This window comes from Tyto alba, unplaced genomic scaffold (assembly GCF_018691265.1).
Source record: "Tyto alba isolate M040663 unplaced genomic scaffold, T.alba_DEE_v4.0 Super-Scaffold_2, whole genome shotgun sequence".
Lineage (NCBI taxonomy): Eukaryota > Metazoa > Chordata > Aves > Strigiformes > Tytonidae > Tyto > Tyto alba.
This window is the reverse complement of record NW_024881282.1, coordinates 82262856-82400130: the sequence shown is the minus strand read 5'-3', so window position 1 is coordinate 82400130 and position 137275 is coordinate 82262856. Positions and strand designations below refer to the sequence as shown.

Below are 137275 nucleotides of genomic sequence, written 5' to 3'. Positions count from 1 at the left end.
CTCTAGGAAGTCCTGGAGAAGATTTTTATGTACCTGGAAGAGAGAATCATAGGCCTTGGTTATATTATCTGATCCATGGGCTGCGGTATGAACACACTGCTTGCTGCCTTCTGTCTCTTGGCTCAGAGAGAGTGGCATCCCAGGCGATGCGCAGCTGAGGGGCCTGGGGCATAAAGGCTGGTGGAGCAGTTGCAGGGGTGGGCAGGTATCACGGATGAACTGACACGGGGATCTCCCTGATGTCAAGTCAGAGAAATTAGCAGAGGTGCAGGAGATATTTTGCGCAACTCTTTTATTTCTGTCTTTCTCTCTCATGTTAACTGGCTGGGATCAGCATACCTAAAACCTATGTAAATTGCTTTAAACATTGAGTCCTGCAGGCAGTCCAAACTGCTAATGCTTCAGTCAACCTAACCTCTTAGGAAACCCTGGTCTGGGAAGTTCTTTAGGCTTGTAACTTGAGTTTTCCAGGGATACATGTGTAAGAAACTCAAAGAATCAATGCCTCAAACATTCCTCAACAGAAGCATCCAGGACAAGTTGGGGCCTTTGTGATTAGTCTAAGGAATGCTGCCCAGGGAAGGGTGGAGTGTATCAAAGGATGCACAGCTCCACTTCCTTGTTGATGTAGTGCTTAAAGCCCTTAGATAAGCCTCAGAAAAACAAACAAACAAACAAACAAACAAAACTGGTAAGCTAAAGGCTGGACAATTACCCAAGAAAAAAAAAAACTGAGGAAGAAGTAAAGGTGGTAGGAAGGAACAAGACCACCTTGTCTCTCATGGAAATGAGTTCCCAGAATCCCTGCCTCCCTTTGTGTTGTATGCCAATCAGCTGATAAAGATGAACTTAAAAGGTGGCAGAAAACTTTGCTGCATGTGCACCCAACCACCCAAGGTTTCCCGGCCTGAGACAACGCTGGAGCCAGGGGTGGTGACCAGAGTCTTCTATTTTTCTTTTCTTTTCTTAACTTTCTTTTCTTTCTTATAGATTTATCATTAAGAGACCCCATTGCTTACTTTCCTTTTCCAAGTTTAAGTTGTTTCTACTGCAAGTAAAAGATTTTAACCTGAGGGGATCACAGAAAATTTACCACTCCCTGGGCTCCTTGTCTGGGTCGTAACATGAAGTATTTTTCTTCTGATGAGCAGCCACCTCTTACTGTCCACTCTTACTGTCCACTGCTTATTGAGGTGTGCTTTCAGACAAATATTTGGGGTGAAGCTGCTCCTTTCGTTTGGTGTAGAGAGCACCAACATCCCAATAGGTAAGCCTTCTCCTGCAGTAGACATGTACAGGATCATCCCCTGGAGATTCAGAGGGCTTAGTTGTTGTGGGAAAAAGAGTTGAATTTGGAGGAGTTTTTACTTTATTTAGTTTATTACCAGTTAGCGCCAACTTCTGATCACTGACCTGGGTATCAAAAAAGAACATAAACAATCAAACAGACACTTAAGTAAACACATTTTCTCCCCTTTCTGCAGGCTCGACTTTCCTTAGGTGCCCGCTGACTTTACACTTAGGCCATCCCAGTGCATTTGGTAAAGTGACAGTGCAACAGTCTCTTATTGGGTGTGTAACAATTTCTTTCTGGTTCTTTTTGATTCTTAATAATTTTCCTCTGCTTTAGCCTGGGTTGCTGATGGGCTGCAGTCCCTCAAGGGTGTCCCTGCCCCAGTGTGGGTTGCCCATGACCACAGCCCGTCAGGAGTGCACCTCTTTGGCATGGAGCATCTCATTCCAAGAGCACACCTCCAGCCACACGTCTCCTCAGCTGCCTCTCCCTTTGCCTGTCTCTTTAGTTGTATCTCCTACTTTTGCAGCTGCCTCACTTTCTTAAATCTGCCTGAGCAGGAGCTCCGCACACTCTGCTGACCAGCTGGTGTTTTGGCACACAGTGGCTCATTTACAGCAGTTTCAGAGCTGGCCGGAGCAGCTGTGAGTGGCTCAGTTCAGGCCATGGCCTCTTCCCCTGCATACCCTGGCTCCTCAAACCTTACCCCATTGTGCCTCCAGTTTCTGAGGCAAGTTGGCTTTCCGCTCTCTATGCTTCAGAAAGGATGGGGATCTCAAGAATTTGGACATCTAGAAGTTCATGTTATACATGAAATTATTAAATGCAGAGGAACTGCTAATTTCAGGGGACTGGATCTCACCAGGGAGATCTTTGCACTGACATCAGAAGGAGCTTTGGTGGTCACAGGGGAATGGTACTTCTCTGCCTTGGTACATAAGATGTGCCTTGCTTAATGCAGTCTGGTGAACTGGTCCCAGTTCAGACCCTGGACTGGTTTACCATTATTGTCTGTGGTTTCACGGAAAGATGCTGTCACAAATTGTGCCTTTTTCCCCAGCTCATTGCAATCCACAGCTCCAGAGGTTCTCCTCATTTGGCTGCATAGATTGATCTGTTGTGCTCACTTAGCATGAGAAGTTCCCTCTGTCACTTTGGGCTGGTAGAGCTGAACCACTGACTTGACCCATGAAATGTCCACTGCTGTAACTCCATCCATTCCCAGTCACACTGACAGGCATCAGGGTGCTGAGCAGCACTTTGGGATTCACAATCCAAAAACACATCTTCATGTCAGTCATAAAATTTTGCTCCAAGCAAAAAGCAAGTCCACAGAGAAGAGCTGGACTATCTCTTGCGGATTATCCCCTGACTAAACCTTTGTACGTGGGTTTTTCATCCTTCCCCAAGGAACTCTATGTTGCTGTTGCAGACATGGAGATGTTACTCTCTAGGTCAGGGAATTTCTGGGTGAAGGTAGTTGGCACGAGCTGGAGGGAACAAACCCAGAGGGAAAGACACCTCTCCTCACTGCACTATCCTGCAGTCTGATTCCTCTTTGTTTATGAGATTATTCATATTTACATATATTTCTGTCTGTATAGATATGAATCTAATTACATGTGGATATAGCAAATATATTCGTGACTTATAGGAAAAATATTTTTATACATAAACAATCTAGTATTTATATAACACTTGTTCATTTATATGCTCACAGTTTGGTAGGTGCTGGCTATGGAGGATTGCTCAGGCTCTGAAGATCTGCCATGAAAGAGAGAGATGCCAGAGAAAGAGTAACAGAGCATGGTGTGAGCTTGTGTGGCTTCTCCACTGCAGAGTGAATCTCCTGTAAGAAAAGTTATTACTTTGGGGCCTGGCCTAGGAAGAATTCTATAGAGAATGGTCCCTCACTTTGAGACTTTGTCTTTGGTGACAGTCTCATCTATTTCCTCACTTGCAGCTGGGTGAGGCTATAATAGACTGACCCACCTTGAAAGCCTCTGGTGATACATTTTAAATGCCTGCTGTGCCACTTATCCTCTGTCAGAGTCTTGGAAAATATTAGAGAATGTCAGTGTATTTAGGAGCCTTGATACACAGTCTGTGGAGCTGGGAAGGAGGGCATTTTTCTTTCTTTTTTTTTTTTTTTCCCTGAAACCTCTACTATGACACCTAAATTGCAATCACAGTCAGCCTAGGCTGCCCGGAATAAAAAGCACACTTACCACCTGGGTTGCCATGTAGCGGTGCCCAGCTTTCCCCACAGACTGCGCCGATAGCAGTAGCAATCCCACTGAACCTAACTGAAGACTAGCAATGTTTGTGTTGATATAGCTAAATATGAAGAAGAAAAAGGAGCAGAGTCCCAGAGACAGTGAGAAGAGGGCAAGCTGCCATCAAGGTCTACATAGGTCTGAGCTGCCAGCAGCATTGGGATGATGCATTCTTCCTACTATCAAATGTAGCAAGAAGGGATTTGTGCAATTCATGGTATCCATAAAGGATTTGATGCCTGGGAGGGGTATCTGGGGGAACAGGAAGGAGGAACTGATTTCTGTAAGATGGATGTATGGACAGTAGAATGGGAGAAGGAAGGAGATTTCACGGAATCACTGGCAGAAGAGAAGGGAGAGAAAAGGACAGAGCAGATGGGAGAAGCAGATGGATCCCAGCTGGGAAGCGATTTACTGTGTGCCACTGAAACCAAAGGCGTTGATGGCAGGAGGAGGCATGAGGAGAGGGTGGCAAAATTTAGTTCTTGCTGTAGGAGGGACAGACAAAAGTGGTTAGGTGCTTTCTGCGTGGCATTGTACCCCGATTGTGGGCAGGGGCTATGGGTGGGCAGGGGAGCAGCAGCTGTGTAGTGGAGGGAGGGACAACATGAGGGACAAGAGCTGGTTCCTTAGCCTATGTCACCCATAAAATTCCAGTAATTGGAGCTGTATGCTCATGGTCTTGAACTCTGTGAGGAGCTGTGGGAGAGAATGTATTCCACACTGGAAAAATGTGTCCTGTTTTGGAGCTGTAGGTTGATTTAGCTTTCATATAGGTTCAGCTTTTTGGCAGTGTTTGCCAAATGCTGGTTACCATGAAAGCAAGGACAAAGCTCCCGTGCATTTGAAGAGGAGAAAGTGTTTTCGTCAGGCACAATATACCGTTTATCATGTAATTCTACTCTCTGCTGGCAGATGGTGCTGCGATATATCCAGGAGCTGGGAACTAGCTTCTTCAACTCAGAGGGAATGTGAGCAAGCAGCATCTACATTGTGTTTTCATTCTAGTTTGTTCCTAAATTTGTTTTACTGTGAAATGAAACTCTTCTCCTCTTTGTTGTTGTGCTTCCAGCTTTGACTATCTAAGCAAGTTGGCCAGTTTTATTTTTGTCTCTTTGGATTAGCACAGAGCTGGCAGTCAGAACTCTACTCCAAACCCGAATCTCTGCATTGGAAGAAAAGCTATTCATGGCATTAATCTCTTCAATGTAGGATTTTCTTGTGTTTACAAAACATGCTTTTTGGGCCCATGCTGGTCTTGCAGTCTCCAGTTAGTAGTAGTCAAGAGTTTCTGTCAGTAGATGTACCAGAGATACAACCTAAACAACTTCTGACAGTCACTTCTGCCCCAGTTTTTAATGTTTCTTTTTATCTTGCTTGCTTGATACTCTGGCCCATTGCTGATTGTTTTTCTTGCAATGTACAGTGTGATTAAAGGTTTCTCTCAGTGGTTTCTTTCTGGGAGAAATTAGTAAAGGGTGGGACCAGTCTATTTAAACTCTAAATTTAAAGGTCTAAGAAGTTGCTGAGATATCAGTGATAGACCTCATCTGCTTTCTAGAACTGCTGTCCAACAGGTGCTTAAACCCTTCACATGTCTCTTTGCTTTGCTTGAGAGGCCCCTGGAGCCCTGCACCCATATTCTCAGAGAGCGGCTGAAAATGCTAGAGCTGAAGACCAGAAGCACCAAGAAAAAGAAAAGACCCTATTCTGGCAGCCAGCACACTTGGAGCTAAACAAGGATTTCTGTCACTAGCCTCAGATTTCTCCAGTGAGGGTGTAATGTAAAAGCCCTACACACTCCAGGGAGCTGGGTGTGAGACCCCTGTTTTGTCCTGCCCAGCTGATCATCAGGCTTCCTACCCCGGGTTCATCGTCTGGCTCTGTGGAAGAAGAGAGGGAGCAGCCCTCTACCCCCCACCCCCCCTCCCACCCATCACCATCCCTGCCAGAATGCAACATGACTGAAATGAACTGGGTTAAGAAAAATGTGCAAAATAGGTATTTTTTTTTTTGTTGTTGGTTTTCTGCTTTGCCCTGGATCTTTTCAATGACCCAGTTTTCAGCACAAACCCACAAAGCTGTCACAAAGCCACAGGAGGAGGCTGCAGGACAGCTGAGCAGAAGTGGTTGCAGAGGGAGTACCTTAGAAACCTCTTTAAATGGCTTCACCACGGAGGAGAACATGCCCATGGAGCCATGCCCCATGCTGAGGAGGAGCCTGGACAGAAGCCTGCCAACTCCTGGGGAAGGGATTGTGCCAGAAGCTCTCACGCAAAAAAAAGTGCGCACTGGTGCTGCTCTCACATTCTTCCTTTTTAATAATAAAGCAGTCCATTAGAGACCTGGTCTGAGGTGATGGCCGGGTGGATGGGTCCTCTTAGCATGTAGGTGTCTCACATTTCCCATGGATGCCTCACACTCAAGAATAGACAAAGGCTAACTTAGGCAGACAAGGTCATCCTCCAAAAATCTCCAGAGGTACTTTTCTCTTTCCTTCAACATCTCAGGAAATGTCTGAGTTTACATCAGAAGGACCAGGGAGAGGCCTCTGATGTCTAAGCATATCTGGGCCTCAGGTATTAGTTTACAAACTCAACACTTCATAAATTACATCAGTAACATCAGTCCAGTCCTGCATGACCGAGTTCTTCAGATACGTTTGTGTTGCTGATTGCAATTCCACCTGAAGTCACAAAGAATGGAGGAGTCTGAGTGCAAGGTTGTACCCAGTGCCAGTGCCATCTCAGTGGTGATTTGAAGTGCCCATGTCCCTGGTCCTGCGCTCTCTCATGTGTTCAGAGCAAGGCTCAGACATGCCAAGTGCTCCATAGAGTGGACTTCTGTGCCCATATGCTGATGCACTGATGTCGGGGAGACTGAGAACGAGTGCAAGAAGTTCATCTCTTGGAGAATTCACTGCAGGGTAGGACTTGAAACCCGAGCCACTATTGATCTATTGTTTCCTATCACAGATGTGTAAGGAGAATAATCTTCAGAAGCAATAAAAGCAGTAAATAAAATTTGGCAATTTACAAGGCAGTGGCCAGGATAACACTATCCATTTCCAAAAGTGACAGAGTGATATGTTCCTGGACCTTAAACAGGCCTGTATTTCCATGTGATTTAGCAGAAATATGTTTCACATTCTAATCTGATTTCCTAGGCTAAAGAAAAAGTGACTAAATGATCTGGTAATACTACCTGGCAGCTGTCAAATGACTTTCTGCCGTCTAGAGAGGAAACGGAAGAACATATGTTCTGAACTCCTGCTACTTAAGTTAGAGGATGAAAGAAATAGAAGGGGCGTAAGTTGGAAATGAGATCATGCATTATACCCTTTGGACAGCATGTAATCTGGCTAATGGCATCAAGGAGCTATATAAATAACGTCATTAAAATGAACTTGTTTCAAACGAGCTAAATAAATCAGACTCATTTGTCAAAGAGCTGGGATGAAATAATCAGGTTAATTTAAAGCTGCTCACTGGGGAGATGATTCCTGAATTCATTCCACTGGTGAAACTGCCATCAGTAGCTTCAGTCAGCAGTGGGAGCCCTGAGCCCAGCATGAAAATGCACACTGGACTTCCATATCTGCATTTTCAGGAGCTCCTCTCTTGTGTCTGTAGCATGGTCTCCAGAATCCCAGGGCTGAAGATATGCGTTCCAGAGCACTTAAAGGATTGTTCAAGACCCACCAGTTCTAAATCCTTCACTGGTGGTTGTGGGCTGTTCAGCCCCTTAGTCTGAACTCTGCTGTCTGCTCTCTGCCTCTGAACGAAAGGTGAAATGAATTTTCTGGAAAACTAATTGCTTTTGGTACTTGTCCCTGCCTTGATGGGAGAACTATATGGTGCAATAGGTCTTTTCCACACACTTAATTCAATACTTTGTGCCTAAATTTTCCCTTTCATCATTAAGCCCTTTGATTTAGCAGTTTCTGCAGAAGTCAGAAGGATAAATCCAGTTCTTTAGTCTACAAATGGACTTGCTCCTCCATGTTCCCAACAACCCTTGCCTTTCTAGGGATGAATAATTGCCTGCTGTAAACCCACTCCACTGCCGTGGAGTCAGTCTGGCTGTGCAGATTAAGACTAACTAAATATGTGACGCAGTAGAGAGTGCATGAGTAAGAAGATTGTCCTGTCCAGGTGCAGGCTGTCTCTCTTTTCTGGTTTATGGCAAACCTCAGATTTTGGACTGTGTTCCGATGTAACAAGAACAGCCCATATTCCATCATCATGCATTGTACATCCCACCTTTACCATATGACCAGTTTTGCTCTTGCATTTTGGATACTTTTCTTCTATGTAGTGGAGGGAGAGGATAAGGACATGGATCTCGCAGAAAGTGAGTTTATGATCAGCATTTACAGACCACCACATTTCAAACAAAGGAATGAGACATTGATTCTTTGTGTTTATGTCTTCCAAGATTAGAGTTGGAGGTATGGCACATTGTGCTCTCATGCAACGAATCTGCCCTGAAGTGTCTGTAGCTGACAGCTATGGATTTATCAAATGACAAACTCTACCATGGGTTCAACTTGCAGCAATAAAAAGCATTTCAGCTATTTGATACATCTCAGTCCTGTGCTATGGTTGTGCTCCAGCAATGATCCCCCCAGCTCAGGTAAAGGGTTGTACAGATGTCTTCAGGCTGTAAGAGAAATTCCTCCTTCCCGGTGCGCTGATTTATCCATCTTGGTTGCTGATAGCAACCTCTGGGCTGCTCTAGCCCTGTGAGATGAAAACAGCTTTAGAGATCTGTTCACCAAAGGCATGGTGGATGCTCCAACCTCACTCTCTCCTGTCCCAATCAGCTGACATAGTGCCCGAGGACTGTCCTAATCACAGTTTATCCTCTAGTCCCCAGCGTGGGCTGTACCTGTAAGTGGGTACATAGCTGTATTTGTGTTTGTCTGTGCAGCACTCTGGGCCTATAGGGTTTGGATTGTAGTTTTTCGACCTCCGCGATGTATGTTTTTAGTGATTTAGGAATTCGTGGTTATGCTGAAAGGCGTGTGGTCACCATTCTCCTCTCAGTCGGATCAGCTCAGGAGTAAGTGCTGGGCAGAAGCTAAAATGCCTTCCCAGAGTCTGGGGTGCAGGGGAGCATGGCAAAGAGATCTCCAGCTAAGAGCTGCAGGACTCGGCTCGCAACCAGCTCGAAAAGGGATTGAACTAATAAGTCCTTGACTTTGTTGTCAGGATTTTTCCATTGGTTGAGATTCCCTCTGCCCCAAGTCCGAGTTACAGGACAGCTTTCTACTCTGGTAGGCATTAACAAATGTATCTGCTCACCTAGGGCCAACACAGCTGCAACGTTCATGCGAGTCACACTGATATCAAATAGCAACCATATGTGTGGGGCCAGAGGTTATACTGCTGCGGTGTGTTTGATGTGATGCAGAATGATGTGCTAATCCATTAGTAAATGTCAGCATGCTGCCTGCAGTGGAAATCGAATCACATCCAAGCAGAAAACTTTGCTTCAAATATGAAAATGATTTGTGTGTGTGCTGATTTTGGCTGGAATAGAGTTAATTTTCTTCATAGTAGCTAGGATGGGGCTGTGTTTTGGATTTGCGCTGGAAACAGTGTTGATAACACAGGGATGTTTTAGTTACTGCTGAGCAGTGCTTACACACAGCCAAGGCTCCTCACCCCACCAGTGAGGGGGCTGGGGTGCACAAGGGGTTGGGAGGGGACACGGCTGGGACAGCTGACCCCAACTGACCCCAGGGACATCCCAGACCATATGGCGTCATGTTCAGCATAGAGACCTGGGGGAAAAAAAAGGAAGGGGGGGACGTTTGGAGCGATGGCGTTTGCCTGCCCAAGTAGCCCTCAGTAACCAATATTAACTTCCCAGGTAGCATTACACGTGGTGGAGCCTGGCTGTCCTGGGGGTGGCTGAACCTGCCTGCCGATGGGAAGTGGTGGGTGAATTCCTTGTTTTGCTTTGCTAGCGTGTGCAACTTTTGCTTTGCCTATTAAATTGTCTTAATCTCAACCCACGAGTTTTCTCATTTTTGCTCTTCCAATTCTCTCCCCTGTCCCACTGAGGGGGGAGTGAGTGAGCAGCTGTGTGGGGCTGAGTTGCTGCTTGGGGTTAAGCCATAGCAGTGTGTGAATTTCTTCATTATGATAATTTTGATAGTGACAGTTTCTTTCTGTAGGACTGAAACACATTATTCTCTCACTTTTATGAGCAGAAAGGGGTTCTCTTCTTAGGGACTTGAATGCATCTGGAAGATCTTTTCCTTACATGCTTTTTTTTTTTTTTTTTTTTCCATGCCAGGCGGGTCATAGCCTCCTGATTTATACTGCTGTAAATCTGGAATTATCCCATCTGTCTGATCATTGTTAGAATCTATCCAGTGTTTTTTAAGACATTTTTAGTTTAGACCAATGGAGTTAGCCAGTAGGACCAATCTCACTAGTGAAGTGAGCAGGATTTACACTTCAGATATCAGACTCATTCCTTCAACTCATTTGTAAAAGCTTTCTAACCATCTTGAACCAAACAGAAGTAAAATAAAGTGCAAAATATTACACTTGCGAACATATGTCTGGTTTCCTGTATTGTTGCAGTGACTTCTGTACTGCAACCTGCATCCTAGTTCCCGCTATAATTTCTCTTTTCATCTCCTCACTTGTTTTTGAGACTAATTTGTTCTCAAATCAGCACAAATCTTTAACTATGGTATGTGGTTCCTGGCAGGTCACCTTTCAGTGCAACTTGTTATCTAGAAGGAGCAGGACACAGAAGAAGGAGATGCTGGTGATGGCAGAGGTCACTTGGTGACGATAAGAAATTTGGAAGAGACATTTCAGCTAGAAGCAGAATTTGTATTTCCATCTCCTCTCACTAAATCCAAAATTATTCTGAGTTCCGAAACTCAGAAACACAGCCTTTTCAAACACTGATAACAAGGCAAAGCTACTGGCAGAAAATGAGGCATTGCATCATTAAAAAAACAGTTCTAGCCATGAATCTAACGAACAGTGAAAGGACACCTGGCCTGCCTCTAACAGGTGATTCTGAGTTATCTGTGTAGGAAATTCCTTTTTCTCTCTGAAGCTGATGAGGCATGTCACTGGTGATCAGAAAAATCTATTTGGGGGAAAAAAGGCATCTCTGCTTACAGGACTGACAAGAAGAAAAAAGAATTACATAATCACTTTTTTTTTCCCCTCAGATGAACAACATGCCAATTAAAATATTCTGTCATCAATCAGCTAGTTTGGAAAGAAAGTCTAAAGTCATCAATGCTAAGATCATAGTCTTAAGATCGACTTCTTGCACGTTCTTGCCTTTTAAGACAATATGAGCATCCATATGAGCAGAAGGAAATGTGCATTCAACATCTGCAAGATCTTCACCTTTTTCAGCACAGTCCTGAGAAATTAAAAATATCAGCTCTCAGGATTCCCTATGTGAAAATACTTAAATATATTCCTAACTTCAGTCATGACTGGTTATATGAATTTACATCAGGAACATAGATGTTGGGTGCCAATGCTATACAAATTTTGTAATTGCTATTTGGGTATTTAGGATCTTTTTCAGAATGGCTGAAATCCAGGAAGTCATAGAATTTAAAGAGGCTGAATTTGAGGTTCTTGCACAAGTATTGCAAATCCCTTTTAAACTTTTCTTTGCAAATCCCCTGCTGAGAAATATTGTCAGCTATGGCAAATAGAAATATTTGACATAGATAATACCAGAAATATTGACAACTATGGCAAACAACCCTATGATTTGAAAGCTTATCAACTCCTAATTCTTTTGGAAAAAAAAATCAGTTCTGGTTACATATGTGAGAAAATCTCAATAAATACCCAGACTGGTTGAAAGAATGTAAAATGTATCATCAGCCCTTTCAAGTATTTCAGAGCACCACAGCCTTCTTGAAAAGATAGTTTTTAATAATTCACATATCCCTGTAGTGTGTATTAGACATCACACACAGCTGTGATGGAAACAAAGCCAAGAGAAGTACATTTCAACTGACAGTAACTCTTGAAGTGTTTTCATTCAATAAAAGAACAAAGAAATAGTGTTGATATATATACAGTGATGTGGCTGAAATCAATTATTTAATTGTTGTTTGGATCGTTTTGGGGTTTGGTTTTTGTTTTTGTTGTTTTTTTGGGTTGTTTTTTTTTGGTTTGTTTTTTTTTTTTTTTTTTTTTTTGCCTTTCTATACTTGCCTTTAATCTCAGAGCTGTTTGCTGCCTGCTGGGGCAGCAGCTGTGAGTCAGGCCAGTTAGTCTTTCAGGTCTGATGCAGGATGCTGCACACTGAGGCCTGGCTTTTTCCTCAGTCTTTCCCTTTCTAATGATGATTTGACCATAGAAGCCCTTCTAATTGACAGTGAAGAGGATCTAGCCTTTTATATCCTGCTCTTTCTGGCTGGTGGAATTGCCTTAGCTCTAAGACACTGTTCATCGGTAGCTAGAAAGTCAGGCTCTAGCATTAAAAAGGAGGTTTCAGGTGCAGATTTCTAATGTGCTTCAAACTTGGCTCTGAGTATTTACTAAATTTGAAGCTGCTTATATCTGAAGTTAAGGTTGAGAGGCAGCAAAGACCACTTGTAAAGATTATATTTACATCTAGCTTTCTCCCAGTTTTGGTGGCATTTAGATGAAAGGATTTGGATATGGACCCCAGACAAAATTCAGTAAGATAAGATGTTAGGCCTGAGTACTGGGTTAAATTGTGTGAAGTCCTTCTTGCTCTGTGACCTTCATGGAGTCTGCCAGTCAAGTTTAGTTTTTTCCATGCAGCTGTGTTTTCAACTCACAGCGAGTAATCATTATGTGCACAAATAGCTGAGAGAGATGTGAATATAGCACTGAAGAAGTGACAAAAGCACTGTGTATTTTCCTAGTAATTATTTTTATGCAAGTTCTTTACATTGGTTAGTTTCAAAAAATTGCAAAGAGAATTAACTTCTTTGTAAATTAACAAATATCTATTTTGTGCTTTGGCAATAGGAAAAAGGTGAGTCAAGTTTATCACAAGGACAAAAAAACCTGGAAAAAACATTTCACCAAGAGCCCAGCAGCATATATGAGACAGGCAGATTTCTTTAGAAATGTCTCCATTTTCTATTTGCTCACTGCAGGTAATCATTACCTTTTGATTTGAACAGCTCTGTGAAAATTCATTTCATCCTGCATCTGTATATAGGAAATCCCTGACAACTGTAAATATATGGAAAGAAGCGTGGTGTAGTGGTAGGGTCACACACACAGCAGGGAGCCAGGATTTCTATCTCCTCACTTAGCTTCTACATTTCTGCTTAGCCTTGCATGAAGTACTCCTTTTCCTGGTTGAAAATTAGAACTACTCAATTTTCAATTTACTCTTTTTCCAAAAATGAGGCTTTCCTCTAAAAAAGTTGTTGATAAAACCATTACTGGTAACAATATTTGGGTTTGATCACAAAAAAGAAAAAAAAAAAGTTTTAAGCTCTATTTTCAACAAGAAAACCCCAAACAAAACCATCCTTTTTTAAAAAAATGTATTATTATTTTCCTTTCCCTCAGGAGGAAAAATCTGAGCTGTCCTTTTAAAATACATTAGCCTCTGGGTCATATCTGTAACACAGCTGTTCTCATGGTGTGACATGTCCCAGTTTGGGCTCCTATATGAGTTTTCACAGTTTTGTAACATGGTTACAGCTCAGTTTAGTTCCACTCAAAGGTTCAAGACCAATTTTATATGCCAGCCCAAGTGCTGTCATACTGTAATGTGTTTTAGCACCTCTTTCCCTCTCTCTCATCATTGTGAGCCTGGCAGGTTTTCCATTTTTGAGATAAGGAGAACATTATTTACTGTCTCAAAATGACATGAAGTTTGATTAACATTGATGCAGCATCCCCAAATGACATAATTAGCAAACATTTGTATTAATTTCTTTCTTGAATTTTAAATTGCCTCTTCAATTTTGCCTTCTAACATGGCCACTCAAATAGCCATTGCCAATTTGAGATAATTTTCAGCGCTGACACATGGGTTACTGTGCGAAGGTTGTGTGTCTGTCCAACCCTTTGCCCAGCACAGTTTGGGAACCGCAGTCCTCATTAGAGCATGGGAAGCTGGAGAAGAGCTTCTTGACCTCCGTCTGTCTTTGCCTCTGAGTTTCAAAAGTAAATTTTACCTGGGGCACAGACAGGACAAAAACAGTAGATGAAGGAGTAGGTGTGTGACAACACCAGGCTTGAATCCTGACCCAGGGCAGCGACCCGGACCTCAGTGTACCTCCTGAATACCCCAGGCACCGCAGCTGTGAGCTCCCTGGCATAATTCTTAGTTTCTCTGAGAACTTTTACACTTTGTCTAATCAATTAAATAATCCTTGGGTCAGTCAGAGATTTCTCTGCCTTGGAAATAGCCAGTTTCAAGATAGTTTGGACTCAAAAGTACATTTCCCCAGCCCAAGTGAACACATTTAATGCAAGGTTCTTGGCTATTCTCATGGGTTTTTTCCTCCACCTTTTTACAAATGAGCTTGCTCCATTGTGCAGAAAGCAAGCTGACATTAGACCCCAAATGTCACCTGATGGAAGAAATATTTCCTGGCCATCTGTGTTCACTGTCAAACCAAGAAATAAATAATGAGATAAATTGTGTATAGAGCTACTAGGACAATTACAGGATTTTTCTTGTGATAAACATGAAATCTGATTGTTATTACTTACAGCTATCTGAGGGCTAATGCTTCTCATAGGAGCTGAGAGTCTGCATCCGTATCAACATCCATGTGGCTCAGCATCCTGCCGACGGCATGTCTGCACAGCGGCATCCAAAAGCTCACAGGAGCAGGTGGGGAAGAAACCAACTCCAGCCGTGACCTCACGAAGACTGACCTTCCCTGGGTTTTGACCTGTGATGAGTGAATATCCTTGGTATCCGTGTAGCTGCTGAATTCTTTCCCTAAACATCAGTGTGAGTTCTGTTTATTTCCATCAGTGGATACCAGTGTGAGTTCTGTTTATTTCCAGGGGCTCTGCACACATTAGTGATTAAGGATTAAATATTATCAATGTTACAACAGCTTCCATAGATCCAAAGTGTCAAAGGCAAGACCAGAACCCAGTTGTGCGACCCACCACACAAAGAAAGAATAAAACCATGTTTTTACTTGAAACAGTTTACAGTCTGTTTATTGGAGAAGAGATGGCAGGCAGATGCAAATCAACAGATTGAGGAACGCTACTAAACCGGGAGTTTGGTCATCAGGATCAGCAGCAATTTCAGTCTCCCAGGTACCTTTTCGTTGCCAGTTTGTCTGGAGACAGGACTCTTGTACATGCTAGGAACTGAGGGACTGCTGGGCTGGGGAAGAGTTGTCTGTATTACTCACAGAATCAAACTTTTTTTTTTTTTTTTTTTTTTTTTTGTGGACCAAGCTTTCTCTTTATTTGTTGTTTTGAACTTAACCATGTTGTTAAAAAACAAGATTTGACCTTTGCTCTCACTTTATTAGCATCCACAGTTCCAGCCTGTTGTTTATGACCACTACCTGAAATTCATATTTGTTGAGCCAGCTGCTGTTTGCTTTGGCTCTTGTTTGATCTTTTTCTGTTTTAGTTGCAATGGAGGTTTTATCGACTTCCCCTTTCCACAGTGCTCAGAGAGAGGGGCAGAGAGAAAGAATTTCTTGACTTACAAAGTGGATGTAGGCAAACCGTCACCATAACATACACTATCCAGTGTGCTGAAAATAACCTTTGCTGACAGGCTTCTAGTTCTCCCCAGCAAGCCTTTTTGTCCTGGAGGGGTGAACGCTGTGATGGGTATCATTTGCTCAATGGGTTTATGACTTAGATTTTGTGGCCTCATGTGCCTGTTGATAGCAGTATCATTTTGCATTCACACCTACCTTCAGCAGTGTCACAAAATCAGGTTTTATCTACAGCTGTCCACTGTTGCCTCTAACTCACCTCTTGCGTAGCACAAACCTCCGAATCCCACTTAGTAATTTCTGCACGGAGTGGGAAATTCTGTTTCAGCTGTAGCAGAACTTTCAGAATAATATCTGTCCATAATTTAAAGATTTCTGGTAATATACAACCTACATAGCCCTACACATGTTGTTCCATGACTCATGTTTCCTGTCACCTTTCTATGCCTTACCTTATTTTTAATGTGAAATTATTTAGCATCATCTTCCAGCTGGAGCTGATTCTCATTATGTCTTTTGGGAAGGAACCACTTAGAATCAAAAATACGTTTCTCATACAGGCTATGAACAAGGCACCTGTGAACAAATCACCTTTTAACTTTCTTTGAATAAATGGAGGAAAAAGGGTATCTTTTTCCTCTTGCTGTGGGCCATGCTTTCCAGACTTATTTAGATTAATTATGTGTCTGTTTTTTTTTTTTCAATTGCAGATAGCATATGGGGTCTTGCTGTCTGCATTTTGGTTCTACCATTTCACAATCTCAGAAAATATCTGTCTATGGCTGAGCTGACAGTCTCACCCTATAAATATTCTGTGGGAAGGTACAAACCATTACACATACATCTTTTATAGCCATCAAGAATCAGGGACACCCAGCACTGCAGCTCCCACGTGTTGAATGAAATGGTTATCATCTTGATTAAGGAAGTAATCTGCATGCTGAATTGGAATTAACTTGAAGAGCTGTGATTTCAGGAGCTGCAGAAAGCCACTCCTTTTTTATTAGAGTTCTGTTAATTGTATATGGAGAAATCAATCTCATCAAGAATATCCTTGCTAGGATGTAATTGCACATTTCCAATTTCTTTGGTACATCTAAAGAGACCTGCAGGATCTCTTTTTGCTCCAAACAGCTCATGGTTTGACTTAGGACATGTTAAGTCAATACATTTGTCAAGTGAGCAAATAGTTAACAGCTATATAGTTCAATGTGCTGTCAATGTGGGCTTTTGCAGTCAAAAAAAGAAATGGAAAGCACGCAGTTGCAGAGCATCTTTAATGCTTTGTCTATACCCTGCTAATTTCTGTCCTGACAATCTTTCATGCACAGTTGCTTCTGTTTCATTTACCGGTCACAAGCAATCCTGACCCGACCCAGTCCTACCTGCTGGCTGAAGGACAGTGATTTTTTTTCCATTTCCAGGGCACATATCCAGCAAGGGATTTCTATGGAAAATACTGTGTCTTTTCCTGTGAATCTGGAGCAGAGATGGACATGAGCTCCTGAAAAGCTGCCTTCGTGGTAATGCATCATCTTCCATCAACTTTCAACCTTGATAACCTCTCACCTCTCCTCTCCTCCCTTCCCTTCTCTCCTCTCCCTTCCCCTCCCCTCTCCTTTTCTTCTCTCTCATCGATACTTGTTTTGGTACCTACTATTCTGCCTGACACTGCGGGCCATTCAGGTACAGACAGCAGCCAGTCTACTGGCACTACTGCAGAAACAGCTATTTTGTCTTTTAGGGAGGTAATTCCATATTTCCTCCAGCTCCAGCCTCTGGGACTGGTACTTACACAAACCAGCTCCACAAAGACAATAAGAGGCATCGCAATAGCATGGAGTTTGGGGAACCTGTCCTGCTGAATCAATGCGACGTGGCCTGGGCTCGGTTTTCCCGAGCCGCGCTGCGGCTGCAGACGGGGTCAGGCAGGGCTGTGAGAGCAGAGGGTGGGAGACAGGGTCAGCCACAGCAGAGGTACACATTTTCTGCAAAAATGGTTGGATTGTCACTCTATTGCTAGGAGACAAAATAGCTTAATTCTCTGGCAAACCCTGAAGTGAATGTTCACTTATAGTCCAGGCATTTATGTCCTATTTAGAGTATTAGCGATTTGGAAGGAAGTAAAGGAAGGATGGAGGCCGAGGGAAAGAAGGGGAAAGAAAAAGGCAGGTTTGTATTTGAACCTGATCTTTTGAGTATGAGCCATCTGGATCCTGCAAGAGCTCTGATGTACCTGGAGGGGTACTGGATAAAGGGAAGAAAACTCACTCACTACTTGTGTTTAAGTTTCATGGGTGCTTCAATGCCATTGGGATGTTTTACAGGATCAAAATATTAATGAAATCTCAGCATCTAGCCCTTCAGAAAATCACTGACATGAAAAGCCCTGTCATGCTTCAGCTCTGTAACAGGAGATCTGATATTTAAAAATCATCCCTGAATAAAAGCTCATGTGCTTGTTTTACCATTGTGTTATTTTAATTTTTCATGAGGAAGCTTTCAATATAATAAATGTAATTACACTTAAACAAAACTGTATAGGAACGAGATGGGAACAGGTGAGGTTCTTCAGGATGGTTGCACCAGAGGGTCATTTTCAGTGTTGTGCATCTCCACTAACTTCAATAGGATGGCAGCAGAGCTGGCCTTGAGGAAGCTGTGGGTTGTCTATAGAGCCAGCATCCCACTGGAGACATCATCTGCAAAGGACTGAATCATTCAACTCGCACCTTCCATACTCCAATGAGTAGAGATGGGCACAATCACTTTTTGAACAGATGCTCCCTCTACACAAATTAGCTTTCATACCAAAGAGAAATTTCATGCCTGGTGTGCAGCTATTTCAAGCCTGGTGTTCAGTTTTGTGCTTTATTCCCAGAGGAGAAAATGGCTCAGGCTTTATTTTGCTAAATGGGGGAAAGCTTGCTCAGCCGGGAGTGCCAGAATGACACGTGAAAAGGCCAGAGATGACAATTCAGCTCTGCCTGCTTCCAAACTTTGCTTGCATCGATTTCTGTGGACATCCAAAAGGAAAGATAAAAAGAAATGAGGAACTGAAGAGGGAGTTCTCCTCTAACCTTTTCTCTCTCTCCTTCAGAGCTTTCACCTGCATCTTTATTAGCAATATGCTCTGCATACTTTGAGTTTCACTACTTGACGGTACTCTTCCGAACTCCTTTAGGCAGTTTCAACAAGTGCCTTAAAGATGTGAGATCATTAAAAATTAAAAAGAAACTGGTTATTTCTGTGCAAACTTTGCCAGAAATTTAGCATCCTACAATTATAATTGCAAACCATCACCATGAATATTCATCAATTTAGAAGAAAAGTGATGTGAATGATTTATTAGATTCTAGGCAGATTTGGAAGCAATTCTGCAGCCAGCGCAAATAAAAAGAGTGAGTTTGTCTTCATGAAGCTCCAGTCATCTACAGACTGAAATAACCTCAGCATTTTCTATTTGTTCCCTGAGGCTTTTATAAGAAGGTATTCATTGTATTGGGAAACCCAAAGGTATATTTCACAGGAATTAAAGATGACATTCTTAAAAATTTCCTCATTATTACATCATGTTCAGCTTATTTGTCTTGGCAAGGGTACAGGCTTTTCCAATCCAGTGCCTTGGTTCACTGATACACACACCTCATGTAATTTTTCCTGTGCAAACTAGCTGCAAAGTGGGCAATACTGAGAGAGTGCCAAAAGTACAAATTAAATGGGAAAGACAGAAATAATTGGAATAAACCTAGTCTGGTCGGATCTGCAATATTTTGGTGCCTGAATATTAAATGCTGTAACAGCTGGATGGTTCAGAGAGAGTTTTTTTGGCTTTTGCAAGCTTACAAGCATCACATTAATGACTATGACTGAAAATGCCTGTATTTGGGGTGAAAAATGATACTGTAGATGAGATTTGAAGGTAGGAGCTGGACATCTTGTTTCCACTGTAATCTAAAGAAGCGGTCATTTCATTTATCGTCATGCACATCATGTATAGGCAAAAGGGCAGGATTTCTAATATCTTTGAAGCTTTAGAATGTACTCATATCCACATACTTTTAAAATAACGTATCCTGAATAATCTAAAAGTCATCTGATTTCAATTATCACTTAATATAGGTTAACAAATCTTAGGGAAAACCATATGGCATTTCCTTTTCAGTGTAACTCATCTAGAAAATGAATTTAATTTAGCTTTTCTTTAACTGGGTAAAGGGAATAAATTGTATTAACCGCTCTTTTCCTTTAAAAGGTTTATTTTTTTCCAAGAGTTGGGTAGGGCACAAATGTTTGATTTTAACCCCATATTTTCCAGACAACTGCAGAAAAATACATGAAATCTGAATATTAATGTTTTGGGAACCTGGAATTCCAGTAATTTAGAATATGTTTTGTGAAGTCTTTCTGAATTTCAGATAATAAAGACTGAATAGCCAGAATTTACATAGTTTACTGAAGAAAAAAAACTGTTTTCAAAAATAATAGAGAGGAGTTAATTATTTTTACTGAAAGGGACAGGAATGTTTCCAGTTTCTATGTTATATGTTTTTATATATACAGAGAAACATGTGAACACATACAAATCTTGCAATTTTTAGTGGGCATTTTTAAGGAAAAGTATGTATCTTGCCAATAGATTTGAGATAAACAAGGTTACAAGGAATGTGTGCCATGACTTGCTCTGGAATACTTTCTGGTATTTTGCAATTTTGTTAGCTTTTTGGTCCACTGCTCTCTTCTTTTTGGGGTATAAGTAACGGATTTTGTCACTGTTCTGTCTCTCATTTCCTGTAAATCCTAGGGAACAGCAAACATTTCTGCCATTATGCAGACCCTAAGTCAAATCCATCCATACCATCAGGAAAAAGCTAGAGAAACCAACACTCCCAAATGCAGTGTCCCCTCCAGGATCCCCCACACCCTCAGAGTTTCTGTTACTCTCTCCTGGATCCCTCACCATCCCTGCCCAGGTAAGAAAAACCATTGATTGCTCTCATCTACCCAACCCAGCCCATGTTTCATAAGCTTTGGAAATCTCACTGTCACCACTGACCACCAGAGATGACCATGAAAAACTGACCACGGAAAATTTTAAAACAAGCAAATCTGTGGTTTTCCTATGAAGGCGCTATTCCTCCCCACCAACGAGGTCAAGGAAAGCAAGATCTGCTTGCTTCAACCCCCGCCCTCTACTCTGCTCCCATGAGACCCCACCTGGAGTGCTACATCCAGCTCTGGGGTCCCTAATGTAATAAGCGCATGGACCTTCTCGAGTGAGCCCAGAGGAGGGCCGTGATCAGAGGGCTGGAGAACAAAACATTTTAGAACAGGTTGAGAGAGTTGGGCTTGTTTCACCTAGAGAAGGGAAGGCTCCAGGGAGGACTTCCAGTACTTAAAGGGGGCCTACAGAAAATATGGGGGAGACTCTTTATCAGGGTGTGTAGTCATATGACAAGGAGTAATGATTTTAAACTGAAAGAGGGCAGACAGATTGCATAGAAGGAAGAAAATCTTTACTGTGAGGGTGGTGAGGCACTGGCATAGGGTGCCCAGAGAAACTGTGGCTGTCCACTCCCTGGAAGGGTTCAAGGCCAGGTTGGATGGGGCTTTGAGCAACCTGGTCTAGTGGAAGGTGTCCCTGCCCGTGTCAGGGGGCTGGAACTAGATGATCTTTAGGGCTCCTTCCAACCCAAACCATTCTATGATTCTATATGCCTGCCCACACTGTATAGAGACTTGCCATCTTGAAGATCTGTTGAAGCTTAGACACCTCCAGTAAGAGCACAGTCCCTTCACAGGAGGGCAAGGTTGGGCCACAACACCAGTCCGAGGGCATCAGCATGTGCTGGTGATGCTTGAGAAGGATGGCTTCACCCAAAACAAGGTCCTGCTGAGTCCTTGCCCGAGGATGATGACTTCTTAAGGTGGTTCCTCTTCCCTGCCTTTGCCATAAACTAGTGTCAGCCCTGCCAGTGTGACCTTGCATTGGTCCCTTGTTGCATCTCTCTCAGCCTCTTGGTCTCTGAAGCTGCTTCACTCCTGCCTCACCTTCCAGACTGTTTCAGCTTTCTGAGTTAGTCCTGAGCACATCTAGTGTCCTGACCCAGCCTAAAGCAATACCAGATTCTGTTCTCCATTTCTTTGGCCATGACCTACCATGGTTGAAGAAATCCCTGCAAGGTCACACTGGTGCCTCTGCAGTCAGGCATAATCATTTATTTTGAAATGCATGAAATGATATCTGAAGTTCTAATCTTTTTTTGGGGGGTTAGTGTGGCATCTTTCTGCCATTTTAACTTACTAGTCAATCTTCATTTTATGGGGCATTCATTTGCAGTCTTACTTTGTTGGGATATTAAATTCCCATTTACAGTCTAAGGGAAGAGACTCTTAAATGCTCCTTAAGTCGATGATTCAGAGTAAGAGCCATTTCATTTGGTCTGACCCAAATCTGATGTTTATAACTGTGTACGCTCTGAGTACGTGTCAGGGTTTTCTTCTGTGCTTATAACAAACTCATCAAGTTTGTGGGAAGTCTTTTTTTACTGTTCTCAGAGAATGAAATAATGTTTTTTCTTTCTCTGTCACCATGGGAAGAAGCTGAGAAGCAATTTTGGAGCTGACAACTTTTTGCAAGGCTGATTTGGAAAACTAATTCAAAACTCTTAAAGTCACATTAAACATCTGATCAAAGTATTTTGGGTTCCATTATCGTGGATTTCTTAAATAGAAACAGATGGTATTTTACTGTATGAAAGCACTGAGATTTCTTTCAGTTTTATTGAGGGGGAATACTATTCATATGAATTCTTCTGTAATTCCTAAAAAAATACCCCAAAGAAGTAAAATAGTAGCTTGGTTCACAGAACTATTCCTAATGAAGTAACCTGTCCATCTCTATACCACTCTTTACTGCATCTTCCAGAAGAGAACTTGGAAGCCCCTGATTTCCCATGATTAAGACACTAGCATGTAAACAGGCTTCATGTAATTTATATCTTTTGGTTCACGAATATTCCCCTTACAATAAACTCTGAGCAGGAGATCATGACTGTCTTTAAGCATCACTGTAGACAGGGTTTAGCTAGGAAGCAAATCCCAGTTAGCAGGGTCACACTGAAGTCCTTTCTCTTATAATTTTAATAACCTGAAATTATGTATATGCTGAATTGTCCCATGAAAATGACGGTGGGGCTCCATCCAAAATTAAAGTTCTGCCTGTGTAATCAGTTGTCTATGAAGGGGCTTAAGATCCTTGTTTCTGTATTTTACTTCTGAAAAACAGTCTATTTTATTAAACAAACATAGGAGAAACATTGCTTCCTCCCCATCCGCTTTGCTTCTGCTTTATTTATTCTCTGCCCCAGAATTACAGCTCGGTAACTCTGTAAATCTGTGGGTTTGCCTCTACTTTATTTTATGAAGAAATGTTATTATGCTTCAGGGTTACAGTGAAGACTAAGAGAGCAGTTTATGCTATTTTCAGTCTCTTAAGGCAATCCAGGGCAGTTCTGCATTACAGCAGATCTGGGAGGTGACTCTCCTGATGATGTGAATAAAGACAGAACTTTGGGTGACAAAAGTGGATTCTTAGGGGACAATTTTATGAATTAAGCAGACAGGACTGGTTCTGTGAACCAGGATTTGTCCTGTCTGGTCTAAATCAAAATGAAAACTGAATATATATATTTTTCTTTGCTGTATGGAATAATAAGGACTTCAGGAGTGTCAGACTATTACCATGACTGATGTAAAGTGAATCCTGTCCCTCAGTGCTCTCCTTTTCTATGAATTTTGCATAGAGGTTAAGAAAGATAATAATCTTCATAAAAGCAGCTCCCAGAATCACTGCATGAAGCTGAGAGTTTCAGTGCCTGGAATGTGGATGAGGTATCCACTGCCCTGGAGATTGCTTCCAGACCTGCATTTCTAAGATTAGCAAGGGCTCTGCTTTCGGTTATCCTGCATAACGGTATCACGTCAATGGGGCATGTTATTTTAATATAAATTGTACATGCATTTCTGCCTCCAAAAATGGACCCTTTTGCCTGGCCCAAAATCAAAGAACTGTTAAAACTTGTAAAGCATTTAAAATTCGGTTTTATTGCGGGGAAAGCTGCATTTTTTTTTACAGTTTTGGAGAATGAGGAATTCCACCCAGAGCTGAACCTGGGGCAGTTCAGCTTCTCCAACATTACTGTGCTGTGACTTGTGGACCCTGGCATGGAGAAGTAACTTCACATTTGAACACAATCTTGGTGAAAACAACAGTCTGGATGTGGCCTCAATCATTTTAATACCCTATAGAAGCTTTGCAGTGTCACATTTAATCCTCATTGTAACAAGTGGAAATATTCTTAGCAATGTTGGTAATTTTTAATTAACCTCTGAGACTAGCACTAGTTTGAGATGCCCCTGTGTAAGTGTATATCTACAGCACAGACATCTGCATTTCAACAAGCTGCCTAGACCATTCTAGCCAGTGGAGAGAAACAGGTATCTATTGGTTGTCATTCATCCTATTTTAGTGCAAATGTCTGAAATAAGCCATGTGAATCCAAATGTGCAGCAGATGGCTCTGAAATGTTTGATATTCTGGCTGCTCCACCTTAAAAATCAGAGAGAGCTTTAGTCTATTTTTAGCAAATCAGTGTAACGGGACAAAATCCTTCGATAACTCAGTGCATAACAATCATCTCACAATTTTTTTTCAATCACAACTGTGGTTGGTACAAAACACTCATATTCTTAGTTCACTTACTAAATATGTGTTGTAAACTTAGTGCTACAATTGCATGGAGACCCCACGATCTCTCCCCTCACAGCCTTGTTGAATGTTACAGCAGCTTTGGTTAACACTTGCTGGTGAGAGTCCCTTCTCCATAAACTCAACTGCCAGTTTTGCAGCAGCTCCGCAGTTGCCAGCTCTGGGGGCTCCTGACACTGCTTCGGGGCGGTTGGCACAGCAAGCTGACTTTGTTTTAATATTGCTCTTCCTTGGGTGACACTGCCAAGAATTTTTCAAATCTCTGAAATGATGAAGGAAGCTTTAAGGTAAGAGTAAAATGAGCATCACTAAATAAAATGGCAAATAAGAAATCAGTTATTAGATTTAGAGTGACATATCAAAAGATAAATTATAATATACCTTATAGTTTCCTCTGCACTGCCAGTGGGATGTCTGAAAACTAGGTGGTGAGTGTATTACAGATGGAAAAGGTCCTGGTCAGTTGGCCTGATCCAGGCTTACGGTCCATTAACACAAAAACCCAAGCATGTTGGGTGGCAAAAAGTGGAATCAGACTTCACAGCACCTGTGCTACTTTTAAACATTCAGGATTTGGGGGATTTTTGATCCCATCGTACTTCCACTGCATCCAGATGACTCACTTTTGGTTGATACTTTATTCATGAAATCCCATTCACCTGTGTTTTCTGTAAACAGGCAAAGTGGTACCCACAGAGGGTAGCCTTTTGGGAAGCTGGATCTTCATGTAGGCTCCCATGTAGAAAGGACAACTGCAACTGGAGCAGGATGAAGCACCCAATTTATCTTACACAAGTGCCAACAAAATGTCTATATTTTGACTCACTATCAGGGACACAAGCATGTGGTTGGTTCTTGTTTTCTTCCAAATGTTTTCCTGTGATTTCCTGGGGAGAAGAAAATGAAAGTACTTGTCAGTGTAAACCAGGGAGATGTTGTATTTGGAAAGAAATGATACTTCACTCATTTGATAATTCTGACATAGGACTTCTTTGCAGTTTGGCTTCATGAGTTTTCGTCTTATGTGTTTGTACTGTGCTCAGCAAATTACAGACCTACTATCATCGGCTTCAAGTATTAATGGATTACCTGTACAGCAGCAGCCTGCACACTGAGCTGGGCCGTGGAGGTGACGTCCGTCTCAGTCCACCTGCTTGTGACACAGCAGGAGGAGGGCTGAGTCACCTCTGTTATCCCTGCTGCTTAAAGCATCTTTGCCTGCTGGGTCATCTGGAGTATTTGGGAGTCAGCTGGGTTACCTCTGTTTGGCCACTTCAGTCACCAGAAACATTATATATTATGTATAGATACATTAATTGAATATAAAATAAATATATGTACACTTAATTAACACTGAAGTCTAGCAGAAATATGATAAGAATAATCAGTGTGCAGGATTTGTCTCTGCATGTGGGAAAGTGATAGAGAAGTGAGTTGTCCAGCTGTGGCAAAAACACCTAGTTATTACGATGGGTGAGTTGAGTACAACTCATCAGCTTTTGAAAAGGCCTGTGGTATTTTCATTACCTTGATAAATATCAAGGGTCACTTTAAGTCTTAAAACAGAGATTGCTTTGACAAAGCTTTTAACTTCAGGCTGACATTTTACCTTACCTCCATGGTAAAGCACGTTTTTACAGATTGATTCAAACAAACTATTCACTTTGCAATGTTAATTTCAATTCGGTTGGTCTGATCTCTTTTAGGTCTGTGGGTTTCTAATGATGTTAATGTTTGTATTTTTTAAAGCCAGAGGTACTAAAGATTCACCTTGCCCTCACTTTCACTATTTCTTGGCAATATCTAGAGATAAGTTAATGCATAACCTCACAAGGGATTTAAAAAAATCTTTCCATCCCTCAGTGGGTAATGAAATGCAAGTAAAACAGAGGCGAAGCTCTGCCACCTTTTCAGTCTGGGATGGCAATGTGTTGGCTGTTTTAGTCCCATCCTGAGATGCCTGGTCCTCCTCTGGAGCCCTGTGGAGCTTATGCCAGGACCAGGCTCCTCGTGGGTCGTCCTGTATCTCTCCTTGGGCAGGTCTAGGCTGGCATGAGCATCTGTCTACCAAGGACAAGCAGATGAGTGCTCCAGCATGAGCCTCTGTGGTCCTATAGAAGCTTGGATTGAGGAAACTTGCACTCCAACTTCACTTGCTAGATATTTCACTTTTTTGGCCATAATCAGCTGGCAGACAAACCTCTCATGTCCTACTGTAAGTCCTTCTCATCCAAGCATCTCAAAGGCTGAGTAAATTTATGGAGAAAGAAATTGAAATAAAGAAGTATAAAGTGGCTTCCCTGAGAGAGCAGAAGCCACAGTTCAGTCTGGGGAGGAAGATCCATAAAAGCATCATTCATCTCTGGAGTCTGTTGAAATCCCACCTTGAGCCTTTAACTAGAGCCTAAATAAGGTGTAAATTCTGGTCTGATGTTCTGCAAAAGAATAAATTTTACCCAGAATGAGTCAGTGGCAGTGATGCGAGTGGAAAACATGTCCCTGGAGTGCTTGTTTTACCCACCAGACAGAGCTCTCTTGCAGGGACTTGTCCTCGCTGCGCTGCTCTACATCTTCATAACCAGTGGGGCTGGCACATGAGCTGAATATCTATTCAGAAATCAGGGTTTAAAAGGAACGGGAGTGCCTCACAGTCTTTTAATTAAAAATATTGTCTTTCAAGTGGGTTTGTAGGAAAAGGGGGTGTTGGGAAAGACATTGGGGAAAATGTATCTTTGGGTAGGGTAATAAGTTAAGCAGCAGTTTAAAGAGGGGGAAAAATCAGACGCCAAGAAAAGTGGCAAAGAGGAAAACAAATCCATGAGGGAACAATTAATAAAGTATCAAAATTACATTTATGAGTATTCTACTTAGCTTAGAGCCACTTGAGCACTAGTATGTTAATGCAGTAGGCTATTTATAGTGCAATAAATCACTTCACCCCTTAAACTGCAAATTTACATTTGTGTATTTTGAAGGCTGTAGTGTGTTACCAAATTTAAAGGTGCTGACAGAGCAATTGGTATTTTGTAGAGCAAATCAAATTGAGACTGTGTCAAAACAACATCATCCTGAGGGAGCTGGAGAAGTAAACACGTGCAGCCAAAGGTATATTCCCTGTTCAAATACTGCCATATTCCCTTGAGTGAAACGGCTTATACTGCTAAAGATGCCGTAATACTCTGTAATCTATAGGGCTCAGAGCATTTTGCTTAAGAGACAGTTCTCCCCCCAAACTACGTGTGGAGCAACCAAGGCTGACTCTGAAGCATCTTCTGAAGGTGGGGACAGGGATGCTGTGGTATGTACACGTCTGCTCCCTCCTCCTGTGGAAAACCACACAAAACCCAGCCATCCTCCAGATCTGTGCATCCTTTCCTCCAGACGAGTGGTCCTCCCTCTTGGAAAGGGGTGAAAGCTCCCAAGATGGGGGGGCTGCTCCTCTGCTGTTTGGCCCCAAGCCTCCCTCTTCCCTTGAAGATCAATAAAGAGAGCTGGCTTTAATGAATGAAAAAGTGTGGGAGTTTCAGGAGAGGAAGGCTGGAAACTCAGCAAGACAGGCAAAGAGTTTATGCACTCTTTATTTCCAAGAGTGCAGGCATCTGCCTGCGGCACCTGAACTGCTGCAGAAATTGTTTTCAGAAATTAAAAAGAACTGAGCCCAATCCACTGGGTAAATTCTCTGTGACTCATACAGAGCTGAACTACAGAAAACCCAAATGGCGACCATCTCAGCGTTAGGACAAAATAGCTTCTCAAATACATGACACATGTGACAGTTAGATGTGCTCATCTAATTGCGATAACTGACAGAGAGAAGAAGAGGTCATTACAAAGGTTTTGCTTTAGTGCACATGTTTGATGGCATTTATTGCTTCCAGGACTGGTGATGATGGAGGCAAAAGCCTTCCAGATGCTGAGAGAGTTGCTAACAGCACTGTGCATTTTAAGCTTTCCCTGTCATAGCTGCAAAACCATCTAACACCACATGCCCTGCATTAACTTATGTAGGTCCTTACAGGAACACATTTCCACAGCATTAGGAGTCAGGGGCAGCCTGCATGGCTATAGCCTCCTTACAGCCGAAGCCCCACAAATATAAGAGGGATTTTACATTGACCTGTAGGTCAGTCTGTCAGGGTAGATCAGGCTGCTTGGCCTCAGCACCACCTTGGAGTCACCTTGAAAAGACCTATTTCAGCTGCATGCTCGTGTAGGGTCTGCGCAATTTCACACCCGCGTACGTGAGATCAGAGTCAGTCTTCTCACATGATGAATTACAACTCTGCCTTCTACTAAAATGACTATGTTACAATCTCTGACATTTAGTTGGGTGCTTTTTATTTGGAAAACTGGGTTTTGAAAGTTTACAAAGGCTCTGCCAGAAGAAGAAAACCAATACTGTTAATACTGAGTTACAGTTGTTTGCTGCCATTGTGTGTGTCAACACCATCAGCAGTGTCAGCTCAATTAATTTTGCTGCCAACCGTAGCAACAATATGGTAATAAAATACAGCATATCTACAAAGTTCCTATTTAGCAAACAGGTGGGACTTTCAAAGCATTTTAAAGTTGTTTCAATGTGGCTTCAAGTGATTTCCCTGGGAGAGCCTGGATTTGCTTTCTTTGAAGCTTTTGAAGAGTGAGGAGATGTTGACTCTGGAAAATGCAGCCTTTTAATCACAAAAGCCTTCATCAAGATCAAGCTGATCAATAGAAAATATGAGCCCCTTTTCCTTCTGGGGGATGCTATCATAGAATCATGGAATGGTCTGGGTTGGAAGGGACCTTTAAAGGTCACCTAGTCCAACTATGTGAAAATCTTACGACATTTTGATTTTTATTTTTCTGGCGAAGCAAGCTGCTCCTGGTGGGATGGATGGAAGAGGGAGTTCTCTCCACCACACGATGGGATAGTAATCCCTGACACTTTGGTGATGGTGTGAGGGACAAATGATGCCTGTAGAAGTTGTGTAGCGTAGGGACCCTTTGGTCAGGGACACAGCACTGCACAGAGGCAGCTCTGCCTTCTGCTCTCTCCCAGAGCCAAGGATGTGCATCTGCAGAGCCCTTGCTAACCTGCAGTGAAAATGATCAGCCCCAGTATGCCCAGCATCACTATAGAAATGAATACAGGATTAGCCCAAATAACCTTTCATTACTGCAAAAAGCTATTCATTGTCATTCATCCTAACTTAGTTCACACACCAAATCAACACAGCCAGATCGTACAGATTTTAGCTTTCTAATAGTTTGCACTTAGTGCTCTATAAATTGAGCTACATTACTTTTCAGACTGATCACCCAACACCCCCCATACGGCATGTCCTCTTTGGACATAACCATGTCACGATGTGTCCCTGAGAGTCATCTCATGAGGCTTGGTTTTGCATGCAAAATCAAGAGGCTCGTCATTACTCAACACACTCTTGCTACCCGATAGCAGATAAATAGGTCTGCTGGGAGAAGGTGTCTGTGGATGAATGGCTAAGAAAATCTAATAGCAACAGTAAAAGGCTTCGGATGCTCATCCTGCTGTCTATCATCAGTTATCTTGGAAATATTTACCACTGTTGATCCTCCCAGTTCAAAGCAAACATGCTAACTGATTTAATGCAGTGATTGCTATTTTTTATTCTATATGCACCAGGGGGAAAAAAAATCATCTGCTCTCTATATATTAAAACTGAAAATTAATATCTTCCCCTTAGTCTAGAAAGTAAAGAAGGAGCTGTCAAATCATGTGGCTATCTCAAAAGCAGAGAAATTCTTCTCTTATGGCTGAATTTCTGGTGATTCAGATTCAAGCAAGGCAAGCTTACCTCTCTAACCTCTCTTCTCCAGGTCTGTACATTAAAATGGTGCAGGAGTGCTTTGGGTCTTTTATGTCTAACCTTTTCACAGCTAATATTAAATTGTATGTATTCAAGGAGCTCTTCTAGTGCCAAGCCATGAGCAAGATCTACAGGAAAATTCAACTACAGTAACAATGAGAAAAAGGATGAACAAAGAGATCACAACTGGAAGGCTCCCAGAGGTTTAAAGGGGATCCAAAAGATGAAGTTTGCTAGAAAAGCAAAATACAGGCACTCTAAACATCTCCAGGGAGAAGAGGTGAAAATACAGCATTCAGGAACAAGGGTATTAAGAAAGGAGGGAAAGGGATAAATGCTGACTGTTACATATAGGAGTGAGAATTATGAAAGGCAGTACAAGCTGATCCTGGCTTTTCTTTAGCCAGAAAGGCTTTTTTTTCCAGGGCTCTGCAGGTGTGGGTTTACATAAGGAGGCTACGTCTATGTGATGAAGCCTGCACAACCGCATCATGTAGCTCAGCGACCACTGTCCCAAGTCCATTTCACCATGCTGTGCTCTGGTTTGGATGCAAATGGGGCTGTAGAGTGTACTGTATAGAACAGACAGACGTACCAATCAATATGCACCTAAACCTGGAGGACATGAACTTCATCTAAAGAAGACGCTAGGCAGCAGGAAATATCTAGGGTAGGCTTCATTTGATCATGTGCAGCTGTCCATGTCTGAGCTACCTAAGCAGTTAATGGAGAGAAAAGACATTCAGCTCCTCATAAAATAGATGATTAAAATGTTTATGATGAGTGCTACCACCACTTTCAGCTCTGGACACTTTTGAGTACCTTTTAAAAAGGGTATCAGATGTTTTTATGACTTCTTTTTTAGGAGAGGATGAATGGTACTCCCAAAGTACCCCAAGATGTGGGATGTGGGTGACAAAGTTAGGTGAGATGAATCCCACCATTGCTCTTCCATGGGCTACAGGAGAACCTGAGAGAGATCCCACTGCAAATGTTACTCATTTATTATAGTGACTGTTTAACCTCTGTGCTGATGTGTCAGCTTTCTCAGCATGTTCTCCAGACTACTCTAGGGTGGACTCATGATGGTCCTTGAATGACTTGAAAGTAGAAGTGATGTCTAAGTAGGTCAGAGCTGAACCCACTTAGTTCAGCAGAGGCAGGTATAGAACATTCTTTTTACTGTGGCTATTTATCTTGAATTTCCAAAGAACCTGAAGAGTCTGGGAATCCAAAAGTAAGAATGTGTGCATGAGCAAGAGCATATTAAGACTACCTTGAACCACACTTAGCAAAGCACTAGGATGATGTGATGTCTTGAAAGTGTTAATTTTTATCTCAGATAAAGTATAGCATCATGGAGAATGCACAGATGACCGGGTTATATGGGAAAATATATGGTCCATAAGAAAAAGGAGATGTCTGAGCAGATCACACTGTGGTAGAGCCCACAGATAGATGTGTTAACAAATTAAAAGAACATGTTACCTCCTGTGGGAAAACCAGTTACCCTTGTAAAGGGATAACATAATTTAACAACGTGGAGAGTCTGCAATGTTGGAAAATGAGATCCAGTGAAGAAACTCCATGAAATTGCCTTATACTGATTACTTTTTCCAAAAGCTGCTGTGAAAAGCAAGTGCAGGCAAGGTCTTAAAGGGAGTTTTCATCAGAAGTAGGCACATCAAAAAAAGGTTAATAGTTTCATTTACCTTATGATGTATTTCCACACAAGCCAATGTCAGCCTACAGGCCTGACTAATCCCAAGTGTAGTCACTAATTGCTGTCATCCAAACAGTAGCTGGCAGACATTTAATTTTCCCTTTCACTTGGTGTCATTAACATTAGTGACATATGGCTTCTTCCCTGCCACAGCTAAATGGCCACTGGAGAAACCTATGGCTTGAGCTCTGCAAACATGGAAGTCCATGATTAACTTTAAGCATCCCACTGATGCCAGGAAGAACCATTTACAGACTTGGATCCCAAATGGTTGAAAGCTGTTGGGTTTTTCTAGGCCCAGCTTAGGGCAACAGTACAAAGGTACACTTTTTAAGAGCATCTTTAACTTACACCAGACTAATGGAAGGGCACAATAAAACACAGGCAATTCTGGAGATGTAGGTTGAAACACATCTCCCAGTTGTTGCAGTATAAACTATTACTTACTACTTAGCTGCCTTCCTTTCTTGTTATTTTGTAGTTTAACATAGAGCAGGGCAATTGTTTCTAACTCAGATTGCATGATTCTTCTGAATTACTTTTGTATCCTCTGACTTGATGCAAAATACTAGGTCAAGGTGTCAGATACAGGTCTCAAAACTCCCAGCTTCACTGCCTGCTATTTGCTTTTACTAGAGTTAAAAATCTGTGCTGCCTTGTATATGGGTGTTACTTTTCTTTGATGTTAAAGTTACATGATGCTTCCCAAATCCAGCGCTGCTTTCCTCTACCTCATTTGTTCATGTGTATCTAAGCTGATTAATTTTTTAAATAGTATACTTTTTTTTTTTTTTTTTTTTTTTTTTTTTCCTGCTGGCCTCATGCTTATTATGCACTGCAGAATTTTTGCCATGCTGCTTTCAGGTAAGATTTACGGGATTTAATATCACAGGCACTTCAGATCCTGTTCAAATAGCACAGAAACCAAAGTGACAACACTTTTTTTAAAGCTCAAGAAATTTCTGGACCTTCATTCATTTGGAAACATAACGCAAGACAAAAAAATCTCAGATCTTAGTGATTTTTCTTGCTAGGAAGACAGCAAGTCCCACAGAGGGTGGTAAATAATTTTTGGTAACATATAGTGAGCATCGAGGATGAGTATCTAGCCTTTTATTTGTAAATTGAGTTCTTCCTGTTCTGAGTTTAAAAATTAAATAATTTAGTGAAACAGGAGGGAGACAGAGCAGCTGACAAAGCACACTCTGGTACTCCCTTACCTCGCCCATCCCTATGCTGGACGGGGGATCTGCTCACTTGAACTGACTCCTGCCGTTGCTGTATTAGTAGCCCTGTTGCCTTCTTGAGAGTCGCTGGCAGCCAGCAGCGCAGTGGGGGCAGCGACCCTCATATTGCAGAAAGCAATTCTACAAGCAGCCCACACTAGCTTTGCTTCCCACCCTATTCAAGGCCAACAACTGGAGCAAGAAATGCATTTTTCTGGAAGTTGAGCTTATATCCATTTTCCTTGTATGAGAGACATGCTGAATCCAATGAGTATAATTTTCTCCCATGTATTTTCAGGGTGAGTCCCTTGCTGCATGTCTAGGAGTGCTTGCCTGTGTGTTTTATTTTAGCAAATGTAAAGCGAACCGCTGCTCCAGCCGGAATCAATGTTCCTCAAACATTGGATTTTTTCCCCCATTTAAGGTGAGCAATGAATCCTTGGGACTGACTTTGTGATCTACCTGGTCTAAGAACACAAAGCATAAAGCAACATCACAGCTTCTATCCTGTTCCCCCCTTTTTCTGGAAAAACACTCTGGCTTTTTTGTGTAACAGTTTACACAAGCTGCTTCATTTGGCATTCATTGGAGGGATGGGGACCATCAGTGGAAGAACTGATAACACATTTCCTTCCTCCAGCTGGAGCTAAACACAGAGCAAGGCTTGGTATATGAATAAAGAGGAATTCCAAACTTGTCTCTGTTAGCAGAGCATCACAGAGATCCCTCCAGAATGCTCCAGCAAGGTCCTCAAATGATATAAAATGAATAAATTAAACCATTTTTGTGTTAGCCCACAGTTGCAGCAATGACAGCAGCCAGGGATGGTGAGAGGGGTTACATGGTGCAGGCAAATATCTGCCTCTGCCCTTACACTCCTCATCTCTTTTCAAGAGATGAATAAAGGCTGAGTCAAACCTGGATCATGGTGAGCAGGAACTGCAGTAAAATTGCCAAAAAAAAAAAAAAAAAGTCACTCAACAAATTAAAAGTAAAAAAAAAAAAAAAAAAAAAAAAAGGGGGCTATGTATTGGAATTCGAAAAGGTAGATCGATAGGGACAGGAACATACTGTGCTAGTGATGGGGAACGCTGTGTCTGTGCTGGGTTTTGCTGGTTAGGTGAGAGGAGGCAGAAAGGAGGGAAGAGACAGGGGAGCAGGAAGGTGAGCAGGTTTGGCAGAGCTGCCGGGGCGGGGGGGCGCGGCGCAGGGGACCCTCAATGCCCCAGGTGGGAAAACACTTCCCTAGGAATGAGTAGCAGGACGTTGCTGGGTAAGGGGAGGCAAAATCGGGGCTGAAAGGTAACCACTGAGGGAGAAGTCTGCATAATTGTGGGGGTATTAGTGATTGGGGTCAGGCCGTGAATAAGCTGCTCTCCCATCCCACGGAGGAGGGTCGCTGTCACGCTCTGGCAGGGAGATGAGCGGTCCCCTCACACATCCCACCCGGCGGGATCCCCCTTTAGGGGGGCACACGGGCATCCTTCGCGCTGGAGGAGCCGGGAGAGGGGTGTAAGCGCCCCGCACCGCCTGGCGCTGCCGTGCGCGGGGGTGGGGAGCGGAGGCGCCGGCAGCCAGGCGAGGGGTGACGGGGGCTGCGGGCCCGCATCCCGCAGGAGGGCCGGGCCGAGGGGGGGATTCACACACACACACCCCCCCCCCCCCCGGTACCGCTCCCACCCCAAAGCCTTTTGGGGCCGGGGAGTGTCCAACCGGGGGGTGCTGTCGCGCTCCCCCAGCAGAGCCGGGGCTGCCTGCAGGGTTTCACACCCCCCCCCCCCCCCCCCCCCGCCCCGGTACCGCTCCCACCCCAAAGCCTTTTGGGGCCGGGGAGTGTCCAATCGGGGGGTGCTGTCGCGCTCCCCCAGCAGAGCCGGGGCTGCCTGCGGGGTTTCACCCCCCCCCCCCCCCGGTGCCGCTCCTACCCCAGAGCCTTTGGGGCTGGGGGGATGCAACCGGGAGGATGCTGCCGCGCTCCCGCTTGCCACGCCGGGGCTGGATGAGCCCCGGCAGCGTGCGCCTGCGCTGCTTTCTTCCTCCTCCTCCTCCTCCTCCTCCTCCCCCCGCTCCCGGCCCCTCCTCCCGGCTTTGGCGGTGCCGCTGCCGGGAGCGGGCGGCCGGTCCGTGCCAGCCCCGGGGTTATGCCCGGCTGCAGGCGGGGCGCAGGGCCAGGGCCAGCCCGACCCCCCGGCCGGGGCAGGGAGGTCTCCGGCAGGAGCAGGGGGCGGTGATCTACACCCCCTGTTCCCCCACACCCCCCCCCCCGGGAAGGGGTGCGCGGGCGCTCCGCGGCGGGGGCGGAGGATGATGAGGATGAGGATGAGGAGGATGAGGATGCGGCGGGCCGGAGCAGAGCGGGGGTACCCGGGCAGCGCCTGGGTGTGCTGCTGGCTGCTGGGCTGGCAGGCGGCCGCCCTGCAGCTGCCGCCCTGCGAAGAGGTGAGATTTTTCCTCCTCCCTTGGGGTTTTCCTCATCCATAGGGGCGGGAGGGAAGGTACCCCGGGAGGGGGGCGTTGCTGGCGGTTGCTGCTCCCCCAGGGCTGACCGTGGGACAATAGAGGGGGTCGGACACGCGGAGAAGGTCCCTCCGCCGCCGTGCTGCTGGGGGCTCTGCGGGGCGGCCGAGCCCCCCCCGTATCACGGCCCGCCCCCCCCCCCCCCCCCCCCCGGGTGTTGCTGCTCCCTCCCGTGCGTGCAAATAGCAGAGCCCCCCATCTGCACGAGTGGGACTCGAGTGGCCTCGCTGCTTTTCTAAATACTGTGTTAAATCGGTGCAAAAGGATGGGTGGAAGGAGATGGGGTGATGGAGCTGTCCCGACCCCCACGTGTCAGCCCGGGGTGTCCTCGGCTGAGCCGAGCGTGTGACATGGGGAGAGAAACTTTCTGCTTCTCTCCCACTATAAAAACCCAAAACAGGAGGGACTCGGTGCCTTGGGAGCAGGGACTGCTCGGCAGGGCTGCGCGGGATGCGGGAGCTGAGGCTGCCAGACAGGGATGCCCAGCCCTGGCTGGCCCAGAAGGAGCCCTGATGGAGGGGACCACAGCTGAGCCTTTGCTCCAGGGTTTCCATCCTCACTCCTCCATTCAGGGAGATCATCTCTGCTACTTTTAAAGAGCAAGTGGGTCCTTCCTGTGTTTTAAATCTAGGTGTATTGGGGAGGAGGCTAGATACCACCTTCCCAAACAGGTCTCAGTGGCTGTGCACTGCTCCAGCAAGCAGAAACTTGTAAATGGGTTGGCAGCGGTCAGTCCCTTTTCTCCTACCCCTCCGAGGATGCTCTGGGAAGAGCTTCCTCACCTCTCCTACTGCAGTTGCACTGTTTAGCAAGAAATAATTTGTATATCCTCGGGTTGGATTGGAGGTGGGTGACTGCAGCCAGGTCGGAGCACACAGATCTGTGCTTGGGGGCTATTGCAGTGTGGGACCTCCTTGGCTGGGGGTGCAGAAGCCCATGTCTCCTTTCTGTGGTGAAAGAGGCCACTCCTGAGCCAGGGAATATTCCCTCTTTGCCTATTGAATCTACCTTTTGTCTTCTAAGTAGCAGAGCCTCAGTGGGAGACCTTAGTGCTAGTCTAGCATAGGAAATCTTGCAGCAGGGGGATGTGTGGGATACCCAAATTGGTGTCTGTTTTGGGCATGTTTCTCCTAAATGTTGGTCATCCTCAGAGAGGGGGATTTAAGTAGCCCACTGCTTTGAATTACCGATCTCCTGTGTTAGACAGTGAAGGGAAACAGGCCCTCCTATAGCTGATCTTATCCTAAAGTCTTTGCTTAAGAAAATGAACCTCTGCAGATGGTTAAAGGTAACAGCTGAATCTCAGCAGAGGTACCAAAGGTGTAGAGCTGGTATTTTGAGCATTATGTATTGGGCTTTAGGTGTGCAAATTCTCTTCGGAGTCCCACTTCTGTGCCCCTTTGGATCTGTACCTGAATGCTTTTGCTTTCTTTTCAGAAGGTTGGACAACGTTTTACTTTAGTTTCACTTGAATACTTTTTGAGACAGAGACATCCCTCACTCACACGGTTAAAATGCTGTATGTTACTTGTGCTGGTGTGTGTGTACAGCCATGCAACTGTATGTTCCAGGGAATATAATTACAAACATGTCTGGATGGAGAGGGAGGGAAAAAAAAAAAAAAAGGAGCTTACAAGGAACCAGTGTAGAAGATCAGCTGATTTATAAAAGGGAAGAACAAAAGTTCATGTGAAACATGGCTAATACCTGGCTGTTATGTGTTGGTCTCAGAACTTTGCTATTTGCCCTAATTCAGCCTAATTCGAGTCATCTGGGTGTATTGCCATTAAGATCACAGCAGCTCTTGTTGTGATTGATTCTGTTTTGGGCAGACTCAGACAGAGAGAAGTCACGTAATGAGAAAGCACAGCCTATTAGAGGATATTGCAGTCCTTTAAAGACTTGGGTCTTAATGTTTTGTACCCAAAAGGCTTGAGAAGCACAAGGGTTAATGCACTGGCAGGTAATTAATTTTGAATCTATAGTGGATCTTTCCTTTAGCTGCAGTTAGCCGCCCACCCCCCCCTTCCTTGACAGCTTGTTTTTGTTTCCTCACTGTTATGAGAAATACAGATATCTGCCAGTTTGTGAGATTTCTGTGCTGGTGCAGCATTTGGAGCAGTGGCATCTCTGGCTATGCCTAAGGCTCCGTGGTGCTCTGATTACATAGATATTAAAAATAAAAATGTATAGCACTGTCACTTTCCAGAAACCTTTTTGTCATTGGCTTCTTTCATCAGGGACTGTAGTAGTTCAGCACACTGGATTTAGGAAAGGCGTGTTTGTGCTGCAAAACAAATGTACAAGCAGCTTGAATAAATGTTCCCGTGAGTTTCTGGAGTAAATCGATACAGCCATAAGCTATATAACAGTGTTCAGTCTGGGCTGCGATGCCCATTCACATCACAAGCTTTCCCTGAGCTCTGCAGTGCCAGCAGCTTGTTTGAAGGTGAGCTTGGTGCACCTCCGAGAGATGGAGGCAGGCTTGGCTTGGATGGCTCTGGGGTGCAGGAGCTGGGGAGACCCGCTGCTGTATCCTGTGCTTCTGGTGACTTGGTAGCTCATTTTAGGACAGTGGTAGAAGAATAGCTGCTTGGTGAACTCTTTCTGCTTAAGCCAATAATGAACAGGATACTAATGCAAATGATGTGTTGCATAAATTATGACTTCGTGTGGAGTCAATACCCATGTTTTTCACTGCTATTAAATGCACATTCAGCTGTTATGTTGGAAATGATGAGATATTCATACCCATCCCCCTGCCAGTGCAGAGAGAGCATCTTTGCTACATCTTGTTTTCCGGTGTTTGGTGCTTTTCTCTAAAGTTTCGAACTGAATGAGTCTTCTTCAGCTTCCTCTTAGAGATTCAACCAAATCTGAACAGACTTTGCCTTTAGGATGTTTTAGCTGATACTCAGCCTAAATGGATCTTTTCTTCATTCCATTATTCCTTTCTCTCTGTTGTTTTTGCAATCATAAAAAAAAAAAAAAAAAGAAATAAAATCACTGCGTGCCTCTTCTTTTACTTCCCATTGAGCCAAATTTTTTGCAAAGAGACATACAGAGTATCTGAGCTGCTGGCAAAAATGTTTTCTTCCATATACCCTGTTTGAATCTTAGGTATTATGCAGTTTGAGAGCAAACACATATGTTTCTGATACAGATAATAAATGTGACTCTGCTACATGGGATGGTTTACCTGCTGTTTCAGTAGTCAGGTACACCAAATATAGACTTATAAAGTGACTAAGTGAATGAAAGGGTAATGCTAAATGCCTTCTATAAGGGAAAGTATTTTGATACTAGTCTGCTGGAATACTTCTAGAGAAGATAAAAATGATAGAATAAATTTATTTGGACAATGAAAAAATCTTTTATAAAATCACTTGCAAGAAGAAGCCAAGGAAGTCTTAAGGAGGGAAGGATATCGTGAGCATGAAACTGGGTCAAGTACAGTGGATTAAGTATGTTGAAATAATGTCAGTTTTTATGATGAGAAAATGTTAAAAAAATAGGGTGTGTGTTAGTTAAGTGTGAAGTATTTTAAATATATTAGTATATTAAATCAAGGTACGAGATACTAAGCTAAGCAGCCTGGGAAGCAAGGTGAAGTTCTGTCTTTCCATGCGAAGGATGGAAAGGAGATACATGTCAGTCATGGAAGGATGTTATGTAACAAAGCTAGATAAAAGTCAGTGTGCTTGTCACCAAATACACGTGGCAGGAATAACAGGGATGTCTGCTGGAAGGAATCTGAGTATCTTACACACCCTTATGTTGTATGTGAACTGCACCTGCTTGGAAAAAGGGTTAGAATCATTGTGGATGGCTCTGTAGGGACAGTCCATGTGCTCATGGTGGAATAAGTTGGGCAGATGATAAAAAAAAAACCAAAACAACAAAAAAAACCAAAAAAACAAACCAAAACCCCAAACATGTAATAATGTTTTTGTGTCTCATCATTATTACTCAGGAGCTGTGAATATTGTGTTTGTTCTTTAACTGGTTAATAAGCATACAGTGATCACAGCAGAGGGTGATGCTGTCTAAGTAAGAAGGTAATAATTTGAGGGAGGAAGAGAAAGAAGAACATGCATTAATGCATGGGGTAGAGAAAATTAATGAGATGCAAATCTTTAGGACAAGGTAGAAATAAAAAGGCTCTGTGTGCACTTGAAAGGCTAAATGTTATTACTCTTAAAAGGTAATACTTTTATTTTCATGTAACTGTAAACAAACTCTGGGACTTCTTGATCTCTGGGATTCATTTAGCCTCTGTTGGCCTTAAAACCCCTGGAAGGATTAGCTCATTGTTAAACATTTAGGAAGGAATTCTCCTTCTGAGTTGGTTCCCTCGCTGTCCCTGTTGGTACCCATGTCCCGTTCTTGTCCCGTTCTCTGAAGCATCTGCACTGGCTATTTTGGCAACAAAGCAGGAGCTATCTGTATCAGCTGCTGGGGTGATTCAGTGCTGTATTTCCTGATTTCTAAACACCCTGGAAGATCTTAGACTCTTAATTTATGAACAGTTCATAGTCAACAGAAACAGCTGTGGAAAGATTCCTAGACAGATCATATTATTTTTATCACCTCTTGCTATGCAGACTTGTGTCTTTGGGGTGAAAAGAGAATTGTATGGCTTCCATTTGCCACTGTGATGGACGGTCTTAAAGATGAGGAAAGAAGAGCAAAAAGCGATGCTATAAAACTGCTGACAGTAAAGTCGATGGAGTGGAAACCGGTGCACAGATGAGAAGACAGATGCTGAGACACAGGTACAGCAGCAGAAAGCATCGCCACCCCAGCACGTAGGCAGACCAAGGCGAAAGGTGGGGGGAAGCACAGGAGAAACCAGTTAGGTGTCAGAACTGGAAACCTGAGAAGGAGGACAGATACTGGTATAAAAAATGGAAAGTGAGCCATGGTTGTAATGATGCAAGAATAAGAAAATTAGACACCGTGGAAACTGCTATAACAGACCATAAATCTGAAAGACTAGTAGACATTAAACTAACATAAGATTGCACTTTTTCCACCATCAAACACCACTTGATCATTCAGGTTGAGTATTTATCAGCTATAAAAAAAAAACCTTCGATTTTATTTTCTTTTTTACCCCCTTTGTTTCTCATAGCTTGTGTAGATTTAGAGAGGGTGAGCGAGGATGGGAGCTCTGCTGGGATTCCTGACACATCCATGCATGGCACCGGTGGGGACTACCAGTGAGCCGGGTGCTGGGATGGGTGTACGCAGCAATTTGGGTTGTCAGCTACCTCCTCCGGGCCACATTTTCCACCGGGTGTTGGTTGGGAAAGCTTTAGCAGTGCTGTGCATTGCTTTATGCTGGCCGATGACCTGCATCATGACATGCTAGAATCTCTCGAAGGGAAATTCTTGCCTTCTAATCTGACCCTGTGCTCAGCAAAGATATCAGCAGGGCTCCCACAGACCACAGCGACCGCGGGGCAGGGACAAGGGAGGTCAGAACTTGCAGGGCTCACTCTGTGGGCAATGGGGAGATGCCATCAGAACAGGCTTCCCCCATGTCATATGTGTAAATTGCTATCGACGCCTGCTGAAGGAAGTGGTAAGCGCCAGCTAAGTAGAAAAAAAACTAAAAAAAAATGTGGAGAACAGATAATGGTTGGTAAAAAGAAAGTCAGCCTTGGACTTGAGATAGGAAAGCAGCAGTGTTTGGGAGCAGGTCAGGGAACAGGTCCAATGTGTCCCCCAGACATTGCCAAGGTCGTTCTAGAGGCTGCTACGGCAAAGGTCCCGTCCTGGTATCTCCTGTGTTTGTGTCTTTCCTAACTCTTACATCTACTTGGAGAAGAGTATCCCTCCCACTCCCCCTTGGTAATATTTTAGCTGTTATGCCTGACCTGAAAGTCTGTTTAGGTTTTGGTTGCTGATAGTGGAAGCATTTTGGTTTTCAGTCTTTTGAAAGAGAAAATATTTGGTTTTGAAGAATAGGAATGCTTAAACCCCCCTTTTTTGACAAACTTTTTTTTTTTTTTAGGAAAAAAAGCAACAACTTTAAATTACAAAACATTAGCCAAATCTAATAATGACCTTGTTTCACAAGCATTGTGATGCTCACTTTTATAAATAGTGCCAGAGAATAATCTCTGCACACTTGGGACAAGGGCTCACAGCTGGTTTAAGATGATCTAGGACGGCACGTGCAGCCAAGCAGCCAGCTCCCCTGTGCTGGTGCTAGCAATCCTGTCCCTGTATGCTGAGTCAGAGCAAATGCTGATTTGGCTGAAAACTAACCTGCCAAAAAAGCAAAACAAGCAAAAAAAAAAAACCCAAACAAACAAAAAAAGGGTGAGTGTTTAGCTGGATGAGTGACAGGGATGATTTGGTGTTTAGTCTCTGGGGGGCTAGAAGTAGTGCAAGGAGGCTTTGGGACCCACCGGGCAGAAGGCAGTCTCCTCTTTATTTCTAGAACACGAAATTTTGGTCAGATGGTGCTAGCCTGGATTTACACTGAGATAATGGTGAGGGGATTGTATTCCCTGATGTAGGAAGAAGGAAATGAGAGATGTGTGAGTTAAAGGTGTGAAAGAACTGGATTGTTGTTCTCTGTTGTAGAGGTCTGTGCTCTGGCTTCAGAGATTCAAGTGCTGTCTCTGCAAGGAAAGGTATTTACTGGCTGTAAGATAAGTTTTCAATGAAAAAAAGAAATTTCAGATGGTGGGCTATTCCCAAATAGAAAATTTATTTGACAGAGAATTTTTACTGCTACAGAGAGAGGGAAAATCACTCATCTCATTTTCCCTTTCTGATATAGCATTAACCTCTCTTATCTGTTAGTGTTTTATGGTCAAGAAATGCAACACGTAACAGAGGTGCTTTATGGCAATATGTGAAGATTATTGGAAAACACCTCAAAACCTGATAGAAACTGTATTATTTGGTGGTGAAAATGATGGGAAGCTCAGTTTTTATTTGTTTAAATTTTGTTCCACCTCAGAGGTGCAAATATTTTCCAGGGATAATCCACAGGAAAGTTGGGGTTGGTTAAAATGATATGCCCATCCTGCTGAGTACAGGAGCATCAGGAGAAGAGAGTCACGTAAACAAGGTGGGGCAGTCCACGACACTGGACAAGTCCTTGACCCTATTCTAGTTACCAGGGAAGACACAGCCGAAAGAGCTATTTTCTATATAATAATTACCAGTGTGGGTTACTAATGCTAGTGTTATAATCCAATTTGTTGAAAAAACCCTGTGTTGGGGGAAGGCTGAACTTTCCCTCTGAGGCTGAGACTGACCTGAACATGCTTAGAGGTATTTTTGATGTAATGAATATGGTCAGAAAATTGAAATGCATCAGATAACGAAGCTAGGGGAAGAAGTGATTGGGGAATGCAAAACCTGAAGATGCCATTAACATAATTGCTGCTGGCTTGCTAAAGTACCGTATACATTTAATAGCAGAGAAATCAGTACCTAAATTGTTCGTACTGTCCCATAAACCTAAAATGCACTGAGGTGGTGACTTTTAGCAGCACACTCAAGGGTAAAGATGATTCAGACCTCAGCTGTTGACTCCTAAAGTGTTAATTTCCCACAGCATTTCTTGTGGCGTGTGAAATCCTTCTGGTTTTGTACTTACTCTCTGAAGTTTCTCAAAGGAAGATCTTCACAGAGGCTGGCCGTGTCTTGTACACACGTAGCGGTGGTGCTGCGTCTTTTGAGAGACGTGCGTCAGAAATGGGTGACTTCTGATTTTTCCCAGGCTTTTATATCCATGGCTCCCTCCTGCTGGCAGGTCAACAGTGCTGATCAAATCCTGCTTGTTTCTGGTTAGCTGCTTTTTATCTCCAGCTCTGTGATTCCCTTAAATGAAATGAAGAAAAAGAAAGATTTCCCAAGACAGTTCTTTTCTTCTCTCTTTTGTTTGGTCTTATTTCATCCAATTCTTCAGAAATTCAGACTTCTCTTGAAAGGAAAGAAACAGGGGCCCTAAAAAGACTCCTTTACAGCAGGATTTATGCTTGCATGGAGGGAATATGTGCTGATGTGCATCTCAGTAATGCTGGGGGGGAGGCTGCTCAGTAGAATGGGAGTGGAGAAACGATTCAGCTCTTCACGCGGCACCTTTCTTGGCAAGCACCTGCCTTGCAGACCTGCTGATGAGCAGCTTGTCTTGCCTTGTGATGAATGTCAAGTTCCCTGCTAGGTAAGGTAATGTCTGTCTCCCCTAGAGCTGTTCAAGTAACAGCTGAACCCCAGGCCAACTGTCTCCTCTTCCAGAAGACCAGTCAGGGTGACTGTTGATTAATGCCTGGTTTTGATGCTGAATATAGGATTCACCAGGACTCTGATTTCTCCATTTTTTTTTGGCTGGAAGCCCACTGTGCTCTGTGTTAGCCTCTGCATGGCAAGAGGCAGGGGATCCAGAGGTGTTGCTGAATCCTGCACCAAAGCAACATGTCCTGTTACTGTCAAGTCATTCTTTCAGGGATGCACAGACCAGGTATCTATCACAAATAGTTCAGCACTGAGCCCTGCACTCCTACTGAAATAGCTGTGATCAATGCTCGGATTCCCATTCACCCTAGCTTAGAGGAGCTGTAATATAAAAGAATCAATTTCTATATCTTTTTCTTTTGCAGTATTTTTAACTGCACTTAAAGCCAACCCTACTTAAATGTTTGCTAGCTTCTCTGAAGAGTCATCACTTTTCAGTTCCAGCTTTTAAATTAAAAAAAAAAAAAAAAAAAAAAAGCTGATTTGCAGCATTGCCTATTGCGATACTGGCCTGCTAATCTGTTGAACTGCTTTGCTAAACAAGGGAAAAGATTTCCTTAAAGCCTTAGCGTGTGGTTATGAAGCAATCACAACTTTCATTGAAAAAGGAGGGGAAAAGAAAAGGTAAGTCAGCTCCTCAGTATTTCAGAGAAGAGTTGAAAAATGTTAACCTTGAAAAGCAAAGTATGGAACGTTAAGTGAACTGGAGCTAAGTTACACAGTGTTTTAAGGTCCTGTGACGCTTAAATAAGTCACATGAATTTGATGCAGTGGAAGCAACGATGCCTGAGTCAAGGTTTTAGGACTCTCTATGTGACTGGTACTGAAAGTACAATTTGATTAACAAACTTTGCCATTTTTCAACTTTAGCATTTACAGATGGTTAGTCTGATGGGGAGACTCAGTAGCACCTCATTGGGCACCACACTTGCTGGAAATAAAAGTAAATTATTGGGGCAATATCCTGCTTTCATAGGCAGCCTCTAGCCAGCTAAACATGACAGGTCTAAAGAGCTCTGGTCCTTGAACTGTCCAGATCACCCCAAGGTTTGTTAGTGTGCTCCCTGGCATGGATTTGCCCATGCAAACTGGCACGGGATAGGACACTGCAGTAGAAGCTGTGGATGAACTCCCACAGTAGTCCTCCAGTTAGACAATAAAGATAGTGGAGGAAGCTTTGTCATGAGATGGCTATAACTGGATACAGTTACTTAAATAGCCACCGTGTTAGGGCACGTAGCACCCTTGTAGTTCTTCAGGACAGCAGAAAATCGGTGTCAACAGAAAACTTGCTCCAGTGGTCCATGCAAAGTCCAAGCATGAGACCCTGGTGGTGTGGAAGTAGCTGAGCACTGGGCAGAACCAGCATTTCATACCATGAAAAGGAGTTATCTCACTTTTAACTGTACAAGTTAGGCATCTAGTCTGACCTAAATGTCTATTTGTCAAGACAGAGACAATCATCCTTTGAGGCCAATTTTTCCTGTTCTGGAAGGGTGGTGTGATTTTTCTGCTGAATATGCCCACTTTTTTCCACTGATTATGGAGGGACTCTGGCTTATGTCAGGTAGATGTTCAACTTTTAGTTATCTAAAGTAAAATAAAATGAATCTGGACCCATCAGTGGAGTTAATCTCCACTGTAAATGATTTACATTAGCTGTTACACAAGCTATGAGGTTTCTCTGCAGTGGTCTGTGAGATGCAGGGGTGAAAGTGTGTTGATAAGGCTGGGACATGGCAGTGGTGGAGCTAGGTCTCTGCAATGACCTAATTACACTGGAGAAGGGACCTAGATCTTTGTCTCTGGATGGCTGAATTAAAATGGAAACACAGCAGGAGTACAACCTCGGTCCTTTATTCTGGAGAGCTGTGAGTAAAGAGTTTTATTGTTTTGCCTTGTAGCAGCGTCCTACCAAAGGCGCGTTATCACACAATAGAGTCCCTTCCTATCCATGGAGTAATTAACACCAAGCTCATGACTATAAATCTTTGGCTACGATATATGCAGGATTAAACCTGACACGTAAGGTTGCATGTAATGATTAGCTTTTAATTTATTGCAAGTTTGTCAGATGGGCTAGACCTTGTATTTGGATTTAATTTCCCAGTGCAAAAAGGTGGGTGTCCAATTTATGATTGTTTACAGTGTGCATGGTTACAGGCTGACTGCATTACCCGGGCAGGAAAACCAGCTATGAATGTATTTCTTTCATTGTGTCGTAGACTGGGTCATATCTCATGAGTGCAATCAATGGCAAGGGACAGCTCAGGAACCGTGCCTGAGCAAAACTCTGATCTCTTCCTTGTCCTGCCTTTCTCCGTAGTCCGTGGGCTGATGAGTCACTGCAGGTTGATTTGACCGATACAGCCACTTCAATAACCTCTGCCCCTCGAAGAGGGTTTAATGGTGCTTCAGCCAAAGCTCTGCTTACTGCTGTCATCACCCAGCTCATACCTCAACCCAGCCTTGGTTCTATGTGAGATGGAAGCCTGTAGCTCCAGGCACCATCTGGCTGCTAGGAATACTAACAAATTTGGATTTGTAGCTGCCTAAAAAGCTGCCTTAGCCCTGTGGGTAAATCTGGACTTCAGAAGAAGTATGCACTGAGCAGAGCTTTGGCTAGACCCTGCTACTGGAGTTCATTTTGACTGGGGTTAGCAGTGTAAATATAGAGAAGACTCTAGGAGCTGAATGCAGCTGATGACTGAGTTAAATCTAAAATACATTTCCTCCATCATTTGCTTAGCTCAGGCTGCCTTGGGCTGCTAGCTTGTCCTTGGTTTTAATTATTAGTTATTCTTGCAGTGGAAATGGACTCTGTGGGCTTGGAGGCAACCCAAGAGGGCAATATTGGATGAGGCTTCCTCATAAGAATATGCGGTTATATATTTTTCTTGTCAGGCTGTGATTTAAAATCTTGCTTCGTTCAATGAACAGGGTTACTTCAGACACATAATACAGTTAAGCAGTCACAAAGGGCATGGTCCAATCCTGGGACATGTGGTTGAAAGTCAGAAGTTCCTGAGCTAAGCTAAACCTCCCAAACATGACCTCCCTCTGATGTTACAGGTGGCATCTGTCTCTTTTTTTTTTTTTTTTTTTTTTTTTTTCCCCCCCAAAATGGAATAGTTATAAAAACATGTAGCATTGCCAAGGTTCAGTATTGATGAAGATTCAGCTAAAAATTGTAAAAAATAAAAAAAAAAAATCTTATTTGCTATGAGTTGCTTTTTTTTTTTTTTTTTTTTCCTGTTTGAAAATATTCTGCCATCTGGTCAGCAAACAAATAAAATGCTGCATGATATTGGCAGCAAAGCATACACTGAAAAAAAACCTAATGGGAGAAGGAAACAGTTCACAGTCTTTCTGTAGTCTGGAGGGTTTTGGTTTGCAATTTTTTTTCCCCAGACAGAAGACTCCAGAGTTAAATTTGTATTTGTAAAAAGCAGAATCTGGTCATGATTTTCATATAAGTAAATGCAGCTTTGGCAAAGCCTGAAGTCAATAAAAGTATTTCTATTTTTACTTCCCCCCAAGGATTAATTAGGCTCAGTGAAAGAAGCACATGTTTTCTTCATTACCAGAATCCTTATTTTGTAATATTATCTGTAAGTGTATCAATTAAAATCCTGGCTATAAATATGTTTTTTTGCCAGTGTGACCACTTTGGTTAAAATCCTGTCTCAAGGAAATTATGTGAGTTCGAGTTCTAGTGCAAATCACTTGCATTGACACAGAAGTGACTAATACTTGTAGCTTTCACCCCCCTTCTTTTCTGGACTATATATATTGGTAGAGGAGACTTTGTATTGGGCTGATACTAGGGTAATCCCTTCCACACTGAAGGTTTATTTCACTATATCTATCCCTGGCTGTACCTAAGCCTTAGTCTCTGATGAAGTCAAAGTCTGAAAGGGAAAAGCTGAGCTCAGAAGTGATCCAGACTCACCCATCCCCATGGCTTGAGTGAGGAACACACCAAGAGCACACAGACCTGGCTCAGTGGTGATGAGGAAGCGAGGGATGGGCTTTTCATAGCTGTACCCTGCTCCTGCCCTAAACAAGCCAAATAGCTGGTGGATATTTTTTCATATAGTAACATCTCTTGAGAGAAAAGGAAATACGGAGCAAATGCATTTGGTAGGAAATTGTAGAGCAGGTGACAGGGCAGAAAAATGTACAAGATCAGATGAGTGAGCATCACCCACACTTCCCTCTAATAACAGCATTGTTCCAATATTTTTCCGCTGCCTAGTGCCGTATGAAAAACTCGCACAGCTAATGGAAACTGATAACTGACATCAGAGGGGCAGGAACAGAAGCTTTGCAAAATGCTTGTGCATATGTCTGGTTTTAAGTGCATTAATAATTCCACTGAAGTTTGAAAACTAATGCCTTATTTAAGATGAAGTTCATGCTTAAATACCGTTCTGGATTAAGGTCAGGGAATTCTGTGACTTGCAGACAGTCAATACTCTGACATAACTGAGATACATTATTGAATTTAAACCTTTTACTTCCAGTAAATCAAAGATTTTCCTTTAGGTGTAGTGTTGAAAAAAATGTATTGACTGGTGTTCTTTAAAAATATTTAAATGTTAATTCAGTTTGGTGCTCATTTCATGCTGTCTTTTGTGGGTTTTCATAAAAATACTTGCTTTGTTCTGTATACATTCAGTGAACTTTTTAAGACTAACTTATGTTGTCCTTTTATATGGTTTTTAAAATTTAATTAGTGTAGCAGATTGGACAGAATGCTGCTGTGGGACTTTGCTACTGGAGAGGAAGTGCAATGAAATGGGCCACATTGATTCCTCAGATGATTAAATTTGGCCACAGTTCAGGTCTTCACTGGATTAAAGTGGACAACTTGTAAAATTGTATTACCTTTATACTGCTCCACATGAACCTGCTCGGAGCTCTGCAAGGATGAGACGGGTGGTTTGGCGATAGTTTGTGAACTGAATCCTTGAAGATGTATTTTCCCTGTGGATACTGTAACTGCAGAAGTTGAACTTGGTTCAGAGCCGTGGCTCAGTGAGGTAGTGGCCGTACAGAACGAGATGCACAGGCTCTAGGATGCACTTGCACATGACCAAAAATGTTTATGTTGTGCTAAATGGTTCACTCAGATTGGAGGAGCCTCATAGACAAATATGCTATAATATTTATCTTAAAATTTGCTCCATCTCTCTCAGTTTTCTCAAGTACATGGATATATTTTTCCCACTGAAATTAGCAGCTCAGGTGCTCATCTGAGGTAAATCATTTTATTCAGATGTTTTATGTCTAATGTAGTTCTTGTTTGTTGACTCTACATGTCTCAGAAGCATCCGAAGTGAGGTTTTTGCTGTGTCCTTTATTTTTAGAATATAAAAAAGCACCCAGATTTATGATTTTATCTTGCATCTGATAAAGAAAGGATGTGACAAGGCATAACGAGAAATGGGTTCACTTGGCTGGTGCTTCAGAAACTGCTGAAATTGATAACAGCATTGGTGCAGGGGTTCAGAAAGAGGGCAAGGGGCAGAAATAAAGAGGAAAAAGTTGTCTTGGGGGATGGAAAGCTGCGTGTCCAAGAGAAGTCTGGGAAAAGCTTATACATCTGTTGAGTGGAGGCTGCATGGGGCCAAGATCTGCGCAATCACCTTGAAGCAGTTGACTCATCTGGTTGCTGTCCATCTCAGGTCTGGAACCTCCCGCTGACCTTGACTCTTTCACAAACAAAAGCTCAGAAATTTTCCTTGTGGCTTTAATACATCTGTTGGGATGCTGCAGGTACCTCAGGTAATCACCTTATTGGGGTTTGCTTTTGGGCTATTAAATAGTTATACCTTGAACTCCTTTTTGTGCATATTGCCTTCTGGATAGGCAATAGTCAGCAACATCTATACTCAAAAAAATAGAAGCTTCTCTTTTCATTTACGAGTCTTAAGCCTTGAATAGCTGGGAATAAAACATCAAGGTTGAAAAGGAGGAGGAATGAATAAAATCCAGCATATTAAAAGTTATAATTAGAACTGTGATCAACTTTGATACTGTCAGGCCTTCTCAACTGTAATAACTGTGTAGCTCTGAATAAAAAGCCTAACCATATTTGCAGTGAAACATGAATCTTGTTCTTGGAGAACGTTTTGGGTTATTACACAGTGCCAGCGTGTGTGAATTAGAGTATGCTGTACTGAGATCCTGTGGGTGGCTTTATCTAGTGTCCATATGCACACAGTGTTTGTGTAAGACGTACCGTATAGTCGATGTTTGTGAATAATAGGCACTAAAATTTACTTTCCTGAAAACAAAAGCTGGTTTGCGTGTATGGAAATGACCTTGCACAAACAGTTCTCTGCTGCTGTGTCTGGATGCTGCTCTGTTCGTGTGGTAGAGTGTAGGCGAGTGGCACCCGGCCAGCTGGGGACTGTCCACCCCGATGGCATCGTGGCACACAGGCTGTGCCCGAGCACCTGGCGTCTCGGAGCACTTTGGGGAACATCTTCCACCGCTACCCAAAGCTTTCCTTGACATAGGGAGGACAGATGAGTGTCATCATGTGGGTGGTCTTGGAAGACCCTTCAGTATTCAGCATGGACATCACCTGCAGCTCTTGGCTAAAGCGGGATGTGGGAACTCCACGCAAACGTGGCACGTGGAGGCAATGTGTCATTGTTCCCTCTGCAAGGCTGCTTATTTGCTTTGTGCTCTGACTGTTGAATACCAAACAACAAAACATGAGGGTTTAGTGTGTTTTCTCCTTTATAGTTTTGCAGGTAGAAACTTATGACAGCGGGGGAGGGAAAATACTATAAAATCAAACATGTGAGGCACTACACTTCTTTTTACCTTTTTTACTGATGTAAAAGAGTAGATAAGAGATGGATTCCCAGTAGTTAACAAAACAAGTACTTAAGCTATGAATAGGCTGCTTAAATATTGATAGTTAAAAAGCTGTAGCCCATTAATTCTACTTTTGATGGGCCTGCATGGGATCATGAATATTGGCATTAAACCTGACATTTTTTTCTTAAGCCTAACATCTCTGTTAACGCTTGATCTTTCAAGCTAGTTGGCTTCAATATTACAGATTTAAGTCCTGAAAGCCTACTTCAGCAAGGTGTTTAAAGGATTGGTCTTTTTGGGTTGGGGTGAAGATGTACCCAGTACCACTGTGACCCTGTTCTCTGCCACAAAGTTTCACATGCGGTGACCTGAAAAGCTCTTGTCACAAACAATAACAAGTGAAAAGTTACTTTTAAATCATTTTGTTGAGTATTGAAATAGGGATTCCTGCTTTGGAATATACAACCTCAGGAAAAGGCATTATCATTGAAATGGTTGGAAATAGTGGGATCTCATAACTCCTGGAAAATTTGATTATGGCTATATGGAAGTAAAGTTGTGTGAGGCAGTGAGGTGAGTATTTGTAGGGTAGTCACAGATGTGCTGCCACAGATAGTGAAAGTATCACTGAAGAAGTTTAGCCATGTAGCAAGGGTGTGTGCGTTTATTAAACTTAAAATATTATTACATGTGCATTTAAATGCCTGTAGTGAGTGAGACTCTTAGAAAAAGAAAAAAAAAAAAAACAACAAAAAAACCAAACCCAAAATCCCATAAAAAACAACCCTTCATGGATAACCCTTAAATTGTAAGATTTTCTTGTCATGAATAGTAAAGAATAGTTGTCATATATTGGTTGGTAGTAATAAAATCATTCTCAGTTTGACAAATTATTTGGCTGTAAGTATAAAAGGAAAATTATAAAAAGTCATAGAAAGCTCATTGCAGTCAATGGAAAAATATTCACTTTATAGAACTGAATAAAACCTGTCCCAATATTACTGCTGGGTGACTAAAAGACTGAATGACTCAATAGAATTAAGACAATGAAGATAAATATATTTATAAACAACCTTTACCACCATTTTCTTCAATTTTCTCTTTAACTTTTTTTTTTTTTCTCAGAATATTTAGGAGGTCACTGGAAAAAATATGATTTTTCAGATCACCCTTTTGAGAAACAGTAGATTAGGAGGTGAATTTGTTAGGTTTTGAGACTGAAAGGTTGAAAATCCCACAACCCAACCCCCAAATTTCTGGATTCATCAGAAATGTTCTCCTGATTGCTGGGAGAGCCTGTCAGTCTGGAGGGATACCTGGGTCAAAGGGGCTTGATTTTCCACCTTTCTGTTGACTCTTGACTTGATTTAAATCTTAATTTCTGTATTAGACCTTTAAGTCTCTGATACAGGCTGTATAGGAAACTTTGGTGTCATAGGAGGGAAACACTGAGGGGTGGGGAATTCTCGAGTCCTCCTTCCAAGCTGTGAAGCTCACCTGGGTGGATGTACCTCACCAAAGCCCTTTCTTCTGTAGCCTGGACCCAGGTGTGAACATGGATGTAATGTCATGTTCAGACTTGCCCACATTCTGGGCTCTGTTGTAACTTGCTAGTGGGAGCTCTGAAGCTTTATACAGAGAGATTCTTCAGGACTGTCTTATGTTTCATTGCCTCATTCAGCAGTCTGGCGTTCCTCTTGCTTCTGTGAGAAAGGGACATGATGGCTGTGGTGAAGAAGGGGGGAGTGATGTGACAACAGGAATCGTTAGGATTTTTGCTTTGGTTGTGGACTTAACTTCAGCCTGTGTAAATGACACCCAAGAACTTCCTGAGAAGAAAGACTGGTCAATTAAGATGAAACCACAACATTACAGGGTAATTAAGGTGTGAAGGAAGCTTTCAAAGCAGTGTTTGAAAGGGTCAACCACTTCTGCCTGTTTAGAATGTGATGGTCAGGTTTTCTGTTAAAGAAAACCTTGATCTGAATTAACATGTGTAAACAGCATGATTTTTTTTAGAATCTGAGTTGTTTGGTTTCTTCCTGTGTGTGAAATGGAGTGGGGTTCATCTCTCTAAGCAGTGCTTCTCCAGTGTGCAACACTGCCACATCTCCAATCTACACCCTACCCTGTCCCCCACTAAGTCCACCCTTCGCACGTGCTTGTTCACCACACAAGAATTCCCACCATGTAGATGGCTGAAATTGGATGAGATGGATCCATCCCTCTTCTGCTGGCATTCTTCCAGCAATGATGGTAGACAGTGGCCGAGTTAGAGAGCTGGGGAACGTGTGTCTTGGAGGTCTATAAAGGGTGTGATGTGCGGACACTGTGCAAATGCATTCAAGAGCGTCCTTTGACTCCTGGAGAGCTCAAACTGAAACTTGGTGCAGTGTAAATGGACATACATAAGTTTTGCTCTCTGGCTCTGTCCTATCTCTGAGTGGAGGAACTGTCATCCTGCACTGAAGGATTTAATGTTTGCTTTCCAAGAGCCCTGGTGCCAGGGACTTTCACTGACCCACTCCTGGGAAGATAATAGAGAAGTGAGGGGGACTTAGCCAGAGTAGATTAATTTTCATAGAGGTTAATTTTCAAGAGGGAAGGCTCTGAACTCTCCTTTGGGCTCTTTTAATATCTGTGGAGCTTTATGAGGATGAAAGGCTGTGTAGCTGCTTGGTGTTACAGTTCACAGAGACAGCAGATGACATGCTGCTACCCTACAGTAAGCCAATGTGCCACTGACAAGTCTATTACGAGTAAGGTCTGGCAGTAGCTTATTGCATTCAGTGTCTTTTAACAAAAGGTAAAGTGTTTTAAATGATTTTGTGGGAGATCTGTGACAAAATGATCACACTGATTTCTTTGCTCCACACCAAAGACAATGCTAGTGTCAAAGTAGCTGCCCTCCTCCAAAGCAGTTGTTGTTTAAGGCCAGAAATGGTAAAATCCAGCCTTATGATCAAATCCAATGTGGTATTTAGACTGCAAAACCCTTTGAGAAAGGTCCTCTGGATCAGGAAGAGTAAGACCCTGAGTGGTTTAAGCATTATAACTGGATTAGTGTGCATCAGAAATATATAGGGTTGGTTCTGGGCATCCTGAAAGGCAAATTGACACATCTCAGGTTAGCAAAGGTTAGAAAAATATTAGATGTATTCCAGGGATTGGAAAGAACAATAATTAAATGTGTGATGAAACACTGACAGGTGAGAACTGGGTACATCATGTCCTGGCAGGAGCAGGGGCTGTAGCGAAGGAGGAGGTGGGAACGGGTCATGTAGCACACTGTACCATTTGAACTGCTCCCTCGTCCTGGAGACTGGCTGGCTAGGCTGCTTTTTGCATCAAAATTATAACAAATTATATTATAAACTGAATTATAATATGTTCTCCTAACCAGGCCACTTCTTATGTTTTCCTGCTTGCAAAGTTTCTTTGTATTAATCCAATTAATGCTGCTGGCTTTCATGGGACTAGTTATTGCAGAAAGGGTTGTGACAAGCTTGAGGCTTGCTAGCTGCAGCTGTACTGGCTGGAAAGGGCATCTCCATCCCTCTGCCAACCCATCTCCAGGCTGAGTTTTAAGATGTATGAGAGCTGTGTTGGCTCACTTTCAGTGATGCAGGTAAAGGAGGGATTACATGAGCTGGTCATCCTGTGGGTGGGAGAGGGGAGGATGGGAAGTGAGCTGGGGTGAGTAGCAGTTGTGGAGAGTATAACCCTGTACATTTACCACAGTAGCACCCAAAACACAGTGTGTGATCACTGTGTTTAGGATCAGGAAGTCTTAATCATTTATGCAAAACCAGGATCCATATTATTGCTGCTGACCAATATTTGTTGAGTTGTAATCAAAATTAATTAAAAAAAAAAAAAAAAGCAACAAATTATGGTGCTATCAGAGAAAAAACTTAAATGATTGTAGACTATGTGGGAAACCAGTTCTTGACTGTCTGTGGTACATACATAGATACCCCATCCTGCAGTACTCCAATGCCTCACAGTAAACTATACATATTCTCTTGCAGTGGCTCTGTAGCAGAGCTGGTATCTTCTGGCCTTATTTTACAGATGAAAAATAATGGCAGATGTGACTGGTTTATGCGTATCCAGTTACAGTTCAGAGAGAATTGTTCCCATCTGGTTCTGAGAAATGGCCATTTGATCCCTCTGCATAATGATACTCCCATGCTCCTGGGCTGAGCTGGCTATAGGTGTTATTACAGGGTTCCTGCTTGCAGCTGAGATCCCTGCCCATGTGATGGAGAGTGCTACCAGCCCAGGCCCCCTCTCCTGCTCCAGCCTGCAGAGTTGCATCTTCCCAGCACGTTGTCAGAACAAGGTTCGGAGTTTCCTCAGGACCTTTTATTTGGCTTGATTATGCTGAATTTCTTAAGGATGGAAAAAAAATGACATCTTGAGTATTAGGGAGATGGAAGGGGAAAGGGTTTTATAAAGGATTTGGTGTTGATCTGATTTAGTTTCCACTGAAATGGGTGGAATTTCTGGTACTGGTTGAAATAAGAGAGGGCTTAGACTGGCCTCTGAAAGAGACTGGTCTCTTGTTTTTTTCATCTGTTGTTATGGTGTGTCCTTGAGTTTTCCAAAATTGTAGTGTGAAAGTCTACACCCAGGTGAGAGACTGTGTTGGAGCCATGAAACTGGGCTTTAGAGATGGGGTTCTCTGGTGACCATGACTGAGCACTGCAGTCTCCAACGTATTGGAGCTACCTGCAGTCAATACACAGGTGTAAGCCAAGAGGTACATGCAAAGGTGTTCAATTTTTGGATTGTAGGTCTAAACCAAGCATCTTAGGGCAAGTTTGCAATTTCACAAGATGCTTGACTCCCGTTAATAATTATGTTAATTTTAATTTGTACAAAATCCTGAACTGATTCTATCCTGATCCTGACCATTTTTAAGATAAATTCTGAATTCTTTCAGAGTTTATCTATTTTTAATTCAAATAGATTTTCATTTTTTCCTTCAGAGTGAGGAAAATAAACCTGATTGGAATTAGGGAAGTCATGAATAACTGAAGCTTCTTCAAAGGTTTGATTTTGGTTACATGTCCCTGCATAGTTGATTTTTAGCTTCAGCCATGCAGATGTCCCCATGATTAGCATTAACCACCATGCTGGGCCATGATGGATGGCACCTCCTCACTGCTCTTCCCACCACCTTGGGTGATGTGCCATGCCCTTTGCCTGTCCAGAGATGTGTTGTGCCTCAGGCACCTTCATCACCTCTGAGCTGTGGAGGAGCGGTTTTGTGCCAGTCCCCCTCAGTCTCCAAGGTCTGTGCAGCCCCATCACTGCACGGGAGTGGTTAAGCAAAGCACATAAGGGTTTGTGTGCTTGGGGGTTACTGAAACATCTCGCTTGGATGGGAAGATGTTTAGAATATCTACCATAAAATAATCCTAGTGTTTCCTGAGCCCTCCACCTAAGGGGATAGGTAGTAAATTTGTACCTTACACCTCATTAGGGGATTGATTAACCGTGCTTTTAAAGATATGTTGACAGTCCTGATGTCTTCATCTCTAATTATTATGACCTCACTGTTTTATCTCAGATGTTTTACCTCTAGAGTTGGGCAGAATTTTCCTTCCTCTGGGCAATTTCAGTGTCAAAGCTGTTATTTTCACTCAATGTTATGGCCTGATATAATTTCTTCCTCTAATTCTACATAAGGGGAGAATTGATATCTCACTTTCTCAGCCTCCTACACAGGGTAGCACCATATTGGCCTTTTATTCCCAGATTAGCAGAGTTAGTTAGCAGTGGTAAAATCTGGTCCTGTTCTCTGTTACTGGAGAAGTAATAAAAATAAAATCATAGAGGAAATTGTTTGCTTGTTTGTTGTTATTTTGCCTTTAGGATTAAATGATGTGCTACTGAAACTGGAGATTTAACGATGGCTCATTCTCTCTCCGCTATTGGATGTTATCTTTTGAATCAATTTCTAGGTCTTTGAGCTAATTGTTTTGAGGAGATATTATGGTGCATAAGTGTTCCCTCCCTTCCCCTATGCTGGCATGGCCTATGAGGAGGGAAAGGATTTACACGAAGTCTGATATAAATGCTGACCCTGTCTGAGTAAGTTAAGAAGTAGCTGGAATTACTGGTAGGAGTGATGGGCTCCATAATCTGAACAAGAATAAACATTCTGGTAAGAAATGCTTTGGATACTTAGGTGAATCCACAGTGAAATTTTAATTATGCCCTTTTGTGACTAAGCCTAAATTGCGGCCTTAACAACTTTCCAGTCAGTAAGGCTAGATGAAATAGTGTTAAATAATGTTAGCATTTTATCACCAATGTTTCTCAGGAGCAAGGCTACTCTGTCTTAATTTTCCATGAGAAGCACACTGTGTAGTTTTCTACTTTGCTCCAGCTCCTTCTGATGCCGTCAGGAAGGTGCTCGCCCACCGCAGCAGGAGCTGACTCTGTGCCGTGGGTAGGCGGCTGCAGCCACGGTGGGCACGTGAGCTGCCGTCGTGATTTCAAGAGCAGCAGGGTTGATTCAGACCTTTGGATGTCCAGAGGAACCCAAGTTCCCAATGCAATTGGGTTTGCATCTGAATTTTCTGTTTATTGGTGCATGGGTTAGGTTTTGCAGCTATTTGTCTTTTCTGACTGTATAGGGTAATGGATGGGGATGAAACCCATCTGTCTAGAAGTTAAGCAGCCTATAAATAATTGTGTAGTGCTTCTGAGTTTTCCACGTTTCCAATGGTGAGGCATAACACAATATGCTGCAGCCTTTAACTGTTGGCATATCAGGACATTAACAAATCTATGCACATATACTTTATCTTGTAATACCTGTGTCCTGTGAAAAAGATCTTTAAAAGCATATGCTTTTAATGTATTAGAGATGCAGAAATTTAGGTGGGAGGCCCAGTGGTTCTCTCAAAGCCACACAACAGCTCAAGCTGGTGGCAGAAGGAGGATCAGGAGCTATAAGCCCTATTCCCAGTGCTTACTCTAAACACTAATGAACATGCCTCTTCCTAATGCAAAGCCAAAGCCTAAAGTCTGCATTGTGAAATATCCAAGAGAGTGAAACTCGCAATGTTCATAAGCCAGTTATCTTCAACCCTCCTAGACATTTAATACAGAGTCACAATCCTGATTCACTTTTCTATACCGTTATGAGTAATCAAGCTGGTGAAATGATGGAAATATCTCTAATTCCCTGAACACAAAACCTGCTGTAAGTAAAAATATATGACTAATGTACAACTTAAGGGGACTACCAAAACTACCTTCAGGCCAAAGAGCAGCAGCATTCATTCGTAGGGGTACATTTTCATTGTACTTACTCATCACAGGACTCGTCAGGAAGAAAAAGAAAACCATACAATTGATTAGGTCGGATTTGGAGGAAAATGGGTGGAAAATGAGTCAGTGACTAGTTGTTATGGTACCCAGATGTGCATATTGTGGACAGGTCTAGTATTTTCATTTGGATACATACTCATGAGTAATTCTCTATTCCCTTCTGCCACACAGAAAAGAACATCTGCACTCTCATTTATTATTTATTTATGAGCAATGTTTTTTCATTTAATTAGAAATGTCAAGGTAAAATGATCTTTTCTGGGAATAGAAATGACTTTTGTATGTAAAGGGTAATGTGTGCTTGGAAAACATTAATACATTTTAATTGGTGAATATCATGTTAAAACTGAACAGTACTGCACCAAACTTTGTAGAAATAATGTTCTGGAAGAGATGATAACATTTGATAAAAAAATCCATTATTTTTGGTCGACCTAAGTGATCATTTCTTGGTAATGAAAGCACATTCTTTTTATGTAATATAATAACATTCCTGTATGTTATAAATCTCTTTGATTGTGGATGCACATGAAGATTAATGTGTATGAAGAGATGCAATGCTGTATTACGCCTATGCTTTGCACTTACCCCTGTTTCACATTTGGTCACTTCTTAGTTGCTGTATTGATTGCTATCCATAATTAAATTTTCAGCAGCAAATTCAATTTATGAATGGGTGTGGTGTTGAACATGTTCCTCCTGCATCTTCTTGGATGGTATTCCAGAGAAAAACAAGACAGCATGCAAAAAATATCAAGTGTCTCTAGTAGGAGGAGTCGAGGAGGGAAGCTTGGAGCAGGTAAGAATTAGTCCTGCCAGTCCTACAGACCTTAAGAAAAACACTGCTGAATTCATGGAAAAGGCATCTGTCTTTCTGGGATATGGTCTTTTTTCCCCTTCTCCAGGCAGCATGGCTCTGGGAGGGTGGTTGCTGCAGATGCCAGATCTTTAGTTCCACGACAGAAGTACTGGAGCGGGGCACTAACAAAAGGGATGCTATTTTTAGTGTTAAGTGTCATCTGGGGACCATATCACTTAAAGAAGGATCTGCCCATTCATATTAACCTGGGGATGCTCAGCCCCACTTGTGCTATAGACAGACCTTACCATGTGGCTTCCCATTCTTTTATATGGCCAAAAGGGAGTCCACAGCCTTGAGATTGTCAATCTTTGCTAGGCAACCCGGTTTCACCATCAGTAAATCTTTTAACAATTTTTAAAAAGGAGAAGCTGTAGTAAGATTAATATGTTTGAAAGCATCAGTTGATGAGAAATGGTGTTTTTTTCGCAACTCTGGCTCAAATGGGTAATTTCTCAGAAGTCAGTGGGATGACTTGCTTGAGTACAGGCCATTAGTCATTGCATCTGGCTCTGTATGTCCTTAATGAAGTTCATGTCACTAAGGGAAGGTTTCTGCTTCTAAGAGGAAGGCACAGATTTAGACTTACAGAGTAGATGGTATTGTGGGCAATCATTGCTGCTCAGTAGTTTCATCATTTTAGGAAATAAGACTCCAGAAATTATTTCCAGCAAAAACTCCCATTATATTTTTATTTGGATGCTCTTAGGTCAGGGGGAAGAGGATCTCCATTAGTCTAGATGCTATGTGCATTCTTACCATGAATAATAATCTCTGCTGTATTCGTTTGTAAGCCAGTGACCAGGTCTTTGATGGATTTGATAGCCTAACTCCACTGATTGCAGTAGTCATAATTTCTTCAGCAGGTTAGAATAATGCAGGAAGACTGGGATTTAGTGAAACACTTATCTACAGGTGTCTAAAAGGAAAAGCAGGGCTAAGAAAGCCACCCAGTTCAAGTAATATTAATGTTTCCAAATTTTCCCAGACAGCTGCACATGCATTTTCTTCAAATTTCAGTGCATTTTCCTTAATGAGGTATAGAGTGGGAATGGCTGGAAAAGAGTCTGCAGCCTGAGTTGTCCTGCTTTTATCATTTAGTATTTTTTCTCTGGTGATCTAATTCAGTGGACATTCTTATATGGGGTGTTGCAACATGCAGTTGATGGCACCAGAACGATGCTTTCCTACAAGTTGTGTATGCAGCAAGACTTGGAAATTCTTCGTAAAAAAAATTCCAAAGAACCAAGATTGACCAGAGCAAAACTGGACTGCAGAACCTTATCAACTGATGATTGCAGTCATGATTTTGGTGGTACCTGAACATGGCCAGAGTCTTCTGCTGGGCTGGTAACAGTGCTCTGTGGGCAGTGGTGCTGAGGGCAGAGCATCAAGGATTTCTCTAAAGTATATCTGTGCTCTTATTTGTATTGGGACTGCTGGGTAGTAGCTGAAAAAATACAGTGGTCGTAAAGGACGTAAGATTATTCTTAAAATATTATGGACCAGCTAATCAGAGCTCTTCAGAAAATGAATAAAAGCAATGGTATTATCAAAACAGTGGGGATAAAAATATCTGCGCTGAGAGAGGTAAACAACCAGATGATAATATAAAGAGGCATGTCTGACTAATACAGGAAAAATAGCAAACAAAAATGAGGAATTATATATATTATATAAAATAGGTGATGTTGGCCAAAATATATCAAGGAAATGGAGGGAGCTTTTAGACTCCTAAAGAAGAGAGAATAATGTTTACTTTACACTAACTCCATTACTGATAATATCTTAAGTCTTTTATGATGAAGGGATACTCACCTGTGAAATATCTTTATGGAAGATAATTAGAAAGTAGTGAAGAGCTTGTACAATAATTGGAAGGATGATTTGAATCTAGAAAACAAATATTCAATTAATATATATAAAAAGTTTGGTATGATAATGAGTAATGGAAAATTCTGAGAAATGGAAAAAAATAATGCTGTACTTTTTTTTTAAAAAAGGCAGTCTTGGGTATCACTGTTCCATAAACCTGACTAAAACAGTGTAACAAATAACAGAGGAGAGAAAATCATTATCTAGCAAATAGCAAAATCATGGATTTCACTGGAACAAATGATGTCAGACAAATTTCATTGCTCTTTCTGATAGAGACAAATCAGTAGATGGGGGTGAATACAGCTCATGTTATTTATGTCTGTCCTGTGATAAAGCACTTGCTATCGTATTGCGTTGAAACCTGCTCATAAAACAAATTCATCCTGTGCTTTGAATCCTATCGCATGGATTGATAAGTGGCCAAGGAGCTATAAACAAAGCAATGACGTGTCCAGATGGAGATTCATAACAGGGTAACTAGTTTGCAGAAAAAGCATTTCTGTTTAACATTTCCTCTGATAAGGGTAACTTCCAACTACCCTCAGAAACTGTGTAGATGGTACTAAACCAGTAGGTATAGGAAACAGTGAGGAAAAAGGAATAATTCATGACATTGAGATATTTGATTGCTAAATGTGTAACTTAGTGACAGAGTAGCCAATAAATTATTTTTACATCCTTAGTGTTTACTTTTTTTTTTTGTTTGTTTGTTTAGGATATTGAGTGTACACAAAGAAAAATGACATGAAACTCTTTCTTGTTTCTATGCAAGAGAAAGATTTGGCTGTATGCAGTGAATCAACTGGATGTGTTTTAACAGCGGAATTGCATTGCTATACTCAGAAGGAGACTGAGCCAGTATTGGCCAAATTTGCAATGGAAATCCAATTTTTTCCTACATCCCTTTCAAAGTCTGTTTCTGGACATTTAGACAGCTTTTTGTCCATACACACATTTGATAATTTTAATTTTAAAAGCTCCATCTCTCTAATAAAGTATCTGATACAACATGTACCGGAGCATGCAACTGGTAAAAGAGTATACAGATCCTAGCTGCCAGTCCATCAGCTCCCTCCAGATACATGCTTAGTTCTGAGGTTAGGCTGGATACTAGAAGAATACTCTATATTTTGGGTTTAAATGAGGGATACGGAAATGCCAACGCATGCTGGAATGCTCTACCATGTAACTGCAAGTGAGAGTGCTCTCCCAAATGACTTTGTTCATGCACCCTTGCTAATATCTACCAATAATAAAAAATGACTAATGACTCCTTAGAGAAGGGAGGATTATATTAACTAGAAAAAAAATTACTTCCAGTTAATAATACAAGTATCTGTAGTAAAAATAATATAAAAAACATGTTCACTGGAAAGCAGAAACCTGGAAATAAGGAATGTCTAAAGAGATCCAGGGATACAGGGTGACAACATAACAGACTCAATTTGTCAAGTAATATAGTGAAAAAGATCAGTTTGGTGACAGAAAGTGCCAGTCTGTCTCCTGGTGGCTTTCCCTGAAGACATAATAAAAGATACCAGTGATGAAGGGTGTAAATAAATAGCTCAGGGAGAAATTAAATTCAAATCCAAATTTGATTCAAACTCAATTCAAATTAAATTCAAAAATTCAATTCAAATTCAAATAAAGTGTAAGTGGTTGTAATGAAGAGGGAAAATGCGACATCGGTTTTATTCTGCTTTTTACGGCTCCCTGAGCACTGAGTTGAAGCTGAACTGCCTGAAATACCAACAGCACGAGATGAGGATGTCTCACTTCTAACAAGGTGACCGATTTGAGACAACCAGGGTGACTGGGACTGGTTCCTGGACTCCTGGGTTCATCTCTGCATCCTGCAGTGGCAATGATGGAGGCTTTTCAAGGCTCTTCTTTTCCCCTGGGGAGCAAAAGTGTGGCATAACAGTATTTTCCTGGGAAGGTGGGGTGGATTTAGACTGTCTAAATCAAATACAAGTGTCCTGAAGGACACTGCTGATGGAACTGTTGTCTTTTAAGTACCCTTGCAAATTCAGGTGAGACAATGACTGAAACAATCTTGACACAGCTTTTAACTCTTTCACATTGCCTTATCAAAGCCCTTGTATCTGCTGTGGTGGATCCAGGGAGCTGGCAGCTTGTCATGGCCAGCATGAAGTGTGCATCCATTTAGGTCCAGCCCTGACAGCACCCCATGTTGCTAAGGCTGCTTGCGGGCTGAAAGCTTTATCCCCTCCTGACGTACAGCTCCTGCCAGTGTCTGAAACCAGAAAGACTTTAATGAGTCTGCCTCCCACAATAGTGGAGAGGACGGGCCAATTATAGGTGGCGTTTAGGTTTCAGGATCATTAAATTAGTCAGGAAAATGCATCCTAGTTCCTGCGAGGATGTTGTGTTTTGCTGCGTTTGTCCACTGGCCAGAAACAGCAAGAAAAACTGAAAAAAGCAAAAAATCCTGTTGGAGGAAAAACAGCTCAATGTAAAATTCACTATTGTAAGATGAGACCAACCATGAATGTGGTCTGTTCTATTGACTTCATATAACCATGCTGCAATATCATCTGCCTGTGCCCGGTTTACTCTGTGAATGTATAACGTGATAGCTAATACATTTCTTTTAAATATCCTTTACAGTTAAAACAACCACCCTACCTCATCTTTGGCAGCAATGACTTTGCTTTCTGCCTCCATCTTAGTTCTTATTTCTTCCTTCTCCCTATAATCCTCCCATTTATCTCCTTTCTCTACTAGCCTTGTGCTTCCTCCCTTGCTATAGCACAGTCAAGCTTAGAAATAATTTCACGAACTGAACTTTACAGAGATAAAGAGCCAGCTTTTGCAAATCATCTGTACATAAAAGTCCAATTAACCTTGAGAATCGATCATGAAGGAAGCTGGGAAAGATTTCTTCTATTCACAAACCTGTGGTTTTTTTTTTTTTTTTTTTTTCCTCTTTTCTTTGAAATATGCCATTGGATCAAGTTGTAAGGAAACTCCATTGACTTCAGTGGTGCAAATGAAATTGCAGTTTGATACTGAATTTGACTTAGTAGTTTCCTTTGAAGAATGCATGTACTAGGAAAAAAAGCACTGACAAGTTGTAGCTTCAGTAAAGATGTACCAGGATAACTTTGGACCAAATAAATTTCTTTTAATCAAGAGAATTGTAGAAATCTTTGTGATTTAACATTTTTCACTGGTTGATTCTTGGAACAGAAATTTATTTTTGTGAAGTTGGATGTAAATGCACCAGGGGTCATTTTATGGACCGTTACTGTAGATAGGAGCTATCAAAATAGAGCAAGTCATGTGTTTAAAGAACAAGAACACAGGCAACAAAGATAAAGACAAATATTGGCAACCAGATTCTGTTCTGCTGAAGGACATCTTGGTGATAATACCAAAGATTTAAATGAAAAGTGGTTTCTAGATGTGAGATGAAACTTTTATGCTCAAGCCATGAAATACATTGGAAGCTCTCATTACTTTCTTAGAGCATTTATATTTTTTAAATGTGCAAATGTGCTATATATACCCTTGATTTCAGTAAACAATTGACTCTTGTTTCAGAGAATGTTTTCACTGGTCTAAATAAGATCTCAAGTCTGACATGCTACAAGTTGGGAATTGTACTGAATTTATAATTTTCTCTATCTTTAACTTTTACAATACTTTATTAAAGTCAAGTTAAAGGAACAGAATTATCATTTGCTTATTGAATCATATTTTGGAGTTAAAAAAAATCACATTAGGGAAATCCAAAGGAGGAATCTCTCACTACTAACAGGAAACTGATAAGAAACCGCAAGTGAAGCCAAGTTGGACTAGGAGCCTGGAAATTCATAGATATTTGCAAATTGCAGTGTGGCAATCCTGAAAAGCATTGAAGTTGTCCTTGAAGTCAATAATAAATGAGAAAGCTTCTCTCCTCAGCTGAACTCCAGGACAGTTTTGAGCTCTGAAGCAAGTATTTTTAGGTTTTTATTTAAAAAGTCTGAAATGCAAATCGCATTCAACTTAGACTGAGAGAGGATGGATTCAAAGTGTGCTGAAGGCAGGGGAGGTTTTTCCACTGAATTCAGGGGTTTCTTGTACTGCTCCGTGTCCTCCCTCCCTCCCTCCCTCCATCTCTTAATCTCTCACTTACAGCCTGTGCTCTCATTTCTGTAGCTGTGTTGTAGCTTTTTCACGATGAAAACAGAGCTGCTCTTTTTATAGCTGGCTTTGCAACAGTGTCATAAGATGCTGTAAGATTAAAATACATTAAAATTATGAGGATGTATGAGCAGTTCCAGGCTATAATAAACCTTGTCTTCAGTCTGTCCTTATATGTCTAGTCATGCTGTGTATTCCCAGATAGACAAAGGAGTAAGGGTGGATGGTAGACCTGAAGACTTTTCTAATTTGGATAGCATAAAAATACTGTGAAATGAACGAAGATCATGTTGCCATTCAACCTTTTCACCAGAGTGTTTCAGGAATGGTGAATGGGGATGGAGGTTTCTCTCCTCCTCTTCACCCCTTTTGCCCCAGTTGTGTGATTCCGTTTGGAGCTGGTTCTGCCCCAGAGGGATTTCTTCTTGTGAGGTGAGGGGGGAGAAACGGGTCCCACTGGTCCCTTTTCTCTTGCCCTCCAGGGGTGTGGACACTGGTGTCCCACACTCTGTAATGATAATCTCTTGGGGGGTCATATTATTCTTGTCCCTTGCTGATGCCACACACACAAACTCTGCTCTGTGTTTCAGTTGGAAGCAGCTTGCTATAGACTGTGGGAAGGAAAGGAGGCTGTGGTGTGGCAGGACTTCTGATTTCTTGGTGGGTGCAGGGCACACTCAGCATCACTCAGAGTTACAGGTGATCCAGCCCTTTCCCTTCTGCACCTGAAGACGGTTCCCTGCAGATGCTAGCGCTGGGGGGTTGCTATAAAGGTTTGGACAACCTTCCCCATACTTGTCCCTTTACAGCTGATGATTGTTGCATCTACATCTTGGTTCCTGTATGTTCACATAAACTCCTCTTAACATTAATAGCAATATATGCCAACCAAGGGGCTCACAAGGAATGACATCCTCGCGGCATGTGAGTGGGCACAGTAGATACAAGCCCCTCTGAATGTGGGATGCTGTAACCTTTGTTTCCACTCTGGGTTGCTGGGATACAGAGCACCAAGGTGACAGATACAGGCAGCTATTAATTACTGATTTCCTCGTCAGCAGACAATGACGGCCACTTTTCTGGGGCAATCTGCTCTGCTTTTCTTTATGGCTCCAGCTCTGTCAAAAGCCCAGCTGAAATCTGGGCTGGGTGGTTTGTCCTCTTCAGATCTACTTTTAAAATACTTTTTTCTGTATGGAGAACTTTCCTTTTAAAAGAGATTTTTCTTTCTCTCATTTAATTTATTTGTCCACATTAGATTTGTAGGTTCACAGAGCAGGAGTACTGCTGTCAGATTTACTCTGCTCAGTTTGCTTTACTTAGGACTCCAGAAATGTGATGAATGCAGTCAGACAGAAAATTGTAAAGCATGAACTGCTTCTCCATCAAAGCAGAGGACTCTTCCCGCCACTTGAGAAACAAATAACGCATGCTTTATCAAACACTGGTTTTCTGTTGAGATATCATATTACTGTTTTTTTCTTACTAATTGATGGAGGTGCCAAATCTCCAGTTGCAGGAAGACCTGTGGATCAAATCCCAGGTGCCCTTTCAGAGCTTCATCTTTTAAAGGGTGCAGCTTTCTTACACCGTGGAAGTGAAGAGAGTTTAGTGTATTGTATAGTTTGGTCCTGAGTGAGACTTTTTTTTTTTGTCCTGCTTGAAATTGGTTGAAAGATAATTACTGACTTAGTGGATTTGGATGATGGCCCTTTTCTGAGTCAGTTATAAGCTGAACTTCTCTGGAACCAGATGTTCCCTGCTCATCAAAAGCCCTGGAAGCTCAGAAGTGTGCTCCAGTTCAAGTCAAGCTTAATTTTTTAACTAAAAAGTGAAAAAGAAATCTGAAAAAGACAAGACTAAATGTTAAGAGCTTGTCTACTTGTAGGTTAAGGTATTCTGTACCATTTGAGTGAAAAAGTGGAAAATGTATATATAAAGTGACTAATGAGGACATGTAGACAATATCAATTTTTCTAAAATGGTTGAGTTTGAAAAGCTTACAAAAATGTGGTCACTTCCCACAAAATATCTCAGGGAGGGAACTGATGCTTTTCCAAACAACAATTTTTCAACCAGAAACTCCCAGCCAGTTCCTGCCTACATGTATTGACCTTTCTGAGCTGGAGCTTCTGCCATGTTGTAAGGCCAGATGAGGTCCTCCCGGATAAGAAACTTACCCTGCTGTGGTCTGGAGCATCTCAGCAGCAGCAAGAGACCTGGGGGCTCCTGGGGCCTGGGGGAGCACCTTCCTGAGCCCTGCCATCACTGTATTCCCTGTTTCGGTAGGAGGACATGAGAGGATCTGTGTATCCTGGATGTATTTATGGAGCAAGAAGATGTTCTTTGAGGAGTGTTCATTGTCTCTTGTAAATAATAATCATCTCCTCTCCTAAGTTTAAAAATTTTTTAATTTTTCCTATAGTTCTTCCCCTTCTCCTATTCCCAGAACCATTTTTTTTTCCTGCCTTTTCATGTGTAGTCTCTTAGCATTAAGCTTACAAAAAGCTGTGTTTGTGCTGAATATAATCTATTTAATAGAAAATGATTGCCTGAGGCAATAGATCTTAACCAAGCGTTAGGCAGACCTAATTTAGTCATGGTGCCTACTGGCCTGCAAAACCCAGTTATTTTTTTTCATTTCCTCTTTCCTGGCTGCATAAATCTTCAGAGGATCCTTAGTCATGTGTTAAACCTTGTTTGGCCTGAGAAGTTAATCCTTTCTAAGACAAGTATTTTCTCTCTCACATGCATGGGTATTCATGAAAGCACAGTCTAAATCCAGGAAAATTTTCTTCAGAAACTCATGGTCTTCTGCTAAGGAAAGTAAATTATTCACATAAAGAAGAGACCACCAAAGCTGCTGTCTTTAACATTTTCCTCATATATAATAACCTTAATTTAGACCAATCTCTGTTTTCACTTTGGAAAATTAAATTCTCTAATTGCTGGAAATTTGATTCTCTCTCTAAAACAGGGAGCACAGACTCCCCTGACTAATCTTCCTGCATCTAGCCCCCAACCTGAGCTCCAGTGGTTAAGAACTATTATGCACTCCCTGACTTTTAATAGGGTTTGATATGCCAATAAATCCGTGCTTCCTTCTCTTTCCTGCCTAAATTTCTGCTCATGAAAAATAATTTTTTTAGCTGTTTGGACTCACAGTCATTTCCATTAATTCACTTTGGTTCATCAGGACTTCAGGGGGAGGTTGTGACTGAATGCGCTTATAAAAGAGCACTTTTTTTTTTTTTTTTCCTTGGGATGAAAGGATTATCATTATGTGACCTACAATATTGAATAATGAGACCATTTGTAACAGGAACAATTATGTGTGAGATCCTTCTAGGTAAAAGGACAACTTTGCTTGCATGCAAGTATTAGAAAACCTTTGTACTTTCATGATTACACCATTACATCAGAAATTTTCCTCTCCAAGCCACTCAGTTAGGGTTGTGGTAAATGCATGAGTTCCAGACACAAGTAATTACATGGCAAACACCCCAACTGTGTGAGCAAATGTGTGAGCACCCTTCTCCTAGAGAGCCTGTATAGCCCTTACAGTCCTCTTTGTGACCCTAAATCCAGCTCTGTGGGCAACTTCTTCCCATCCAGATCTGTGTACAGCCTCATGGTTCACCTTTCCCAGACCCATGTGTGTCTGCCTCCAAGCCTTCAAACCATCCTACACCAATGCACAGCCCACAATACCAGTTGTGTCTGGTTTCCCCCCACATGTTGTTCTCTGCTTGTTGCCAAATGGCAGCAGAGATTTAGGTGTTCAGCTGCTAATTCATATTCCACACCGCACAGTGTGTCTTCAGGTGCTTGACCCTCGTGGGAGCTCTGTTACAGCCCAGGAAGCAGGTGGGTGAAACATCTGTGAGTGGAAATATCCTAAATCTGCTGGGCGGTTGGCTGTGCCTTGCAGTCTGCAAGTTTCTCACCATGAACCTGAAAGTGGGACCTTACTTGGCAATGAGTTTCCCACGGGCAAGGAAAGACACCAAAAAACATATTTCTGCTTCTGTCTACCATCATCTAACATAATACAGCTTGCAGTTTGGGTAGCATGTGAGGACAAAAACATCATTAGAACTTGGTTGTCTGCCTGGTAGCATCATGTTGTTCCTTAAAAACCACGCTGAGTGTGTAAGTGCAATGGCCCTGTGCAAACAGCTGTTAGTCAGATGTGTTATTATGATTTCAAAATAGGAGTCTTGTTCTCTGTGCAGGATGCGGAAATGGCATTTAATGGTCCAGTTACACCCATCTCGGTCTACAAAATTTAGGTCCTGGCTTTTCAGAGTATTTCTCTGTTTGGGATCACTTATGGTGGGAGCCAGCCAGCCACGGGCAGGTCACTGGCACTTATAAATTGCTTCTGGGATTACGGGGATGGGAATCAGTGCTCTGTCTGTGGTTTGCCAAGTCTCATTGCACAGCCACAGCGAATGGTGGAGAAGAGTTGTCAGGATGTGTGCCATTATCCTCCAGTGTGCACTTATCACCACCCTCAGGCAATGAAGAACATTTTCTCTGTCCTTTCTGTGAGTGCGATGAGGACATCTCCAACTTTGTTGCAACAGTAAGGGTTGGTGAGGCACCTCCCAAACACGAGAGTGGTGGTTTTGGTGGTACCTCCATGATGTGCGCTGTTGGGATGTGCCTCTTCACCAGGTACCTTCTGCAAAATGTTTCCCTGCTTTAAACTCAAAGATAATCCTGGGATTACACCGTTTTCCTCCACTCTAAGGTCATCCATCACCCACCATTGCTATCACATGGCCGCCTGGTCTCCACGAGGAGGATGTGGCCCTTGCCATGGACAGGACTGGGCTGTTCCCAGGGAATGCTCATGCCTTACCATGCCTGAACCTATCTGCATCCCCCAGTGACTCTGCTTCCTAGCCATGGCTTTTGCACCAAGCAAACAGCTGTGTTGCTCTAGCAATGCAGGGAAAAAAATCTTAACTCCTCCTCTACTCTCTGCTGGCCTGACTTCTGCATGCGCTGCTGCTTGCTGATGGCCCTGCCATTCCTCATATGCGTTTTTATCCATAAGGGTCAATTAAATCACTAATGCCATCATCTGTCTGCTCAGAATGACTCCCAAGCACCTAACATTTTGCTGTGTAATAACACATAGGCACTTATTTCTTTGAGGCTGTCTCTGTGAATCACTGTAATGTATTTGCACAGCAAAAGGGATTTGGAAATAATGTGGCCCAAATCATTGCTATTGATTTAGCTTTCTTTTCTGTTTGACACTGTTTATGTTTTTTAACAAGGACACATCAGCAGCACAGTTCATATTGCGCTGAATCATTGTACATAAATCACCAGGTCAGGTTGTATTTTTATTTTAATCTCCCTGTCAGGCAGTGGGGATAGTGGTGCTTTGGGGGCAGCTCAGCCCCAAAGGGATTGGTCACTCCTGGGTTTAATTTTGTCACAATTTACTGCAGCATCACACAGTTAAAAAAAAAAAAACAACAACAAAAAAAAAAAAAAAAAAAAAAAAAACAAAACAAAACAAACAAACCAAAAAGCAAAGCAAACCCCCAAGCTTGGGCAGATGGCCTGTGCTGGTAATCCGTCATTGTAATGGCTCCTAACAGAGCAGCTGTGGTTCACTTCTGGTCAGGGTCTTCCATCAGAGACAACAGTTTTCCTGGGATATGAACCTTGGCTGTAACAGTTCCCTTCACTCAAACATCCCTCATACAAAAGGACAACACAGAGGATTACTCTTTCGGAAAGGGAAGCAACCTTATTTTCATCAAGATAATCTGCTGGCATGTGATTTTTGCTCTCCACCTGTGCTTATGTATTTTTTTTAAAATGTCTCAGCCTTTAAATTGTGGTGTTGGAAAACTTTCACAGAGGCTAGAGGTGAAAGCCTACAAAAGCAAAACAGTTTCAGATAGTCACAGATCTTCGTAAGAGGCTGAGGTGGAGGCAACATTGAATTAGGAAATCTGAGGTTGCTAATGGAGGATTTGGAACCCCCCAGGAGACTCACTGACTTTGTTATCTCCTATTTTGGATTTTTTTAGTCCTGCCTGAGGTGTCAGGTGGGTATAAAGGCTGTAATTGAGATTTGTTGTGCTCAGTTCTGTGACCACACGTATGTGTGTGAAAAACTCAGCCAGTGGCAGAGGATTCATAATTATTTCTCGATCTCTGTGCCTAATAGTGCACAGTTGTATATTGATTTGCTGTAGTCAAGATGAGCAGACTAATTACCACATTTCATTACGAACACTGAATTATGGCATTAGGCAGACAGTTGTTTGGTGTGTGACAAATTGTGAATCAATAGGGTGGGACATTGCACAGAGAAGGGCATGTGGAAGGTAGCAGGTTGGAAAGGCATGGAGTGGCTTTGGCTGACTTGGAGGGGCTGTTCCATCCCTGGGGTCTCCCTTGAGTGCTGCAGGAGACCCTTAAGTCATGTTGATTGGAGATATCTCTGCATTGGGTGTTACGATGACTTAATACCGATGGTGTCTCCATCTGACACAATAAAGCTTTGGCTGGGTTCTGTCTGGCTCACGTGGAAGTGGAACTGACATACAGGTTGTGCCGTGGTGATATTCTGAGTCCTGACAGAATTTTCAGTCTGCAGTATTTTAAATGTGTGAAATGAGAGAAAAATATCCACTGGGTTGGTTTTGTGCTTTCTTTTCCTTAGAAAAAAATGTTTTAGTGGATGGGATTTGAAGCCTTCTGCATTAAAAAGAATGTTTCCTAATGCATTTTAACAAGTGTGCTTTTATCTGGAAAGCAAGCCATCTCCTGTTGAACTGATATTTTAGAATGAAATATCTTTTACTTTTCGACTGAGAAACTCCCGCAACTCAAACTCACTCCTTCCAGACTTCATAGTGAATGACTTTGGCATCCCAAGTGATTTCATCTTAAAGTCTCTCAGGTGGCAGAGACTCCTCTGAGATGACATGTTCCATCCTCTGGAGGCCCCACCTCTCTCCTTGGACAGTGAAGGGAGACATTTGACTCATTTAAATGAGGTCAGCAAACTTCCAGACTCCCAACTCGGGGCAGATTTGATACTGTTGAAGTAGGTACAATTTGCAGAGAAAATTGGAAAAAAAAAAAAAAAATCACACTATGCCTGTTCTTAATTCAGATTTTCAGAGCAAATTAAGAGTACACTCTGTTGCCCACTTCAAGGTAGAAACATGTGATGCCCATATGACATCTCTTCATCCCCACTTCTCCCTCCTTAAATGTTGAGTCTTGATTAAAACTTCAGTGCTTGCAAAGTGCACTGTGGTCAGTGGTGGGAAGATGCTGTGGAAACCCCTGTCATCGTTAGCCTGAGAAATGCAAAATTAACAGTATTTGGAAATCAGATGCTTTATATGCACATTGCCTTTCAGTGTATTTTTTTTTTTTTTTTTTTTTTTTTTTTTTTTTTTTTTTTTTTTTTTTTTTTTTTACATCTAGACTACATTAACCTTGTGCTGGCTCTATCTTGCTGGCTGACATAAAATGGATGATGTCAGTGGCCTGGCATAACAGCCTGCATGACAAGTGCCTTTGAACGGCACCCACTGCCTTCAAAGGGGGAAGCCTGTTTGCTCAATAAAACCTCATTTAACAGTGCTATCTGCCTAATTGGCTGGAGAAGCCCATGCCCCTGATTTTATGGGATGAGCTTTCCTTGGCAAGAAAACAAATGGATTATCAGGAGAGCTTTGCAGAATGGCAGAAATGGGGCCAAATGTTCCTGTTTTTTTTTTTTTTCCTGACTTTTGGAGCCCAGCTGAGGTGCTGGTTGGGATTGCCATGGTGTGGGGCTGCTCCAAGGAGATTTTTTCCTGCGGTAAAAGCACCTCACTTCCATCAATCTCTCAGGCAGGATCAGCACTACAGATTTGGGGTGCTCTTGAGGAGGAGATTGATCCAGTCTTTAGACCTTCAGGAGACCTGCATTCAATTTTTGTGCGTGCCACCTTGTCACAGCGCTTGGGGCATGACTCTTAAACTAGTCAGGAGCCCAGCTGCTGTAGCACTAGGTGCCTGGATAGGGGAAAGGCTGTTAAATGTGTATCTAAATATCCTGGACCTGAGCTCCTATGCATAATTAAATTGGGGGTAACAACACTCTTCTTCCAGAGAAAAGTGCTATGAGGATAAAGACACCACATCGCCCAAGGTGTGATTTGATATTCTGTGTCATAAGGAAGCAGATGTAATCTAAACACTGAATTATAAGATTTTTCATACACTCTTATTTCATATCTCAGATCTAGAAGCTAGGATGAGCAATCCCAACCAGGTATTGACGTCACAGCTGTTTTCACCCATTTAAAATGTTTGGGCATGATGCAATCACTACCTCCGAATTTTACATTTTCCAATTAGAGTGGGAACATGAACCCCTGCTGACAGATCTTGCTTCAGACAGGAATTTGCAGCAACCTGGGTAAATGTCAATGTGTGTGTTGTAAGCTGGTCAAGAGCTCAGGTGCTGAACTTCCAAGCATGCTCAGAAAACTTTTGCTTAATGGAGACTGACTTAAGCATGTACTTCTGTCTTTCCTTGTCCCTGTGCCTCAGGCAACACTCCAGTTTTGGGGAGAGGTATAGGTTTGTTCTTTTCTTGTAATTTCAGGCTTGCTTTGAATTTTGCCTTTGTTGCTTTTTTGGGTTGATTCCTGCGTGGTTTAGTGTTAGGGTGTTATCTGCAACTCCTTCCCCAGCTGCGTGGCAAAGACATGGACCCTGACTAGCTGTCACTGGTGACTGTGGAGCAGTGCAGTGAGCCTGAGCCTTCGGTTCTGTAAATTTAACGAGGAGTTTCTTCTGCTTTTGGCTCAGAATTAATAATGCTTATTTACTTCCTTATGCAGGGAAAATGCCTGATAAACTCAGAGGGAGTTGTATGCAAATTCTGCAGCCCCAGGAACAAATACCGTGCCGCTTTTAGCTCTGTACGCAATCAAGCCTGTGAACTGCTTTCTGTGCTCTGTTGTGTCAGGGCAGTCTTGTTTCTATTTCGAGCCTTGACTGATTGAACTTCTGTTTGCTGCATTTTGGCTCAGTTGTTCCATGCTACCTGAAGAGGAACTGAGGGAGCAAACAGCTTTCCTGAGCTATTGTTACTGCCCAGGGCAGATCTGAGCAGCTTGGCTGCCCCACTCAGGCATGAGCAGCGATCCTAAGGGGTGGCCAAGGGGACAAGGACGAGATGGGGAATCTGGCATCTGCCCTTTGCTGGAGGGATGAGGCTGAGCTGGCTCGGCCAGTTCACAAGGCTAGGAAAATTCCCATCGGCATCTCCAATGTCAAGAGGGAGGGAAGACGGCTGTCACTGCCCCAGGAAAAGGGTTGTAAATTGTTTTTTCTGCTCTGCTTCCAAAGACTATCTCTGTCCAAATCTTCTGTGACCTTTTCTCATGGGAGCTTTGCATAGAAATAGGAAACAGAAGTAATGAAAGTGGGAAAAACGATTATGTGGCACTTGTGGGGAAGTATTACTGCAGCTGTTTTAGCTGGAGCTTTAGGTCACAGTCCTTAAAGGAAAGGGAAGAGCCATTGGTTGCTCCTGGTTTACCATGCAGGTCTGAATGCCTTTCTGCTTTGTCCCGAGTTATAGTTCTGCTCTTCTGTATTCTTGGGACACCTGTATCCCTTTCAGCTCTCCAAAAACCTGTACTTGTCTCAGGCTAGGTTAAGGTGGTCTGCTGGCAACTGCCTGAATTCGGAGCAACATGTGCTTCACTTGAAGTGTGATTTTTATCTTACCGGAGTCACAGGTTTGTCTCTGTGTAGCTGAGGTAAAACACACACTGAAGCACTCAGGATGCTATAAGTGGGCAGTTGCATTGCCCCTGTGATGTGTTTCCCTCTCAGTGTCCATCAGGATATTTTCTATCCAGCTCTACAGGCCTTAGGAGCTCAGCTACTTGCTTCCTTGCTGTTGGCAATCCCTTGTCAGACTGATCTGAAACCCCGTGTTGAGGTAATTGGAGTAAAATTTGTGTCTGTGCATATTTGTTGGGATGTCACAGAGACAGAGGCTGCAGCAGAAAGCATGAGGCTGGAGTAGTGCAGGATGAGAGGAATAGATTTATAACTGACAGAAAGGAGCAGATGGCTTTGGTTGTAATGCCTATATTTATATTTAATGTTAATATTCCTCACAGAGCACCAGCACTTCAGTGATATGTAACACAACATAAAAGCATCTGGGAGAGAGGGGATAAGGGAAATGGATTTGTTGGATCCCAGGAGGAAATCCAGCCATGGACTTTGCTGTGGCGTTTCAGTAGGTGTTAGCAAGCAGAGAAGGAAGAAGTTAGCTCCAATCCCCCTTCGAAGCACTGTGGGCATTGCCTTGGCATGTCCATGCCATAGACCCTGAGGAACCATGATGGGACCCTGGAAGGGAGCAGTGCCCTGACTGCAGTGAGATGTTGCATTTGGAAAAGAGCACTTTCTCAGAGCATTTTTTTTTTTTTCCAAGATAGAGAAAGACATCAAGCTCCTTCTCTGCTGTCCTTGCTGTCCATGTCCTGGCAAGGTCAATCCCATTCTGTCTGGCTTGTCATAGAGTCTCCTCACACTGGTCCATGGTGGGATTTACCGGTGTGCTTGGAATTGCTTTCTGATTTGTTCTGTGAATGCAATTAGTCACCACTGGCACACAGGTGGAAGGTGGAAGTTAATTCTGCAGCACCTAATTAGCTGTCATTGCTGGAAGGGCTTGAAAGCAGAGACAAAAACTTGCAGTTCTGGCTGCACAATTGGGGGGTGTCTTGGAGCAGCAGTGAGATATACCAAATTACACCTGAGACCCATGTGTTACTTTTAATGACATTTTGTCTTTCTGTTAAAAGATAAACAAGAATCTTGAGTCTCTGTGGGTGTAAATCAGTGTAGCTCTGCTGCAGACAGTGGATCTGTACCAAATTTTATCAGCCAAGGAGAGATTGAGCCTGTGGGTTAAATGGTGACAGAATTATCTTTGTGTCAGTTTTTGTGTCTGAGTATGAAAATGCACATGCAGGTGCATACGTGCCCACACACTAGTTAAATGTGACTGCTTGTTTTATTTGTTTGTATTTAGAACACCTTGGAGGCCCTACCTAGACAACAGTCATAAATGAAATGTCATCAGATTGTTAACATGTCCCTGACTCATTAACAAAATAATCACATGATTTGTAGTGAAAAAAGCCAGTTGAAAGTATCGCTGAGTAATATTCCTTCCAGTCCCCTGACATGTGCATATATTAGAAATCCATCTCATACAAAGCACAGGACAAAAATGATCGATAACAGGTTATAGTGCTCTTTATTACAACAAATTAATTGATCATGTCTAGCAGATTTTCCTCCCAGTGGAAGCTCTGAGTATTGAATGTGTCTCTCTCATTTCTCTTCTATCCTTGCAGTTGGAAACACGCCAGACAGTTTCATACCATCATTTAAATTTATTTCTGACCTGAGAAAGTTGTGTCACCCTTGAGACAGTTAACTTTCATCTAAAAAGTTTGGTGACATTATAGGAGATACAGGGATGGATATTATAAAAAGTTTTCTGATGAGAAGATGGAACTCTTAAATCCAGTCCTGTATCAGCAGGTCCCACCTGAGAGCTATGTTGAAATGTTCTTTCCTGATCCTTGAACCACTCTTATTTGACTGGCATCCTGTTCTAAAGCCAACATACTCCAAAGGTATTAACCATCACTGTTTTTCACAGTCCTGGGCAGTGGAGCCAAAGGCAAATGATTGCAGGGAATATCCCTTCAGCCCAGAGAAGAGACTTCTTGTATCAGATGATGACAGGGATGTGTTGGTGGAGAAATAGAATGGGAAACTTCTGATGTTCTGGGCCATATTATTTGATACGTTAATGTCCTCTTTCTGGTAGGTGTTTGGCAGCTCTCATACATTGAATGTCCCGTCACGGGCATGGCAACAGGTTATTAACCTGCTGTTTTTACAAGGTCTATCCTGATAAGTGTTCTCTTTGAGGCTCCTGTAATTGGCCTATTATTGCTCTAAGCCTTCCATTCTTCTGAAGCTATGCAGACAGTGGGTGAAATGTGGTGGAATTACATTAGTTAATTTAGAACCGTTTTGTGGTTTTGTCCTTTGCCTGTAGAATAAGAAGTATTATCACTTTAAGAACTCAGCTTCTGGATTCCACTCCTGACTTGTCTCATAATTTGACATTAGGTAAGACACTCAAAAATGGTCTGTCTCCCAAAATAATCTGCAGAGAAGTGTATCATCTCCAGGCGTGCAAAATGAGATTATACTTGTAGGGCAGGTGAGTGAAGAATTCTTTGAGACTCCACAGCAAGACAGCAGATGACCAGGCAGAAGGACTTGTGCCTCTGGTCCATACTAACCTGCCTAATCATTGTAAAAGAACCCTAATCCTCCTGCTTGCTAAAGGAGTTGAGAGCTTGCCGTTTTCACTAGGTGCCATTTACTACTTCCATCTCATGTGCTTTATCTGAGAAGTGTCTACAGCCCTCACTCCCACATCTCCAGATTACCCCAGTCAAGCTATGGGGCGAAATGGAGCAGAGTGGGAGGATTTAACTCCTACTTTCTCCTTCAGGAAAAAAATATTTTAGGGCTTAGCATACCATGTAAGTATGTACTATTGCATCTGAATTTCCTACTGATGGCTTTCCTGCAAGTTGCTTTGTGTAAAGCAGGGGAGTATTAAAAAAGGAGTCAGCATTTCACCAAAGGTGTAGTCAAAACACAAAGTTTATTCTTTTGTTCTCTATTTTTTATGGTCTGATAGGCATTAAAAAGTCTCTCTTTGATGAAGATTTGTAAGGCTTTGTTGCTATGATCCAGAATATGCATTTGGAAATTCTGTTGAGTGGCTGTGGAGTTGTATATCTCTAGAGACTGTTTTAATTTCCATATTCATTAAACTATTCTGTGATGCCTGAGAGAGACCCAAACCCTTGAATAATACAGCTGTGAAAGCTGAGAGAGGAGACATCAGGATCAAGGTGCACTTTTGCCATAAGTTTATCCCAGTTTAAGTCTGCATGGCCATTAAGTTAGTCCTGTTCCCAGCTTTTCTTCCCCTCTCCATCTTTCCACCTCGGCCAGCTATCACCACTTTCTCCTCTGTGTTCACAGTAGTGCTCACACAGTGTGTGATGAACCAGATCAGGGAGCTGTTCTGGCTGAAAACTATTGAAAAATATTACTTTATGATGGATTGGGTTCTTCTAAACTGTAGTGCTGACACAAGGGAAGAGGAAAAGCATGGGTTGGGTCAGGCAAGCTGCCCAATATCCCTTATTAACTTATTAAGCCATCACTGGAGACGTCTCCACACATATAGTTTGTCTGGCTGAAAGTAATATTTTTGAGGACCATTTTGCACTATCCTGTAGAATTCTGCATTTGGTATCTCCACCCATGAAATTCAATGGATGATCTTAAAAGGTAGAATGGTCTTTGCTTTCTCTAGAGTTTTACTTGCAAGGATGGCAATGCCCATTGCCTGATATTTAATATTTCGGGTGATGGGTACATGAGCTGATTGACTGTGTCTCATCCTGTTGTTCTTTGAAGTCAACGGATATTTTTTATTGACTTAGCTGGGCAACAGATGAGGCCCTGGATGAAAGAGCCACTGTTTTACAAAAGAGTACTTGCCTCTGCAGGTTACAAAAATAAATAATCCCAGACACTTTCAAAGATGGCTGGGGTAGGACTGCACATTGCTTTTTTTGTGAAATTTTATTTAAAAGAAAAATAAATTTCTCACAGTCAAAGGGCTGCTGGCTGACCCAACCTTTTCAAACTGAAAATGGTCACTGAAAAGATAAATAAGATAATGATAATAAAAACTCTCCTAGTCATTACTGGACTGCTGCTGAAAGGGATTTGGCAAAGGCTGAAGAAATGTCAGAGTGAAAAAGCTCACCATCTCTGCTGAAAGATGACTGTGTCTGACCCCATCCGGTGCCCAGTGAGATTGGTGAAATCACTTATTTCAAGAGTGAGGGTGGCTGAAGGCCAAGAGAAGACACTGCTCAGAGCATAGCCCTGAAGTTTCATGCAAGTGATGTTGTGTTACATGGGAATGCACTGTTCCTAACAAACCATACAATAACTATATAGTAAATATATTGTATAGTAAATGCTGCTTCTTGGAAGGACACAGCCAGCCTTTGGTGTCAGCCATGCTCTCTGAATCTGTTTATATGTTGAAATGTTACCTTTTTGGCTGCACTTTTCAACAAACAAACCCTTCAACCCCATGTATTTTTCCTAACTCTTGTACTGAGCTTCCTTGATGATGATAACTGCTTCATTAGCTTCCTGATGAGTTGTCTGTGCACATTAGCATCATTTTATCTAGCCAATAACTATGAGCTTTACCCTGCAAAGCTGCGTAACATCCATCACTGGGAGTTTTGTAAGAGGTTAGGCAAACCTGTCAGGAATGTTTTAGGGAAGTAGACAAGAAGATGGACTAAATGGCTTCTGAAGTGCCCTTCTAGCCCTGCTATCTCTTACCTTAAAACTCTGCCATAGTAATAACACATTATTTCTATGACAAGCATCTCTGGGAGGCTCAGTTGAGAGGTAGGTGCCTCTTGGACTAGGAGATGTTCAGAGGCTACACCAATGCATTCAAAATTGAAATGGCAGCTCAGCATGTCACAGTTGGGTGAAGACACATAAAGAGAAGGACTTTTCCCACCTAACCTCAGATGCTTGTGTGGAAATGTGTGTGTACAAGCTAGGTGAGCTAGGTCCTCCAGTTCTGGAGGGAGAAGCAAATACAGTTCACGTGCCCTGATTTGAATATCTGAGATGTGCTGGAAGCACCTCCTCTCTCTGCTGACCATCATCTGCTGAAGTATGTTGATCAAGGGCAAATGAAGTCCTTTGACCTGGTTGGTATGAGAACTCAGTAGCTTTCTCATTTCCACTGGGACACAATATTCATCCAAACATTTTTCTATCAGCTATTTGTTTCTAAACATTGATAAGGGTTGTCTCTGTCCTCCTCCTGCTGACAGAGTTGCTCATGGCTTTTTGGACTTACACCACCATTCTGCAGAGATCTGTCCACTAAAGGCCACTCTGCTCACTGGCCTAGGACTAGACATTTATTTTAATACATTTGGATTAGAATCCTGGGAATTATGTTTAAACATATTATATAAAAATTTACCTAAAATGTCATTAATTCTGATTCCTTACAAATATTGATGATATATTTTTGCTGAATTTTGGCTTTCATTCAGTAAATCTCTTGAGTTCATCTTTAATTTGCAGATGGCTTTGGCAGTATTTCAACCTCAGCTTCTGGTAGTTGAAACCTGGTGCTGGAATTAGGCTCAAGATGCAAATAGTTTGATTTTCAAAAAGTCTGAATACATGCAGCTGCCTTGTGGAGTTCTAAGTAATGCAGTTAGGGCTGGGTTTCTCACTGCCAAAAAAGTCACAAATGAATTTGGAGTCCAGAAAGAGAAATGTGACAGAATACACATAAATGTCTTTAGGAATTTGGGGATTTAGGAATATGGATGGAAATAAGTGAAAGCCTGGCTCAAGTTTTCAGCTGTAAAGCACTGATACAAGTAATGTCAAAGGAGATTAAAGAGGAGTGTGTGCACATTAAGGAGAAGTGTAGAGCTGGTCATTAGGTCTAAATGAGTGATGTGACAGAGCCCTGCTGACGGACGGGTCTGCTGCTCACTCATGGGCTGGGGATGGTAGGAGCACAGAGGGAAAGCAGGGATATATACTGATGCCAAAGTGTATAATTAGAAATAATGAATGCAGTAAAGGAGGAGGATGGGCTAGAAATATGATACTAGTAAGAAATGGGAACTTGTATCTCCTCTTTCAAAGCCTGAATTAGGAGAAGTGCCTGGTAGGCAGCCCTTGAAAGCACTGGAGTAGTCTCAAAGTGTTGAATGCATTGTCCCTGAGTGTGCTAATGCTACAGAGGCCAGACGTGGGGAAACACAGCCATGCAGAGGGACTGCTGTGTTTCTACACCTGCTGTCTTTTGGGATATCACATATTGGTGTACCGGGGAAGTGAAAATATTGTCTCCTTTTTGGTGTGATTAGTGCGGAGGGATTGCAAGAGTGCTCAGTGGGATTGGAGTCCCTCCTTACCTCCTCCTGTATTCATTCTTTCCTTAAAAAATCGTTTATTTGTGTGTGGGTCTTTTTTTTTTTTTTTTTTTTTTTAATAAATACACAGCTAATCCCTGTTGCACATGTAAATATAAATAGCACACGGGTCTGTAAAGATTATGGATGTCCGTTTCGGCAAGCAATATCTTTTAATAGCATTGTGTGCAGTTAATCAGGTTAAGCAAAAGTATCAGTGGAACAAGCAGTGCAAGTTTGGGGAAGGAGTAAGTAACAGACCTCTTGATAGTTGTTTAGTAAAGCTGTTGCAGGTAGAGTAGAAGCTTTTAGCTTTTTTTTTTTTTTTTGGCTCAGTGATGTCTGTGGTTGGAAAACAACATGAGCATAGCAAGCTGTTAAATTGCAAGAGACTCTTGATGTTCTATTTCATAACAGATATGGTAAATGTTTATTGCTTCTGGACTTCATCCATAGTTTTGTGCCCAGATCAAGTGTTCAGTGCATTGGGAACCGGTTGTAAGGGCTTGTGCCCTCTCTGCCCTTCAGTTCTAGTTAAGTGGGAAGGGTTACAGGGCATCTCCCATCCAGGTGAAAGTAGGGAATGAAAAGATGGTGCAGAAAAATAGGAAAGGCATTGAAGTGGGTGTTGCTCTTTGTCATGGAGAAAGCTCTGTTCTACAGGGGGTTATTTGGGAGAAAGCTCTTCAGTCAACTGAGAGGAAACTGAGACGTCTAGAATTTAAGAAATGTCCTGAAATAGACATTTACTTTAAGAAGAGAGGATCTGTGACCTGGAAATGTCTGTCTGTCAACTGTTGTAAAGGACCATGAGATGACTAGCTCAGATGTAGAGATCTGCACTGGAAACATCTAACAGTACAAGCACTGGGTCTGGTGACCCGGTCAAGGAGGAGCACTTGGTGCCACTTAGAGACAAGCCAAGGATTGTGTAAGAGGGGCAGAGGTGTTAGAGGACACTTGAGGGGGGGACATCCCTTGCTGAAGTGTTTCTCAGCCAGCTCATGGTGATCTGGGAGCTGGAGAAGAGCTGCAGGACAGGAGGTGCAGGTGTCCCCAGGGAGATAGGTGATGCCTGGTGGAGTTTTGCACAGGATGTGTGCAAGGGTGGTGGGTCCACACCATCAATCTTGTATCAATGTTTTTTGAACATAGGACGCTGGACAAATTCTGTCATTTTTTTCTCCCCCTGGCAGAACTGTGACCAGTGCACTATTTCTTTGACATGATGTACATGCACGAGGACATCTTTTTGTACACAGTGTCTTTCAAAGAGAGCGTACATGTCAGAGAGTTTCTTATAACAGCTTTGTATGGTAGTGCAGATGTGATTTCACTAATTCTACAAGAACAATAAAGCAAAATTCAGCACAGGGCAAAACAATTGCACTTGCCTATATTTGGAGGCATTTTTCAGGTTACTATTAACCTTTCATTTGAAATGTAATGCTGAGGACTACACATTGATTCTGAGTGACTTCTTGGAACAACATCAGCATCAATTTTCCATTTAGATTTTTTTTTTTTTTTAAACTTAATGCTATATGAGGTGTTATTTTTTTCCTGAGAGACACTTTCCTATGGAAACCTACTCTTTGGGCCTGAAATTCAAACTAGTTTACCAAAGCCTAGGAATTGTGAGCAATAAAATAGGAAATGTTATAAGAAATAACAGCTGAACTGAGGGAGGGACATGTTTAGAAAATTAAGGCCAAGCCCAGAAAAGTAATAAAACAGAATCAGAATTACATTTAAAATTAAAACAGGCCCATGGCCAAACTTAAAGATACTATAAGTCTGGATGACAGTGGAGAAAAAAACATTGCAAGCAAAAACAGAGTAATAGCTGGCAACGGATAACACCTGGCAATGTATTTGCCATGAAGTTAATTTCAGAGAACTGGTGGGTGAATAAATTTATTCTTCAGGGAAGAGAAGAAATCCCAACATAATGCTACAGCATTTTTCAGTGAGAGGCAAAGGTACTGTAAGTGTCCCAAGGTGCTGAGGAGGTTCTTCTGTCAGCCTTCTATATTTGGAAGTTCAAATTGCTGAGGCAGATTAGAAGTGCTGAGCCTGGTAAGCCAGGGTTAGTGGGTGATTTCCAGTGCCTGCCATACATCACGTGTGCTCTGAAGATGTTGGTGCTGCAGTCAAGGTGTGCTTCCAGCTTGTGGGGATGGACCTGAGCTACACCAGGTGCTGAGGACAGTGTCACCATGGCTGCTAAACCAGCTTGAGATGCTGGATCATTTAGCTGAACCAGAGCTCCATGCAATTACATTCACCCACTGTAAGTAGCCAAACTGGTTAATTTAAAACTGGCCAGCAGTGAGCTGCTGTCATGCCTATGATGCAGCGTGGATATATTCTGGTTATAAAAGAGGGATACGTCTAGGCTCTCAGTGGTTGTTTCTAGGTAAAACTATAGTATGGGGGAGAAGAACTGTAGTATAGCATAGCATAGCATGGCATGGCATAGCATAGCATAGCGTAGCATAGTATAGTATAGCATAGTATTAGTATATTATAGTATAGTATAAGAAAGCCAAGGCACAGCTGGAGCTGAACTTGGCTAGGGATGGGAAAAATCACAAAAAGGGTTTCTTCAGGTAAGAAGAAAAGTAATGGAACTCTAGCTCTACTGTATGACCTTCCTTGTGAGTCTTGGGACTCCTCTGTGGACATGTCTAGTATCACATGAAGATGGGGTGGTCAGAGCAAAGGACATCTCTTGGGTCCCTCTCTCCAGAAACCTCATCTGACTGGTTAAAGCTGGAGAGATTTCCATGGAGGAATGGAATAGGAGACATAGAGACCTGACTCTTCTTTCTGATCTTAGGAGAGCAGAAAATTTTTTCTTTATATTTTAATTACTGTCCTGAGTTTTGAATCTTTGGTGATAGTTGACAATCAGACAACTGTTAGAGTAGGTGCTTCTGCACTGCATGGTGTGTCCCTTGCAGCTGCAGCACTTCTGAGATCCTCTCTGGCTGCAGAAGGATTGCATGCTGGCTAGAAATCCCTGAAGTGTATTTTGAGAGGGTGGCTATGAGAACAACCTGGATTCTTGACACCAAACGGCTCTCCATCATATTTTTGACTTGATATGAAATAGAAAAGAAATCTGAACATGAGTCAGATTCAGAGCATTTAAATATTCTTTTATTTGCTTCACTCCAGTCTTGCATATTTTATTTTACAGTTTTTTTTTTTTCTTATATGAGATGAACTATGGGATGGATCTATTACAGATATGTTATTTATGTATTCTGGTTGCCTTATATGCATATTTCATACCAAGATGATTAAGGACTGTTTTTTTCTGTTACTTCAAGATTGTAAAATGAGATGAAAGGGGGAAAATGTGTATTTTAATTTAGTAGATTTGTAGTACTGAGAGTGTGATATATCGTATTTCATGTGTGGCTCTGGGTTTGATAGTATCGTCTTATGCCTTGATTTATTTTTGAGACAAATATTTTTCCTTTCTTCTGTGCTGTTAGTTAGGTTTCTAAACCATAAGTTGAGCCACAAAGACATTTATTGAACCATTAAAATATTAATCCCAAAGAAATCAGAATATTATTTGCACTTGGATGCAAAATAGCAACGGCTTTAATGATGTTTAGGTAGAACATCTGAATATCTCTGGAGAGTTACGGTAACAGTTGAAGTATTAAACTCAGTATTGTTTGTTTTTCTATAAGTAAATGAGAATTGAAAGTCTTCTCCTCGTGAGTCAGTTGAATATTTGCAGAGATTAAGTATTCTATACAGAGCCAGCATAGACTGACCCTTATCCACTTGATTCACCTTCTCCTGCATCACCATGTGGGATGTCAGCACTGCAAGGGGTCATAGAAGGAGCCAGAAAAGATTTCCCCCCAAATAATCCTTGTGTGCACAGAGTACCTCCTCCTAGGGTAATGTAGCTTAGGGACTGATGTCTGCAGTCATAGTGACGCAGATCTTTAGGAAGGCAGATTTATGCTGCCTCATGGGTGGGTTTCACTGTAGTGAGAGTGAGCTATGACAGCTAAGGAGCTCTTCTACTTGTGCATTGCCTTCCCCCTCCTTGATTCATGGCCAGTCCTACCAGGAGAAGCCAGCTAAATTGAAAGGAACCAACCAAACTTTATGGATCCACCACACCAGTCTGCCCTCAAGCTGCCTAAACCTCGAGCCTGTCGCTAAAGCTCTGATCCCGTTTTCCTGAGTTCCACAACTTTGTGTGTTATTTTTATGGGCCACGCAGGGCCATGCAGTATTGGAGGTGGGGTGCCCCCGAGGATGGAGAGGTCTCCAACCAAACCAAGTGGCTGGTTTCCCTCTGTAGCCAGTGAAGAGAAAGAAGTGTTTCTAGGACATGTGTTATCTCCATGTCCCCTTTGCAGAAGGTGTCTAAAATAGGCATGTGTTCAAAACTTTCCCTTTATTGACTGCAAAGGGAGCTGGAGGTGGCCTTGCACATGTGGAGATATTTCATGGAGCTTGCCAGTAATTGTCTTTTTAATATAGTACTGTTCCCTCTGAAGAAAGTTATACACCAGTTCTGCCAGCTTCACCCAAACTCACTCTTGATACCAAGCTGGTTCAAGAATGAGATGTTGAGTTTTATTTTAATAGTAAAATTCCGGGATATGGATTGGAAACAAAGCTACAAAGACAAAATTAAAATGTAACTAGGTGTGAGTCTAGATTGTATGTGGGATCTGAATCACTATTACTAATAAGATAAATAGCTAATATTATTTCCTACCTAATGCTAGGAAGTTTCTTACTGCTTTTCACTTAGGCTACTCAGGGCTATCTCAGTCACAAAGATCATGGGACTGATCTCCCATTACACCATCATTCTGCTCTGAGATACTCCTCAGAGCTGACCCTGGATGGCATTTTCAGAGGTATCCCAATACTGGGTGTATCTCCCCTAATTTGTCTGGGCTTCCTCTGAAATTGATGAAGAGGGAAAGGAATTCACAGAGGATGATTCATCCCATAGATTTTAGACATCCAACTTAACATGGAGTGACTTGTGCTCTGCATATGGCTTGCTTCGTTGACCAGAGAGAAAGCCTGGCTGGCTGCTGTAGATCAAATACCATGATGGCCAGAATTTTGGGATCAATCCTGCTCTAAGAGACTGGAAAAAAATTACAGTGGCACCTGTGTCCCATCTCTCAAGTGATTTTGCAAATCCCACCCTGTGCCTTAACATTTGTGCTGCACAGCATCCGATGTGCTTTGTGCTTGCTCTGTGATGATACACGGTGATCATCAAAGCAGTGAGAGTGCTGCACAGTATGTTCCACACCAGCTACTTCCTTTCTGGTTTAATTATAACTGAGTTTGCTAATCCCAGTCTTGATTAATGATCTTAATATGCAAATGTTACAATGAAACTGAAACTCTTTGTAATTGCTTGCAGACAGATTACCACTTCGAGTACACAGAGTGTGACAGCAGTGGCTCCAGATGGAGGGTGGCTGTCCCGAATCCGTCGGTGGAGTGCTCTGGACTACCCGACCCGGTGAAAGGGAAGGAATGCAGTATGTTGGCACTTTTCATTTTACAGACCGTTACTAGCTGTTTGTGCTATTTACCCTTATATGGCTTCTGAGCTCTGTCACTAATGTCCTGAGTTAGTCCTTTCCCTCCATTCCTCCTTCTTGTCTCTTGGATCTGTGGAGCAGGGATTGTCTCTGCAGCGTAGTTGTATAGCTCAGTATCTGCTACAGGTACCCTTGTGTGCTAATTCACAGACAAGGCACGTCTATTACAACACCCCTTGAAGAGATGCAGTTGCTTGTCTTGAGCTACCATACTCTTAAGTTCTGCAGTTCTCCAGTTCATTCGTAGCTATATTGGCCAAAATGGTGACCAGGTGTGGCCAAATAATATTTTCATAGTGTCCACATTCTCGTTACCTGCATTATTTAGCTCATTAATAAGCTGAATGCATAAGTAATGGTAAATATCATTTTTGCCTGAGTTATTTTCATGATGAAGCTTTTGCATTTCATTTATTTGTGTATTTATTTTCAACAACTTGAAGTGTTCTCATATCACTTGGTCCTGTATTTTTTTAAATGTTAAAACACTTGTTTGCATCTGGACACAAAAGCGAACAGCTGTTCTGCAAACACATTTGAACTGTTCCCTCATTGTTTTGTAGCTTCCCAGGCTGAATGCTCTTTCCCATCACACTTCCTTGCTCTAGAAATTCTCTCCACAAAAGATCCTAGCAGTGCTTTACTTTCTCAGTAGTTTGTACTAGGGAGTATAAATTATTGTATATGACAAACAAGATGAACAACGGCAACATCCTTTCAGTTCTACTGTAGGAGAGGTGAGATTTACTCACTTCTGACTCTCCTCCTCTAAAGATTTATTGTTCATTTCTTTATGACATATGATCCAGTGTGAGACACATAAATGATTTCTACAGCAGTGTTGACCACTGGAAGATTGCTGACTGTATGCAAGCATCATCTGAGAAGTTGCCTGTGTCATTCCTGGTACTCGGGTTTAGTTTCTGAGGTTTTAAATGTGGAATGTCTGTATATCCTTAGGATGTGTTTTTCAATTACAGAAATATAGAGCTGGGAAGCACTTCAGTGATCCCCTAATTCATCCCCCAGCCCAAATAGCTATAGTAGCAATGACTTTGTCATTCATGGCTGATGTTTGGATGGACTGTTTTCAGGGACCTCAGGTGAGCTCTTCAGATACTTGCTCATCTATTTTGTTCTTTTCATTTTCCCTCCTGTTACAGCTTCTTCTGCTGTTGAATCTCTCTTGTTATACTTCAAACCTATTACTTTTTGCTGTCTGCACGATAAAGGAGCAGACAATGTTATCCCTTCTGCTGCAAAACCACTTTTGGTGTACGCTGGAGTACTTAGGTATAACTCATTTTTTCTGACATACGGTATTTCTTCTTAATTCTTATGATAAATGTTTTAATGTCCAGCAACATTACACTCTCCTCGACTTTTTGCTACAGATTTCAACAAATGGTGCACTTCCCTCTTCATGTCCTCTTATTTGTGTGTCTTTCTGGTCTTAAATCAGTTCCAGTGAAAATTTAAATGTTTTATAACAATAGATGAATCTCTGGCTTCTCCATATCTGGCCCCCTGGTAGACAAGGGGAAAACTTTACCCAGTAGATTGACTGTGGTATTGTACACCAAAGTACAGGATTCTATTAAATACACTGGAAAACTCATCTCAGTAGATGCCTCTCCTCCTTGTAATGTTGCTATTAAGTCCTGTGGAAATTCAGCTGGTTTGAGAAGCAATTGGATGGATACTTGACTTTTTTTACTGAACCCATCAGAACTCATCTCTTTGGGCTCTTGAGAGTGCAGGGATGTTAATATAGTTCTGTCTTTTTTTGTGTCTGTAGTAGATTATCTGGCTTCAGGAGATGTCTGGCTATAGTCTGATGGCAAAAGTAATTTTAGGTTTCTCATCTCCTGGTCTTTTACCTTTTGCTTTAAGAACAACCAATCTTTCAGCCTGAAAATGTGAATCTGTCAACAGTAGCCAATCACTGCAGGAATGTGTAGGGAACACTCCTCCCATTCAGCTTGGCTAACATGGTGTTTTTTACTGTAATATGTTTAAACCAGTGTAGAGTTTGATTGACAGTCCATTCTTCAATGGGTGGCATATGCTGGATGGGGCAGCTTTTGAAAATTATGTGCCCTCCAGCTCTTTAGAGTTTGCACATGGGTGTCTGTTGTTGATAATGAATTGTATTGAAAATGCTGACAGATAGATGCCTCCTCACTGACTTGTCACATTCTCTGAGCTGGTGGCTTCTGTCTCATCTGACAACACAGCAGCTGGACCAAGGATGTCTTATACTAAAACCATAAATTTATTTCTGTAGCCTGAGGAAAATGAAAGGTTCTATATTTGGGGCTGCTACAACTCACATTCTTGGTGGATCCTGTGCAGAGTGAGATTTGTGCTACAGACTTGGCCAGGGGTTGCATACACATCTCACCAAGTAATTAATGCCTCCTTGAGATGCTTTCCTTTTCTCATAGGCCTAGTGTTATTTTATCCTGAGGCATATCAAAAAATATAACTATACCATATCATTTGAAATTAGTCTTTCTGAACATTCTACAAATTTATTCAGATTCTCCTCCATCTTCTATATCCTACCCTATGCCAGAGCATACTGACACTGGGGCTCATCTTGAAATTTGGTAGAGTCTTGGCTCCCTTAGGTATCTCTTCCAGTCCGTCAGCCTGCAGAACCGGGACCACAGTACCATTACCCCAGGTAGGATGATTTCTAGTTTTGGACATCTGTTATCTTCATAAATTTTGGTTGATATCTACTAGTCCTAACATATAGCTGAGCCAACTGTGTCTCTGCTCTTAAAAAACGGGTTGCAGTTGTATAGCAGCATGAGCTCTTAGGGCTGTATTTGTCTCCCTGAGGTTGACAGAGCCCTCAGTGGTCCTTGGTGGCAGTTAGGACACAATGGATATAGAGGAATTTGGGTAGGAAAGTGCATTTTTTTGGGAACACATCTGCCACCGCTGCTGGCTGCACAATGTGCTGTTTGCAGTTGTTTTCATCTATTCAGTAATGGCTGCCACTTGAGAATATCTGCTATCGATCTTTACTGCTCCCTGAAAACAGAAGTGACTTGCAGGCTGTCATTAATTTTGGATCCTGAGAATACTGCGCCAACCTCTCCCGCTTCCAAATGCTCAACAATCATTCTTTTTAAATTGTGCCTGAACTAGGAATTTGAAAGATGGTATAACAATATGTTAAATGTCTCCAATCATCTCTGTAAATATGTCTAGACTGTGGTCTCCAGTGGAGTGGAAAGACACTTGAGATTGCTAAAAATGTATTAGCTCAGGTGCTTCACGTATCTGGAACAATCTAACTGTGGCACCAGAGCTCAGTCAGTGTCTTGAAATGTGCTCATTTTCAGGATGTTGTGTTTTACTGCTTTTCATTTGAATGAACCCATTTAAAATTAGGTTGGGTATCTTTGCGCCCTGCTGCATTTTGAAGTGCACGCCGACCTGCAAAGCACAGCTGACTGTGACCCACTGAGAGTAACTGCCAGCATTCCCCGAAATGGCTGTAGTCTCTGAAACGTGTCAGGGTTCAGCCTTTTTTTTTGTTTGAGTCTTCAAAAATATTAATCAGCAAAGTTTACCTGCAGAGAAGACAGGGTCCTCTTGAGAAATAGTCATGGGGTTCAGAGTAGAAAGGACTGTCATATTTTGACTGTTTTATGACCTGGTTATTAGAAGAAGAAGGGTTTCTTGCCTTTATCTTGCCATGAGCACAGAGCAATGTGACGACCCACCTTCCCCTGCTGCTACCCTCCCCTTTGCATCTTTCCCATCCAGGTGGGAGGTGGGAACAAAGAAGGAACCTCACATGACAGATGTCTGTGATGCTGTGGGAGGTCCTGCTATGCAGTGACCCCAGATATGGGAGGGAAGGTGTAGGAGCAAATCTGCAGCAGAATAACTTGCTTGCAATGCACTGGGACAACATGCCCTTTTCTGTATTTCACTCCCCTCTTTTTTTTTCTGATCCCCTTGCCTTTTGGGGCTGCAGCATTGCCACTTTCAGAACCCACATCAGGGTGTCAGCCTGCATTTTCCCATTCAGTGTGCTGGGGTATCTCAATGCTCACCCCGTGGGGCTGTGCTGCCTCTGGACAGGCCATGGCACAACCAGGCCAAACTGCTTAGCCTCTCAGGCTTGTGTTTGTTCAGAGATGAGTCATATCTCTGATGCTGCCACATTATGGTTGCAAGGGATCCTGCAAAGAGATGCCTTAATAGTGCAGCAAAGATCTCGGCTAGGAAAATGTCAATATTTATTATACCTAAAGCTACTCTGTGTGGCTCTCTTCTGCTTTCCATTTAACATTTCCCCTCCAAGCATCTTCCTGGTACCATTGTAGGGTACATACATGGAGGCAAGAAGCACTGTGCTGGGAGAGGGGTGACAGACAGAAAGCCTCTCTCAGTGAAATCCAGACCTCTGAATCACTCCATTACTTCTTGACAGTCAGGAATGTGCTTAACTAATTTGGTCTCGTTCATTTTTAATTACCACAGATCTCACTCTGATCTCCTCATGAGTCTGATAGCAGGAAGGGAATTTAGCTGATAAGAATGACTGCCATCAAGGCAGTTGCTTGGCTTTTAACATGGAAAATATTTATGGTAGTTAATGGGAGCGGTTTGCATTCGGGTCTAAGCCCTTGCCTGCACCCCGTTATGGCTGGTACCTCTGAAAACCCTTTGCTTTGGTGTGGGGGCTGTATGCAGTGTCTGATGGTGACCTTTTGGGGCCTGGCAGTGGAGCAGGACTTGGCTATGTGCTCCCACCGACACTGCTGCAATCTGTTTCAGTGGCCACAGTCAGGCTTTTCTGCCAGCTTGACTATGTGCTGCATGTTTTACACTCAAATTAAAAGTCCGAATTTGGAGTCTTCCTTCCTTCCATGTCTCCTTACTTTCCTCTCTTCTTTGTCTCCCTCGACTCAAGTACAACTCAAATATCTGGTCCGGAGTGTGCCCTTGCTGTGCCCAGGTGCACTGATATGCTCCTTTCAGCAGAGTTTGTGACCAAAAAGGGCTTAAAGGGTTCACTTTTTGTTCTCAAATACTTTTTTAATATTAACTCCATTATTCCACAGAATATGAGTTATTTTTTGCCATCCTAAATAAGAACAGGTTGTACCTTATCTCATAAATATCTGTTAATTTTAGTGGTGCTATGTGCATAATTGAGAAACCATAGTAAGAATCTCAAAATTTTGAAAAGAGTTGTATTTGCCATGTTCAAGGGGAAAAAGTGCTGGTAGGGTCACTGTTATGGTCAGCATCCAAATGCCAGTTATAATCAACAAGATTTCTTAAGAGAGGAGACACAAAAAACATTGATAATGTGGAAGAATTTGATCGTGTATGGTGCTGTGGAGTTATTAATGGCTCTTCTTAACAAACTTCACCTTTACCTGGTGCCACTAAGGCAGGAGCAACTTCTCTGAAATCAGAAACGTCCTTCAGTTTTGAGACGAGGCATGTGAGTGTGTGCCAAATGGTAAGCATGTGAAAAGCTCCAATGACTTCAGAAAATACAATGGACTCTACTGGGGCCTGAGAGCAAAATTTGTCTTGATTTATTGCTACTGAGCTGTGTTTGTTGAGTTTATTCTAACTCCTATAATCTGCTCCTAGGATACCACAGGAGGAGGTATGGATCTTCCTGCTAATTGCAGTGTACTTTAGACACAATTAGGGCAAATGACCTTTTCAGGGCTTGGAGGTTTTATAACACTTTAAGGCAATTTAAGTGATCTGCATGAGTTTTAACATTCTGCTTTCCTAACAGAAAACTTAAATAGAAGGCTTTGAGTTTGATGTTCTCTCAGTCTCTGGTAAGACTGGATATCCCAAGCAGGTAAGAAGTGGGTCTGCTTCTAACTACCTGGAAGTCAGTGGGCATCTGTGAATTTTATAACATACTGTATATGCACATACACATCTGTCTAGATGGGTAATATAAAATGAATATTATACATCTGGCAAAACCTGTGTGTTTGCATTACAGATTTCTGACATGAGTTTACATCTGTTTATTGTCAACTAGATTTGTATTGAGGCAAATTCTGTGTAGTCTTTGTGCTAAATAATTGGTTCTTCTTGAGTTTTACTTAAAATTTTGAAATTTGTCTGGTAAAGACTTGAAAATAGCGTTCAAGTCTGGTAAAGACTTGAAAATATGCTACGTTTTAGTAGTTTCTATAATGTTTACATTATTGCACATGTGGATGTGAATGTACATACAAATACTCCTGTGAGAATGGTGCTATTTATTACACAGTCACATTTATTTGTTATCTCAAATTAGTTTGTTATGTAATCAAAACACTTTATTATCACCACAGTGTCATTCTCTTCATATATGAACATGTGTAAGAACTACTTTTCATCACGCTTAAATGAGTCCCGAGTTAAGGCCTTTTGAAGCAAACATGTAAATCCTAACAAATCATCAGAAAGATTTTTTCCCTTTTTTATTTGACATACACTAAGGATTATTTTCTGGTCTCACTAATGGGCTTTGAAATGATTGGGATTTCTTTGTTTCAGCTGAAGAGAGGAAATATGGTGACATCAGTGTAGCTCTGAGAACTAGGCATGTATCTATTCCCATTTTTTCTCATGGCTTGAAAGCACTGGGTCTTGTCTTCATCAATCTCGATATACTAATATTTTTTTAATATTCAGTGTCATTCAGATGTTGCTTCCTTGGGTATTCACCTTGGAAGAAACAATGAGGTCAAGCTATTAATGGCTGCTTGTTTTTAACCATGTCTCTGAGATCTGACATATGCACATAGATATACTTACATAAGGTGACAGATTCAGTTGGGTATCCTGAGCTGTAGGCAAAGTACTGTTTTGAGACAGTGTTCAAAAAATGCATTCAGAACATCTCCCCTTTCACTCCTCCATCCTTGAGATAGCTCACAAATGGTATATGCTGATCTCCTCCCCCATTTTGACTAACATCTTCCCTTCTCCCCCCTCTTTTGAACAATCACATGGCTACTATGAAGCTGCCTGTTAACATGAGTCACATATGGAAGGTTCCGCTCTCACACTGAAGTACAAAAAAAGTAGATTCTTAGTGGGCATGATATCCAGGGAATCTGAGAACTTCTTGATATTCTATAGATTTGGCCCCTAACTTGTCATATATTACATAGCAATTAAGGATGTTTGACAGAGATAAACATAATATAACTCTGTCTCTGGAGCCACCTCTGACACGAACAGCAAGATGTACAAGAGTTAGATTTCAAAGTCATGATCTTTATAGGGGCACTTTTGTGTGTATGACCTACAGAACTGGGCAACTCAGTTTCACCCGCGTCTCTCTTGTGTCCCTAGGAAAATTTTTATGTCTTTTCTGAAAATAAAAGGAAAGGTTTTCCCAGTAGACCACACTGGGGAGGGGACTAGCACACAGCAGTGGAGGCTGCTCTGAGGAACACTGAAGCTGAGGAATTAGTGCAAGGCTGTCGTGTAGCAAACATGTTTAGCCAGCAGTGGTGTGCATGGCACGGGTTAAGAGTTGCTACTAAAAGGCTGTGATTTAGCAAAGTACTCAAGCAGATATTTATCCCTATTCCTCTTAAAGCATCTCTGCTAATGCATGTTCCTAACTCAAGTCAGGTAGGTGAATCCTACTGATGGCATTAGGTTTCTCACCTGGGCTGAGGCTTGAGACTACATTTTTCCATGGCATCTCCATCTGGGTGTTTTCCTAAGGCGTACTGTTACCCTGAGAGATACTCCAGTTCTGCAAGTAATTTTTCCAGATTTTTACTTCTGTGCACAAGAAATACACTGTCTTTGTAGAAAACATTCCATTGTCGGCTTTTTGAAGCACGTATTCTTTTAGGTAAATAGTTAAAAAAGCAGAAGAGTTTGCACTCAACCTACAGAGTTTAATTCCTGGAGAAGAGTTACTTGGAAATCCATGTTGATGTGTGTATTGAGACTTCTAAGAGAGAGGTTGGCATTAGTGTCTTTTGATGGTTTCTTCACCCTATTTGTATGTAATTAAATAAGGTAAACACAGCTTCCTCTGAGTCTGATTTCTCTCTCAACAGGGAAGCAGCTGGAAAGACCTTGAGATTTGCTACGGCTTGGTAGAGGGATGAGAGGCAAGCACTCTGTGTGTGTGTGTGTATGTGTGCAGAGGACATCTCAAATGACACTGTAAGACATTTACACCAACTGCTTTGGTTGATGAGCAATCAAAATAAGATTGATGGAGTCACTGGGGCCTGGAGAGATACTCACTCACCTCGAGGTATGTTTCATGCCATCTGGGTGCTGAGCCATTAGAATGGTTGTAACAGTGGCAGCAAATGTGTTTGCTAACCTCTTGGTGATGACTGCCTTCCTTCACTCTATGCCACACTTTCATGAATTTACTGAGTATTCCCATTCCAAACCCATACCTTTCAGTGTGAAAATGATGAAATAAAAGTGATAATAAAACTGTCCTATGTGCCAAGCCAGCTGGGGAAAATGATAGAATCATAGAATGGTTTGGGTTGGATGGGACCTTAAAATCATCTAGTTCCAACCTCCCTGACATGTTCAGGGACACCTTCCACTAGACCAGGTTTCTCAAAGCCCTGTCCGACCTGGCCTTGAACACTTCCAGGGATGGGGCAGCCACAACATCTCTGGGCAACATGTGCCAGTGCCTCACCACCCTCACAGTAAAGAATTTCTTCCTAATGTCCAATCAAAACCTACCCTCTTTGAGTTTAAAATCGTTATTCCTTGTCCTATCCCTACACTCCCTGATAAAGAGTCCCTCCCCATTTTTCCAATAGGTCCCCTTTAAGTACTGGAAGGCTGCAATAAGGTCCCCCCAGAGCCTTCTCTTCTCCAGGCTGAACAACCCCAACTCTCTCAGCCTGTCCTCATAGAAGAGGTGTTCCATCCCCCTCAACATATTCATGGCCTCCTCTTGACCTGTGCGAGCAGGTCCATGCCCTTCTTATACTGGGGGCCCCAGAGCTGGACACAGCACTGCAGGTGGGGGTCTCAGAAGAATAGAGTAAAGAGGGAGAATCCCCTCCCTCGACCTGCTGCCCACACTTTTCTTGATGCGGCCCAGGTTATGGTTGGCCTTCTGGGTTGCAAGCACACATTGCTGGCTTATAGTCAGTTTTCCATTTACCAACACCCCCAAGTCCTTTTATGCAGGGCTGCTCTCGGTCCACTCCTCTCCCAGCATGTATTTGTGCATTGGATTGCCCTGACCCATGTGCAGGACCTCACCCTTGGCCTTGTCGAACTTCATGAGGTTTGCACAGACACACTTCTCCAGCATCTCCAGGTGCCTCTGGATGGCATCCCTTCCCTCCAGTGTGTCAACCGCCCACACAGCTCGGTGTCGTCAGAAAACTTGCTGAGGGTGCGCTCAATCTCACTGTCCATGTCGCTGACAAAGATGTTAAACAGCACCGGTCCTAATACCAACCCTTGAGGAACGCCACTTGTCACTGCTCTGGACACCTGGACATCGAGCCATTGACTGCAACTCTCAGGTGTGACCATCCACCCAATACCTTATCCACTGAGTGGTCCATCCGTCAAATCCATGTCTCTCCAATTTAGAGACAAGGATGCTGTGTGGGAAAAAAATAGTACTGTTCCTGTCAAAGAGGTGAACTCAAAAAAGCATTTATTTATTTTATAATTTCTTGGATAAAAGGAAAAATTTATTTACTCTTCAGAAAAGGAAGGGTCTTTTCCACAGAAGGTACTCTTCCCCAAGTTACATCAGCTTTCAGTGTGATCACATTTCAAGCCTAAACAGCCTTGACAGACTTTTTTTCTTAAATTAATATTCAGTCTGGTTCCTGGTAACACATTGGGATATAATGACTGAAGAAAACGAACATCAATTATTCACAGTCTATTGGAGAAGCCTCATATAAATTATTCACAGAAGACATTGTGAAGCTGGCTGAGATTATAGGAAACATTAATAATGAAGCAATGATTTCCTCTCATCCTTTGGCTTTCTTTTTTTCTCCTCATCCCATAATTTGTTTGGTCCTTGGTTCCATGTTGTGTGGACCCCAGTGTCCCAGGGTATCACTGAACAGATGCCTCTATGTACTTGTCCTTGGCCACATATTCCCCTCCAGGTTTGTGGCATGTGTCTGCTGAACCCAGCAGCTGTTCAGAGGGACAACTGCGTGGCTCTGCCAACCTCATATTTCCTTTCTGAGTTACAGTTTTCACCTTTGTCCACGGGAAGCTGAGATAATTCAGCCTAGACTCTGCCTGCAGGAGATGGCAGCATCTCACCTGAATCCCAGGCAGTGCGGCTTTGGATGAACACCACAGTAATGGAGTAGGGAGAGATGGAAAGCCAACATTTAAGATTACTTTTCCTGTTTATTTTTACTGGTTTGGGTAGAATTGCTCCATTGCTACCCTTTTGTAATGTTGTTATAATCTGGCAAAATCCAGTTCTGTGTCTTTTTTTTTTTTTAAACTATAATGAATTGAAAGCCAGGGGGACACATAAAGATACATGAACATTCACGTGCTTAGTGGCAACAGACTAAACAGAAGAGCTGAAATAGGTTTTGGTATCATAAGAAATGTCTGGAGAAAAATATCTACTGAGAAGAGCGATTGAGGTAGGAGTAGTAGGTCTAAGTGGTGCGGGATGGGAAGCTAGATGAGGGGAGGTATGAAACTGAGTGGCCAGGGCTTCATAAAGAAGCAAAACAATTTAATATATTATAGGTTTGGTGTTGGAGGGTTCAGGGCATTGAGGCAGTTTTGATTAATCTTCTGGTGAAAACACGAATATTCTGATCTCTCTCACGGTGTGGCAATATCTGGGAGATACTTGACATGAGAAAACACTCCAGAAGAAGGCTTCAGACCTCAGAAGAAGTTGAGTAGTCATATACATGTGAGGATCTGCTCTGTTAATCCAGCTGTGTTCATGATAAGCCTATCCTGAACTCCAGCATCAGAAATTTAAGCAACACGAGATTGTTAGGGTCAGTTACTAGAAGAGAAATGTGCCAACTAACATTGTTCCTAGTCCACCAAAACTACTGGGAGGCCCCAGGTGTACTAAGAGGCAGAATGTGACCCTGGAGACTTGCAGTCAAAGGGCAAATAAGGCAAGCTTGTTTACTGTCTGTTTTACCCCCTGAGGAGTAATTTCCATGTCTACAAAGTGATTGTAAAGTGCTGTCAGATCTTCAAAGTAATCTGTTGCAAGCACTCCTTGGAAGTGGTTGCACAGTAGGCAGGGCTCCTGCTTCAGGATGCCCCTTATCCAGGAGGGACGTAAGATACCATCACTCTAAACTCACAATGTTTAGGAGGAAGGGGATTAATTAGATTTGATAGTTTGACCTCATAGGCCATTAAAATGCATTCAGTTATGCTGATGCTGAGGCTGATAGTTTGTATTTGGCATGAGCTTTTCTTCCATATGGTGTCCAGTTATGGTATGAAGCACTTGAGAGACAAAGGGTCCATCACATGCCGTGACAGATTGTTCCAGCAATCAGTCATTCTTACTATTAAAAATGTGTGCATTATTTCCAATTTAAATTTGTCTGGGTTCAGATTCCAGAAGGTAGTTCTTCTTATGCAATTCTCTGCTTGATTAAAAACTCCAGTGGGATCGTACATCTTCTTCCCCTGGAGATGCTTATATATTAGTCAAGTTGACTCAATCTTCTTTTGATAAACTAAATAGACTAAGCACTTCAGATCTCTCACTGTAAGACATTACCCCTAATTTTAAAAGCATGTAAAGTCCTTTTGGTTTGCATTGACCTCCTAAAAATGCTGAATCACAACTATATTCAGTATTAGAATGATGTCCTTGCTTGTAATGCACATATTTCATCCTACACTTCCCTATCTCCACCTCTAAATATATTCACAGATCTCACTGGTGGCTTTTTGCACGCCTTGACAGGGGAAGCTCTTGATGAATAGTGGGTCCACTCCAACCCTCACGCTTGCTGCTCTCCAGGATATGCTTCAGCCTTCTGCAGGCAGGGCTGGCACTCCTTGCCTTCAGTGGCTTGTCTTTACCTTTGACTCTGTTAAAGCACGCTGACTTTGGGTGGGCTCAGGCTTGACAACAGTTTCTCACCAGCCAATTTGAATACCATTCCCTTTCTATTAGCCCACAGATAGTTGATAAAAATGCGGACAGCCATCAGAGTTAACCCTGGCGCAGGCAAAGCTGCCCCCTTGCTCCTTGCTCAGTGATAGTTTCCCACTGACAGCCCTGTCTGAGATCTGTTACTCAGGCAGTTCTTAATCTATTTAAGATGTGCTTTACTTGCATTGTGTGGTACTACCTTCTTTATCAGAATGACATGCAAAACTAAGTTAACTGTATTAGAAACCCTAAGTCTGTTACATCCACTCAGTCACCTTTATCAAGCGACTTGTAATCATTTTAAAGAATGAAACAAGGTCTGTTTGACAAGACTTATACAATGGTTTTGGTGGGTATTAGTACTGTATCTCTTGTTAATTTTTTATGACGTGAATCTGGAGTCAGTTTTATTGCATGCATGTATGAATGTGTGTAGCTGCCTGTGGCAGTGTCTATCTATCAGTACTTTACAGTGTCTTTTGTGACCAAGTCTGGGTGACTCTACAAACTAAAACTTTTTTTTTTTTTCTGTATTTTTTTAAAAAAGCTACAGCTGCACATTACCAATAATTGCATCAGCTTAACTGGAGCTTCTGAAGGCATCCATGTATCCAGCACCTCAGTATGTTGTGCTGTTCCTAACTGCCTCTGAAAATGTTCTCCCAGTTTTAAAAATGCCCATGATGGGGCAAATTATGAAATATTTTAATGCATTTCACAGTTTTTTTCACAGAAAGAAAGAAGTTCAAATTCAGTCTTTACAATGTGTGTTGAGATGTGTAAGTTGGTGTGTAGCACCCAAACTGATATTTGAAACATATAATAGGAAAGTTTGCAGTCAGAGGGGGAGAGGGAATAGTGATGCTCAAACAGGATCCATACTGTTGATTCTGGAACAGATTTTCAGAAAAGCCTACATGATTTAGTAGCCTTAGTTCAGTTTTCTGAAGCAGGGTAGACATATAAGGAGTTATTCAATAGAGATGTTTTCTCCAGAAATTAGGTATCAGATACTTAAACAAATGGGCTCTGGGGTCAGAGGCAGATAGTATTCGCAAATGCTACATTTAAGCCAGGAGACTAATTTTCTCTCTGGAGTCTGAAGCAAGAGGGAGGGTATAGTGGAGGATGAATCAAGCATACATCTAAAATATATAATTTAGATTCCTGAAACTTCACATTGCACCTTAACTTCCTATGAGGTGATGCTGTCCTTTCAGTTGACAGCATCATGAATGTGTCACTCTTGCAAACACAGTGGTGCTGTGATAATATCAACCATTTCTGTGGACAAGCAGTTGCTGGTAAGCTCTAGATCTGTGCTCAGCTACGTCTTAGTGAGATAGAGCAGCTGCGAGCAAGGTGAACCACCAGTGCCCTGGGACAGATCATCTGTCTGTGCCCTGTCCCCCTGCAAGTGCCTCCTGGCCCATCGCAGGGGACTTCTGCTCTGCAGGGTCCCTCTGGGCATGGCCACAACCCGCCCATCTCCAGCTGGGACAGTATCCTGAATCGATGGTGATTAGATTAAAGAGAGTTTGGCCTGGCTTTTGGTCTCCCTTCTTGCTAGAAGATCAAGTTGTGCGACACTAAGAGAAGAGACCATCTCCATGCTCGTCATATTTCCTCCCCATCCCCCTCCAGCCGCTCCCAACTGCCTGGAATGAGACCAAATGATGCATCTGTTCCAATGTTGAAAGTGGTTCGTGTTGCCATTAGCCACATTCAGTCCCAAATTGAACCTGGCAAGCAGCTGGCATGCTCAGAGCTAGTTTGCTTGCAGACGTATGTGTTTTGACGGGAAATGCTGTTGCCTTTGAAATACGATTCTTAGAAAAGGGAAAGAAGGTAATTCCTTACCTAAATAAGAAGGTAGCTCATCTCTCTCCTGAAAGGAGGGTGATGCATGGAGGTGTCCTGCGTGGCAGCCTGCTTGATCTCTTATACCCCTTTTTTTCTCTGAAATGATCAGCCTGCAATGAGTTAAAAGATATTAGATCAATTAAAGCAATAATCTCTGTTCAACCTCACTGCAGTCAAAGAGGAGGCTCTGCTGATTTCTGCATCTTCATTATGGCAGTGAATTGCTCACAGTTACTGACTTCTTATTTGAAATTCACATATCTGGAACATGTGGTTAAACAGCACTCTTCATTTCTTGCTATTTAGCTGTCTTAAAAAAATGTAGAAACTGTAAAGGATTCGAATATTTTTACTTCTCTTCCTGGTGGCTTCTCTCTGCACCCTTCAAAAGAAAAAAATAGGGCAGGATTTATTAATAATGTTAAAGCATTGAGTCAGAACGCCTTTACTCATTTAAGGTGGAAAGTTGTAGAAGGTGTGGTGTCAGTTCAGATGCATGGGGAAGTGCTTGTTACTTTTCTCCAAGTCTCTGAAGAAAGCTGTGTTTCTGAGCCCAGCTGCAGGTACATCCTATGGCTTGAGCTGAGGTTGCAGAAGTCATCAGATGGGATATTAGCTGTACTGCTGTGTCATGTACCACTGCCTACAGAAAACCACTTGCCTCCACTGAGTGTGAATTTTTTTGCCTATCGATCTTTCACAGAAATCCACTGTGGCAGGATTTCCTTGTTTATATCCACCCCAGCACCCATCCCTGATAGGCTCCTGCCCACTTTCCTTCTTGGTCCATCACCAGTGAGCGACAGGGTTAGAAAAACAGATTTGTTGGCTTGAAGTCCACTGGTTCAAATTCAGAGTATGCTGGTATGATCTAGAGGGAAAAATGACCATTTGACAGATTTTTTTCACCAAAATGAACCTTTTATCTGCATTCAAGTGCTGCCTGTCAAGGACAATTACACAAAGAAATGCTGTGAGCTTCAGAACAGAAATGAGAGCCTGAACTACAGTTGGATTCAGATGGAAATTGGTGTTACGCAGCCATGACTTTATCAAAGTACTTGCAGTTAAACAAGTTTTTCTGCAGTTAGATAAACGTCAGCACATCTATAAAACTGAATATGCTGGGACTTAACTGACAGAAGTTGTTTTGGGTCAGTTTCACCACTTTGGCTAGCAGTCTGGTCTCATCCTACAGTTTCTCAGACTAGTGGGTTTATGTCTTTCAAAGTGAGTGTATGAGATACCTATCACCACACAATGTGGCACGCGTGAAACAGTAAAAAATTCCACCATTTCTTGGGATGTGAGTTGCGTGCATTGTTCTGAATCCTGCTTTGACTAGACTGGCACAGTTAAGTTTAAAAATCTGCAAGCAATATAGGAAATACGTTCTGCAGCAAGTGCTCATTTGTTTTCCATCCAGGATGTTCGATCTCAGAGAGGACGTGGTGCAGCATGGGGTTGGGGATGGCTGGCAGGATGGTCTGCTGTTGAAATGAGTGTGTGGGCAGGAGTTAATGATTTCCAGCACAGACATGGGGCTCCATGGGCATACAGGACTTCGGCTGCTCTCCGGGTTTCCTCTATATAAAAGGGATATTCTTCCTTTAGCAGGTAGAGGTGTGATCAGGCTGGAACAAGGGACATGTAGCTACTTGGAATAAGTAATTTTAGAGATAGTAAAAAAGCACTTTGTGAAGATTCCTTCTAAATTATACTTCCTCTAGTTACATATGTTTAAGTACAATCTTTGCTGTGCTGGCAACCAGTGTTTATTTTCTCAGCATGCTATTATCATGCCTGTCAAAGATCCTCATTTACAAGACACAGGCCCACTAGTGATCTTTTCAAAGATCCACCTGGTCTATCAGGCAAGATATTCAAGGCTTTGTAGATAGCCCATGTGAGGAGAAATGTGGAGAGAGCCTTGGATTAGGTCTGCAACTCTCAGCTGAGGTTTGTAGTCTTACATTACCATCAGTGTGCTGCTGTGCACTCTTAACTATCATATGGGTGGGTGATACGAATTTACTCTGGCTCTCAGGTGCTGGTGATTTTAATTGGGTTCAAAGTGTAACAGATGGGTGAGCAAGAGTGAGGAGAACTGTATTACAAGCCCTCATTTTCACAAATTGCTTTTGGACACAGTCTGTGGGTAGAGATTTCATTTCTAAATCTTGTTTTGCCAACAGAGACAAGCTGCAAATCAGGAGCTGTCATCTGAGATTTGGTTTCAGTGCTGCCACGTCGGTGAAAACAGGCACTGGTGAACATCTCAATTTTGCAGCCAATGTTGCTAGTTCAGCTGTTGAGTTCCTGGGGCTGTGGCATTCTTGTTTGGTTCCCTTTAGTGACAGTTCACTCTCAGTTAATTAAGTGGCAAAAAAATTAATGGAAATTAATTTGGATTAATTTCTCCATTCATATGTTGGAAACGATTGTCTCCCCAGCTTTCTCCTGCGCCTCTGGTGAGTACCTGGAGATGAAGAACCAGATGTGCAGCAAATGTGCAGAGGGGACCTACTCGCTGGGTAGTGGGATCAAGTTTGATGAATGGGATGAGCTGCCGGCAGGATTCTCCAACGTGGCAACTTTCATGGACACGGCGGTTGGCTCGGCTGAGAATAAAGCTGACAGCTGCAACAAGTAAGAATTTCTGTTTGCATCTGGGTTATGCAGCCATGGGTGAACCCGAGGCAGCTCAACAGCACAAAGCCAGCTTAGTGACTTACCTAAGATCTCCAAACAGTAACGAGCCCTACTAATGGCAAACAAGAGTGGCTGGAAAGTGAAATTTGTAGCCATCTCTTTGCTGTCATCATGGTCTCCTCAGGCTCAACAGCAGCTAGTGTGTCTAAGACCAGCATGGAGCTGCTCTTATTTGTAGCTGGAAAGCTGCAGGGTCATGGTGTAGTAAATGTGGCTAAAAGGTACTTTTACAGCCTATTTAGAGACCCATGGTTGTTGCAGACAGCTGTTTCTGAATATAATTGAAAGTATGTTGAACCTAGGGATAATAAATCTCTCCTATGTAGGCTGGATCCTAGTATCCTTTCCCATGCATGGTTTTAATGAAAAATATTATATTCACATTAAAAATAAATGGGAATCCAGTAATAAAGTTATAAATTCGCTGCAATTAGCTATTGTGGGATTCCGGGTTCTTTATTAAGTAACATGTTTTTGCATAGTACTGTAAGAAAAATCTGTTTCTGTGATCTCAGCTGAGGCTTGGTTTATTTATGTTCACCAGCTCTTCATGGACGCCTCGGGGGAATTACATAGAGTCGAACAGGGATGACTGTACAGTTTCTCTCATCTATGCTGTGCACCTGAAGAAATCTGGTTCTGTCTTCTTTGAATACCAGTATATTGACAACAACATCTTCTTTGAATTTTTTGTAAGGCCTTTTATGTGGTGAATCTGACTTTATATTTTAAGAATCATTAGAAACTCTTTTTTCCTCCTTTTACATTCCCCATATGTCCATAGCTTATTATTGCTGAACAAGATGAAAAAACCTTCCTATCTCTCAGTCACTTTGGTGCCTTTTGGCATTTATTTCAGCTTCAAAACTCAAGCTAAACTGATCCTATCTACCACGCACTGGGATTTTTCCATTAGGGGTCATGACTGCCCCTGTTAGTCCAGCCTTTTACAAGACAACTGTTGGTGGTAGATGCTTCAGTTTGGGAGTGTTTGACCTAAGATGCCTTTGAAGGGACTTGATGTTTCAAAAGATTTCTTCCAAAGTAGTCATTCAGAACCTGAGGTGTTCCAAGACATTAGTACGTGGAAACCTTTAGTAAGGGAGTGTTGAACTGGCCTTTCTCCCTAGTGGAATAAGAGCTGAGCAATTCAACTTATGCCTCAAAGGGACTTGATACTTTTTCTTCAGAGAAGAGAATTATGAGAAGAAAGAAGCGGATCACTGTGGGGCCATGCACCAAACCCTGCTGCAAGGAAAGGCTTCTGAGCTGCTCTGGACCTGGGCAAGGGACAATCAACCTCACACTTCTGTCAGGCAGACTGTTGATCACGTTGCCTCTCCCTTGATAACATTACTTTCATCCCTAGTGAAGTCAGGTAGCAGGGAGACAAAGACATAGCAGATACTGTTTGCAGAGAAAGCAGTATGTCTTCTAGCTTTGTCCCACCCACTTCTACTTCCCCTGTGACTTAGAAGCCCATGGCCTCTGGATTTTAGGGAATTTGGTCTTGGTGGGCTCAGGAGAAGGAGGAAGCAGCTAAGACAAGATGCTCATCATCTGAGTCTGACCATATAGTGAAAGGACAAGGCTGAGATCTTCTCCTGCTCTCTTCTTCCATCTGCATCAGGGGTGGTCATTGGAAATATTGTTAAGCTGCTAGCAGGTTTTGAAAGTTGTTTTTTTTTTTTTTTTTTTTTTGCCACTAGTAAGGCAGCTGCTCTCCTAAATATGTAGACAAAAGGAACAAAACTGAATCTTATCATTTACAGCCAGCAGTCAATATGCTGACAGAGAGATGCATCTGATTGTGGCCACTGATCTTGTGTTTTTATTAACAGATACAAAATGACCAGTGCAAGGAGATGGAGTCCACAGCAGACAAGTGGGTGAAGCTAACAGACAATGGGGAATGGGGTTCTCATTCTGTAAGTGTGCAAAAAATTTCTTCATGAAGCTTTTTTCCATTTATAAATGTCTATGATTTTCTCTGAGCAGACAGCAAACAAGAGCCAGATCCTGTGAATGCATTTGAAGAAGCACAACTTTCCTAGCACTGAGGACAAAGCCACTGAGATCTCTAGGGGTCTGATCCCAAAGCAAATGATATAGATGCAAGACTTTGTATTGATTTCCCTGGGCTTTGAATCAAGTGCTTTATGAGGTTAAATAGATTTATGCAAATCCACACACCACAGTCACTCTGCATGACTGTAATTGAAATCTTCTACAACAGTTGTTTGCTCATGAGAACACAAGATTATTCCCTGTTGCTCAGCAGAGTGGCGGGAGCAGAATGTGTCTATGGAGGCAGGCAGGATGGGCATTTTGTTCTCAGCTGTGTGCAGAAGAGCTGGATGGCACCTAGCTTGTGCTCTGTGATGATTTAACCGGTTGAAAAGCAAGCTGGCAGCACCAGGGTGGCTCCTGCAGCACCGACACAAGCATGTCCCATTAGGAACCGCAGCCCTTTGGTTGGTTCGTGACCCAGCTGGCTGAGTTTGCTGGGTGCACACACCATGTGTAGACCAACTCATTAGCTCATGGTAACACCTGGCTTTCACTATACCATCACACCCTAATTCCCAGAGCCATACCAACAAAGGCCCAGCATGGTGACATCATGCCAGAAGAAAAAGGCTTTTTATGGGCATAGAAAGCAGCCTGGTCTCATTTTCCATGTTCTGCTCATCCTCCCGGAGAAGAAACTGTATTCCCAAGCCAGGTCTGCTTGGTAGTGTCTCTTAACTCAGGTGCAAGTCCCACATAAGTCACATCAGGAGGCAGGAGGGCTGTGTGAGGAGGGGTGAGTGGCATGGGCTGAGAGCTAAATCCAAGGCTAGGGCATTGACATGAGTGAGATGAGAGATGTAGGTAGTATCTGCATGGGAGATGGTGACATCTGAGCTCACCATCTGGGATGTGCAGTGTCTCCACTGACTATGAAGGTTGCTTGGATGCATGGCTAAAATGTAGACACATGAGCTAGGTGAGATGACTATTCTGGCTCTCCCCAAGTCTTTTGTCTGCACTGTGGTGCTGTCATGGTGGTTTCTCTGAGCCCAGTTGTACAGTTGCTGCAGCCTTTGCTTTCAGCATGCCAGTCCTGCTGCATCGGAGCTGATATTTGCTATCTCTACACCACACAACATGACGTTTGGTCTAGTATGGCCCCAGTTCTGCTGTTATCTGTGGTCACCCGTCTCTCCTCTGCGTGCCTGGATGGTAGCTGTTTGGGGAGTGAGAGATGCAATATGCTGTATTTCTACTTTGTTGAATTTTTGGACTCTTTGTCCTGGCTGAACAGAAACTGAGGACCTGCCAGACCTGTACAGCACTGCTATAAATCTCATTATCCTGGACCCTTACGCTAGTAGAGTTTGTTCCTTGTGTGAAAATATAGCACCTTCAGGCCAGTATCACTGTGTTGGCAGTAGGTATCTTGCACTGAGGTAGTAGATGTGGTACAGCTTTGCAGGCCAGGCAGGGTCTTGCTAAACCTGCTGCTTTTAGTGAGTAGAGTGATACTGTAGTTACATGGGTGAGTTGAAGAGATCAGGCACCACCACTGCTGCTTAAAGAAGTGGTCCTGCCTTCCTTCTGCCTCTTATCGCAGAGATGGTGCCACCACCCCTTCCTGTGCCACCACAGGGGTTTGTGCAGCCACTTGCTGATCCACGCTGTGAAGACAAGCAGGTCAAGGCAGTTGGAAACCAGGCTGTTTTCTGCATCTCATCTGCCGTTCAGGGTCAGAAATGAGCAGGACAGAGAGGACTGCTGCTGGGGACATGCCTGGCTTACTGAGCATGATGCTGTAGTGTTAGCTGCAGGCAGAGCTTGATTTTTAAAGCCTGTAGACAAAACTCACTTGTGAGCCTGGATTTTTGAACTCTGGGTCATGTTGGGTTTCTTTGTAAAAGTGTTTCTCAAGGCTTTAAAAACAAACTGATTGACTATACCTGAACATAGAGATAGAGATAAAAGCTCCTGAGTGCCAGGGATAGCTGGATAAAAGGAGGAACAGCTTTTTCCCAGTTCTGCTTACAACAAGGTCAGAAACAGCTCTTGGTGTTTTTCCATAAATCTGGGGTGTTGAGAAGTTTTTTTATAAAACACACTTTGGCACTCCTCGGAGATGTCTCTACAGTACCTGCCTAGCTGTCTCCCCATTACTTCTTGACTCACTAAACGGCTTAGGAAAAGCCAGTATTACTGCTAGAATGAAAGAAATCTAAGTAATGGAAGTAAGAAGTAAAACAATTGGTGAGGGGATGTCTGCTAACTGCCATGCATATTGTTGCAGGTAACTCTGAAATCAGGTAGCAATATATTATACTGGAGAACAACAGGGATTCTCATGGGGTCCAAAGTAGTAAAACCAGTTCTGGTGAAAAACATCACAATTGAAGGTAAGTGATATTTGCCTTTTAGGTCTTGTCTCACTCTGTTGTCCCAGTGTTTGACAAGTGCCATTTCTACTGGTGTGTCTACCACACCGAAGTGGATTTTTTTAGCTTCCTTGTCCCCTGTCTCCTCCTCTGAAGTGTAGAAACAGAACAGCAAAACTTCACACTGTCAAGGAAAGGCTGAAAAATTAATTTAGCTGGTAAATGATGCCACCTACTGGAGAAGGCTGGCTTAGCAAATATAGAGAAAAAGGAATAAACAGGTTTTCTTTAATGTAGTATAGAAAGAACATGCTTATTGGTAAACCTCTCAACGATAATAAATGGATATATATATATAATAATAATGACAGTTAAATTGTTATTTAAATAACTTAATTAATGTAGGATTGCTCTTTTGGTGCTGTTCTAAGTGTAATCAAACTTGGCGTGTCATACAAGGTTGTTACATGGGTCAGACTTGTGTTGAGGGGCAAAGAATAAAGACCTAAATTATGACCCAGCAAAGCCAAAGTGTCTAAAGCAAGTGGTGAAAAACTATGATTTTTAAGCTTTGTCATGCAGCTGACTTGTTTTCCCCCATAAGCAGGTAGGCAGCAGTTACAGAACATACCTCTCTTTTTCAGTGCTTTACATGTAATTTATCTTACAGGAGTTGCATATACGTCTGAATGCTTTGCATGCAAGCCTGGTACATTCAGTGACAAGCCAGGGTCATCTGGCTGCCAGATGTGTCCAAGAAATACTTATTCTGAGAAAGGAGCTAAAGAGTGCACCAAGTGTAAAGAAGAAATGTATTATTCAGGTACCTAAATCAAATGAGTTAAACAAACCCAAGAGAGTCTGAGTACGTAAAGTCATAATGTGTTTCTGTGTACAGATGTGAGAATGGTTTTATCCAGAAATGAAGTTTAGTGTCCAGTTGATATGCAAAGGGAAAATGAAGATGGGATTTCCCACAAGCTTCAGAGGGCACACATGTACATAATGGGCCACAGTCAGTCTTGGATAAGGTCATCTACACTAACATGAAGGGATGGAGATGTTTGTGACTTCCAAGGGAACAGTTCTTCTAGATAGTAGCAGTCGTGCTGTGCCCTCTTGTGGTAATTTGTGTTATCTGTTGGCAATGACCTGAACTGGCTTCATCGCTGCCTTCAGACTTGTCAAGTTTCAAGGAATCTCCTTTCCAAATCCTCTCCTGGCCTGTCCCTGCCTCCTGTGTTGTTGGAAGATGTGGTGATGTAGTTGCAAACCCTAGTCTCCAAAGTCCTCTGTATTCTCAGCTGTGGTTAGCTGATGATCATCAAATAACACAGGCACAATCCATTCTTCATGGTCAAAATATCTTCAATTTTCTTCCCTGTAGTTGTTTTATATGAAAGTTTTTAAAGTATCAGTTACCAACCATGGTGCCCGTTATCACAGACTATGGCAAATACTTAGGGACCTTTGCCTGTGCTCCTGATGGGGATGGAAATTTTACAAAAAAGTATCTGAGGAGAGGAAAAATTGGGCCAGTGATATAAGGAAGTTTCTAATGTGCTAGAGTGGTTTTGTTCCTTATTAATTGAGAACATGTTCCCATGCTTGGAAAACTACACAATTTAATTCTTGAAGGTGAAGGGGTGGGGTGAGGGTCTGGGTGACTCCCTGGTTGTACTGAATCAATGAATTTCAGTGTGACAGTAAAAGCATAGCTGGTATTTTCCATGTTCTCCCACTTCAGTTCTGGGGAAGGTTCATGTAGACTCCATTAAGTGTTTGATTTTTCATTCTCATTTTGTATTTTTCTGCTGACTCATTTTAATCTCCAGATTTTAAGATCATTACAATTATTTCCAGGGACCGTTTGGTAGTTTAACATCCTGTTCCTCACCCTTTCTTTTTAGACGAGGGATCCAGTGGGTGTATAGAGCGTCCTCCATGCACAAACAAAGACTTTTTCCAGATCCATACCCCATGTGATAAGGAAGGAAAAGTAAGTAGAAGACACTGTACTATTTTTAAGATCATTGAGTTAACTGTAATCTCTTGGATTGAAAACAAGGTAGCGTTTTTAGGAATCTCTTTCCCAACTGTTTTCCCAGTTTTGCTTCTAGCATTGAATCTCCCTGAGGTTTTGGACTCGTCCTTTAGGTGCCTTCTGTCCAGAATTTATCCATCTGTCATGGGTCTTCTTAAGGGATCTGTCACAAAATGCTAAACTCCTTGCACTTGTGATTAGTTTGACTGAGTCACTGGTACTACCTCCTTGCTCATAAAAAACACAGGGTTGGAGCACAGGGTGAAGTACTGTACCAGAATAAATCCTACTGTTTAGTAGTTAGCAATCTTTCCTGGCATACTTTTGGTTTGTGACAACTTGCCAGCAATGCCCAGGCATGATTCAGGTGCTACCATGGCACAGGAGCACTGGACGTGACCATACCTATTCCAGGTAGGAAGAGTGGCTGCATAAATTGCTTTTAGCATCAAAGAAGAGCCTGTGATCTGTTGAAATAATGGTATATAAGTAGCCTGGGAATATTCATGTGCAGCAGCAGAGCTTAACTGCTAATAATGTGATTACCTCATGGGGTGCCTCAAAACACCTGAACTCTCAGTAGATTGTTTCACCCAGAGATCTTAGATCCACTGAATCTCTTATAGAGGACCTGCTGGTAGAGATCTTGTGCCCTTTGTCCCAGCAATCAAGTGGGGATTTTGGTAGGATTTGGAGAAGAAACTCCTGTTTACTGAGATATGGAACCCACAGAGGTGTGGACACATGGTCAAGCCTGTTTTGTCTCTTTTCTTCCATTTCACATCTCTCTCAGATCTGGATGGGATGGCGAGTAGTCAAAATCCATAACACCTGTATGTTGCTGCCCTAATATTTGCTGTCAGGATGGAGTATTTTAGAGTCTCCTGGTCAGCCAGTTCCAAAATTCAGCTTAGAGTTCATGTGCTTTAATAATGGCGCATCAGTGAGTTTAGCCCCAGAGCTTTACAACCTGGTCTTGACTCACTGATTCTTGCTCTGTTAATTGCCTGTAATGACTTGAGGAATTAGCAGCAATGTTCACTGCTACACCTCCAGGTGCTGATTTAATTGCAGCCTCCTGTGGATTACCCTGTTACTGCTCTGTGCAATTCAAGCTCCCTGTCACTGAATAGGCTCCTACTGTTGACCCTCTTCCTGCTTCCTCAATGGCCTTTCCCTTCACCCGTGAACATCATCAGAATACAAAGTGGGTTTTTCTGCAGACACCCTTCATCTTCCAGTTGCAACAACAACATGTGTCATAGACACTCAGATCCTGGCTGGTGTTTCAGGACTGCTTTTACCATTTAGTGTTCTGCATCTCTGGAAATGGGTCCAGGTTTTCCATACTCTCCAGCCATCTCTCCATGTGATGCAACTCAATGAGATGGCCTGACACTGCAGCCCATATTCATGTGAACAGTGGCTGTAAAGCATCAGAGTATAGACCTATTGATCCATGGCTTACTAAAATCAGCCGGGTTTTTCACTGGACATTAAATTATTGTCTCCCTCCTGCTGTCCTCACTCTATGTGTAGAAGGAGCCTCAGGAGATTTAAGCACTTGACTCCTATTGAGTTCTTACCTACCTGCTGCTTTGGAAATCCCAGGCTGATTGCTTCAGCCCCAGTCTTAGAAACTCTCACCTGTGTGAGTCACTCTGACCCTTTTCTGTATGTTCAGATGCAGTAGGATTGCTTTAATGTGTACAGTGTGTCTGGGCTCTGGGCAACCACACAGGTACTTTGTCAGCTCCTGAGCCTTTTAATTTTAAATGCTGTGTGCCCTGATGCTGCTGAAACACTTCTGGAGCTATACTCCAGAATGTCCTCTAAGTGTTCAGCAAGGGTAAGCTGATCCACGAGGGACAGATGCCACTCTGACAGCAGGAGCAGTCCCATGGTACCTGAGCAAAGTGAACAAAGCAGACACTGCATCAGCAGCCAGATTCAGCCAAGGTTGCCAGACAAGCCCATAGTGATGAGGCACAAGCAGTGTCAAGCTGGGACATCAAGTCCATGGGTCAGTCAGGATGTGTGTCAACCAGAGTATGTGACCTGGCACAGGCACAACTGCAACAAAACGCAGGCAGGGACAAAGCGTGAGAGCCTCGTCTTAACGGCAACTCCCAGAAGCTGGGTTCTAAGCCTGCAGCTAGGCTTCTTCCCACTTTTTTTTTTTTCAGTTTTTAAGATGATCAATACTTCCTGAAGAGCTCTGCATTATCAGAGATCTAACCTTGAGTTCAAGCAGCTCAATGTGCAGGATAGCAGAGGCATGTGCTCAGGGCCCTGGATCAAAATCATACGGTGAAATCTGCCCTGCCAAGCTCTGTATGTGTGCCTCTGGCCTCAAAGATCCCTGATTGCACTGCTGGCACCAAAGGATGGAAGTACCCAGAGGGGGAGATGTGTCCAGGTTAAGATCTTGCCAGTTGTGTTTCTCAACTCTGGAACTCAGCTAATTTTCATCTTGAGATATTAAACCCTTTCAGGCATAGACCCAAAGTCAGATGAAATTTGAAACCCACCTTCACAGGTGACGCATCTCACCTAAGCCTTTTCCTGAAGATAGAAAACTTGTCACCTCAGAGAGGTGAAGATGGGGAGGTGATCCTCTTTTATATGGTAATGCAGCTGACTGACTCATGTTAGTGTTCATAAACTGCTCCTTATGTGATGTGGAAGGACTGGAGAGGGGTTGAGAGAGCTCCTGTGTGGTTTTGGCATGTGCTCAGTAGGTGAAAGTGGGTGGAGAGAAATCCAGGACTTTTCAAAGAACAGGCCAATATGGAGGAAAAATGCAAAACTTGTGGCGTTCTCTGCTGACAAATGCATTCCAAATAAAGGGATTTTATAATGCAGAAGTTATGTTTTGAGTGACTATGGTTAAAATGCAGTGATTGCTTATGCAGTTAGAATTATTTATCTGACATTCATCAGAAACATTTTCATGGCAAAATTCACTAGATAAATAGAAATGAGCAGTAGTAATTGTTTTAAGCTTCCCATTTTTTCTTTGCTTTTAAGATCTGATGTCTTGGAATTGCCTGTGAATCCAATCACTTCTGTTTCCCTTCTCTGCCCTTCTCTTTATTGTCCTGTATGTGCAAGATCTGGTTTTGGCCTAAAACATTGTGTATACCCTGATTTCATTTACATGAATTGGTATACCCTTATTTCATTTGATTGATGCAGTTAGTCCTAAAGCTTCGTAACACACCAGGTGAGCTCAGTGTCTTCTTTTTCAAGACTCAGATCATGTACAAATGGATTGAACCCAAGATCTGCAGAGAGGATCTCCCTGATGCGTTGACCCTACCTCCTTCTGGAGAGAGGAAGGATTGTCCACCCTGCAATCCTGGCTTTTACAACAACGCCTCGTCTTCCTGTACTCCTTGCCCACCAGGCACATTTTCAGATGGGACACAGGGTAGGAGTCCACAAAAAAATTGCTTGTGCCTCTAAAAGCAGTTGTCTGCTTGCATGTGACTTAGTTTAATGGCACATCATCATAAGCCACAGCTCATTTTGCATAAAATACTTATTAAATAACATTGGAGGGCGGGAGTTGGATATCAGTTTTCTCTCTGAAGTCCTTTCTTATCAGGGATTGCTGCTCTAAGTTGACTTGTTGTGTTCTGGATGCATTTCTTGGATGATATAAACATCCTGAGGGTTATTTTAAGGGATTCTGAGAAGGAAATTAGAACCTTTACAGTCAGTAATACCTCCTCATTCATTCTCCTGACCATGCCAAGTTTTTCCCTGTGAAAATCTCAGTTTAAGCACTATCAGATAACTACTCTGCCAACATTGTCTAGCCTAAACTCTGGCTTGTTGATTCTGAAAAGTAATGGCCCAGTGGTCACCTACAGCATTTGTGGGAACTCATGTTTACTAGTATGATCAAATCTTCAGCTGAAGTTATTAAAAGGGAAGTGTGGCTTGGAGGATCCATTGCAGATTATTTACCATGAGATTATCTGCAATTTATTAAATGCTGGTCTTGTTTCTACTCTTCTTGTCCTGCTAAGTCTTTGACTGTTTAATTATAAAGAAATAAATAATTTTCTTTGCTCATTACTTGCCCCAGAGAGTAAAAAACTAGTACCTATGTTATTTAGAACACTGAGATGTGCTTTGGCTGTGTGATTTCCTTTTCCTGCCCTCTCTCCCTGTAGAGTGCAAAGCCTGCCCTGCTGGGACTGAACCAGCTCTTGGGTTTGAGTACAAGTGGTGGAACATCCTGCCAGGCAACATGAAGACATCTTGCTTTAATGTCGGCAACTCAAAGTGCGATGGGATGAACGGTGAGCCAAACTCCCCATGGTGTTACGTGCCTGTCTTTCTCCTGCGCTGATCACTGTTGTAATGGAGCACCCATCAAAATCAGTGTGGTCTTTGCTGCGTGAGTCGCAACACAGTTTCCCTCCTTTTCTTTAACTGAATCAGGCTTGAAATTTCCTGTAGGAAACAATGTCTAAATATCACAAAGAAGAAATAAAAAATCTCTTGTATACCAGAAGAGCTCAGGATCTGCGGCCTATGTGAAGTCCCCTCAGCCAAGGACCTATCCCACTATAGACTTCAATGCATCTGCATGTCCCCATTGAAAAAAACAACTATTTGACTTCTCTCTAGTTTATCTCCTTTCATGTTTTGTGATAACTATTTCTGTCGAAGTCACACATAATTCTTTTGGAAAATTTAAGTAAAGCCTGTGATTTTGTACATTTAGCACTCAGAGATTTCTTGCTGCACATATGCTAAAATTGCAGCAGAGAGCAGTAACAGCTCACTGGTGAAAATGATCCCATTCGGGACTTCTCCTACCTCCAGCCTTCTCTGAAAGATTTTCTTCTGTCTGATCCGCCCTGTCAGGCTGATGTAACTCAAGCTTTGAATTATGTGTGTTGAGCAGAGGGGCACTCAAGTATATGCTTAATGTTTAACACACAGATTCATTGATTCATCTGTTTTAAGGCTGGAAGAGATCAGATGGATCATCCCCCTTGAGCTGCACAGCACAGGTCAGGGAATTCCAATTGCTTTGCTGATTTCAAGGTGACATTTGCCTATAAAATCAGCAGTTCATACAATTACTAAAATTTTTTATTCAAAACCATTGTTATAATGCTCTATAGTTTATACCAGACATCTTTAAAATGTACTAAAGTACTGAATGGTTTAGAAAAGTATGGCAACATAGAAATTTTTTTGCCATATGATCCAGAAACCATTCATTCTCTGAATTTATTTTTTCCTTTTTTTGTCCTGTGAAGGTTGGGAGGTGGCTGGTGATCACATCCAAAGTGGGGCAGGAGGCTCTGACAATGACTATCTTATTTTGAGCCTGAACATCCCAGGATTTAAGTAAGGAACAGATTTTTTTTTTTTTCAACTATTTCTCATTTATCTCTATCTCTTACATCTATTTCACATTACCCATGGAATGAACATTCTGAAGAGCAATGATGTCATGAATGAGAGACCAGAGGAAACTTGGATTTTATTCCTGTGTCCCCAGTCAGCCCATTGCAGCAGATGACTCTGTAACACCTTGGTTTTTAGCAGTATTTGCTTCAGTCTGAAGATGCCAGCCAGCTGGCTGTCTAGAAACTGAGAAAAGATATTCCTATTCCTCTGTTTGTAAATTATCCCAAAGTAACCAGCTAAACATGCCATAGGGTGAATCCTGGTGCCTGCCCTGGAGGTATTTTACAGAAACCCAAGTTATTTTGTGCTGTGGCTCTGGGAACCGGTTCTGGAGCCAGTGGAGAGATGCAGGCACTGAGGGGAACAGGGCATCCCACCTCTCCTGGACATTCAGGATGTAATAGATGCTTGGGGTGCTCATGTCTCTGTCGACAGAGTGAGATTAGACTCCTATCTCAGACCAGGTGCCAAATATTCAGACAGGTAGGGTATGGCAAAATGAACCTCACCCTCCATTTGTTGTATCTCAGCTGAGGGGGGGTTTGTGGCTTCTTACACACAATGAGCAAACCCTGATTTTTATTTTACAGTATGGGCAAACAGCAATTAAAATAAAAGAGAATCAAGAAACATATCTGTGAAAAACCTCAGAGTGTCACAGTCTACTGTTTACTATTTAGTACTTTGCAGGGGAGCACCTGGAATCATTCTGGTTTGCATGAAACTCCTGTCTTCCACCGGTGGAGCACAGATGCCATTAAATTGGTGTAAATCACTTAAAGCATGTAATGCATTTAAGTGATAAGATTCTCTAACAATATGGTCAAATTTGGTTGTTGATTATAAGGAGGGAACTGTACCATAAAGAGGTCAGACTTTTAAAAAACCCCACTGCGCCTGATACCCAGTGCAGGGCCACTGTGCAAACCTGGCCTCCGCAGTTCTGCAAGGGCAGGTTTTATGTGACGGGACTTTGATGGTTTCCTTGCTGTATGAAAAGCAATTTGAAGGATTGATTGCTGCCTGTCTGGAGAGCACCTTGTAAATGTTTTGTTCTTTCTCTGTTAAACAGACCTCCGACATCTGTGACTGGAGCAACTGGGTCAGAACTAGGACGGATTACTTTTATTTTTGAGACCATCTGTTCAGCAGATTGTGTACTGTACTTTATGGCGGTAAGTGGGACCTCTCTCTCCATGACTGAGGACTGAGCCTGGTATTCCACATGTCACTTTAATACCTCTACATAGGTGTGATTAGTTGTACTTGGTTTATTATGACTAAGATTAAGTATGACACTAGTTTAATATCTGCAGTGCCCTTGCAGGAATGATTTAATGAATGACCTAACAAAATTCCTTCACCATATAAGTTGAGAACCATTCCTGATTATCTGTTTATTTTAAAATAAATCATTGGCCACCAAAGAGCCAAGTTTTCCACTGTTAACCCGACTGATAAAATTCTCAGTGTCTCTTGTGCAGTTGAGTTAGCCTCCAGAAGTTTAATAGAGTCACAAGTCAAGAAGTGGGACAGAGGGATGCTAAAAGAAAAATTTGGAAGTTTAGACTTGATCCTGCCAGTGACATGGGGGATCAGTAGGTCAGCAGACAGATGTTTGTTGGTGAAAGCAAAGTGCTATGTTTTTACTTTCCTCATCTGCTTATTGAAATTCCATCAGCTAAGGAAGGTAACTGGATCTGTGACAGCTTCCTTGCCCCTTCCAGTGCAAAGAGACGCCGGTCCTTCTTTGTGTTTAGTAGTACTCTAAAGGGATCTGCTTTTAATTTAAAGAGAATTAAGTGGAAATTAGGTGGTAATTTAAAGGAATCTGTTTTAAAGGAAAAGGATCTTTTTCCTGGAACATTTACAGATGATGGAGAATAAGAAACACAAACATAGATTGAAGAAGTTTTTCTCACGTAAATTGTGATGCTGTCTTATTGGTCTCAGTTCTGTTTCAGTAAAAAAATGGGTATCTGAAGAAACTATTATTTTTCTTTATATTTTGGCATTCCCCTTTCTGTGCTCTCCTACTCACATGTTTTAATACATAAACAGAATTTCAAATCTGAATGAACCACAATGCTGAATCTGTCCTCATAAGATGTATAACCTGCTATAGGACTTTGAACTTAACTGTTGTGTAAACTAGAGCATCTGTTGGAATAGACACCCATTCTCAATTAAAAGAATTGACAGTGCTGGAAAACTGAATAAATATGTTGGCTCTCCTTTATTAAAAATTAAATGCAATTGTGAAGTCCTCTATATATATTAATCTCTATATTATAAAACATTGATATTTAGTGTAGTATGACCACCCTTTTAATTTTCTTAAAAAATTTTATGTCCATTTTATAGGATGTTAATCGAAAAAATACCAATGTGGTGGAATCATGGGAAAGAAGTAAAGAGAAACAATCCTACACTCACATAATCTCCAAAAACGCTTCCTTCACATTCACCTGGGCCTTTCAGCGAATAAACGAGGGCCAAGATGTAAGTACTTCTTTATGTACAGAGCTTTACAGCACAGCTTCCCTTGGATGTTCACCATCAGAGCTCTTGCTCTCCATTAAAGCTCCCAGGCTTCTTGTAAGGGATGAGTGGCTGTCACCACATAGCAGCCCTTGGGAGGCAGCTGTGGATACACCATCCATGTTGAAAGACAGACGTATGCATAAGTTAATCCCTGAATCAGTGCCCTAGTGCTCAGAGTTGTGGTTAATGTCCAAATGCAATGGCATGATGACACCAGGGTGGTTTCCTTGGCTTTCGTTCCAGAGCAGACAGTTCATCAATGACATGGCAAAGATATACTCCATCACAGTGACCAACGCAGTGGATGGAGTTGCTTCTTCTTGCCGGGCCTGTGCACTGGGATCCCAGCAGTCTGGCTCATCTTGCGTGCCCTGCCCCGCAGGACACTACATCGAGAAGGAGACCAGCCAGTGCAGGGAGTGTCCAGCCAACACCTTCTTGTCCATCCATCAGGTCTATGGCAGGGAGGCCTGCATCCCGTGTGGTCCTGGCAGCAAAAGCACCAAGGTACAGAAACCAAGTGGCTCCGAGCGATGGGCAGACAGGTTTTATTGGGATATAAGCACTCAGAGGGCCAGTTTTAGTGCTTTCCTACAGGTACGTGCCTTGTGAGCATTGGAGTATATTTATAAGCAATGATCCCACTCTTCCAAATAAGTCCCTAGTTTAATTTCTGTTTGTAAATGTGCAATAAGAAGATAAAATTGGCCACACTGTCTCAAAAAAAGGTTCATTTCAAGAAGCTGTACTGGAGACAGTGTAAGAACAGGGCAAGTATACATGTTACTTTCACCTAAAGCAGTCCCCGACTCCTGCTGTTTTAAACTTAGGGACTTCCTCAGGTGGATGATGTTTCTGTGCCTTCAGAAACCTGTAACAAGTTCCTCTTACATGAAATAGCCCTTAAGCCTAGATAAACATTTATCATGTGCAGCATCCTTTGACAAGGAGCTGCACAAGGACTTGAAGAACTGCTCCAGTTTGTTTGTATTCTGCCTGTCTTCAGCTGGGTTCATATCCTGTCCCTGTTTCTCGAGCTGTTTCTTGTGTTTCCTTTGCAAGGTGCAAGTATAACTGAGGCCACGTTCTGGTCTATCTACAGGGCTTTAAACTGGGGCGTTGGGATCATAAAAGCACCCACAACAAAACAAAGAAAGAAACTCAACATTTTCTTGACTAAAGCAGTGGACAGCAAAAAGGCCAGGCTTAGGGAACATTAAAGTCCTGATATGTGATTGCAAGAGACTGAAACAAGGAATGGGAATTCTCCTGAGGGAAAGCTGAATTACAGAATAGGACAAAGTTCCACTCCAGCCTTGACAAGGAAAGCAGTCCTGTCTGCACCTGCTTGCTTTAACTCACAGGTGAATGGTTTGCTGCTGGTCCATAACTGCTCTTTAATGGACTCCTCTCCTTCTCTGAAGGACCACTCTGCCTGCTTCAGTGACTGCCTGATGTCGTACATCAAAGATAACCAGAGCCTGAATTACGATTTTAGCAACCTCAGCCAGGTGGGCTCATTGATGAGTGGACCCAGTTTCACCTCCCGAGGGACCAAGTTCTTCCACTTCTTTAACATCAGCCTGTGTGGGAATGAGGTGAGCTCAACTGCTGTTGGGGGTCAGGAGGATTAACCAATTTGCTGCCCTTTGCTGATGCTTTGTGGGATGTCACTGAGACAGGATGAGGACTCCCTGGCAGTTGAGATGTCACTGATACCGTGCAAACACTTCCCTCTGGATCTTGCTTGACAGTGCAAGAGGACTTTTGAGCAGCTGAGATTTTCCAGAGCAGAGATGACAGTGTTTCAGGCATAAGTGACACTCAGAAGAAAAACCCTGTCACATCCCTACCTTTTCTTAGCTCTTGTGCCTTCAAATCACTTCACAACTCTGACCTTTTTGGGCTGCCACCAAGGAACTCAAGTGAAGAGTCTGAGCCTTTCAGTTGCCAACTTCTTTCTATATGTTTTCTTTGTTGCTGTTAGCAGAGCCCTGGTCAACGTGCTCTTTGCCAGTGGCTGAGGTGCCCATTGCTGACTTTGATGGAAAACTTTTACAGTGGTGGAAGAATGTGTGTAGTCCATAAACACAAACAGTCCAAGCCCCAGAATCAAGACTTTTCTGTATGGGGCTTGGACTGTACCAGAGTATGTTGTCATATACATAATTTGAAGTTTTGGAGCAGTACCAGTGATGTGTATTGTCCCATGAATGCCAATACATGTAGTTTGCATTAATGTTCAGCCCTATAAAGCTCTGAAATCTCTTTCTTGTGTACCAAAGGGTTTGCATGAGTTGAGTCAAATGAATTGCCACATTTCTTTACAGTGTTTTGCATACTTTTAGGCTTAAATGTGTGTTTAAGTAGCATCTGGTTTAGAGCTGCTGGCAACTAGATCCACAAAGATTTATGCTCACTCCCCTGTGGATCTGGTCTTCATTTTCTCCAACTACTATGATGGTACTATGCTACTACCAACCATATGATTAGGTTGTGAGTGCTTGGCATTTTGTCAGGATAACTGAGTCTGGTGATTTGTCTTTCATTGTTGTTGCTCTGAGATTCTAGCATTGGTCGTGACATGTGGTATTAATGCAGCCTTGAAGGCTATATATCTGTTTAGGGATTTCATGCATTTGTGCTTTGAAAATATTTTACCTCTACTAAATCCCAGATAAAGAGATATTCTACGATATAGCATTTAAGGGCAAAGGAAATACAGGTTTCCTTTGTAAGCCATTTTATTATGCTCTGCGAGTAAACACTGTGCTGTCAAGATAAACAAAGAAGAGTACTTCATAGCACAGGCTTCTGATAAGACACATATCAGAGGTGACATCATGTTTCTGGGTCTGTACAAGGCTTTAATCGGAGCTTTAACAATGGCACAGTTTGTTGTTGCAATTTGTCCTCTCATGACAGAAACATCAAGTTTCTAAGGTGCAATAATGAAACTCATCCAGTTTGCAATCAGGAAGTTTACAATCTCTACTTTCCCAAACTTTTTTATGTCTTATCAACAACTAACAGCTTCCCCATTTTTTCTTGATTGTCCACAGGGGAAGAAGATGGCTATTTGCACTGACAATATCACAGATGTTACTCTGAAGGACATGGTTGCAGAAACAGAAGATTTTTCCAATTTTGTGGGAGCTTTTGTCTGTCAGTCCACCATCATCCCATCGGACAGCAAGGGTTTCCGAACAGCCCTGGCTCTGCAGTCCAACAGCCTTGCTGACAGGTTCTTAGGTACATGGTTTGGCTTCTGCTTATTGTTATCATGGAGGCACTCTCGAGTATTTAGGTCTGCAGAGTAAATCCTTCTTGGCTTAGCAGTGCTGCATTCCCCTGGAGGGAGAGCAGAAGGGCAGCCCAATGTTCAGTCCCACTTCGTGCCTGAGCTGTGAAGCAGATCTGAACAGATGCCATTGCTTTTTGCTGCTGTTTCAGTTCAGCTGATGGCTGGAGGAGAAGAGTAAGGGCTGCCCCCATCCTTTGATTTCCATGCCCGTATTACTCACTCTTCCCTGTGTTTAGTCTGGTGGGTCCCATGGTGCCTAGAATTTCAGCACAAAAATCTGGAGAATGTAATTAAAAATCACTGGTTTTCTTTCATGTTCCCTACCCACCTCATGCAGGGCAAGACCAATCACTCTAGTAGTCACATCAGCTGAAGTGTTTCTGCCCATGCCAAGTCCCCACTTGGGCAATTTCAGAAGAAGAAGCTGGTGCTGGGACATAATTAGGCGGGGAAGGAGGAGGCTTAGGGCAGCATGGGGCTGTGCACATCATTAAGTCTTGCATTGCTCTGGCTCACAAGTTCCCAGAGTCTGAGGCCATATTAGACAATGTAGTCATTTAGTCTGCTCACCTATCCATTACAGGCACTGAGTGTTTGTACTTTCTCCCTGGCACTGAGCCCAGAAACTCATGTTTGACAAAAGCACGTATTTGGAAGAGTATTCAACCTGGACTTTCAAGACTTGCAGAAATAAAAGCTTTGCCACAGTCATTGGAATTTTTTTTCCCACTGGTCAAACAACGTCTCTGTATTTTTTTTTTTAAAGCAGACTTGTTTCCTGTTTGAATTTGCCTGACTTCAGTTTTCATCTCTTGCTTCTTGTTATTCTTTCTCTGTTCCACACCCACATTTTCCTCCTTGGAGAAATATTTTGCGTATTGGAATCACCACACCCTCCCCAGTCTGCTCTTCTGATAAACTAAACAGACTAAGTTCTTCTAAACCTCTTGCTATCATGTATTTTTCTCAAGCATCTGAATAATTTTTGAGGCTCTTTCTGCAGCCTCTGTAACTTGCTATTATATTTTTTTAAAGCATAGGCATCAGAATTGAATAGTATTCCAGTATTTAATTCACTATTATGACAATAAAAATCACTTCCGTATTTGTATTTACAGGCAAGGATGGAATCCCTGAGTTCTTCTTTCCAGAGTCCTGGGATTTCATGATGGCTTCTTGGATCTGATGTTCACTCTCAGTCTTTTTTCAAAGTTACAGTTTCCAAGAGGAAATGTCTCTTCTTTATGACTGCCCTTCATCTCTTGATGCACTTGTCTGCACTCAAATATGTTTAGTTTGACTGGTACCAGATTACCAAGTGAACCAAGTTGCTCTGTATTTTATTCCTGTTCCTCTTAATCTTTGTCACATCTACACACTTTACCAAGTGACTATATGGTTACTTGCAGATGATAATCTTGCATTTTGACACTCCAGTATCAATGCCTCAAGAAGCCTGGAGACATACCATATTTGATGACAATTTCCCATGACCAGATAATGTTATAATTAGTTAGTTAAATAATTCTTAATCTAGAGTGTGCATTTAATTGATATTACACTGTTAACTTCTAATTAGAATCTCATGTGGTAATTAGTGAAATACTTGATAAATTTACATTATTTTCTTTAGCAACCAAATTCATCAGCACTCAAGGAATGAAATCAGATTGTTCAACAGGAGCTGTGCTCCATAAATTCATGGTGACTGTTACTCATTATATATCTACCCATTAACTGAAACCCATCTTCCACTTACCATTTCTGTTATTTTGCCTCAGCATGTTAGCTACATTGTAATTTGGCTCACCATAGCCCCTCTCCATCAGTCTTTTGACATTTCACTATCATTAAAATCTCTGTTAAAGGTCACTCTTAGGTGTGGGTTTGCTAGTTTATAAACGTGCATGACAAGTAGATGCCAATATCCTCTCCTGCTGCTGCAGGAATGAGTTGTTCAGTCAGTGTCCTGGGTTAGAGAGAATAGATATCAAGCTCTTCTTCTGCCTTTTCTCTATCACAACTGATTTTAAAATGGCTGAAGTTTTCCTTTCCTATCCAGAAGATGTACTTTTATTTCTAGTATTTCTAAAAAACCTTCAAACTTACAATTTTTCGAGCACTGCCAAACACAGGCTTTTCCCTGAAGTCTTTAGCGTCCATTATAATTTTTCTGTAACTCATAACTTCTGATTTTATTTGATTCTCTATTTAACCTCCATTAAGTTTGTGCCAATATTTTTATTTTAATTGCTCTTTTACCACTGTTCCGATCCAAGGTGGACTCTTAGTCAAACCTATTGTCATTTTTGAGAGAGTCGTTGTGGATTTTTAGCTTTCTAATTAATATCATCTGAAGAATGCCTTTTTTTTTTTTTTCTTTTTGGTTTTCACACTTGATTTTGCTTCTAGTGTTCTTATTTTTGAGAAACTGCACTTTGAGATGCCATCTGGTATCAGTACTGCATACTGGAGGGGAATATTCTCTCATTGCTTCTGTTGAATTTAATAAGGTCCCTAGGAGCTATCGTCTTCCAGTCTAGTAAGTAAGTAATTGTGTTAGAATCCCAATTTAAGTTACGCTGTGTTTGATGCAATGTCTTTGATGAGAGGAAATGATCACCCTTGCTGACGTCTGCATATGTTCTCAGAACAGAAGCCCCTCCACAATAACCTGACATATTTGTGCACAAGCTCCTGGTGGTTACTGCAGCATAGCTCATTTTATTCTGTCTGTTGATGTGATGCTCTGTAGCTATCCCTCACCTGCAAGCTCTCCTAAGCAATGTTACTGAGCACATTGATCCATGTTCTTTCACAATCCCAGGCTGTGATTTGTCCTACACTAGGTAGTAGTGTAGTGTATAGTGCAGAGTGTCACCTTTGTTATGTATAACCAGACATGGATTTTCCAGCTGTGTGAATTATCCTCTCAGACGTAATGCCAGTGAAATCAAAGTCAAGGAAAAGTCCTAAGAATTCAGTGAGGCTGTCTGAACTGTTGCAAGAACAAGTGGAAAACTTATTTTCTTCAGTCTTCCTCATCTTCCCACCAGTTGCTGGCTGCTACCACTTTTTCTTGCTCTAGTAATTTTTTGCCTCACTAGAAGGATACAGCGTGTTCCATTTGTATAGCTCCCTCTTCTTCTGAAATGTTGCAGCATAGCACCAGTATTTTCTGTCTTCATTGGTTCATGGGGTTGGACGGATCTCTAAGAACTTTGGTTACTTGAATTTTCCTCTTTTTCAGCTCATCTCCAAATTCCATGCAGACCTGTGTAACCTGTGTTGTTCCGTTTGTTCCAAAATGTGCCATCAAGGCTTGCCCATGACTCATAAACCTTCTGAATATTGTCACTGCATTTCTCAGATTTTCTCCCACAGTACTGCAGATTGCTGAGTGTTACATGGTTATGATGTGTTAGGATTATACATTCAAGGCATATGCTCTGAGCAGTTGATTGGATCAGATATTTTCAGGAGTCCTTTCCCAACCTAAATTATTTTATGATTCTGTAATATCCCATGTTTGCTTTAAATTCATACAAAGGAGTAAAACTTATTTACACTGGTGTTATTTTATTATTTTTTTGTTTTGTTATGTCTATATGAGGAAATCAGACTGTATGAGGAACACACAAATCTACAAAGTTTAGTTAGAAGGAAGTGTATAATATACAGTAATGTCATAAAATGCTATTAAGTGAGACCCATACCTTTCAGACTGAGCAAATGTTACATGTGAACCCCTCAGAAATCCATTCTTAGCTTGTTCCTTTTTTTTTTTTTTTTTTTTTCTTCTCAAATTTTAGGAGCTACTGTTGAAACAATGCTGGAAAATATCAGCATCAAGACAGATATATTTCCTCCCTCTCCAAGCAAAATACCTGATGTGCATTTCTTTTACAAGTAGGTAAAAAATAATGTTTATTGGTATGTCAAATTTCTTCATTTTTTTAAAGAAAGTAAAATTTTCTTTAGAAAGGGGAGATCTTTAATCCACCTTTAATCTTTATCACTTTAATCGGTACCTGGCTGATATTGATTGGCATGTTGAAGAACATCTTATGAACTCAGTAAACACTGTTTTCTCAAATCTAAATTACATTTGATCTGTAGAGTGAAAGCAGAGCTTTGATTCATCCAGGTGGCACTTCCAGTGTCATGTTCCTTTCCATAATTTCTCATATATGGCTTTGATATGTCCACTTCCCATTGCATATTTTCTTTCACATTCATTTTTATTTACTTTGATGGCACAAGACTGAACTAACCCAAGTTAAAAGTAATTGTTCCAACCTGCATAGTTAGTAGTGTGCTTTTACTCTTCATCGCTTTCCTCCATAAAAAGAATACCTCAGCTTGGGTAGGAATCAGCTCAAAGATCACATCAATTAAGATGTCTACATGTTGGTGTCTTCATGTGAACTGGGTTTCTAAGCTTGGACTCTGGATCCCGTGGGGCTATTCAGCTTATTTTAAGGCGCATACTTATATTTGTTCTACTGATTGGCTCTCTACATTATGGTGGATTTAGTGATAGACCTTAACTGTCTATAGCACTTTGAATATTAACACTTTATGCATATATGAATATTTAAATTATGTGTCTTGATTCTGCAAACTGAACCCCACACCACTGTTCCTATTTTATAGAAAGTTCATCAGGAACTTGTCTTATAATGTCCATCACATTGGAATAAGTTCCATTTTTTGAATCCGCTTTGTCTTGTGCTATTTCAGGACAGTATGGTTCTCAGGTTACTAGGCAAGTAGAGAGCCATCATAAACTCTCCATCGGAGTAACACACCAATCACAGCTCCTATGATTCTCTTTTTTAATCATTGTATTCTGTTTTGTGGGCAAGTTTATTCCTTGACTTGGCAGAATTAAAAGTAGCTAGAAAAACAGAGCTGTTCCCTGAGTGGCATCTCAGAGCACTTTGAGATTTAAATGAAGTGGTGAAACCTACCCTGCTTCTATTGCTCCTTCTTTTATTTCCAGCCGACAAAGGCAAAAGTGCTGTGGTAAAGGGTATTTCTTTAGTGTCACAGTTGCATGAATGGACAGAAACCTATGAAAGAGCAACATGTATTTATAGTAGTGGAAACATATTACATTTCTCCTCTTCTTTGATATCAGGTCTTCAACAGTGACAACCTCTTGTGAAAATGGCCGTGCAACTGTTGTGACAATGAGATGCAACCCCAACAAACCAGACCAAGGAGAGCTTTCTGTGCCCAGGTATTTAAGTAAATGTGTCCTAGTAGTGCCAAAAAGCCTTTTCTTGTCAGGTAGGTTTTACAAAACTCATTAGTGATTTTATACTTAACAGCAAGAAGAGTGCTGTCTCCCTCATCATCCACTCAAGAGGTCTCACTCGTTTCTCCTAGATGAAGTACACGTGTGTCCCTCACCTCTCAGCAGACTAACTGCTCTGTATTTGGGCTGTGCACTGAGAGAAGTTAGAGCTAAGGCAGGTTGTTCCAAGCTTAAATCCAAAAGAAAACGTAGCGATGTTTTCTTGTCTCCACTTCTTCTTTATTTCAGTTCCTTGTTTTGATCTTTGGCCTTCTGATTGGAATTGCCTAGTTGGGGATTTGAGAGGTAGTTTTTCTTCTTTGATCTATAGCAGTGGCTGTGGACAAAGTGATTTTATTTGAAAAAGAGCATTCTGTCCTAGGAAATATGAGATTTGCTATTACAAAGTTTATGTGAGCCCTGACTCTGTCTAGTTCAAGTTCTATATGTATTTATTTATGCGTCTCATCACTCCAGTTTGTATTCTGGACCCCTTGTACCAGTTGTGTTTAATTTGCCTGACCTTTTTTCCCCCTTCACTCTGACTCAAGTGACTCCAAAAAGCTTCTTTCTTCCAAAGTCCTGTTTATGCCTGCACCTGAAAAGTTGCAGAGAAAAAACAGTAAAAGAATTAATTCTATTACTCTTTAGCAACACCCTGTGATTCTTCAGAAATTCCTCTCAGCTCTGATAACCTTTCTATTTGGCTGCAAAGGCCCATCTTAGTCTGTCTGGACATTACTATAAATCTGCTGATAGCCCTCTCACTCATCCTCCTTACCAAAAATTAAGTCCTCTTCCCAAAAGCTAACAGTGTGAGAAGTGTGGGATCCTCTTTGAGCCCTGTCCCTCTTCTGGGACAGGTGAACCATGCTCACTTGAATAAAGGCAAAGAGGCATCTGCTTCACAGGTGATGGATGAGTGACTGATATTTGAACATATTTTGGAGATGTTTACCCCAGTTTCTTAGGGACCTGGGACACTACAAATTATGCTGGGTAATAAGTCACTATCTATCAGCTGCTGTGTGAAAATCCTCCAGGTGTCCTTCTAGTGCTGTAATTTAAACACGATATAAGCTGTGATAACGTACCAGTAGTGAGGGAGGAGAAACCTACATTGCTTTTAAAAGTGTGAGCATGGGCAGAAATGGCACACAGCTGACTTGATGTACCTTATCTCAGTTTTTTTTGACTATTCCCTTCCAAGCTCCCTTCTATTAGCTCAGCAGTCAGACAGCTATTTTCAAACAGTGAGGTATCTGATGCATGTCAAAAAATACTGCTGTATTACTGTAACTCCTTGATCCTCCAGACATGTTTTTTAGTATCATGTGAAGTTACACTATAAAATGAAGAGGTTTGAGGAGAAAGGTCTGTCAATGTTTTGGCCATGTACATTGAAAACATGTTCCACAATCCAGAGAGAACAGTTGTCAGTTATTCAAATCAGGATAAGCCAGAATGGGCTTTTAGGGCTGTGGATTTTTCAGTCCTTCAGATCAGGATGACAGTTTTCCAGATGATATAGAAAAAAAAAAAAAAAAAATCCATTTTTCAGTATGGATATATTTTACATTTACATGCTTCTCGTGTGGACTTTTGGCCACTGCTGTTAGACCTGATGTAATTGTCAGTAACAAAAGCTGCGTGAATGTCCTGCCATTGCCAATGCAACTTTCTTCTGCAGGCTGAATACAAAACAGGGTTATTAGTCTTTCTTAGACTAGGAAAAGCTGTTATCTCTTCATTAACTGGTGAACATCCTTATAGTAATTAACCATGACAGGACAAGTCCATTCCATATGGATGAAATCACCCAGACATCATTAGAACAACAGCAGGAACCAGATAGCAGCATTCATGTGGAACAGTCACCCAGTGCAGGAGAGCAGCAATAGAGGTGCTTGCTGGCCTAGCCTGTGCTGCTGAAATGCTGGAGTAGTTCTGCTGGTCTCCAAGATTTGGTTCTTTCTCTTCTCTTCATTGTAGGTGCATGAGTAGCAGTCACTGCCAGGAACTGAAATGTTATTTTAGACCTTTGACAGTCCGACATCTGTTTTCACTTGAAAAAGCATTTTACTAATCAGGAAAGATTATTCCCCCAGATTTTTCCATTTGCTGACTTGATGGATATTTACCCATTTGTTGTACTTACCATTACCAATCTTCAGCAGCAGAATGTGGAGGGAGGATGCAAACCCCAGAATGTTTCATAGGTGATAACTAACCTTTGCTTTTCTCCTAGCTCATGCCCTGCAGGCACCTGTGATGGATGCATTTTCTACTTTGTATGGGAAAGTGCAGAAGCTTGCCCTCTCTGCACAGAGCAAGACTACCATGAGATTGAGGGAGCCTGCAAAAAAGGATTTCAGGTACAGGACCCATGTGTCCAAGTCAGATGGATTGATTTGGGTAAAACTTGGACTTCGCTGAAATTTGGTGTGCAAATCGATATGTAAGTGCAGGTGGAGTTGGGAAATCTCAGCCCAGGCTCTGAGTTGGCTGGGTGCAAGTCTTATTGATGAGATGCTCTGTTGAGGCTCAGGGATATTTATGCCAACGGCAGAGTGGTTCCTCAAGGAGAGCTGGCTTGTGCTGACCGCCTATGTGGGTAGGGATGTGAACTCTGTGTGCATTCATACATGCAGGCAAATTATTTGTGAAGGATGTAGTGCCCAAAGGACTTCAATCTTTTATTACCCATGAACATCAGGGGCGGGCTAGGAAAGGATTCAGAATTTCAGTTCAAAAATTCATCCATCCTTGCTTGTAAATTTCTTCTGATGCCTTCTCTAGTCAAATATTAGGAAGTCCTTTCACAGCTTCAGAACTGTCCTGTTGATCAACAGCTCCGATACAGGCATGACACATTCATAATCGCTGCCCAAACCATACTATGCCAGGTGAAGAACAATATGGAAGAGGAAATCCTTTTGCCATGCCTAAACCTGCAGGCACAATCAAGGGGCAGCTGAGTAGACAATATGACTCTACTTAGAGTCTGAAAACCTGAAGTACGGTTTGATTTTCTTTAATTGAAAAGATGTCTAATCTTTCTACCTCAAAACAGCTTGTTTACTTCAAGTCTAAATAACTCTCTCTTTTCCCACAAGCACCTCACTATTTGGTGTTTTCTGTCTGAAAGGAAACCTTGTATGTATGGAATGAGCCAAAGCATTGCATTAAAGGGGTTCCCTTGCCAGGAAAAAGGACCAGCACTTGTGAAACTGTGGATTTTTGGCTAAAAGTTGGAGCTGGTGTTGGTGCTTTCACAGCTGTTCTGCTCATAGCCTTGACCTGCTATTTTTGGAAGAAGAACCAGAAGTAAGTACTGCAAATTTTGTTCCATGTAAAACTAAGCTAAAAGCTTGATGTAGTGAACAGAAAGACGTTTCACGGATCTGACCTTGTGACAATGTTGATGAGAAATACCATGTTGGATCGGTCTGTTAAGCCACCAAGTTAAGTTTTCTTCTGCCAACAGTGGCTATCAAAAATGCTAGTGAGGAAAGTATAGAAAATCTACAGTAATTTGTTAGGGCATAATTTCCCCAAAGGAACTGTCTTTTTAACCCCCAAGAGTTTGAAGTTGACTTTAGGTCCTGAAACAACACAGCTTTCTCAAGGTCTGAAGACCAAAAGGATATCTCTTCAATCTAATTAGTCCCTTTTGGATGGGTTAAAATATAGTTCTTGACTGTGTATCGCTTAGGTCTCTTTTGGCAGGACATGTCTGGTGCATACGGAAGAGATCCCTGTTTATCAGACTGAACATGCTGACAGCTCCTCATCCTCATTGTCCTCTGCTTCCCATGTTTCGTGCCATAAACTTTTGAAATATGATTCCACCTGCATGAATTTCATCACCTCATAGCACAGCCAGCTTCACCACATCCAGACTCCAGTACCATGGTCCCCACCTCCTGCTGCCTCCTGCCACACACTATTACACGTATTTCATCTCCCCCATAGCCTCCTTGGACAGGAGTGTGATGGAGATTCTGATATAGGCTGAAGCCAGACCTGCTGTTGCCCCAACAAGCACACAGGTTGCACTTCTTCATGCAGGAAATTTTCTCGACCTACTTGTGGTCTTTTGGGAAAACGTGGATCTTTTATACAGATAGAGGACTAATCTGGAGAGCAGGAGCAAAATGTATGGTTAATATTATTTTGGTTACACATTTTTAATGATTGAAAAGTATCTAATTTCCAGTAAATACATCAGAAATAACTATGTGGAAGTATTGCAGATAATCTAAATTACAAAAACATTAAATGTGGGACATTTGTAAAAAAAAAAATCTGTGCCTGTCTGGCTTTATATCTTCAGGCTGGAGTATAAATATTCCAAATTAGTGATGACAGCAAACTCAAAAGAGTGTGAGCTACCAGCTGCTGACAGCTGTGCTATAATGGAAGGAGAAGATAATGAAGAAGAAATAGTATATTCAAATAAGCAGTCACTGCTGGGGAAGCTGAAGTCCTTGGCAACGAAGGTGAGTAGTAATTACTGCTATTAATACTAAAAATAATTATTACCTTTATTTATTACTGGATGCAATGAGTCTGTGATGGTAATTTGCACAGTGTTTTGTGCCACCTCCCACACACACTTCACCCAGTCCATAGTCAATCTGCTGAAATCCACAGTATGGATAATGATAAGAAGTGTTGCAGGGTATTGAGAAAATGCTCTTTTCTGCAGAGAGATTTCAGTAGTGTTCTTTATTGTATGGGTGATACCTAAAAAGAGCAGTTAGTGGTGTGAGGAACCTCTTTGCCTGAATTCCTACCAGACACCTCCATTGCTGAGGCAAAACCAGTTGTAGATGCAGAAAATTAACATTGGGAACAGCCGCCAGACAGCTGCTTGAAGTTCACCTGGGCTGGCTTCATGGCTGACTTGAGAACCATATTTTTGAGTATTATAGAATTCAGTTGAAGAGGGGGATCAGCCACAGTCTGTTACCCAATACAGCAACCTCCTCCATTTCAGTGGGAAGCAACAGCAGAAAGCACTTTTTTCTGCAGCACATGTGATTTGGGTTGGTGTGCATCTGAATTCATAGCACAAAGGTCTTTGGAGTCCTTTGAACATTTCCGAGCAGAGCAACAGAGGACCATCATGGTAGATCCTGTAAGCACTTTGGTCTTTATTCCAAATGCCTTGAAGTCTGTGGGAAGGGTAGTGTTGTCTTTAAGGGACTACAGCTGGGGCATCCATTATGGTCAGGATAAAGGTGGATGACATTTTCCCTTTCAAACAGTTTTGTTGAGGTGGGTTGTTTCAAAATAGGAAGTTTTCTTGAAAGATCATAGTAAAAATTTATTTTTAAAAGTCACACTCTTCTTTCCTGTCCAAATAATATTTCAGAACGTTGAATTTTAAGATTTTTTCTTTCATTAATTTTTTATTCTTTCTGTGATTGAGTGAAATGTAATTAAAACCTGTGTGCATCTTTTCTTTTCCCTTATTTTTCTCTTCTCTTTGTTCTTTCACTTTTTTTGTTAGACTGCTGTCCTCTTTCCATGTTACCTGCTCCCCATAACTCCCTCCTAGAAGTTACCATTACACAACTAATGTGCAGAACTTCCCTTTGACCCCAGCCTGACTATTTGTCTTGCAAAATCAATATTGTTCCTTATGAAAAGGGGCAGAAATTCAATATTAATTCTTAATTCAATATTGAAAATGTAAATAAAATCAAATCACATCAAATTTTGTGGTGGTGTTGCAAAAATGGAATTTGATCCCATTTTGAATTCTATAGGGACTGACTTTGAAATACTGATGATGTTTTTTTTGTCCATGAAATGGCTTGGCTGGATATGGCTGAGTGTAATGACCATAGCTGCTGGTGAGAGTCATTTTTTGCTGTATGCCTGATAAGTGTAAAAGCGTTGCTGACTCCATTTGCAGCATGAACAACTGGCTCCTTCCTGATTAGAAGTATAGAGACAAGAGCGTGGGAGAAAAGTATTTTTTTTTCTCTTTAAAGTAAGCTTTAGTACTTTAGTATTCAGACCACTTGAATGCCTATTTGGACTCAAAAAGAGCTTTTTAAAGTTCCTATATCCATTATAGCAGGCTCACTGAGTATTCCTTTTCAAACAAGTCTGTCAGATATTTCTAAGCTGGTTCCTTTTTTCCTGCTAGATAATCATAGCTGGCAAACTCAGCTTCCAGTACCTCATTAGCTTACTGAAATCTGTGTCCTGTATCCCTGCAGATAACTGGAATTTAATATATATTTCTCCAAAACAAATGTTATAGGCATCAGTTTTCATTTATGCAAAAGATCAGGAAATTCATCTCCTGCTCCATATGCATGTAAATGCAGAAAAAATATGTGAAAGAAAACGGGAGAAAAAGAGGAGAAATGTAAACTAAGAGATAAAGAAAAATCTGAAATATCCTAACTATATGTTCAAGCTTCAGGCAATGGCATTTCTATGAAGCAAAACATCTCATGAAGCTATTAGTGGTTTTGAGTACCCAAGGAATTCAGGGCTTGGTCTGTAATATAGAAAGAAATAATTGTTATTTTTAATGAGAATATAGAAGTTAAAGAATTATGAAACTGCTTCATATTGGAGGCTATTCTGGGTCTGTCTGTCTCCTGTTCTATCTCTTCTATCTATGTCTCCAGCATAACAATACCAGGTCTATTAAAACAAGTAATATATACTCTGCAGTAGGCAAGCGTAGGACAATTTTCTCCCCTGCTCTTTCTCACATCTGCACTAGGCTGTCATGATCTGAGTGAGATGTCTTTAAAGATCAGATCATCAGATTGGTTTAATATAGTTTCCAAACTGTTTGTGTACATCAACAAGTATAAAAGGTAGGCACACAAAGCAAGAACCAGCATTTTCTAGTGACTAGTTTCATTAGGGCTTCTTCATCCATTGGTTCTGCATGGACCATTGAGTTGTTCACACACACAGTAATGCATACATCCACACTTCTCACTCTGATGCCTGCTGGCCAGAGGGTCTAGGCTGACACCCAACAAATAAAAACAGAAATAAAACTCAACCCTCCAGCCCTGATTTTGAAGATGGCAGAGGATTTGCAGACTCTTTTTGTCCTGTGTGTCTCCCAGAGGAGGAGTTGGGATAGGAATCCTGGAGTGAGGCAGTGGTGTTCATGTTCACAGACTGTGCTCCAAACATGTTATTTATTGTAGGAAACACATTAATAGGTATTAATAACCATAGATATGATTATTTTGCAATTCCTCAGCTCTAATTACCTGTCCTATAATATGAGTATGAAATGCAAACTTTCCCTCTACCCTCTCAAGTAAGTACCATGAACAATATACATGGCATAATTTTTTTCAGAATTAGTAGTGTTATTAAATAATAAAGGGTCAAACTGCACTCAGTGACTGTGGTAGAAATAATGTGAAATCTTTGGCAAAGGCTGTTCTGGAGATATTAAGAGAAGAAGTGACTGTAGCAATTGTTGGAGTGAATTTGATGGATACCAGTTGATGGGAACCTGTCTTTTCCATTGCAGGAAAAGGAAGATCATTTTGAATCTGTTCAGCTGAAATCTTCAAGATCCCAGAATATATGAAGAATTAATGCTGCCTTCACAGAAACAAACCTAATTTCTATTTTTACAGGACCATATTTTAAACATATTCTGGCACACATTGTAGTGGTGATCTTGGTGAGAAATGCTTGGCCATTTAGAAGGAAAGAAGACAGGAAGCAAACCAGAAAATTGGATTGCCTTACCATGTGATTGAGTACCTTGCCAAAAAAGAAAGCAGATGCTTAGATTCCATACTGGGAATGAAATTCAACTCAGGAAGAGATATACATACTGCAAATAACATGAATTTTTTCATTCACCTGGGCATTGCTCAGGCATGCCATATGATTTATAGGTACCTTTCATTTCCTATCACTCCTTCTACACATATTCATAAGAAATGATTTATCAGAGAGGCCTGAAACATCCTGCAAAGTTTGTGTATTGTCCTTTAGTAGAATAACTATGAGTCTCTCTTACAATCAAAATTGTGAATGGTACTTGGAATGAGCCTCAGGTGAGTTTTGAACTTTGGAAAATCCTTTTTATTTTAATGCTCTGAAGGGCTGGATGGTCTGTGTCTGTCTCTAATACAAGAGGCATGGTGTTGCACCTGCAAGTTGAACCCATTCTGATGCCTAAGTCATGGCCATCAGAGTTGGGATAAAACCTGGTGCTGTTAAATTTAAATGTGTTAACTGCTGTTGTATGAATTGTAAGTCTGGGCCCATGAGTTTATAGGCAGTAACAGGCTCAAACTCTATAGGGAGAAGGAAAGTGATACCTACAGTGCAAGTTGCACTTGTCCCTCTCTGTGGAAGCTTGTCCTTTCAAGAGAGGTCAGTGGCAGTTTCAGTATCCTTCCTTGGGCTGCCAATATGTCACCTTCCCTGGGTTGCAAACCAACAAAGCCTGAACTCTGGAGGTAAAGCAAGAATATCTACTTCTGGAAATCAGGGATCGGCTTTGTCATTTGAGAGGCTTATTAAGAATGCTTTGCCACCTTTATTCCTGGACCCATGCAAGGAATGAGGATGGATGCCCAGCAGAACTGAGCATGGGTTACGTACTTGTGCAGCTCAGCATCATATGCTTTCTGCTGTCAATGCGAGTACCTGCTTTGGAAGAAGGGCACAAAATGTTGCCTTGGAAACTGAAGGCTAGGTGCACTTTTTCATGAAATCAGTCATATTATAAGCATGTGATCTTCATATCCATTGTAATAATTTCCTGAAATTCCCATTGAGTTCAAACTCAAAGGAATCTGAAACATAGGCAAAAAATACATGAGTAATATTATGCAAGACTTCTATAGAGCCAGGAGAAAATGAGGAATGATTCTTGTATTGACCTCTGGTCAGACTCATATTTCTATTATAGCAAAATTATATGAGTTGTGGAATGCATTAAATCCAGAAAAGACACATGGGCAGTAATGGTCATTTTGCTATAAGGAATACAGATTTTTGATTTTATATGACTGAGCTAGATCTATCAATAAAAGAGGGCCCACTTTTAAGTAAAATTTAAATCGAATTTTCTGCATTCTAAATATTTTATTATACTACAGATGCGGACAAAAATTTTATGAAGTTTAGATTTTTTTTTTTCCTTTAGGGAAAATTCAGCTCAGTTATTTTATATCTCCAGTCAAAGAACACAGACTTTACTCTTTTGATGGGAGATACTTCAGGCATCTTAACTGAAGTGGTGTATATTTTTTGTTGTTCTTGAAAAAGCACTTCACTTTCTCAACAAAGATTTTTATGGGGTATTGTTGAATGTATATTAAATACACATTCATTTTTGTATATTTTGTACCATTGCACACTTATAATTGTACATTGTATTTGTTGTCATGATGTCATTTATATATGGTTGTCAAAGATGATATATGCTCACAGAGTAAATGGATATGGATTTGGGATTTCACTTCTTGGATCTTTTATGAAGAGGGTTTTTATGTTGTTGATTTTTATTCAACCAGTGTGCTGTAGCATCAAAGATATATATCTGATGGGCATTCATAAAATAAAGTGAAAATATATTTGAAATTTTGGACTTCAGATGTTTGGTGGAACAGCAGCCTTTCCTGAACATTGCAGGTCTGCAATGGTGGCTAGACCTTTTCACTGCCATCAAATTGCATCTGCCTACATCTCTAACTTTTTCCCTTCTCCCTCCATATGTTTTCCAAGCCATAATTGCATTTCGTTGTCCAGAACATAATTTCTTCTTTCATCACTGGACCCATATCTCTGAAATGTCAAAATGCCTTAATTTTTTGGTCTATATTTAATTTGACTTAATACCACAGAAGGTTTGCTTGGTTCCCTTCTCTTTCCCTTTTATTTTTCAAATAAAGTAGAGTGGAAATTTTTTGTCAGCTCTGACAGTCTTTGCTGTATGACCCTTCTCAGCTCTGCTTCCAAATGTTTTGTCATGATATCATTGAAAATTCTTCCAAGCAATCTAATAGTATATCTGGTGTAATGCTAGTGTAGTGGGATACAAACCAATACTGTAGACTTTATTTACCTTAAAATAAGAAAATTGCATTTTCCAATGATTAAGCAAGTTAAAACTGACATATTTTAGCTGACTTCTGCTGTTTTTTTTCTTTCTGTTAAAGAAATAGTAGAGAGGGGAAGTTTCTTTTTTTTCCCATAAGAGGAAAATTTTGGAAGCTTTTAACACTTCATTAAGAAATCAGCTGTCTGTGACCTCTTCTAGTACTCTGCCAAAACATACTTACAACGACCTCCCCCTTTTCTCCCACATGGAATCACATCAGAAACTGTGATGCCATAAAACAATGTGAATCAGTCTGTTATGTGTTCACTTGATTAAACGGAATGCATTTTATTGCTGCATTTGCATGCTTTTCTTTGAAATTTGGAGTCAAGCAACTGAATCTCTTTGAGGATTAAGCACACTTTAGTGGTGTCTCTGTATAAATTATTGGCAAATTAGCACAATGTTATTGTCTCAGCTTTAACAGTGCTTGCTAGTGGGGAAATGTGCAGAGAATGTATTCTATCTTGGCTCTGAATATGCTGCTTGATGTTAGTAATATATAATACGATTGATTAAGAGTTTAGATTTTGGAAAAATTTAAGTGTCCTAGAGCCACAATGGGAAGTTACTGAGTAGCTTCAAGGAGCTGTTGTCTTTGTTCAAAGAAAGGATTTAACTATTTGCTCTTGAAAAAGAGGTTCTGGGACTCTTCATTAGTAAAGGAGAAAGTCTTCAGTTTTTTGTTTGTCTGTCCTGCCAGAACCAGTAGTGCCCATAAAATTGAGATACTTAATTATAATCAGACAAAATAGCAGCAGATGTTGCCATTTAGGAGCCAGTGGTTGTTGACTCATCTTCAGTAGTGGCCAACACAAGTCCTTCAATGTTCGAGTAAAAGCAGCTACAACTGGTTCTTGATACGCCAATGGGAATGACATTTCTTCCTAAGCAAGGAATGCTGCTGGTTGGTCCAAATCATGAAGCATAGAGGCCCTAAATACCTATTCT

At 41.9% G+C, this 137275-nt stretch overlaps 1 protein-coding gene across 6 annotated transcripts; it reads left to right on the top strand.

Moving 5' to 3' along the window:
* The first annotated feature begins 34900 nt into the window (after nucleotides 1-34900).
* ELAPOR2 (endosome-lysosome associated apoptosis and autophagy regulator family member 2) lies at nucleotides 34901-135804 on the top strand. 6 transcript variants are annotated; one of them, XM_032985823.2, is made up of 23 exons: nucleotides 86368-86391; nucleotides 92246-92314; nucleotides 94536-94738; nucleotides 102919-103114; nucleotides 103722-103869; nucleotides 105019-105105; nucleotides 107481-107586; nucleotides 108236-108388; nucleotides 109476-109564; nucleotides 112862-113042; nucleotides 113794-113922; nucleotides 114895-114985; nucleotides 116121-116223; nucleotides 117413-117550; nucleotides 117836-118099; nucleotides 119017-119190; nucleotides 120655-120844; nucleotides 124709-124805; nucleotides 126040-126141; nucleotides 128447-128573; nucleotides 129347-129525; nucleotides 130535-130700; nucleotides 133730-135804. In XM_032985823.2, the coding sequence occupies exons 3-23, from the start codon at nucleotides 94615-94617 to the stop codon at nucleotides 133787-133789; spliced, it is 2904 nt and encodes a 967-aa protein (XP_032841714.2). In that variant the 5' UTR covers nucleotides 86368-86391; nucleotides 92246-92314; nucleotides 94536-94614; the 3' UTR covers nucleotides 133790-135804. The 6 variants fall into 6 exon arrangements, with proteins under 6 accessions (XP_042648356.1, XP_009968815.3, XP_032841714.2 ...); XM_042792422.1 differs by lacking the exons at nucleotides 92246-92314; nucleotides 94536-94738 and adding an exon at nucleotides 34901-35263 and having other exon boundaries at nucleotides 86271-86391; XM_009970513.3 differs by lacking the exons at nucleotides 92246-92314; nucleotides 94536-94738 and adding an exon at nucleotides 83007-83132 and having other exon boundaries at nucleotides 86271-86391.
* The last annotated feature ends 1471 nt before the right edge of the window (nucleotides 135805-137275 follow it).

Coding starts and splice junctions, on each gene's coding strand:
- ELAPOR2 (XM_042792422.1), top strand. CDS start 35,129: ATGATGAGGATGAGGATGAGGAGGATGAGGATGCGGCGGGCCGGAGCA. Junction 103,115..103,721: donor AAAGCTGACAGCTGCAACAA/GTAAGAATTTCT, acceptor TATGTTCACCAG/CTCTTCATGGACGCCTCGGG. Junction 116,224..117,412: donor GTGTACTGTACTTTATGGCG/GTAAGTGGGACC, acceptor TCCATTTTATAG/GATGTTAATCGAAAAAATAC.